Source organism: Micropterus salmoides, unplaced genomic scaffold, assembly GCF_014851395.1.
Source record: "Micropterus salmoides isolate LMB-PRFRI ecotype aquatic unplaced genomic scaffold, ASM1485139v1 Ms_hic_scaffold_11, whole genome shotgun sequence".
Lineage (NCBI taxonomy): Eukaryota > Metazoa > Chordata > Actinopteri > Centrarchiformes > Centrarchidae > Micropterus > Micropterus salmoides.
The window spans coordinates 805,493-930,258 of record NW_024040152.1 but is presented as its reverse complement, the minus strand read 5'-3'; the positions used below and the strand labels follow the sequence as shown (position 1 = coordinate 930,258).

The window sequence follows — 124,766 nt, the reverse complement described above, 5'->3', positions numbered from 1 at the left end:
CGTCAAAAACCCCAAAACATTAACTTCCATGCATTTTATATCTCCATAACCATAAGTCCGATTGATACCAAATTTGGGTAAGTTGTTCCCCATGGGGCCCTGATGACACCAGGAAAATTTCAATGGGATTTGGAACCAAGGCACATTTTGCCTCATAACTACGCACGGCTACATTGCACATTCATAATCCTTATATCTACGTGTTTAGGGGATAGTGCTGATTCGTATCCGATGATGTTTTCATTTCGCTAAATCGTGAAAACTGTAAAACCTATTTTAATTAACTCCTCCAAAGTGGCACCAAACTTGGCACGGACCATCTGTGGACCAAGCTGATAAAAGCAAACCAAAAAAAAAGCAAAAAAACCTATAAATCTATAACCTTTCTGTCAACTATGGCTTATCCCAATCAAGTGACAGTTTGGCTGGGTGGACCTGCAGTCATCGGTGTAAAGGAGGAGAAATCAGCGAAAAGGAGTCTGGCTGTCGTGTTGGGAGAATACAATTTGTGGATGGTGTCTGTACTAAAAACCTTTGCATCGTCCACCCCTCTACCTGCGCAACAAGCAAACTGAAGTGGGTCCATCTGTGAGTCTGCTATCTTGATAATATGATTTTTGATGACCCTCTCCATAGCTTTCATCACCAGAGAGGTGAGAGCCACTGGCCTGGGGTCATTCATGATCTTGATAGTACGTTTTTTTGGTATGGGATAACTGTGGAATCCTTCCACAGCTGAGGGACTGTGCCACCATCCAGGGATCTCTGGAACAACAACTGGAACACGCCCCCCATCTGCTCAGCACAGTACCTCAAGGTACGACCACTGATATTATCCAATATTATCTACTGTGATTGGACAGCTGGGTAAAAAGTGACAGTGACGAGTGCAGCGTTTTTCCCAAAGCAGAACATTTTTCAACTCTCGGCGACCGGAAAAAAACGCTCAGCGCTCACACTGGGCCCTAACACTGTTGCAGCTGTGTATTTGGTGATGGATATACATAAAGCTGACTATCATTTTGAATACCATCTGTACTCAGTGACAAATGGAGTACAAGATTGCAATGTCTTAACATTAAAGACATGGTAGATTTTTATCCTTTAACATCAGACTGTTACAGTAATGGGCACCATGTCATTCCATGAAACACTGTGTTATCGAAATAAACATGACAGAAATCATACTAAAAATGCATATAAGCTCAGTAAAAGTGATTTTAAAAAGTGACAGCAGTTTTTCCCTTTCACTTCTGACAATTTTAACAAATGCAGTATATCCACATACATGTATATCCGCTAGCTTTCCTCTGTGTGCGCGCTGGAAAAAACTCTGGTGTACACAGCCCTAACTCTGAAAAAGGGGAAATAAACAAAGTATGTGAGCCACGAAACAAAACAAACGTGTTGTTTCAGCCATGATTTGTGTCAGGGAACATTAAATCATGATATTAGTAGTAGGAGATTTATGAGTTATGTCATGTTAGATGCACAGCAGCAGCTGAAGTGACAGTTAGCTCGCTCACAATATAGCTAATGTTGGTTACATTACTAGCTTGTTCGCTATATATTACACAGTGTCAAAAGCTCTTTGTCTGCCCGGAGAATCCAGTTTGTTTTTTTTTGTTGCTGTTTATATTCCTCCAGATGCAAATTCAAAAAATTTATTATAATCCTTATGCCTCACCAATATGATGGGAGAAATATCAAGATTTTAAACCATATAATGCAGAGAATCTTGCTTCCTCTTGTGTTGGAATGACAGCGTTGTGGGTGTGTGAGTCTCTTGCATGCATACATGCAGTAACACCTGGTTGTGATAACAGGAGTTTGGTCCGTCCCATAGGAGGGAGATTCAGTGTGGCTTTATGTATGCTTTTTTTTAACTGTGATTAAACTGTCTTATAGTAAATAATAATGACTATTAAACTTTCTCAGTAGCCAGTTGATTCAAATGCATGAGTGGTTATTTACTTTATTCGTTCTTGTTTTAAACTTCTTAGTAACAAAATATTTACATGAGCGTTTATTTTCTCTTGTCGTTCTTGTGTGGCTCTTGACTCCTGACTTGTAGGCAGAGAGGAGAAAAGAGCATTTATTTTATTGAAGTAACATGGTGACATACATAGAAAGGAGAAAAAACATACTTAAAATTGTCTCCTATTGTTAGGATAGTAGATAGGGTGTCATCTATCTCAGCTTAAATCACATCCTAATGTTCGACGCTCAGGTGTCGCAGGATAAAACCGGAAAAAAGACTTTGGCCCAGAGTTAGGCACAGCTGTCGCAGATACAGAATGCAAACTCGGGTGGACTGACTGCATTGGTGGTGTGTGAGTCTCTGACTCTGACATGCAGTAACACCTGGTTGTGAGATGTGTTGTAGAGGAAGGTGGTGATGAGAGCCAGTGTGGATTTTATGTATGCTTTTTCTTACCTGTGGCTAAACTGTCTTATAGGCTAGTAAATAATAATGACAATTAAACTCAGTAACAAGCTGTTTCAAATGCATGAACAGATTATTTATCGTTCTTGTTTTAAACTCTCAGTTACAAATTGTTTCAAATGTGTGAGTGATTATTTTCTTGTGTAACTCTTAAGATGACGACTGCTGTTGTGGTGTCCGAACAATATTGCTGCGATGATGTGTTGAGAAGAAACCCCGCTTGACACTGTTCTTGATCATAAGTTTATTAAATCAAGGAGTTCAGCATCAATTACAAGCTCTGCAGCAGCTTGGAGAGTGACCCAGCCCGATGGCCACTCTGTCTCTCTGTTCATCAAACACAGCTTATATAGGATATGTTTAGGTATCTGTTAGGTACCATAGAAGGGTTTGAGTCTGCAAAGTAAAAGGTCAAACCCATAGAAGGGTACAGTACTATTTTGAGGTAACAAAACAACGGGTTTGCGGTCAGATTCTATAGAAGGGTTCAGTCCCTACATAACCACCAATCACTGCTCTCCCCGTAGAAGGTCACTGACCCTCTGTCCTGCTGCTACAGTGCTATTTTGAACTGTTATGAGTCAAATGCATAAGTATTGGATACTACATATAACCCGCTGCATTGACAGAGAGGAGAAGCATTTATTTTATTGAAGTAATATAGGCTCTTACACAGGAGAAAAAAGCGTCTCACAGGATAAAACTGAATTCACTCCCTTCGAAAAACTTTTGCTCAAGTAGCTTATTTTATTTCCCCGTCACAGGACCCATCAGGCAGTGATACAGAAAAAAGACTATGACCCAGAGTTATATCCGATGTTGTTTTATCCCTTCCTATACTTTAGTCTTTACTATACAATAACGTTATCAGGAACTAAATGTTACAAAGAACAAACGTCGGAGTTAGTGAAACGGGATTATGCGTGAGAACACAAAACAGATGGCTCTCCCGTATGAATGTTATTACGGGATAGATCCGCTTTTTAGCTTTGATGGGTGCGAGAATAGGATGCGTTCCCTGCATCAAATAGACAGGCTATCTGGCAATTTGACATGGATGTGATGTGTATGGTGCTGCGAACATTCTCATGGAGGGAGGGAGAAATGGTCCCATCAACCTGTCAAAAGCAGACTTCTGTCGGCTTAAGATGAAAGAGCAAATCTCGGATGTAGAAAACCTAACATCTGTCTGATCATTGTAAAGTACTTTAGTCTAGTCTACATGGCAAAAAGGCTGGTTTTAGATGTTGCAAATATCAAACGGCAGAGTTAGTGAATTGGAAAGGGCATCCTATAGGTGTGAAGTGTACATATGAGATCGTTACCTCCTTCTGTCAAAAGTCGGATATCTGGTGATTTAACATAAAAGTGTAACATTGGATGTAGACAAAATGTTTTTATCTCATCCTACAGATCAGCACATATATGTCCTGATGCCATTTGTACACATGTTACAGACAATTGTCTGTGTATCGCCGCAGGTGTGGGCCGTTTAAGATTAAAATAATGATAAAAAAAATGTGCTTATTTCACAAAGTGGGGTATAACACCAAAGCTGATCATGAGAGGTAGTGTACCAAGTGTACCGAGCACCTGGCCTGTACTCTGAATCTGAATTTGCAGAGTTTTTGTCAACTTTAGCCCTTAAAACAGACAAAGTTATTATTGTAGGGGATTTTAATATTCATGTGGATGTTGAGAATGACAGCTTCAGTACTGCGTTTATCTCTGTTAGATTCCATTGGCTTCTCTCAGAGTGTTCATGAACCGACTCACTGTTTTAACCACACCATCGACCTTGTTTTGGTGTATGGTATTGAAATTGAACATTTAATAGTGTTCCCACAGAATCCCTCTTTATCTGACCACTGTTTGATAACTTTTGAGTTTGTATTGCTGACCTACACGCAATTGGGCAAAAATTTCTATACAAGAAGTCTGTCTGATAGTGCTGTAGCTAAATTTAAGGATGCGATTCCATCAGCTCTATTATTATTTATTATCAAGTCACAAAGTAACGGATGACTCCTATGCTAGTTTCAGTCCCTCCCAAATCGATCATCTTGTTGACAGTGCTGCAGGATCGCTGCGATTGACACTGGACTCTGTAGCCCCTCTAAAAAAGAAAATAATAAAACAAAGACGGTTAGCTCCATGGTATAATACTGAAACTCGCAAATTAAAGCAAATATCGCGGAAACTTGAGAGGAATTGGCGTTCCACTAATGCCAGAGCAGCGTACTACTCGTCATTAATAGAGGAAAATAGGAACAACCCCAGGTTTCTTTTCAGCACTGTAGCCAGGCTGACAGAGAGTCACAGCTCTATTGAGCCAAGTATTCCCATAGCTCTCAGTAGTTACGACTTCATGAGCTTCTTTAATGATGAAATTCTAGGTATTAGAGACAAAATTCACCAAGACCTGCCCTCAACTGGCACCAACTTATCTCTTAACTCAGGATCCTTAGAAACAGCTGTAGAACCAGATATATGTTTAGACTGTTTGCTTCCCTCAATCTTTACCAACTAACTTCAATAATTTCTTCATCTAAACCATCAACCTGCCTCATAGACCCCATCCTGACTAGGTTGCTTAAAGATGTTTTACCCTTAGTCAGCACCTCTATACTAGATATGATCAATCTATCTTTATCAACAGGCTATGTACCACAGTACTTTAAAGTAGCTGTAATTAAACCTCTTCTGAAAAAGCCCAAACTTGATCCGGATGTTTTAGCCAACTATAGACCTATATCTAACCTTCCATTTCTCTCTAGGATCCTGGAGAAAGCAGTTGCTAAACAGCTGTGTGACTTTCTACAGAGCAATAGTTTATTTGAGGATTTTCAGTCAGGATTTAGAGCTCATCATAGCACAGAGACAGCACTGGTGAAAATTACTAACGACCTCCTCATTGCATCAGACAAAGGACTTGTCTCTGTACTGGTTTTATTAGATCTTAGTGCTGCATTTGATACCATTGACCATCAGATCCTATTGCAGAGACTGGAACATTTCATTGGCATTAAAGGAACCGCTCTAAGCTGGTTTAAATCCTATTTATCAGTTCGATTTCAGTTTGTACATGTTAACGATGAGTCCTCCATGCGCGCCAAAGTTAGTCATGGAGTTCCTCAAGGATCTGTCCTCGGACCAATCCTCTTCACTTTATATATGCTTCCTTTAGGCAATATTATCAGGAAATATTCCATAAGCTTTCATTGTTATGCAGATGATAATCAGTTATATCTATCGAACAAGCCAGATGAAACTCATCAGTTAGCTAAACTTCAAATGTGCCTTCAGGATGTTAAAACCTGGATGAATGACCTGTCATTTTCTAATGTTAAACTCAGATAAAACTGAAGTTATTGTTCTGGGGCCTAAGCACCTCCGTGACGCATTATCTAAAGATATAGTTTCCCTTGATGGCATCACCCTGGCCTCCAGCACCACTGTGAGGAATCTTGGGAGTTATCTTTGATCAGGACATGTCGTTTAAGTCTCACATTAAGCAAATTTCAAGGACCGCCTTTTTTCACCTACGTAATATTGCGAAAATCAGGAACATCCTGTCTATAAATGATGCAGAAAAACTAGTCCATGCATTTTTTACTTCTAGGCTGGATTACTGCAATTCTTTATTATCAGGCTGCTCAAAAAAGTCCGTTAAGACTCTTCAGCTGATCCAGAATGCTGCAGCACGTGTTCTGACAGGAACCAGGAAAAGAGATCATATTTCTCCTGTTTTAGCTTCTCTGCATTGGCTTCCAGTAAAATCCAGAATAGAATTTAAAATCATTCTTCTTACCTACAAAGCTCTTAATGGTCAGGCACCATCTTATCTTAAAGAGCTCATAGTACCTTACTACCCCACCAGAGCACTGCGCTCCCAGAATGCAGGGTTACTTGTGGTTCCTAGAGTCTCCAAAAGTAGACTGGGAGCCAGAGCGTCCAGCTATCAAGCTCCTCTCCTGTGGAACCAGGTTCCAGTTTGGGTTCAGGAGGCAGACACCATCTCCACATTTAAGAGTAGGCTTAAGACTTTCCTCTTTGATAAAGCTTATAGTTAGGGCTGGCTCAGGTGAGTCCTGAATCATCCCTTAGTTATGCTGCCATAGGCCTAGACTGCTGGGGGATTTCCCATGATGCACTGAGCTCCTCTCTCCTCTACTTTCTCTCCCTCTGTATGCAACCTCATCCCATTATTGCATGTTACTAACACAACTTCTCCCCTTTCCGGTAGTCTTGTGCTTTCTCGTCCCTCTCCTCTCTCCTCCTATCACTTCCTGCAGGAGTTTCTGGCTCTGGAGCTGTGGAGTCTGGATCTGTGGTTGCGGGTCACCTGCTGCCCCCGTGTTCCTGCTCGACACCCTCTGCTGCAACGACTATTGTTACTAGTCCTATTGTTATTATTGTTATTATAATCATTAACATTACGACTGTTATCATTAACACTACTATAAATATCTGTACCATTTTTCATTTAGTCTATAGCAACATCACCTTTACTGTCTGTACCTCTGTGTGTATATTGTGTAGGCTGCCTCCCTCCCCTCTTTCTCTCTCTCCTTCCATCCCTCTCTTTTTCTCTCTGTTCCTCCCTTGCCTTCTCTCTCTCTCTCTCTCTCTCTCTCTCTCTCTCTCTCTCTCTCTCTCTCTCACCCCCAACCGGTCGAGGCAGATGGCCGCCCACCCTGAGTCATGGTTCTGCTCGAGGTTTCTGCCTCTTAAAAGGAAGTTTTCCTAGTGCTGCTCTTGGTGGGAACTGTTGGGCTTCTGTAAATAGCATCATAGAGTATAGTCTAGACCTGCTCTTTTATGAAAAGCTCTGTGAGATAACTGTTGTTGTGATTTGGTGCTATATTGAATTGAATTGAATAGCAAAGTTCTTTTGATGCTTGATGTTGCCTACAGACAGTGGTGGATAGACTCGTACTGCTTTCTGCCCAAGCGCTTATCTAAAACGCCTGCTGCTATAGGGTTTCAGATTCCCATGTGAAAGGAGTCTTTCCTCATCTCTTCAACACTCCTGACAATGCTAACTATGTTGGTCCACGCCCGGATTTAATTTTTACAGTTATGACTACATGTCTGACAGTGAAAGAGCAAAACTCCTCAAATGGTACGACACAGTTCTCCATGAAACGTTTGATTTTCATTCTGAGCTGAGGTCATACGGGATTAATGATGTTGTTCATCGCAAAGCCTGACCGCGAGGCATTCATCGGTTGTACCGGTATGGATCCTTCTGATTACACTACGCTTGCCTCATGCTGCATTTCTGTGTTCAAAACGCAATTCCTCCCTCCCAACACCTTGGCGTTAACGTGTGACCAGTATGTAAACCAGTACAAAACATTCTCCAGTGTTTCCGTACAGTGGCTTGAATATGAGGCAATGAAAAACAGCATCGAGATACGTCACGCTCTCAGTCACGGTGAAAAACAAAGAGTGGTACAAGTGCTACAATACTGGACATAAAAACACAGTAAATAACATTGCATTCGGTGTTCTCCACAGACAGTTTACTGCTAAAATACACGCCCTTAGAGTGCATTACAAAGTTGAGAATGAAAAAATACACTACTATGATTTCACGTCACTTTATCCAACTGTGCAAGCCTGTAAATGCTATCCAGTCGGTCATCAAAGTAATTTTTCGAGACTTTGAACCGATTTGAAAAAGTATTTTGGACTGAAAATGTACAGTTCTGACCCCTAGAGGTCTGTACCATCCTGTGCTCCCAGCTGTAACAGAGGGCTCTCTCAGGAACTTGGGTCAGTTTTGAGTTGCAGAAGGCTGTGGAAAAAGGTTATGTAGTAACCAAAATTGATGAAGTGAGGCAAATCTGATGGTAAAAGTGAAAATGTTTTCTAAGATGTAAAAACATTTTTACAGAGAAAACAGGAGTCATCAGGTTACCCCAGTTTTGCATATGATGAAGAATCCAGAGCAAAATACATTCAAGACTACTTTGAAAAGAATAGTTGTCAATAAGGCTGTGAGAAACATCAACAAGCTGCTTCTTAACTCTCTGTGGGGTCGTTTTTCCATGCGTGAAAACCAGGCTAACTGAACTAGTGACTGATCCTGAGTCTTTGCCAGCTACATGTTTAGCGACCAGTATGACGTCAGTTTGCATTTGTATCTGACGACGTCACGCTTGTGCAGTGGTGTCATAAAACAGCTCAGTCTGCCAAAACTAAAAATATAAATATCTTCATAGGATCCATGACTACAGCTTATGCATGGCTTATGCTTTATGAGCTTATGGACAAGCTTGGCGAGCGTTGTCTGTATGCTGACACAGACAGCGTGCTGTTTGTGTCAAAGGCAGACGATTGGACACCACAGACCGGGCCATATTTAGGTGATCTTACTGATGAAATTAATGGAGACACCGGTGGCGACAACTATATAGTGGAATATGTCTCAGGTGGGCCAAAATGTTATGCTTACCGCACCTGTGAAAACAAAGCAGAGCTAAAATGCAAAGGCGTAACATTAAATTCTCATAACGCTTCCGTTGTCACTCCACGCACGCTGATTGATCTTGTACACGACTTTGTGAATTGTGATGAGATGCCGCGACATGTGATGACAAAATCAGACACTATAGTGAGAAATAAGAAGGCTTTTGGACTAAAACAATTGCCAAAAGATTTCAAGTCGTGTACACAAAACAGAGTTTTTCCTGATCTGAGAACTTTACCATATGGTTTTTGAAAAGGCTGTTAGAGAGACTTAATGTTTTAGATTTTAGACTACAACACCCTTTTAGTCTGACTGTGTCATGACCTTCAAACAGTGGTAAATCATTTTGTAAAAAATGATTGAAAATGTAGAAAAATCTAATTTCAAAACATATTGAAGATGTTGTATATATTCGTGCTGGCAACCCTTGTATGACCTGTTAATGAAAATAAGAAGTGTGAATTTTGTTGACGGTATGCTGCAATAACAGAGGTCCAAAATGTCTTTTCTTTCATTCATAGAAATTTAAGAAGTTTGTATCTAGTTCAGAATTAGTTTTTTCATGGTAAAGTTAGTCGTACTATTAATTTGATCACCAATTATCTTTTAAATAAAAATAGGATTCTGAATAACAATGTTGGAATACGCGGACACAGTTGGAATTAGCTAATGCACTTAATTCCTTCACGAACCTGTCAACTAAATCTAGAAAGTCTATTGAATTCACTAAAACCTTGTTTCTCTTAAAATGCACTGGAGCTGTCTTGTGTAGAGTACAAGCATCTTGCTTCATGAGCCAGTTTTCTACATCTGAATCTGCGCACCAAACTCCAGTAGTGTCAAATATGGCCTTTTTAAGTTTTTGCATGTCTCCGTAACCCCCTGCGTTTTCTGTTCTGTTTTCTCATCACCTCCTCCTTTGATCTTTTGTTACAAAGACTGACGCTTCAACGTCTTCAAGTATTTTATTTCCATCGACACACGCAACATATCCGTCAGCAATGATTACAAGTATACACTTTTCAGAAAATCTGTTTTTACAAACCAAAGATTCAGTTTGACATGGTTTAGTAGACTAGACACATTCCCCATTGTTTTTAGTGTTGTTCCCCCTTCCAGATGTCCAGAGATTACTTAACTACTGTCCACTCCACTCTAACTACCCGTTAAAGCGAAGCAATGAGAAAAGGGTTCCTCAGCCAAATCTGTAGAGCAGCTGCTGCAATGTCTCGAATACTGCATTCACACGTTGGTAACAACCAAAGACCACGTAGGACGTACTTTTGAGCATCAGTGAAATTTTTGTTAAAAAGCTTCTGCATAATTTCTCTCTTATGTCCTTTGATATAAAAGAAGGGTAGCGTGTCAATGCATGTGAGGTTGTTTTCTGCACCATTCATCTGTATGAGCGCAGTACACGCGTTTGTTTAGCTTTTTGTTGCAGTATATCGTATAAATAAGCTACGGTTACCTGTATAATACCGCTAGCAGTAGTGTTAGGAGATGTGTCTTTGTCGCAACAGTCCAGAGTGTCCAAACATGCACCCTTAAACGGTTTGACCCTGCTCTTGTCCTCTTCTGATTTTTCTTCAGGAAAGAGAAATGTTAAATTTCTTTTCCCCAGTTCTTTGCCATAGTCATCCACCCATGAGTTATCGACGACATCATCCTGGAGTAATGGAAAATATTTAGGGGTGCTTGATAGACCCTTGCCCGCTGCACATGTCCTCGTACCTGCACAAAACATTTTAATTAGAACAATGTGACCGTCAGCCCCGTCATGGAGGTCTTTGAGGTTGTCTGCGGTATTGTTTGTTCGTTCATCTTCCTTTACCTGGACCAAAAAGTTTTCTTTTGATCCCTACATAGCTAACATGAGGTTTATACCATCTGAATAATTTATCAATGTGTGAGAAGATTTCAAGGGTTCTATCCCATTCTCCCCACTGGACCACAAAGTCGGTGCTGAACCACGTCTCCCACTCTTTAGACTTGATGGCGTAGCCTTTTTGTTGCTCTGGGGTTCCCATCCTTGCCTTTTGAATGATAGAATCGTCCTTGCATGATCTAAAAAAGATGTAGGATTCTGGGTCGTAGACTTCAAGGTCTGTCTCTACACAATAGAGCTCTCCTGGCACAGACCCGCACCATTGTGTGGTATAGACTCCTTTTGAAGCACTCATATCTTTACAGACTTTGTTTCTGAAGTAATTCCAGTCTTTGGCTGAAAAACTAATGTGCGGTGTGCTTTCACAAAGAAAATCCCAACATTCTAAAATCTTCCACCGCCCATTCAAACTGAGGCGCCCAAGCCTTTCTGTCCAGAAAATCAGCCAATGTTGTTGGGGGAGTCTTTTTTCTAGGAGCCATACTCATTACAACAGGATCTATAATTGTCGTTTGAGTCATTACTCCCAATTGATTATCTGTGATGTCCATGATTGTGATGCTGCAAAGATGGTGCTGTTGTTCTGCACGAAGATAGATCCGATACAGATTCACCCAGAAATCGTTCAGTCACCCTGTTCCACGCTCTCGGTCAGATGTAAGTCAAAAACTAGCCATATATACTGTATATATATATATATACACACACACCACTTCAACGTCGCTAACCCTATATATAAAAACCAATTGCTAAAGCCACTCCCAAATCTCAACATCCACTATGCACATGCCCAAATACAAACCAGCAATTTCACACCCCTCTTCACCTTTTGTTGTTTAACCTCATTACAAACCCGCCCACCTTTATTTTTATTTTTTTTCACATACACACCTGTTACGCGCATTGTGCATGTTTCGCAGGAGCGCGCATTGCTGGCCTTTATATACTACTCGCATGATAAAAACAACCTGATGGTGTTTTTATTGCTGGTGATTTTAATCAAACGACCACCTCAGAACTGTATTAACAGGGCTCTCAAGCCTCCACACTTTCACCGTGAGACACACATTTCAGCCAGTTCACACGCCACACCCTGTATTTCTCATGCTGAGAAGCAGGGTAAGTTGAGAGAACGCCCACGAAGTTGTCCCACTATATAAAATTAATGGACGATCACTTTTCTGCTGAGTTTATAAGCTGATCAGAAAATAAAGTGTCACCGGGATCACGGAATTTTCCCGGAAACAACACATTTTAGCACGTTCGTTACTAGGCAACATCGATGCGCGTACACACATGGATTGGAAGCGCTAGTCCTGATGGGGATGCGGTAACTGGAGGTGCCGAATCTTGTTTTTTCCTGGACGAAATCACTTGCTTGGGATCAAATATAATAAGAGCAACTGATGTTGGGGAATATAGACAAATACGTGCTGAAGTATTTTTGATGCAATCAAAAACTCTCCAACCTCTTTGCAACCAGTGGTGAACAAAGTAACTTAGGCCTATTCAGTATGGAACTCCATAAGTGCGGAAATATATGCAAGAAAGAATAAATTAAAGAATAAATACATACATTTGCTTTTGCCTTTTCCTTACGAAACCTATTGCGATTCTCTTAAGAGACTTATTGTTCAATTCAATTATTTATATAGTGGTAAATCAGTTATCTCACAGCGCTTTTCATAAAAGAGCAGGTCTAGACCATACTCTATGATGCTATTTACAGAAGCCCAACAGTTCCCACCAAGAGCAAGCACTAGGCAACAGAGGCAAGGAAAAACTTCCTTTTAAGAGGCAGAAACCTCGAGCAGAACCATGGCTCAGGGTGAGCGGCCATCTGCCTCGACCGGTTATGGGTGAGAGAGAGGGAGAGAGAGAGAGAGAGAGAGGAAGAGGGAGAGAGGGAAAGAGAGGAAGAGAGAGAGAGAAGGCAGGAGAGGAACAGAGAGAAAAAGAGAGGGATGGAAGGAGAGAGAGAGGAGGGAGGCAGCCTACACAATATCCACACACAGAGGTACAGACAGTAAAGGTGATGTTGCTATAGACTAAATGAAAAATGGTACAGATATTTATAGTAGTGTTAATGGTAACAGTCATAATGTTAATTATTATAATAACAATAATAACAATAGGACTAGTAACAATAGTCGTTGTAGCAGAGGGTGTCGAGCAGGAACACGGGGGCAGCAGGTGACCCGCAACCACAGATCCAGACTCCACAGCTCCAGAGCCAGAAAACCGGCAGGAAGTGATAGGAGGAGAGAGGAGAGGGACGAGAAAGCACAAGACTACCAGAAAGGGGAGAAGTCGAGTTAGTAACATGCAATAATGGGATGAGGTTGCATACAGAGGGAGAGAAAGTAGAGGAGAGAGGAGCTTAGTGCATCATAGGAAATCCCCCGACAGTCTAGGCCTATAGCAGCATAACTAAGGGATGGTTCAGGACTCACCTGAGCCAGCCCTAACTATAAGCTTTATCAAAGAGGAAAGTCTTAAGCCTACTCTTAAATGTGGAGATGGTGTCTGCCTCCTGAACCCAAACTGGAACCTGGTTCCACAGGAGAGGAGCTTGATAGCTGGACGCTCTGGCTCCCAGTCTACTTTTGGAGACTCTAGGAACCACAAGTAACCCTGCATTCTGGGAGCGCAGTGCTCTGGTGGGGTAGTAAGGTACTATGAGCTCTGTAAGATAAGATGGTGCCTGACCATTAAGAGCTTTGTAGGTAAGAAGAATGATTTTAAATTCTATTCTGGATTTTACTGGAAGCCAATGCAAAGAAGCTAAGACAGGAGAAATATGATCTCTTTTCCTGGTTCCTGTCAGAACACGTGCTGCAGCATTCTGGATCAGCTGAAGAGTCTTAATGGACTTTTTCGAGCAGCCTGATAATAAGGAATTGCAGTAATCCAGCCTAGAAGTAAAAATGCATGGACTAGTTTTTCTGCATCATTTTTAGACAGGATGTTCCTGATTTTCACAATATTACATAGGTGAAAAAAGGCGGTCCTTGAAATATGCTTAATGTGAGACTTAAACGACATGTCCTGATCAAAGATAACTCCAAGATTGCTCACAGTGGTGCTGGAGGCCAGGGCGATGCCATCAAGGGAAACTATATCTTTAGATAATGCTTAGGCCCCAGAACAATAACTTCAGTTTTATCTGAGTTTAACATTAGAAAATTACAGGTCATTCATCCAGGTTTTAACATCCTGAAGGCACATTTGAAGTTTAGCTAACTGATGAGTTTCATCTGGCTTGATCGATAGATATAACTGAGTATCATCTGCATAACAATGAAAGCTTATGGAATGTTTCCTGGTAATATTGCCTAAAGGAAGCATATATAAAATGAAGAGGATTAGTCCGAGGACAGATCCTTGAGGAACTCCATGACTAACTTTGGCATGCATGGAGGACTCATCGTTAACATGTACAAACTGAAATCGATCTGATAAATAGGACTTAAACCAGCTTAGAGCGGTTCCTTTAATGCCAATGAAATGTTCCAATCTCTGCAATAGGATCTGATGGTCAATGGTATCAAATGCAGCACTAAGATCTAATAAAACCAGTACAGAGACAAGTCCTTTGTCTGATGCAATAAGGAGGTCGTTAGTAATTTTCACCAGTGCTGTCTCTGTGCTATGATGAGCTCTAAATCCTGACTGAAAATCCTCAAATAAACTATTGCTCTGTAGAAAGTCACACAGCTGTTTAGCAACTGCTTTCTCCAGAACCTTAGAGAGAAATGGAAGGTTAGATATAGGTCTATAGTTGGCTAAAACATCCGGATCAAGTTTGGGCTTTTACAGAAGAGGTTTATTACAGCTACTTTAAAGTACTGTGGTACATAGCCTGTTGATAGAGATAGATTGATCATATCTAGTATAGAAGTGCTGACTAAGGGTAAAACATCTTTAAGCAACCTAGTCGGGATGGGGTCTAAGAGGCAGGTTGATGGTTTAGATGAAGAAATTATTGAAGTTAGTTGGTAAAGATTGAGGGAAGCAAAACAGTCTAAACATATATCTGGTTCTACAGCTGTTTCTAAGGATCCTGAGTTAAGAGATAAGTTGGTGCCAGTTGAGGGCAGGTCTTGGTGAATTTTGTCTCTAATAGCTAGAATTTCATCATTAAAGAAGCTCATGAAGTCGTAACTACTGAGAGCTATGGGAATACTTGGCTCAATAGAGCTGTGACTCTCTGTCAGCCTGGCTACAGTGCTGAAAAGAAACCTGGGGTTGTTCCTATTTTCCTCTATTAATGACGAGTAGTACGCTGCTCTGGCATTAGTGGAACGCCAATTCCTCTCAAGTTTCCGCGATATTTGCTTTAATTTGCGAGTTTCAGTATTATACCATGGAGCTAACCGTCTTTGTTTTATTATTTTCTTTTTTAGAGGGGCTACAGAGTCCAGTGTCAATCGCAGCGATCCTGCAGCACTGTCAACAAAATGATCGATTTGGGAGGGACTGAAACTAGCATAGAAGTCCTCCGTTACTTTGTGACTTGATAATAAATTTAGAGCTGATGGAATCGCATCCTTAAATTTAGCTACAGCACTATCAGACAGACTTCTTGTATAGAAATTTTTGCCCAATGGCGTGTAGGTCAGCAATACAAACTCAAAAGTTATCAAACAGTGGTCGGATAAAAAGGGATTCTGTGGGAACACTATTAAATGTTCAATTTCAATAACATATACCAGAACAAGGTTGATGGTGTGGTTAAAACAGTGAGTCGGTTCATGAACACTCTGAGAGAAGCCAATGGAATCTAACAGAGAGATAAACGCAGTACTGAAGCTGTCATTCTCAGCGTCCACATGAATATTAAAATCCCCTACAATAATAACTTTGTCCGTTTTAAGGACTAAAGTTGACAAAAACTCTGCAAATTCAGATACGAATTCAGAATACGGGCCAGGTGCTCGGTACACTATAACGAAGAGAATTGGTTGCAGTGATTTCCAACTTGGGTGCGAAAGACTAAGAACAAGGCTTTCAAATGAGTTATAATTTAGTTTAGGTTTAGAGCTGATTAGTAGGCTAGAGTCGAAGATAGCTGCAACTCCACCTCCTCGGCCTGTGCCTCGAGGAATGTGAGTATTAATATGACTGGTAGAGGTGGATTCATTTAGGCTAACATATTCTCCATCACCCAGCCAGGTTTCAGTAAGACAAAATAGATCAATATCATAATCTGATATTAGTTCATTTACTAGTACACCTTTAGAAGAGAGAGATCTGATGTTTAAGAGTCCACATTTAACTCTCCTATTCGTTTGCACTATTGCTCTTGTGGTTTAAATTTTTATAAGGTTTTTATGCACAGCTCCTCTTCTATTTTACCTTTGATTTAAATAATTTCGATGGTCGGGGGGCAGACACCGTCACTATAGGATTTTCACTAAGTAACTCCTGAAATGGAGGAGCAGAGAAGTGTGTTAGACTGCAACTCTGCGTAGGGTTTTGGGTGGGTAACTGCTGAAAAAGAAGGGCAGAGAAGTGTGTTAGACTGCGACTCTGCCTCCTGGTCTCAACTCTGGGTTGTCATGGATTTGGTCCACTAATAAACTTGGCCAGATTTCTAGAAATGAGAGCTGCTCCTTCCCAAGTGGGATGGATGCCGTCTCTCCGGATCAGACAAGGTCTTCCCCAGAAAGTCTGCCAATGATCTACAAAGCCCACATCGTTTGCTGGACACCACCTCGACAACCAGCGGCGGAATGACGACATGCGGCTATACATGTCATCACTGGTCAGATTTGGCAGGGGTCCAGAGAAAACTACGGTTTCCGACATTGTTTTTGCATATGTACACACCGACTCAACATTAATCTTAGTGACCTCCGATTGGCGTAACAATCTTACTGTACTTTATGTTTATCCTTAGCCAGCAGTTTCAAATAAGACTCAGTGTCGCACGCTCTGGCCCCAGGGATGCACTTAACTATGGCCGCTGGCTTCGCTAACTTCACGTTTCTCAAAATGGAGCTGCCAATGATCAGAGTTGGTTTCTCAGCGGGTGTGTCGCTGAGTGGGGAAAATCTGTTAGAAACGTGAACAGGTTGATGGTGCCCCGTGGACTTTGAATGCTTACGACTATTCCTCCTTCGGACAGTCACCCAGCCCCCCCGCACCGACTACCGAAGACTGATCTACCAAGGTGCGGAGCCGGACTTCTAAATCACTGAGCCTCGCCTCCATGTCTATAAATAAACTACACTTATTACACGTACCATTACCGCTAAAGGAGGCAGAGGAGTAACTGAACATCTGACACACCGAGCAGGAGAAAGTAGGAGAGAGAGAGGGAGAAGGAGAAGCCATCGCTAGCTGCTAAGCTAAAGTCGCTAACGGCTAAGCTAAAGTACTGTAGCGTCAGGTACCAAAACTTTAGAACAACTATGAGATAAAATAAAGACTAAAAGATGGAAAGAACTGTGAGTGCTTAGGCAAAATTACTGTAAAGAATAAGTGTTTAGCGGACAGTTGGCTGCTGTAATCTAACAAATGTAACTGTTATTTAGCGAGAACAGCACAACACGGTACCAACACACAGGCACCGGAAACAGAAATGAGCCGACACACTTACCGCAGTACGTCACTACAATTGTCATTGCCTTTCCTTTGCGAGCCCAACCTGTCAATGTGTATTGGCCCGCCGTCAAGTCTGAGCCGTCTAAAAACCATGGAACAGCCGCTAGATAATGTTGCTAGGTACAGTACAAATGTATTTAGTTATCCTAACGTTCCACTTGTAAGCTGTCTGTGATATTTCCTGTGTCTCATTTGGCCCTGACTCTCCCTGCAACAAATGTTTGAACACAGAACTGTATTCAGTGCAAACTCTGATGACATGCCATTGGTCTAACAAAGGGTTTTTACTATGTGAGTTTTAGAATTTACTATGTCTACTAGCTATCCATACAACTTACAAGCTCATCCTCCTCAGTTTTTTCTGCTTTTCCTCCTGTGACCTCTGTCATCTTCCTTTTAAAAATGTAGGATGCTCGTCTCTGTGGGAACATTTTGACTACTTTCAAATTGTTTATGGACACGTAGCAGAGACACATACACACCTCAGGACGCAAGTTTTTAAAGGTCAAGGATGGTCACGGACAGAGGCAAAAAAGTGGCCCATGAGTTTGTCCCTGGTCGGTCCACTCTCTAGACAAAGTATTTGTAGGGGCCTCTGGGTCTTTAGAGACCTTTATTCCTGCATTCTTGAGAATTTTATGCAAATAGAGTTCATCACTAAATTAACCTTTAAAATACATTTTCAAAACTAGAGTCTTTCTCTCCTAAAGTACAGAAATCAACTCAGCTGAGCCCTTGAATACAATAAATAAATAAGCCATTTCATCATCAATCTTAACATAAACCCATAAAACTTTAAAAAAAAAGATTAATATATTTAATATTTCATCTGCTGTGCATCAGGTTAGAAACAGTGGCTGGTCAACAGGTTATTTCTAGGGAATGCAATTTGCTTTACTGGTTGATTATCTGTTATTTGGCGCAGCCTCTAAGTTGAGGGCCTCACTGGACCTTGGTTCTCAGTGCTGAAGAAAAGGCATTTGGGAGCCGAAAGCTGGGTCTCACGTGTGTGTGTGTGTGTGTGTCTGTGTGTGTGTGTGTGTGTACATATATACAAGGTGCGGACGTAGGAGAGGCCCACGCTGTTGGGTGGACGAAGACTAAAATTCTCAGTGCCGCGCAGGCACGTGAAGTTGTGAACCCAATAACGATAGCCTTAGAGGGCTGTACCTATACTCATAGAATCCGTGGTTGTCAGGTAACTGGACTGACATTATATAGCTATTTTGAAATGTAACATTTAATCTTTTTATATACAGTCTATGCATTTAATAAAGCATAAAGTTATTACAGCAGACTGATGTTGTGCTATAGTTTTAACACAGCTGTTCCGTAACTTTAGTCCTGCTAGTGTTTACAGCTAAAAGCTGATGAGAGTTGTTCTGGGTCTGCTCCACTTCAGTGCACTGGTAGGGTTCTACCAGGAGCCGAATTACCTCTGAAGTAGTCTCCTCTCCAAAACAAATGGACCTGGTCATTAAAACATTAAAACACAGCCACATAGTAGCATTAGCATTAGCCCTGTGGTGTGTTGGAGCCAATCCCAGTTGACATCGGGTGAAAGGCGGAGTATTCCCTGGACAGGTCGCCAGTCCATCGCAGGCACTTCAGAGATATAATGATAGTAATTATAATTATATATTGTGCAATATACTGGTCTGTATGTATGCTCAGGAAAGATTGTGTAACTGGAATGATTTAGCCGGAGTAGTGGCGATTTAATATTGACAACATATTTCTGTGGTTTTTACATGGTTTGAATTAGGTTGTGACCCCATGGGGCTTTATAGGAGGATGATAGACGATCAAGAGGTGAATTTGTGCATTATTGGTCAATTAGAGCAAACCAGGCAGTCTTCTGTGTTTGAGAACTGCACTGTTTTAGACATCACCCACTAGAGGGCTGCAGCACCGCAATAACCAGCCTAGTTCAAATGAACAAAATGAATAAAATGACTCGAAAAAATTAGTTCATTTTAAGGGACGAGATTTGAAGATTCGAGACTTTCAAAAGACTCATTTCCCATCACTAAAGCGAACACTTTTGAGTGATTGGTTGGACTTAGTGGGCGGACCAAAACCCATTGATTGACAGGTTGGGCTCACAAAGGAAAGGCTATGACAATAAGTCTCTTAAGGGAATGGCAATGACAATAGGTTTTGTAAGGAAAAGGCAAAAACAAATATATGTATTTATTCTTTAATTCGTTTATTCTTTCTTTCTTATATTTCTGCATTTATTTATTCTTTTATTCATTCATTCTTTGTTATATTTCTGTATTTATTTATTTATTCTTTTATTCATTCATTCTTTGTTATATTTCTGTATTTATTTATTTATTCTTTTATTCATTCATTCTTTCTTGTATATATTTCTGCATTTATTGATTTGTTCTTTTATGCATTTATTGATTCTTCTGGCACTTTAGGAGTTCCAAATCATCAAGGCATTAAAATGTGCAACAAACAATTACAACACAAAACACAATTCAGAAGTGGTAGCCTACTCTCTTTCTCTGTCAAAGACAGTCAGACAGATGGACAGACATGGGTAGGGCAAGTTCTGCCATCCTACTGTAGGCCTATGTGTACAATATTAATATTATGTGTACAATTTAACTCTGGAATTCCCAATTCCCCAACAACTGTGTATGACTGCTTTATTGGATTCAGATTACATCATTCACATCATGAACATGAGGAAAGGAGATATTTGCTAAAAAAGTAAGATGAAACTTTAAACTTGATGAGAATGATAAAAATTAGGAATTAGAGATAATAATGCAGACGGTATTTTGTGTGTCTTTAGTTCGTTATCAACACTGTGTGGGTTTGTTTTGAGCGGTCATGATGGTCTGCTGTTGTGTGTCTGACTTGCGGGCAGTTTCGATCTAGAATACTTTGTGACCTCTGACTACAAAAGTTGTTGTGTGGTATGGGGCACCCATGAACTGGTGTAATGAATTTGATTTATCATCATACAGACTGATGACATTAGTTACAGTGGGTACGGAAAGTATTCAGACCCCTTTAAATTTTTCACTCTTTGTTTCATTGCAGCCATTTTCCAAAAATCAAAAAAGTTCATTTTATTTCTCAGTAATGTACACTCAGCACCCCATCTTGACAGAAAAAAACAGAAATGTAGAAATTTTTGCAAATTTATTAAAAAAGAAAAACTGAAATATCACATGGTCATAAGTATTCAGACCCTTTGCCGTGACACTCATATTTAACTCAGGTGCTGTCTATTTCTTCTGATCATCCTTGAGATGGTTCTACGCCTTCATTTGAGTCCAGCTGTGTTTGATTATACTGATTGGACTTGATTAGGAAAGCCACACACCTGTCTATATAAGACCTTACAGCTCACAGTGCATGTCAGAGCAAATGAGAATCATGAGGTCAAAGGAACTGCCTGAAGAGCTCAGAGACAGAATTGTGGCAAGGCACAGATCTGGCCAAGGTTACAAAAAAATTTCTGCTGCACTTAAGGTTCCTAAGAGCACAGTGGCCTCCATAATCCTCAAATGGAAGACGTTTGGGATGACCAGAACCCTTCCTAGAGCTGGCCGTCCGGCCAAACTGAGCTATCGGGGGAGAAGAGCCTTGGTGAGAGAGGTAAAGAAGAACCCAAAGGTCACTGTGGCTGAGCTCCAGAGATGCAGTCGGGAGATGGGAGAAAGTTGTAGTAAGTCAACCATCACTGCAGCAATCCACCAGTCGGGGCTTTATGGCAGAGTGGCCCGACGGAAGCCTCTCCTCAGTGCAAGACACATGAAAGCCCGCATGGAGTTTGCTAAAAAACACCTGAAGGACTCCAAGATGGTGATAAATAAGATCCTCTGGTCTGATGAGACCAAGATAGAACTTTTTGGCCTTAATTCTAAGCGGTATGTGTGGAGAACACCAGGCACTGCTCATCACCTGTCCAATACAGTCTCAACAGTGAAGCATGGTGGTGGCAGCATCATGCTGTGGGGGTGTTTTTCAGCTGCAGGGAGAGGACGACTGGTTGCAATCGAGGGAAAGATGAATGCGGCCAAGTACAGGGAGATCCTGGACGAAAACCTTTTCCAGAGTGCTCTGGACCTCAGACTGGGCCGAAGGTTTACCTTCCAACAAGACAATGACCCTAAGCACACCGCTAAAATAACGAAGGAGTGGCTTCACAACAACTGCGTGGCTGTTCTTGAATGGCCCAGCCAGAGCCCTGACTTAAACCCAATTGAGCATCTCTGGAGAGACCTGAAAATGGCTGTCCACCAACGTTTACCATCCAACCTGACAGAACTGGAGAGGATCTGCAAGGAGGAATGGCAGAGGATACCCAAATCCAGATGTGAAAAACTTGTTGCATCTTTCCCAAAACGACTCATGGCTGTATTAGATCAAAAGGGTGCTTCTACTAAATACTGAGCAAAGGGTCTGAATACTTATGATCATGTGATATTTCAGTTTTTCTTTTTTAATAAATTTGCAAAAATTTCTACATTTCTGTTTTTTTCTGTCAAGAGGGGTGCTGAGTGTACATTACTGAGAAATAAAATGAACTTTTTTGATTTTTGGAAAATGGCTGCAATGAAACAAAGAGTGAAAAATTTAAAGGCGTCTGAATACTTTCCGTACCCACTGTAAATAAGCAAGGATACTGTAAGCATTTTAGTTCACTGAGCCCGTGCCTGTGCTGTACTGGGTTCTTTTGGACCTGGAAAAAAAGTTGACCCCCCCGGTTGTCACTGTATAATTTGCACCCTGGGTAAAACTTAACTACTAGTAAAAAAAATTAAGAGAATAGGGGCAGAGGGGCGGCTGAAACTTGTCTTCTCTCTTGAAGTGACTGCATGTGGTTTCCCCTCAGAAACTGAAGTGGTAGGCTGAGTGGTGACGATAGACGTGGAAGTGAAAGCAGGTTGCTAGTCTTTTACAGCAGTCAGAGATGGATAAGTTCAGGACGGTTCTGAATATTGCCAACAAACAGACTAACCTTGGTTTCGGCTTGGTTGCCATGCTGACAGCAGGAGGGGAGCAGATCTTTTCCTCAGCGGTGTTCAGATGTCCCTGCAATGAGCTGAACTTCCTGTACGGCATGGTGTTCATGCTGGTGCCTGCTCTAGTTCTGCTGCTGCTGGGTTACATCCTGAGTAAGAAGACGTGGAAGACGTTGACAGGTCTGTGCCAGAACAGGGCCAAGCTGTGTGGCTGGAGGAGGCTGACCGCCACCGGGACGGCCCTCTTCCAGATAAGCATTACTGCGCTGGTAGCGCCTTCCAGCTGGATTGCTGTGGCTCTGCTCAACGGGAACTACTATGAGTGTGCGATAACCGGAACCAATGTGAGCACTTTCAACAAGCATCTGTGTGGAGAGATGTCTCTGGTCCAGTGCCAGATGGAGCTGTACAAGTTCCCCTGCAGGACAGGCAGCAGAGTCGGGCAGGCTGACAGAGAGGATGTGCTGCTCACCCTCAGAGCTCAGTCTCAGGTCAGTGCTGATGTGCTCCTACTCTGCTTATTACCTAAAAACAAACAGGGGAATTTTATTTTAGGAAATTAAAGTTACTAAAGTTAACATGAATAAAAATGCAACAACCTTCTTATGAATTCATATTAGAAGAATGTCAATGTGGGTATAATGATAAGAATATTATATAAATACATATATATGTTACATTATACAGTAATGTATACAGGTTGTTGTGATTTATGTTAATAGATTTGTTTTGTTGTTTGGTTAAATGTTGTGTTTTGTTATAGGGAGGCCGGGTATGGTTGTAACACTGAACTCTAAACAAAGTACCCACATTTGTTTACTACAAATGGCACCAATGTAATCCTCTACAAGAATTGAGTTGAGTGAGTTGACGTTAAATAAATGGTGTTGCTTTGTTACAACCCAGCCCACTACTGGGGTAACAATTAGACAAAATAAGCAAAAACAGATGCCACACCATATGATATGCTTCAAAAATATTATCTATATTATATTCAAATATAATATAATATTCAAATCTATTGAAACAATGTTTGTCTGTCTGTAACAGACTATGTCTGACTGTCTGCGTGTGTGTGTGTGTGTGTGAATATGTCTATTAGAATAAACTTACTTAACCTAACTAAAGAAAATCTTTTTACATCTTTAAGTCTAACAAAACTCTTTGGCATACCTTGACTTTTTCTTGTGAACTTCTCACAAGTTGTCAGTCCTTTTTTCTGCCCTCTCCACCAGCGGAGACTGAGTAGGGAAAAGATCAGGTGCCATACACAAGCCAACATGTGAACAACATGTAAATGGCAGAAGTGGAAAGAGTACTAAAATATTCTACTTAGGTAAAACTTTCATGAACTTTTACTTAACTAGTAAAGTTACTGGTATCAAAATCTACTCCAGTAAAAGTAAGGATCAGGATTTTTTGGGCCGATCACCGATCACCGATTGCCGAAAGCAGTATTGGCCGATACCGATCACCGATCACTGGGTCTATTTGGAGCCTTTTATTTATCATGTAGCATTATACAGTATACTGTATATTTATTTAACTGGTCCTAAAAACAATTTATTAAGTGTTAAAGTTAACAGATGATAAAGTATCATGAAATGACAATTGTTTATTTTATTGCCAGGAAACATGGGCAACAAATTCCGCTCAATCCATGTTAGAGACTTAAACCATAGCATCCTTTGCCTGGTTACTGTGAACATCTTATAGCTTAACAAATATAGCTTTACTGTGGAATAAACTACAAAAACTTCTTTAAAAGCATCTTTATAAATTTACTACAACCATAAAAACTGCTGTAGCCAAAATATTTAGGAGATAAAGGAGCACAGGCATCATGAGTCGATGATAAACTCTGAAGTAGCTGCTTTTTGTTCTAGAAAGCTCAGGCAGGTTCTGTGGGTTTTAGGGGTAGAGAGAGGAGTAGAGAGAGAGAGAAGGGCTACAGAGAGGAGTCACAACTGCTTTCAGTGAGATTTGAAAATAAGGAAAATTTAAATAAATAAAAACAGGCTTCAATGTAAATTCCATATTATACAGTCAATTGTTAATATTACATAGGCTACTATATTCATTCTAATTTCATATGGTTTGCCATCATTAGGCTATAGGCCTTATATCATTTCAGTGGATTGTTTTCATTTTTAATCCTTGCAGGAAGCACAGTCTACATATCTGACATGCTGCCACCAACTTTACCAGAGGAGAGAATAGCAAACAAGGTTTTTATTTGATTTCATAAAGGTTGAAAATACGGGAGATTTACGGGGAAACATTTAACGGGTGGATACCAGGTGAGAACAGAAAAATACGGGAGAATCTCGGGGAAAACGGGAGGGTTGACATGAGAGGAGTAGAGAGAGGAGTGGGGTAATGTGAGGCTACATCCACACTGCTACGTTTTTAAAACAGTTTTATAACGAAAACGATCTTCTCCGTCCACAGCAGCGTTTCAGCTGCGCATCAGAGTTGATCTCTGTCTATATTAAAACGACTGAAAACACACATCTAGTGTGTTCAGGTAGCTACACTGGGCATGCGCCTGCCAGTGTAAACATGAAGCAGATGGTCTACTCTGCAGTAGCAGACGATTTAAAGAATAAAAGAAGAAATTAATACAGACCAAGAACCACACCAGGCTTTTTTCTTTCTTTTTTTTGCATTGACCGGCAACGAAGACCAACTCACAAAGCTAAATGTGAGTGTGTGTTATCGTTTTATAAAGTCCTCTGTTTTGTCCATCGGGTCAGCAGCGTTTTCAAACAAACATCTTCTGATTCACCGTTTTAATCTGGACGGGAGGCGAAAACGTAGCAAAAGGTCTCCGTTTTTGTAACGAAAACAGAGAGAGGCAGTCAGCTGACCGCTCTTTGCATCAGGAAACTCACACTGAAGGATCAGTCTCTCTCTGCCTGATGTGTGTTAAACTCCAGTTGAGTGAGTGAGATGAGCACAGCTGCGACAGTTTCACATGATCGCTCCTGCGTGTTGCTCCACTTGTCTGATTGCTGCTCAACTCTAATTGTAAATGATAATGTGGGCGCATTAATCCCTTCTTGTCTGAGAAGGACTTTGGTGCTAGCTAGCTTTGAAAAACGCTCAGACAGCGTAGTGAAACATTTAAGCTGCCGCTGAAAATTTGTCTGGCGAGTACTGCATCATCTGATCGGCCTTTTTAGCGACCACCGATCAAACTAGTTAAAGCCATTATCGGCTGATTATGATCGGTGACGATCGGAGCACATACAAACAGGTGGTTATTTTAATGGGCTAATTTATAATAAACATAGGCCTAAGCATAAATAACTAGTTACCAGGTTGCTAGTGCCACCCAACATGCACCGATGTCTTTTTTGCTAATTTGAGCAAAGCCTCTTACCAAACTATGAAAACTTCTTTTACCAACTGTGGTTCAAGCATGGTGCGAACTACACGTTCTTATAAAAACTATTTCAATAAGTACAAGTACACAAAAAAACTACTCAATTACAGAAACTTGATTGATTGATAATTGCCCAACTCTGATGGGGAGTACTGGCACCACTTCAAGCACTGGTCACACTGCTGAACAATGAATGCTAGTAACCCTGGAGTGCAGGCTTGGTGGGCCAGGGACTGCATAGGGAACTCTGTAAAATATTAAAATCAATAAAGTCCTTACAGAAATGTTACAACCAACCCCACCCCTGTCAGCCATTGTTTATCTAGCTATATTAGCATAGTTGTTTGAAATTAGGGAGGGAAAAAATGTATCTCGTTGCCAAAAAAACTACAATTAAAATCTAATATAAGGCATACTTGTATACAGTATAGGTTCTAAACAAATAAACATCTAAACATCTTTCTTAGGTCAAAATCATTTTTCAGTCCTATCTTATCTCTAAATGGTGGAATTGGTGTTGTTACAACTCTCCCCATGTTACATCCATACCTGCACTGTAAAAGAGTGTGCGTCTATGGAACGTAAGGAAAAACCTTTAGTGTAGTCAGGGACGAACACTCAGGAGTGACATGCTGACATGTCCTTACAGATCTTAACATTAACATTTGATGCAGCCAAAACATTTGTTCACACAGTAATTTTCTCACACTTGGGTTACTGTGTTACCTCATGGTCACAGGCAGGTATAGGCGGGATTAAACCGCTGGAAGGATTATACAACCGTGCACTAAAAATCTTAAACAAAAAAGGATTGTCAACCAGAAATACAATTACAGGAATTGCAAAATATCTTATAGGAAAACATCCTTCGGCCAGACTTCCTTTTCAGTCAAGGGAGCTAAGATCTGGAACAAGCTGCCTATTGAGCAAAAAACAGAACAAAATCATCAACAATTTCAAACTAAACTGAAGAAGTTTTTAAAAGGTAATCAGTCCTGTAGTCATGTGTAGGGATGGGGGGGTGGAGGGAGGGATCGGTGGGTGGTATACATGTATGTGCTCAATTGTTTTACTGTTACTATGCTTAATGTTTGTTGTAAATGTAATGTTAAAAGCCCTTCTAGGGCATTGGAAATTAGCAATAGCTATAAATGCTGTTATGTTGTGCATTGGAAAATTGTTGTACAATTATATATATTTATAACATCTGTCCCTATCAAGTAAACTTATAATAATAAAAATAATAATCTTCAGTTTTGTAATTCAGACAGTTTTCTGTTACTTCTCTTTGTCAGTTGTAGCCATGAACATGCAAAGCTGCATAAAACATAGTTATGTTGTTATTGTACAATTTCATATTATTTTCATTTCGCCAACCACTGTGTTACAAATATGTAAGTGTTGGAACAGATTTTAACATCTCCTATATCTGTACCTGTGTGTGACACCAGATACTGGGTTGGCTGGTCATCTCCTCTGTCATGTTGATCAACCTGCTGCTAATATGTGTGGCTCGGTGTGCCTCCCCCATCAGCTACCTGCAGCTCAAGTTCTGGAGGGCGTATGCTCAGGAGGAGGGGAACATGTTTGATTCATACATTACTAAACATGCCAAAGAGCTTGCTGAGAGAAACCTGAAGAGCTTCTTCAAACAGACACCGCCTGAAAACATCATCACTCCTTCCAACAAGGACTGGAAGAAGATCTCCTCCCTCTACAAGTTCAGCACCAAAGACCACTACTATAGCACCTTGCACTGGTATGTGGAGAACTGCCACGAGACCGACAAGGAGATGATGAGGATGACTTCAGTCAAGTCAAGCGAGCCTGCTGATGACAACCCTGCTGTTCTTCATTTTGTAGATGATGGTGTGATTTCGCTTTGAGGAAGTTTTATCACGTCTCACGGGATTGTCTGTGTTACAGTTAGACTGGTTTACTGATAGATTCTAACTGATAATATCAGTAAACTGCACATAGTGCAGGTCTGGCGTTTATCCACAGAGCCAAGTGACAGGTGCAAGATTGGATTTTGCTTTTAAAGGACAACTTATTAGCTTAAATATCAAGTAGAACATTCGGCCTTGCCATAAAACTGCTCCTTGACATAGAAATGCTGAAAACCAATTTTTTTAATATGGAGGTATGTGGACAATAAGGGGGATGAGCTGTATCAAGATCATGATTCCAGTCTTCAGCATCACCATCATCACATGATACATTATATCTTTGTGATAGAAGTGGTTTCATAAAAGTTAGAGAAGTGTGATCTGAGGTTTTAGTTTGGTCCAGACCTGCCAGATCTGATGGGAAAAGTGAAAGAACAGCACCTGGGGCAGCTTCTGTGACCATTCCCCAGCTCCCAGGTGTGAATGTGTGCAGGTGTTCCTGAAAAAGAGAACGGCTGTCAGTGAAATTACCCAGAAAGAATAAATACGGAAAAAATTCACTTTGCGTTTAATTGGACATAGTTGATCACAAGTTGCAGCTGACTGAAGAAGAAAGAAACTGAAGAAAATACAAACTGAATCCATAATGTCTTCAGATTCCACCAAACTATGACCAAAACCATGTTCAACTTTTTCTACTTTCACTGCATGTGCAACAGTTGACATCCATAGCACACACCAGATGCTCCATGCATACAGAAGAAGTAGTGAAAGTATTTATGTGTTGATCTAGGGAGTCAGTATAATAAACATTTCTGAAGAGCTGATGTGTCAAAACTAAGAAATAGGAGAGGATATCAAACCAATGACTCACACTAAGATGCTGCTGGTGTGCAGGCTTTCATAGAAAACAATGTTTTCATGTGTGTCATGAAATTTAGCTGATACTTTGTCTTGCTCAGGGACACATTAGTGTCATAGTGGGGAGCTGAACCCGGGTCTCTCACACCCAAGGCATGCGTCTTATCCACTGTACCATCACCACACCAAATGCCACTGGGTGCCCTTAAGATTCTACTGCCACGCTGTGGAGCTGTGAAGCTGTGAAGCTGTACTTAGTGTTGCTTTGAGTTTTTTTTTTAGTTCAGTCTATGTGTTAGCATGCTAACATGTTCTAATTAGCACTAACACATTTATAAAGCGCATCCCAATTAACCTCTCATTGACACACTCACAAACAGATGGCAGCGAGCTAGAGTTCCATGCAAGGTGGTGGCCTGACCATCGGGAGCAATTTGGGTTTCATTGACTTGCCCAAGGACACTTTGACATGTGGACGGACCGCCAGCCTTAATTAATGGACGACCCACTCTAACGCCTGAGCCACAGCGTACAGCTGAGACTGATGTCCTGACCTAATGATGGCACTAAATAAAAAAGTTAAGAAATAACCAAGTTGTAACAATTCATCCTGTGGGGTACGTCTGAACCAAATTTCAGAAAAAAAAAATGAAATCTGAAATGTGGAAAATTGTCAAGTTAATAAATAATACTAAAAACTGTACCCTCCCTGTACCTAATAAATAAAAATGTGATATGTCATTATCAGTAAAATTGTCCCACATACAGGATATTTTAAGTCCTTAACTTTCCAAAGAGGACGCCATGAGCTGTTTTTTAAATCAGAGCATGTGGTATTGAAATAAAACCTTTACTGTTAAACACAGAAAACAACTTTACTCACATTCTACAGTCTACTCAGCTTAGACTGATGTCTCACTGTACTGTGAAAATACATTTTCAGTTTGGTCGATGTTTAGCATGTATGAAGCATAAGTCAGCCGCGTGGTATACATTTGTTTCTTTATACATGGGATGACAAGGAAGTAAACTTATCAAACAAATGTGCCTGCAGCAAACAATATGCTCATTCCAGAAGCTTTTAAATTCACACAAGCAGAGATGACGCCATTAGCAAGTCACCTGGATTCCTGTCTGAAGAAAAGCAGTGTGTGCACCCCCTCGACCTCCATCATGCTTATGCCATTAGAGGTGAAAAGTGCTATGTGTAGTTAATGATGAAAGTAGTTTTTGTTTCAAGAAAGCATATGAGGCCATTTGCATAGACCAATGATTTGCTGAGATTTCTACCTGCGTCAGATCCTGACCAGAGATCAAACAGCAGGATGGCACAAACTAACATCTAGTGTGTAAAGGGCAGTTGGCGACTTGACTGAAAGCAGATCGGCGATATCAGTTGAATATGAATCACAGAAACAGTCACCAGGGTGTAAAGTCAGAGAATCATGTGCGCCTTATGTGCATTAAATGACTTCTTTACCAAGTCTGTGTCAGGAAATGTGTCATCTTCACTACTAGACCACTTCCTGAGCACTGCTGGTAGACTGCATACATACACGCACACCTTCTGTATATAAGCATCAGTGATTAATTGAATGTATTTATTTTAAATATGTGACACCCTGTTGTAAAAAGTCAAAAGGGCAAACTGATGATTTTAAAGGGTAACAATATTTGTTTTTGTGTTCATGTCACTAATTGGGACAACGATTTTTGAAATTGGTCCAGTACAAAACCGCCAGGCATCACATAGGCGAAGCAGAGACATAAGCAAAGACTGGAGAGAGACCTCGACACCAGCAATACCAAGAAAAACATAAGCAGATAATGATGTGTCTCATAGAGGATCTCTAGAGGATATTTCACAGCTTCCTGAATAACGCCGGAGTGCTGTAGTGTGAAAACCACCAAGAGGATGTGATCACTTTTGCACTCCACTCTCTGCTGTGGCTTTCTGTCTCTGCGACAGCATGTTCTCTATGGAAACATTTCAGTAGAATGTGTGCTGTTGTTCTGAAGGATTTACTGGATGTATTTTTCTGCTCTTTGCACATTGCAGATCAAAATGGCAAATTTTATCCTTGCTAAATTCACACTGCTGACACAAAGATTTGAAAATTGTTTGTCCTACTTCTCATTTCATATGAATGAAAGACTGCCTCACATGAAAGTGAACACACTGTTTCCTTTGTTTTTTTGTTTGTTTGTTTGTTTTTTCCAGCATGAAATTGTTTCAGGCTGCATTCCTGATCTACTCACTGTCAAAGGACACACACTCGTAATCATAAAAACTAGACCAGCAACGAAGACCTTGCTGATGACCTGCATATGATCTTTAACAGATTTGACTAGAGACCGGTCTTAAGATCTGTTTTTGAAGGTCAGGGTCTCGTCTTGGAATTGACCGCATCTGTACACAGTCTTGTCTCTGTCTCAAACATAGTGGATTTGGGATTTTTCTTCAAGACCAGTCAGGACCACAACTGTCAGAATATCAATAAATTGCCTGTGCACTGTCCGATTTATTTGTTTCATCTTAACTTTGATTGGATTTAAAACTTACTGCTTCATAAGCAACCAATAACGTGACTCATTGCTAATTAAAAAAATTTACGATTAACTGCTGTCACCCCTCCCTGCCCCCCCTCACACGCACCTGTGATAAACAATGACATGACAGGCCACATTAAGCTATGTGGCTAATATTCAATTTCAATTAAATTCAATTTTATTTATATAGCGCCAAATCACAACAACAGTTATCTCACAGCGCTTTTCATAAAAGAGCAGGTCTAGACCGTACTCTATGATGTTATTTACAGAAGCCCAACAGTTCCCACCAAGAGCAAGCACTAGGCAACAGAGGCAAGGAAAAACTTCCTTTTAAGAGGCAGAAACCTCGAGCAGAACCATGGCTCAGGGTGGGCGGCCATCTGCCTTGACCGGTTGGGGGTGAGAGAGAGAGAGAGAGGAACAGAGAGAGAGAGAGAGAGGAACAGAGAGAGAGAGAGAGGGGAACAGAGAGAGAGAGGAACAGAGAGAGAGAGAGAGAGAGAGGAACAGAGAGAAAAAGAGAGGGAGGGAGGCAGCCTACACAATATACACACACAGAGGTACAGACAGTAAAGGTGATGTTGCTATAGACTAAATGAAAAATGGTACAGATATTTATTGTAGTGTTAATGATAACAGTCGTAATGTTAATGATTATAATAACAATAATAACAATAGGACTAGTAACAATAGTCGTTGCAGCAGAGGGTGTTGAGCAGGAACACGGGGGCAGCAGGTGACCCGCAACCACAGATCCAGACTCCACAGCTCCAGAGCCAGAAACTCCTGCAGGAAGTGATAGGAGGAGAGAGGAGAGGGACGAGAAAGCACAAGACTACCGGAAAGGGGAGAAGTTGTGTTAGTAACATGCAATAATGGGATGAGGTTGCATACAGAGGGAGAGAAAGTAGAGGAGAGAGGAGCTCAGTGCATCATAGGAAATCCCCCGGCAGTCTAGGCCTATAGCAGCATAACTAAGGGATGGTTCAGGACTCACCTTAGCCAGCCCTAAGAGGAAAGTCTTAAGCCTACTCATATGTAAGCTACATCAACTTTAGGTAATGTCATCTGCAGACATTAAAGCTACACTCCATGGCAGCAGAGTGGAAACCAAGGAATGCGCCTCCACTTTTATGAAGAATTTACATATTAAGTAGGTTGCCTTGTATGGCCATAAACACATGGCACATTACTTCAGAGCAAAGATGGGCAATTGACCCGGGCCTTGGCCGCCAGAGGGCCTTGAGATTTCTCTCTCCTTTTTAACCTCATGTTGTAAACTCCTCATATAACGAGACTGTGCTGATTCTGTTATGTATGTACGCCAATGGCATACGCCAGTTGCGTGAGCTATGCATAAAAACCGGAGCTGTCACTGAGACATCATAGTTTCTTTCCATTAAGGCGGTTGCCTGTAAACAGTCAGAGACGATGTAAATCACTATATGTTGTTACCCTCTGTTTAAATAGGGTGAGGTTGGTAGATTGGACCTGTTCTGATCCAGGTGTCTGCATGGCTAGCTAGCTAACTTTCTCATGTGCTTGCATGGTCCTAGCTGATGTGAGCTATATGTGTCACTGGGGACGCGGTGGATAAGTCCCCACCACTTTATGAAAGCAAATTGAACTTTACATGCTTAACTAACGTTACGTGCGCGGGAGCGAGCGAGTGAGAGAGATTATTGTTATTATTTATTCTCCTGCAAATTAGCGGAGAATAAGATGATAAAGCTGTAGCTCGGTGTCCCCTCTGCTCCACCTGAAGCTGTGAGCTGCACTTTATCAGAGGCGCTGAAATTAACTTGTGTGGATTTGTGGTGAGGTTGATCACCTGATAGACAGAGGAGCAGTGGCGGTTCTAGACCAGTTTTATTAAGGGGGCCAGGCTGGGGCCAGTTGTTTTGTCAGAGGGGCCCATTCCATCCGGGACAAAAGAGACAAAGGCAATGATCAAGCTTTCAAAATGTCTTGTTTAGTATATAATGTAATGTTTTAGTAACAGGATCTTCTCAGTAATTTAGTTATAGTTTTATTAAATTACAGTATACAAAAAAACCCCATTCCTGTTAACTTTAGCTCAAGCTATAGTATATTCTTTGATGCAACACTTCCCAGTTTGTATTTTGTATCCCACTATAACTTTTGTTAGGAAACAACAAACTTCTCCATATTCACCCCTGTTATTAGTCCTGATGTGAAGTATACACAAAATTAAATTCTTGATAGTAGGCCATCATCTGTGCATTATAAAGGGGGATACATATTTAGGCAGACTGCGTGTCCAGCCTGGTAGGACCAGTAAGCTACTGTTATCGCTTTTAGTGAATGAAAAGTTCTGTTTAAATGCAATGCATTATTAAATTGTTTTATTGACACACTTGTATTGGTAATCCTTATTGGTTAAGTTCTTTATCAATGCCCTTATCAGTCCTATTTATTACTAAATAATTGCATATTTTATTAAAAAAATAATTTAACATTTTTTATTAACTAAATGTTGTTTCTAGAGCAGCAGGATTTACAACAGCAAAGTCACTTATAGCTCACTGGAAACAAATCTAACATGTCAGTAAAATAAAATCCTATTCCTGAGACAACATACTGAGTGAAGTTTAGAAAGAATGAACAACTCAGTCCCTCCTGTCCTCCTCCCTCTGTAGAGCGGAGGGCTGGTCTATTTCCACCAACTGAGTTTATTTTAATGTAAGTGGCAAACTAAGCTGAACAGTTACTAAAGACAGAGAGCTTTCACTATAGCTTGTTTGTAAAAATAAGCTCTTGTCTGAACTAGCGCTGTGCTTGTGTAAAACCAAAACACAGCTGCAGTGGATGAGAGACTGAGCAGATTAAAACATCGTGTTTTGCATGTTTATGCTTATTAAACGGTGTGTTGGTAAAGAATTGGCTAAGTCTTTATTGCACCACATACATACAGTAACCAGCGTAGTCGTCGTCAATGTCCGCTGATCAGTTGGCTGACTTCGATCCGTGTGTGCGCGCGCGCGTGTGTGGAGGCGGTCTGCAGACACAGAGGAGCGGGAGAGGCTGCAGGTCGGACAGTTATGTTGAGCCTTGATTGACGGTGATCAGTACAGCGCATGTGAAACTCAACCATGATGATAAGGAAATGATATATCTCACTCTTTAGGGACTTCCATTCACTACATGTAGTTTAGTGTGTTGTTATATCTATTAGATTATGTGCTGGGTCTGGTTGCTTGGGCGGATGTGGCCAGCGGCCGCCAATTCAATGAGGCTGATGTATATACTTTTCGTTCAGCGGGGGGGGCATAAGCCTGTTTCTTCTCTTTAATACACATCTGTTACTATTTGTTTCCATTATGTGAGTCCATAAACAGAATGTCGCCGGTGAAACTAATCTTTCACTCAGCAGCTACCAGCTGTTATTTATTTTTGAGATGCACAGAGAGAGAGAGAGAGAGCGATGGAAAATTGTCCTGTTGGGTTTTACGCATGACGCACAGCTTCCTCTGTATGCAGGTTTACCTGCTTCAACAACGAGCTGCTCGTGTTACTGCCACAATAATTATCTGCGATGTGTAGATGCTTCAGGAATAATCAGATTGTTCTGGCAGCCTGTGCTACAGCAAAGCAAGAGGTTTGGTTGGCTACATCTCCATAATAAAAGGCACAGGTAACAATAGTTGGCTGGGCAGCAAAAGGGATATTATAAAGTGATCTTATCAACACCTTCATGGAGATTTAAAAAGGAAAATAATTGTAGAAATAGAATTGTAGAAATAGCTAAATTACAGATAATCAGCTTCTTCACTGAATTTGCAGGAATATTTTAATGGGCTACTTAAAAATATTAACTCATCAAGTTGCCTAGTCTAATGTAGGGGTGGGAATCACCAGAGGCCCCACGATACGATATTATCACGATATTTATGTTGCGATTCGATTTATTAAATATATTGAGATATATTGCAATTTATTAGCTTTTTCCAACTTCCAATTAGGTCCCTAAAGTCAAACTTTGTCAACATCTGTTTATCTAAAAAGATACATTTCTCTGTTTGTTAATATCACTTTTTCAGTCCTCTATATGGTCCTGTTAAGTTTTCTAGTGGACTAAAAAAGCAATAGATTTTATTATTCTAGTTACAAAAAGTTAAAACTCCCATCTGCAATTTATATAATAAAATATCGATACTTGGCATCTGTGTATGGATACAGTATTGCCATGGCAAATATCACGATACTATGCTGTATCGATTTTTTCCCCCACCCCTAGTCTAATGCAATAGACATTTTTACTCTGATAGCCTATCTTGACCTTTCCTCATGTGGACACATAGGGGCTGTGATCCTGCACAACAAAATCATCCCCACACTACCATGGATAGTAGTGGTGCAACGGGTTGCAGAATCCGTGGTATGGATCCCTTCCACACAGTGTAGCACGCAGGTGGACCGCGGATTGATTGCAAAGTTTATGATGATTTATCCTGTTTGACAAAATATCCTTTATTCTGGAAATGTCAGAGAACCCAGTTAGATTCTGAATGTGCAGAACTTTGAACATGAGCAGAAAACCTGCTGAAACACAGGAGCTATTAAAGTCCAGGAGTTTATAACTGAATTAAAATGATTTAATTTATTATTGATGAGGTAAAAAGGTGCCACATGCACATTTAAAGAGGTTACCTCAATCAGTCAGGCCTGCGTGTGTGTTGATTCAGCAGTGATGATATTAAAAGTTGATCTACAGGAGAAACATCTGAAAGCAACCCAGAATGCCTGAGAGCTGCTCTGCATTATATTCTGTTACAATTTTACATTTTACATTTTTATTTAAACCAAAAAACTCTTTTTCCAAGAGTGTCCTGGCCAAGGCAGGCAGTAGTACAATTAATAAATAATCAGTTACAAGGTCATAAAATATCAAAATGTTCTTAAATATTCACCACAATTCAGCAACACCTGAATTTTGTGTGTCCCTTGACATAAATAATTTCCACAATAAATTGGTGCAGAAAAACACCAGAATGCAGGAAATTAAGTGTTTAACACTCACAATTTTATGGGGGAATACTCCCAGACCCCCCTGTTCATACTGTAGCGGTTTTGTTGTTATATTATTGTAATTAGACACATGACATTACAATTTAGCAACATCAAAGTGAGACAGTTAATAGTGTTGTTGTGAGTTTTGTTGTGCTGTATAAGTAGAGGATATTTCCTGTTGCTATACTGCTTTACAGACTTAACTTTGTGGTGGCGGGAGTCAATTATTATGTGAAGATATGAAGTTTTATGGGCTGGGCTTGGCCCCCAATGTTTCAAGATCCTAAAAACGTCACAATAGTGAGTACACCCCTCACATTTGTGTAAATATCTGATTCTATCTTTTCATGTGACAACACTGAAGAAATGACACTTAGCTACAGTGTAAAGTAGTGAGTGTACAGCTTGTATAACAGTGTAAATTTGCTGTCCCCTCAAAATAACACATCACACAACCATTAATGTCTAAACCGCTGGCAACAGAAGCAAGATCAGGCAAAAGGCGCCGAGCAGTTGCTTTTCTCCGGCTGCACACAGGTACAACCACACTTTTACCTAGGCAGTTATTGATCTCAGCTCACAGTACGCTCCCGAAGGTAGAATGTGTCTGACTTGACTGCGCTGTTTTTATTCCCCGCCCCTGCAGTCACCGGCACCTCACGTTAGAGGTGCAGGTGACTGCAGGGGCGACTATCAAGTCGGCGAAGGTCAGCCGCAGTCAGCCTCTCTAGCACTCATGTGTAAACGGCTTTGTAGAAGGTCGTGTAGGCGCCCTCATTCAGTCTAGTGTATCTTTCCAAAAAATACATGCAATCCCCTTCAGATACAGCTTTCTCCTCCACACAGCTGCTCACAGGCTTGCATGAACATTTTGAACTTCAAAGGGCCACCTTCAAAAACAGGCGTTTCTCTTGGTGGCAGTTGGCTTGCTCTGTGTTGTTGTATGAGCAGCTCAGACATTATAATGTTTAGTATAATGTTTTCTTCTACTGGTCTATGGTCATAGTTGTTTGTAAAGAAGCTGATTGAAGCTCTAACCATTTTCTGATCCCGAAAATATAGCCTTTTCATTATTGATTTGTTTCCCATTAATTGATCAATATAACAGTTCAATGTTGATTAACAATATTGACTGTATAAACATTGATGTCAAAATGTCGTATATAAATGATGTATATAAACATTTGACTATGATATTGTATACAACAATAATCAGCCAATTGTGCAAATCCAAGAAAACACTAGCCTATTGTTTTTTAACTTTTATTTAAAGTGTGAGCAAAAACAGTTTAACTGTTTCATTTGCAAGCCGTGTCAATACCTTTTTAATCACAGATCTAATACCCTGCCTGTCATTTTTTAATTTATTGATCATAACTGTACAAACTGATGTAGGCCTGGCTTCTTTCTTTTCTTTTTTACTATATTAAGCTGTATTGCTTTATTATTATACAAACTCGTATGCATGCACGAAAGCTGACAGTAAAGAATCAATTAAAAGGAATAATTTACTTTACTGGGGCGGCTGTGGCTCAGGAGGTAGAGCGGGTTGGCCGTTAATCGGAAGGTCGGCGGTTCAATCCCTGGCTCCCCCTGGTTGCGTGTCAAAGTGTCCTTGGGCAAGATACTGAACCCCGATTTGCCCCTGGCGGCTATTCCGCCAGTGTATGAATGAGTGTGAATGCTAGTTTCTGTTTGAGGCTGGTCTTTAGGCTCAGTGTGAATGCAGATGTAGTGTAAAAGCGCTTTGAGTGGTCGAAAAGACTAGAAAGGCGCTATACAAGTAGCATTTACATTTGTAAATCTTGAATAAGTGAAGAACTGTTCAAATTCCTAATCAAACCATAAGCCTATATTTTCCTGGGTGATGGTCCTAATCAAAAAGAGACAGCTGGAACTAAGAGTGGAACTAATTCATTTCCTAAAATCCACGGCCCTATATTGGAAAGTATGAGCAGGTCGGGAGGAGCCTTAATGTAGATTGTCTTAATCACCAGTGGGAGGCAGCAATCACTAACAGTAGTGCCAGAAGAAGAAAGAAGAAGAAGAAGAAGAAAACAAGAGAACAAGAGAACAAGAGGGGGCGGTGTTGCGTTGTCACACGTTGGTTGCAAACTGTAACAGCAAAGAAGAATCTGTTAGAGCGGTCCAGAAAGATTTCGGCTACCCATCTTCTGTGTTATACGCTGGAGAAGTATTCCCGTGTACTTTTTAACGTTTCCCCCGCTGGTCAACCGACGTCATTCTAATCTTAGTTGAACGACAAATATAGGATTTCTAACTGTCCTTGAAAGGCCCCAGAAATGGCTCAAAATACAGGTGAGTGTGTCAGCTAACACTAGCTGGGTAGCTAGTTATGGTCAATTCGAGCTAACTTTAGCTTGAACTCATTGAACTGATGCACTTTTTGTAGAAATGTGTCTGTAATAAATGGTCATTTCTTTCAAGAGGATCACTCAGGTAAAGCTCAGTTGGTCACTAGGTTATGTTGCGCTCTGTAGCCTTAGCACGCAAGTAAACTCCTTTCTGAACGCCTGTCCCAGTGAACACTAGCCTAGCCGAGATGCATGTTGCCTGAAGACATGCGCAGGCAGAACTTCATTCAGAATGTCTTGCATATCGACAAACACTAACGATCTAAACATGCCTTCAGACGTCTAATTTTATAGTCGTAAACGTCTTTTGGTAATTTCGGCGCACATACAATCCACCAAACAGTAAGAATATGTAGCTTAATCCCACGCGCTTCTGTCAACAGTGAGTAACGTTAGCTAAAAACAAACAGCGTGAAACTGAAAGATGGTAACGTCAGTGTTACTCAAATTAAATGCATGCTGAATTGAAGAGGGGACTGAAAAGATTTTTGAAATTTGATGTGATATTAGAACAAACGTTTTGGGTGCGACACCATATCATGTCTGATTTTTTTAATGATGTTAATGGGTATTATTAGCTAGGCACCGATGGGTACATCTGCTGGTTAACGTTAATGCAAACATCTGATCAGCCAGTCCTGTGGCAGCAAGTCAATGCATAAAATCATGCAGACATGGCCAAGAGTTTCAGTTGCTGGTGTGGTGAATATTTTGTTGTGATTTTCAAAACCATCAAAAATGTTCCAATCTTAACAACCAGTGATCGCCCGTATATTCGTACAGGTGTGTGTGCAGCAACTAGGAGAATGCAATCAAAAGCAGACCTCATCTCAAGCTGGTTCAACCCAAGGGGTAAGCCACAGTTGGAACAGTGAAGCCGACCAAAACCTGCATGGAGGGATCCATGTAGGCCTAAAAATGATGTCAAAACCCTGTGACATCCTGTCGCACATGAGAGATGTAACCGTATTGCTTAGTTTATAAACTGTCTGTAAATCTTAAACTATTGGCAGGTGAACCTTGTAGGTGGGCTGATCAAACTGTGAAGATCTGAGATAAACAAACACACTCAGCCATGAAACTTGCGCAGTAGACGCTGGTGCCAACAGGAAGTAGCCATGTCTTAGTATTTTATTAGTCCAAAACTGGCTTCAATCAGCGGGGTGGCTTCGTCCAGCAATATACTGTCTATGGTTCAACCAAAATGACGAAGAGTTCAGTTCACTCCAATGGCCTCACTGTCACCAGATCTAACGGAGCACTTTTAGGATGTGATGGAACGAGAGATTTGCAACATGAATGTACAGTTGACAAATCTGCAGTGAACTGTGTGATGCTATCATATCAACATGGAGCAGAATCTCTAGGGAATGTTTCCGGCACCTTGTTGAATCCATGCCATGAAGAGGTCAGGCTGTTCTGTGAGCAAAGGCAGGATTAAAAAGGTCCACCCAGCTTCATCCACTTATCCGGGGTCGGGTTGTGGGGGCAGCAGCTCCAGCAGGGGACCCCAAACTTCTCTTTCCTGAGCCACATTAATCAGCTCTGACTGGGGGATCCCGAGGCGTTCCCAGGCCAGTGTGGAGACATAATCTCTCCACCTAGTCCTGGGTCTTCCCAGAGACCTCCTCCAAGCTGGATGTGCCTGGAACACCTCCCTAGGGAGGCGTCCAGGAGGCATCCTTACCAGATGCCCAAACCACCTCAAATGGCTCCTTTCGACGCAAAGGAGCAGCGGCAAAGATTAGAAAGGTGTACCTAATAAAGTGGCCACTAAGTGTAGCTTCAGTCTACACAGGCTGTCAACACTGCTCATCCCTATTGCACTTTTAGCCTTGGTTGGAGACCAATGTTATGTAAGTTTGACTTTTTTCTGTCTCTTTCGTTTTTGAACAGAACAAAATGAGGTGAAGCATGACAGCTCATCCTCCCCTGGAATGACAGACCAAGAGAAGGAAGTGGCGGCCAGTGCATATAAAGCATTTTCGGTAAATCATCTTGTTGCTTTTCAAATGTAGTCCAACAATTTTGGTTGTTGTCAGTCTGCTCGTGTTACAGTGCTGCTCTTCTTTACAACAGTCAGATTTTCCGTACTGGAGGAGGGATCCCTCCTCTTTGGCTCTTCTTGAAGCATTTTTGCCTCTCTGAAATGTTTTTTCTGAGGGTCCAAGTGTAGATGGAGTCATGCTAATTGCAATTTCCAAATTTGGCTTAACGGGCCTCTATTTTCCTCACAGGCTGGGAAGTATGACGAGTCTCTCAAACACCTTGAAGCCCTGCAAGAGCTTAACAAAGAGGACTACAAGATTGCCATGAATAAAGCTGTTGTAGAGTTTTACATAAGCGGTCAGACTACCACAGGGGCTCTGAAGCAGACTCTAATGGCAATGAAGAACCAGGTAATTATTGAAATGTGGGTGGTGTTTTTCTCATGCTTTCAGTTCATGTAGAATTTGTTTTCAGTGAAAGTTCTAGATGAACACAGCCCTTTGCTTCTTCATGATAGCTTGGATTCCATCAAACATCTCATCTTTATCTTTCAGGTGCACACATCAGCAGAGGACGCTGATGGGTTGGACGATGTTGAAAATAGCTTGCTGTACTACAATCAAGCTATCATCCACTATCATATGCGACAGTTCTCTGAATCCATCTCCATAGGAGAGAGGCTCTACCAGTTTCTGGAACCATTTGGTATGTTATTGTGTTTTACATGGCCTTTTAATAATGTCTAGGGCCGCGCAATTAATCAAATGTTAATCACAATTTCAACTTTGGCTTCCAACGATTATAAAAACAAGTTAATCCAATTAAAACGATTATTGTGCCTCATGCTGTTTCGCAATGACACTCGTTTTGTCTTGTTATAAATCCAGCACACCCTTTACTTCACAGGGATGCCCTGTGACACTCTCTCAGCAGCTGTTATATTTGCTTTAGCTCCAGCCAAGATGACGGGTTATAACTTCTGCTACTGGCTAATCCACCGTGTTCTTGTCTGTATAGCGGATTTATACTTTCCTCACCGTTAGTTTAACTAACTGCATCTCCCGACGAACACCACTGTTGAATTTCAGCGTTATGTAACATAAGCATAATCCATTTAAAAAAGGAAGCATTCAATTTGAAAAGTAAAATAAAAGCATGATGTTTCCTAAGTCAGTCAGTTATCGTGATTATCGTGATTATTATTTTTACCATAATCAGGCAGCCCTACTAAGTCTGTTGCTGAGATGTTGATCATTGCAGTTTTGCTTGACATTTAAAATAATTTATCAAGTACATAAATATAAAACTATTAACTATTACTAAATTTGCTGCTTTTTAAATATTGAAATTTAAAAAAAAATTTTTTGGGGGGGGGGCTGTGGCTCACAAAATTTTGTATTTTGAAGACATTAATTTGGGTCTATGATGTGATGAAGACTGAAGGACATTTGTCATTACTTTTGACATCTCTCACAATAAATGCAATTAGTAACATAATCGATGGTGATGAAAAGAATCAGTGTTTCAGCTCTTTTTATACCATAGCTGTTTGATCAGTTGTATAAATTGCAAACAATGTTATGTCATATTTATAAAATAATTAGTTGTAGATTTGAGACTTGGATGAAAATTGCTGACTATTTGGCTTTGTTCAGACTGCAGGCAAATCAAATTTGTTTCTCAAATCAGATCTTTAAGACTGACTGTCCGCACTGTTTGCAGGTGATCAGATTTGTGTTCATCAGACATCATCTGCATGGTTTGCTGTTGTAACGACATAGGTGTCAGTAACTATGTACACTATATTACCTAAGTTTTGGGTCGCCTGCCTTACATGCACACAAAGGTTGATGACATCCCGTTCCTAATCCGTAGGGTTAATATGGAGTTGGCCCACCCTTTGCACCTATAACAGCATCAACTCTTCTGGGAAGGCTGTCCACGAGGTTTAGGAGTGTGTTCATAGGAATTTTTGACCATTCTTCTAGAAGCGCATTTGTGAGGTCAGGCACATATGTTGGATGAGAAGGCCTGGCTCACAGTCTCCGCTTTAATTCATCCCAAAGGTGTTTTATTGGGTTGAGGTCAGGACTCTGTGCAGGACTCCGTGAAGTTCTCCACCAGACTCGCTCATCCAGGTCTTTATGGACCTTGCTTTGTGCACTGGTGCGCATCATGTTGGAACAGGAAAGGGGCCTTCCCCAAACTGTTTCCACAAGGTTGGGAGCATGAAATTGTCCAAAATGTCTTGCTATGCTGAAGCATTAACAGTTCGTTTCACTGGAACTAAGGGGCCAAGCCCAACCCGGGGAAAACGACCCCACACCATAACCCCCCTCCACCAAACTTTACACTTGGCACAATGCAGTCAGGCAAGTACCGTTCTCCTGGCAACCGCCAAACCCAGACTCGTCCATCGGATTGCCAGACAGAGAAGCAGGATTCGTCACTCCAGAGAACACTCTCCACGGCTCTAGTGGCGGCGTGTTTTACACCGCTGCATCCGACGCTTTGCATTGCACTCGGTGATGTAAGGCAGCTTGGAAACCTGTTCCATGAAGCTCTCTATGCACTGTTCTTGAGCTAATCCGAAGGCCGCGCGATGTTTGGAGGTGTGTAGCTATTGACTCTGCAGAAAGCTGGTGACTTCTGCGCGCTGTGCGCCTCAGAATGCGCTGACCCCACTCTGTGATTTTATGTAACCTACCACTTTGAGTTTCTGTTGTTCCTAATGGCTTCCACTTTGTTATAATGCCACTAACAGTTGACCGTGGAAAATTTAGTAGTGAGGAAATTTCACCAATGGACTTATTGCACAGGTAGCAACCTGTCACAGTATCACGCTTGAATTCACTGAGCTCCTGAGAGTGACCCATTCTTCCACAAATGTTTGTAGAAGCAGTCTGCAGCCTAGGTGCTTGATGTTATACACCTGTGGCCATGGAAGTGATTGGAACACTTGCATTCAGTGATTTGGAGGGGGGTTCGAAAACTTTGGCAATATGTTTTTTGAGGTGGCTTTCCAATACGGGAGCATGAGAAATGGAGATCCTTCATCTTACCCTCCAAGCAATGGATTTGTCAAGTCACCGTGCAGAACTTCTCTGTCGTACCAAACTCGGCGTAGAAGTTCTGCAACACGACTTGACAGCATGCAGCATAAATTTTGCTCAGCCACGCTGATGCACCTCTGTTTCTCTGGAGTTGATGTTGTCGTCGTGTGTTGCATTGGAAGTGACCCAAAAGAAACTTAGAAGTCTGGTTGAAACTGCCAGATTGAGACACATCTGTAGAAATCCAATTGGAATCGCATTTCAAACCATCTCCAAATGTATCTTGGATCCGATTTGTAAAAATTTGCATTTGATGTGGTTTTTTGTTTGTTTGTTTTTTTGCTGGCCAGACTTTCTAAAATCAGTTTTTCTGCCTAAGGACCTGACGTGAGTTGACTCGCATTTCAATTCAATTTTATTTATATAGCGCCAAATCACAATCTCAGAGCACTTTTCATAAAATAGCAGGTCTAGACCGTACTCTATGATGTTTTTTACAGAAGCCCAACAGTTCCCACCAAGAGCAGCACTAGGCGACAGAGGCAAGGAAAAACTTCCTTTTAAGAGGCAGAAAGCTCGAGCAGAACCATGGCTCAGGGTGGGCGGCCATCTGCCTCCACCAGTTTGAAGGCAAAGAGCTGACGCGACTTGACTTGTCGATCCATAAACAAAAATACAGTGCTATTCTTTGTGTAGTTTTGCCTTTTAATAACTTAATAAATAAAAGTCTCAAGTGTTTGAGATTTGTTCTGTCCCGAAATATTTTAAAGCGGCTAAATTTACTGTGCAGGCGTGACAGCCTTGTAAAGGTTGCATAAATGTAACAGGGTTTATGGGAAATGTGGTCCTTATTTTGAGAGAGGCTATATTATTGGGGCATCAGAAAATGGTTTGAGTTCCAAGGCTGAGAAAGAATATTATAAGTAACATGGTTAACACTGCTATTTACAGAGAAATATAAAAACATAATAATAAGCTTTTAAAATATACATTTTACAAGTGGCACCAAGCAAGCCATCTGTTTAAAAACAAGCTGGAACGGTGCATTCAGACCAATGCAGCACCTGTCATGTAGATGTCCTTTGAAGAATTAGGAGAGTAAGCTAGCGCATCATTGACTGTTGCTCGCCCAGTGGGCAAGAGAAAATCATCAGTTGCGCATTGATCTTAATGATCATGTGAAGTTTTAGTTGCGGAGGTCATAATTCAGCAGCAACTATGTGCTGAATATAAGGGCAACACGTCGGTTATGTGCAAGTCAACATAAAGCTATAAATTAACATTTACATAATCGAGTTTTGACATCTGAATCGAAAAAAGTATCCCACATTTAAGAGTTAAGCATATTTATAGTACAAACCTTTTCAGTGAACTATGAGGGCAAAAAATACCAAAACTGAATAATCGTTTATTAATTGTAATTGAGGTAAAGTGTTGAATGAATTAGTATTTTTGGTCATATCATCCAGTCCTTTTTGTCAGCAAGACAACCACTTTTAAAATGCTTGTTTTCTGAATGGAGTTCGGGTCGATCAGGCCTGTGCTATGCTAACTTGTTCACAGTAAAGTACAGTGATAGCTGGAATTGGGGCTGAGCCATTAATTGCATTTGCGATATTATCGCGATATGACAAACGAGATTTTCTAATCTCAAATGCTGCGATTACACTGGTCACATGACACACAAGAATAAAACCGTCTGCAAAGGAAGCATCAACATCGCACGTTACGCTGTACAACGGCCTTAATCTTGGCAGAAGCTGACACTACAGAAACTTTAGTGTCACAGTGGCAACCGCCACCCGCTGGTAACTTGGTGGTGTTCGTGGTTGAAATCGTCGGGCCATCCGCTGCTTTGGCGGACAAGAAAAATGCAAGAAAGACGCGTGTAGTATGGTTAGTGTATTGTGGTGAAAGGCACCTGCGTCACACACATGGATAATTGGTGGATGAAACACCTTGGTGAACTTGGTAGGCCTACGTGATGATATATCAGATTATTTAATGACATGACTCTCAAATTATCTTTCTCATATTATAACTTAATATTTCTTCTCCACCTTTGCTCAGAATAATAATTCATGCAATTCATGCATCAACTAATTTCATCATAACACAGGCCTCGCCTACAAGAAAGAACTGTGTATGTTTAAACTATCTAATGTTGTGTTGGTCATACTGATTTATCGCTTGAATAATACAGAAGGTAAAGAGCTTAGCTGGAATCAAGTAAGCTAAGTGACACACATTTACTGAACTTACAAGGTAATTTAACTTCCTTACTTTCTTTTCTCCAAGCTATGTCCAGTTTTATCCTAGTGTCGCAGAACTCTGGATGCCCACTGACACCAACAACAGTGGAAGTTGGAAACACGTGGTGGCTTGCTGCTGAGCAAGCCATCGCAGAGTTGAGATTGGTCCGGACAATCTCAACTCTGATGTTGAATACTGATATTGGTCCTGGCTCTATTGAAACACAGCGTCATGCGACTTTAAAATTTCACCTTGCGTGATGGACTGGACAGGACACCACAGTATTCCAGTTATTCTAACAGTGATATATTGAGATTTTATAAGGGTCCATGTGTCAGCTTTGAGTTTGGCATGGAGTCATTGTGGTATTTGTTCTAGAAGAGAAGTTTGCTCAGGCTGTGTGCTTCCTGCTGGTGGATCTGTACCTGCTCACCTTCCAGCCAGAGAAGGCCCTCCATCTGCTGGCTGTGCTTGACAAAGTGTCTGTCCAAGGAAGCAACAAGAATGGAAAAGGAGAGGTACCCACTGCACTACCTTGTCATAAAAAGAAAATTACAGTTTTACACAACCTGCTCTTATTTTCATTATGGTAACATTTTACTTAACCTTTTTGCTGAGATCTGTGGTTGCGGTAAATCACTAATGTCACGTTCTCTGTTCAACAAACTTATTTAAGAAACTTGCCTCTGACATTTCTGCCTTCATCCTAATTAAATGGAGGTGAATGGGATTTAGTGTGGCAGTGATGATCACAGCATTGGAAGATGCATTAAAAAAACTGGATAATACACAGACCTCTGTCAACAGTTTTCATTTGAACTACTTTCTGCCACAGAAATTCTTTATTTAGTCATGTAGTTGTGTCTGAGGCCACTAAGTGAATGTGTTGTCTATCAAGAAGTCAGTTAAACAAGCAAATTTCATTTCAGTATAGCGGTTACGGTTTATTGAGTGCTGTGCTTGATTCCAGAACAACAGTTCAAACAAAGATGGAGCAAACCAGAAGGCAGAGTTCACAGCCATGATCGAGGCAGCCAAATCAAAGATGCACCAGGCAAGAGCTGACAGATTTTAACATCCACTGTTTATTTCATTCTCCATTCTGGTGACTGTCTGATTTTTGTTTCCTTTACAGTACAAAGTGAGAGCCTACATCCAGATGAAATCTTCCAAGGCCTGTAAAAGGGAGATCAAATCAGTGATGAACACAGCAGGGAATGTGAGTCTCAGCTATTTCATAACATCGTTCAATCATTTGGGAGGGGATATCATATATATGATATGCAAATTATGTCATTGTATTAGAAAACATCATGGTCCTTCCCCACTGAGCAAATAACATGTCAGCACAGACAACATCTGCCACGATGCATTCACATGGAACAAATATTTAAATGACTGCTATAATGTTGAAGAGCAGTTGTGCTAATTACTGCCCAGATTCAAAAAGAATCAGAATCGGGTTTATTGCCAGGTACATTTTCATATATGAGGAATTTGCCTTAGTAACATAAATAGTAATATATAAAAAGTAAGGAGATCAAAAAAAAATTACAAGTATAGAAAAAAAATAGACACAAGTTGAGCATTGTAAAGTGTGTGGTCAGGAGAGTGTATGAGTGTGTGTGTGTGTGAGTTTGGGGAGGGGGGCATGAGTCACAGACAGTGGGGACCTGGGCCTTGTTGTGGAAGCCCACTGCCATCGGAAAGAAGCTGTTGTTGTGGCAAGAGGTTTTGGTCCTGATGGACCGTAGCCTCCTGCCAGAGGGGAGAGTCTGAAACAGTTTGTGTCCGGGGTGGGAGGAGTCAGCTGCAATCTTTCCTGCACGTCTCAGAGTCCTGGAGGCGTACAGGTCCTGAAGAGAAGGAAGATTGCAGCCAATCACCTTCTCTGCAGAGTGAATGATGCAGCCTGCCCTTGTCCCTGGCAGTGGCAGCAGCGTACCAGATGGTGATGGAGGAGGTGAGGATGGACTCGATTATGGCGGTGTAGAAGTGCACCATCAGCTCCCACTTGAGGTCCTGGGAGATGATGGTGCCCAGGAAGCGGAAGGAGTCCACAGTGGAGACTGGGGAGTCACACAGGATGATGGGGGAGGGTGGGGGTGGGCTCTTTCTGAAGTCCACGACCATCTCCACGGTCTTCTGAGCGTTGAGCTCCAGACTGTTCTGGCCGCACCAGGTCACCAGATGGTCGATCTCCCACTCTGACTCCCAGGGTCCTGGAGTCAGAGAGATGTTTTCCCATCTTGACATGCTGCTTCCTGTCCGTCAGGGAGTCAGGGATGATGGTGGAAGCTTTGAAGCAGGTTGGCACATGGCATGTCTCCCAGTGAGGTATAAAAAAAGTCTGTGAACACCGGAGACAGCTGATTGGCACAGTGCTTCAGGGTGGATGTGGAGACAGAATCCGGTCCAGCTACTTTGCGAGGTTTCTGCCTCCTTAACATTCTGTTGACATCCCACCCTAGGATGGTAAGAGAGGGGGAGGAGGTGGGGGATGAGATGGTGGACTGTGGCCGATCAGTGGTGTGACAGGGGATGGTGTCAGGTCTGTCCCATTGTCTTTCAAAGCGACAGTAAAACTGGTTCAACTCGTTGGTAAGGCCTGAGTTGTTCATGGATTGGGGGGATTTAGGTTTGTAGCTGGTGATCTGTCTGAATCCTCTCCAGACAGAAGCAGAGTCATTATTTGAGAACTGGTGTTTTAGTCTCTCTGCGTACAGCTGTTTAGCATCTCGCACTGCCTTGTTAAACCTGTACTTTGACTCCTTAATCCTGGCCCGGTCTCCACTCCTAAACACTTCTTCCTTTTCCAACCTCAGCTGTCTGAGCTTAGTTGTTGTAACTCACCCTGGTGCGTGTTGGAATGCAGCTGTCTTCACAGAAGCTGATGTGGGACGTCACAGCCTCTGTATACTCATCCAGATTGTTGGTAGCAGTCAGTGCAGTCCAAACACACCTGGAGGTTCTCTACAGCTTCACTGGTCTACTGCTTTGATGTCCTCACTACAGGTTTACAAATTTTTAGTTGTTGTCTGTATGCAGGTTCAAGTGAACCATGGCGTGGTCAGTGTCCCAGTGGAGCTCGAGGGACGGCGTGATAGGCACTGCTTACTGTGGTGTAGCAGTGATCCAAAGTGTTCCCCTCTCTGGTTGGACACTTTATGAACGGTCTGTATTTGGGGAATTCATGGCTGAGGTTTCCTATGTTAAAGTCACCAAGAACAATAACTAAGGAGTTCGGGAATGTCCGCTCTACCCACAGTATCTGATCGGCCAACGTGCACTGTTAATGTAAAAACAGACACCTCCACCAGAAAGAGGCAGAGAGATGGGGACGTGTGAGTGAGAAAGAGAGAGGGCAGAGCGAGAAGATGTGCTGCGTGAATGCGCTACAGCGCTCTGCAGTCAAATACGATTTTAAATAGGCATAGTAAAAAAAAAAAAATATTGAAAATCAATCGGTGGTAGTCAGCGTTGCTATTGTGGCAGGCCGCCACAAATAAATGAACGTATGGGAAACACTGTACTAGAAATACCTACTTCTCACCTGATTTATTACCTCAGTGAACACTTTCCTAATTAGTTTATGGTCTCAGTCGCTAGTTTCAAGTCTTCTTCAATACAACATGATGTTCATTTAGTAAATTATGGTCCCATTTAGACGAAAATAGACCAGAAAGCCAAGTAAGCTTCAGGGCGGGATTATCTGTAATTGACAAGTCATTGAGTCGTAGGTTACCTTTTAGCTTTTAGTTTAACTTTGTGTATTTTAGATGCTTGTTTAATTTAGCTTTAGTTGGTATTTGTCAGCCAGTGGCCAGAATGATGATAATCACATGATAGACAGACTTGCGCACGCGCACACATTAGAGCATCTCTGATCTGCTAGCTCAACACAAATACCACACAAACTCTTACAAATGGCCATACATGTGATGACGGTTTCCAGAACGGACACGGATATTCTGACGGCAGCTGCTCCTGGCTGCTTAGCTCTTACTACCAGCTCCATATGGCTCTTCCTGCTGCGCTTAGTAATTGTTTTCCTGGAAAACAATTAAAAAATGTTTCAATGAAAAGCTTTCTCCTTTTTTATGCTGCCACCAGAGCATAGTGCTTCTGGAGCCTGGCCTCACTTGGTGTACAAACCTACAACTTTATAACAAAAGAACAAGTTTTGATGGGGGTGGTTTCAAAAGTGACATCACTGCACACCCCGTCTGCTGGTTATCTTTCTGACCTTTTGTTTCCTTTCCCCTCCCTCAGTCTGCACCCTCACTCTTCCTCAAAAGTAATTTTGAGTACCTGAGGGGAAACTACCGGAAAGCAGTGAAGCTGTTGAACAGCTCCAATATAGCAGAGCATCCTGGACCCATCAAGACGGGTGAGAACCGCTGTACCTCTCAAGATTGATGGCATCCTCTATAAGCTTAGTGTCAAAAAGCCATACAGCTAATTTTGGTTTGACTAAGCCTAGTTAGGACTGTTAATGTGTCATTATTGGCAAAATGGTGCTGTGGACGTCTTCATTAGAGATGTATCTTTAGCAGTCACATTTGATGATTTTTATGTGCTAGATGATGGATTGTGCTCATGTCCTGACTTCTCTCATTCAGGTGAATGTGTTCGATGTATGTTCTGGAACAATCTGGGCTGCATTCACTTTGCAATGGGGAAACATAACCTAGGCATTTTCTACTTCAAGAAGGCACTGCAAGAGAACGACCACACCTGCACACAACTGGGAGACAACGGACAATGTGAGTCAAAGCACTGTCTCCTGACTGAGTCTGTTGACACTCATCTACATATAAATGCCTTTTCACACGGGAAGCGATTTTCGCGCCTCGTAATTCATTTTCAATGAGAGGCGAGCGTGTAGGAAGGGAGGGGAGGGAATTGCGACAGCAGTAGCGACAAGCGGGCGTGTTCCTGTGAAACTGTCGTGGCCGTGCTCGTCTCACGCACACGCCCGCCCCTGCGCAGCACAAAAAGAAGATGCCGTCTGACTTCCCTAAAATATGTGTGTTCATTGAACAGTTACCGGGACATTAACAGGAGGGCGTTTGCTTGACTAGATTTATCAGCTGTATGAATAATATATATATAATACAGCCTACTAACATTTTACTTTAAGCTAGGCTATGAAGGAATACAGAAGCCGTGGCCGTGGTTACTATCAATTGACTGCCTTCCGTTTATGCTTGTCTCGGAGGCTGTTCATATGAGAAGAGCAGAGCACTTACGATCCATATACAACACTCGCTGCCGCAGCCTATTGCCACCATTAAAAACCGCCAGGTCCCTGCCGCCGCTCAACTGTGGTAATGTTTACTTTTACCTTGTAGGGAATCCCTCACCTAACACAGCTCATGATTGTCTCCTCATTGATTAGTGCATCTGAAAGCACAACTACCATCCAGCATTTTGGCAACGCAGAAGTAACAAACTCAAAGTAACAGGGCACCACTTGCTTCCTGGTTGGCAGGCAGTGGAAAAGAATGTCTTTTTTTTTGTTTTGTTTTTTGTTTTGTTTTTTGTCCTCCAAGGGAGCGTTTTCCTTGGAATGTGACATCACGTGAAAGCTATGAATATATTAACATCTGTTCTGTTACTTTTCAAAAATGTTGGAATCACAGCATAGGTGTGCATGGTATCAAGTGCACACCCATGCTATCTTATTGTGTATTTATTGAACTAAACCAATTAGAAAAATATATTGGATTATAACATGTGGGTCACCAAAAAGTAACAAGTCCCTTTCTTCTGTTACTTTTATTAAGCAGCTAAGAAGTTCACAGGTATCCCCATGTGTGCTCTACTAGCCAACAAGCGATATGAGCTGCTGTATAACTGCGGGATTCAGCTGCTGCACATTGGCAGGCCTCTGGCAGCATTTGAGTGTCTGATGGAGGCGGTACAGGTTTACCACTCCAACCCTCGACTGTGGCTGCGGCTTGCGGAGTGCTGCATCTCTGCTAACAAGGGGGTATGATTTAACTGATGTAGTTCCTGATTTCAGTTTAGCTTTGTTTCATATTCAAGTGATTTTATTTTTTCAGCATTTTGCCTTACTGGAGCTTTTTACTTTATTACGTGTTGTCATTTTGCATGTGTTTTTATATATATATTTTCTCGCTTTTGTCAGTGTTAATATCTGCTGTTACAGAGGACAACCTTGAAACTCCTGCAATTGATTTTTTTTTAATATGGGTTAAGTTCTGGAACAATGAAGTTATGTCCTTAAATTATTTCATGGTCTCTTTGTTTGTTTACAGGGGTCGGAGCAGGAGAGCAAAGGTTTACCTTGTAAAAAAGGTATAGTTCAGTCTACTGTTGGGCAGGGCTACCATCGCAAGATTGTGCTGGCATCCCAGTCTACCCAGAATACTATCTACAGGTCAGTGTCAGCTCCGACAAGTCCAACAGAACAAGTGAAACTACTGATGTAGACATTAACCTTTACTGTCCAGCAGAGGGCAGCAATGCTTCATGTTAGTTGTTGTTGTTGACACTCTTAGATAGTGTAAAGGATGCTGTTAATCTTTAACATTTGCTTTCTTGCCAGAAGTAAGAAGATCTATTCATGTCTGTCTCTACATATCTCATGACTGTGCATTAACTATGATAGAGCTGGGTGTCACTTAGCCTAGCGTAGCATAAAGACTTTAGGCAGAGGGAAACGGCTTGCAAAATACTGTACTGAATGTGTGTGTGCTTTGTACAGTGAGGGTCAGTCAGCAGCTATACCAGTAGCCAGTATGGAGTTTGCAGCCATCTGCCTGCGGAACGCTCTGCTGTTGCTGCCTGAACACCAGCAGCAGGACACCAAGGCAGAGAACGGCTCCAAGAGCTCCAGTCAGTCAGGAAGCACCGAGAGCGGCAGCGAGAACAGTGATGCCTGCAGGTCACACACACACAAAATCACACCCAAACAAACAACATACTATCAGAGCACCTTAGACCTCAACAGCTGTTCACCATCTGGTGATGTCTAGGATTAAGTATAGACAGCCAGTTTCCAATTTTGTACGCTCTGGAACATTGTTGAGAAACATGCCTCGCCCTTCTACATCAGTTCCTGAAAGGGAAGTTTGGAGGTATCACGTTCCCTCCCTACCTTGCTACTTATACATATAACAACGCATGCTTCACTGGAGCAAGTACTTAAAACAAATTGACATTAATGTATTGGCTGATTCACAGATGGTGTGGGAGTGAATGTGTTCTGCATTAGCGTTTAATTCATCACAGTATTTAACTTTAACTGTGTGTCATAATATAGACCAGTTGAAAATCAGTGGAGTGTTTCTGCTGTATACAGGTGCTCAACTGTAAATGGGTTTCCATAGACTGGAATATAGTTTTCTATTTAACCTATAATAACTCATCATATCAGTACTGTACATCATATAGCCCATAATCACCCTTTTCACAGTTGATCAGTGTTTATGATCTGATGATCATTCTGATGAATGCTGTTGTGTGTTTTGCAGTGGGAAAGGTCAAGAGACTGATAAGTTCTTGTCGGCAGCTCCATCGTCTCCTCTCAGAAAACAAGAGGTAGAAAACCTCAGGTAATGAGACTTCTCTTCTGATTTTCTCTTCTGCCCTCAGTTCTGCTATTCAGTAACATTAAAGAGGTGTTATTCTGCTCATTTTCAGGTTCATAATCTTATTTAGAGGTTGTACCAGAACAGGTTTACATGGTTTAATTTTCAAAAAACACCATATTTTTGTCATTTCTGCACATTGCTGCAGCTCCTCTTTTCACCCTGTGTTGAAGACTTCGTTTTAGCTATGGAGTGATACATCTTGTCTCTAAATGATCTTTGTTGGGAGTTGCACATGTGCAGTTCCTAGTTAAGGACTACTAGCCAATCAGAAGCAGAATAGGGCGGGTCAGTGAGAAGCCGGTAAACAGCTTCGGTTCAGCTGTACATGTTCCCCTTACCAGCTTAGCAACATAGACTGGAGTTTCAGAGTGGTGAGTTATTAATCTGTAACAAAAGGATCTTTCATCCATAAAGTTTTAACTGAACTCTGTCTCTACATCACAGTAACAACTTTATGCCCACTGACTGCCTGGAGGGTAGCTAGTGTTTGGAAGGGAGAGGAGAGGCAGCAGGCGGATGTCTTGTCAGTATCCATGTTTCCATCCAAATGTAATGCGAATTTTAAACAGACTTTTGAAGTGTTGCAAAAAAGTTTATTAGAATTAGATGCGTTTCCATCAGTTGGTTTGGAGCAAATAAACCAGGCTCAGGCCCCATCCACACTACTCCGTTTTAGTTTACAAACAGAGAATTTAAATGAATACGATCTCTGTCCACAGCAGCGTTTCTGAGTTGATCTCCGTCTACATTAAAACGACTGAAAACACACAGCTAGGACCCGTTCAGGTGCACTGGGCATGCGCGTGCCAGTTTAAACATGAAGCAGATGGTCTATTCCGTAGCTACAGAAGATTTGGCGAAGGAATAAATAAATACTGACGAAGCATCAGACCAGATTTTGTTTGCATGCACCAATAACGAGCTGGGACTGTTACCTAATGTAACATGGGAGTGTGGCGGCGGAAAACAGACTGGGAGGAGTTGCAAAAGAAAACAGCGACATGCACAGTACAAGTGTAGGCAAATAGTGGTGTTTGCACTGTACATAATATTTTAATAAAAATATGAAGTCAAAAACCCGGTCAGCAGCATTGTGTTTCTGCTTTGCCAGACCCAATCAGAGAGCCGAGCGTGAGCGGCTGCGTCATTATTTCTAAAGTCCGTTGTTTTGGCCCGTCTTCACTAAAACAAAAACAATAATTATTGCAATATAACTTTTTTTCAATACCAATAAAACAAATGTTCAATTAATATTCAATAAAGGTTTGATTTTATTCACTTAAATCATACACGTATTAAGACTTAATTTTTTTATTAAGATGTTTATTCTGTTGAGGAAAAAGGACTGAGAAAAGCTTTTACTTAATTTTACTCATGCATATTTGTTAACAATGATTTTTTCCGTAATTGTTTAGAATGTTCTACCTCAGATTTGTGAAGGGGTCCAATGTTTGACATCAAGTGTTGTCAAAAGTTTAAACCACAATTAACCATCAGGTTTCATCAACTTTCACTCAGGAGTAAAAATCAGCCTTTAAACATGAAAGAAAAAACAATTTGATACTTATTGTAATAATTATCGACATCCAAAGATAGGAAACATTTTATCGTGATAACATTTTTGGCCATATCGTCATAATATAATGATATGGCATTATGCATTATGACGCGAAGAAAAGGCTGGACTACAAATGAGCTGTTTTCAGGCAATTGAGGGCAGAGTTTTCTGTGGGAGATGGGAACTCCCTTTGAGGTGGACTTTTTCACTTTGCAAAGATATTACATGCACAAAAAAGGTATATAACTCAACTTTAAATAACCCGTGGAACCCAGAGTGCTGTACACTAATCACTTATATCAACTGTTTGATGTGTAGGTGCTCCATTCTGGCCTGTAGTGCCTATGTGGCGTTAGGACTGGGAGACAACCTGATGGCTCTAAACCATGCTGAGAAACTACTCCATCAAACCAAGGTGTCTGGATCCCTCAAGTAAGTGTTGGGTGTATTTCTCAAAGCCAGCTGTTGGTTCACCTCATCTGTCTTTCTACTGCAGCCACAAATGCCCACACTGAGAGCAGTGTTTGTCTTCCTTCTCCTGCTGTGTGTTCAGGTTCCTGGGTCACCTCTATGCTGCTGAAGCCCTCATCTCATTAGACAGGATCTCTGATGCTATTGCTCACCTCAACCCAGAGAATGTCAGCGACGTGTCAATGGGAGTTCTGACCAGCGAGCAAGACCAAGGTCTGTGGGTTTCACACATTACTCTAAACAAGACTGAATCATATATGTTGTATCCTTAATCCTTCGTTTGTTTTTCTCAACAGGGTCTGATAAAGGAGACGAGCCTGTCGAGTCCTGTGAGTCTACCTCGTTTAAACCTTTATGCATGATTTTTATCTCATTAATGTAATCACACCTGTATCTTGGTGTTATTTTTGACACCAAGATACAGAAGCACTGATTTGCTTACCTTCAGTAAGCAAATCAGTGCAGGCGTCAAGACCAGCTTCTTCCAGTTAAGACTTCTAGCTAAAATAAAGGCCTATCTTCCTCCCAAAGACCTTTTAAATCGAAACGCAGCTGCTGGCCTTTTAACAAAAACAAAAAAGCGTGAACACATAATGCCTGTCTTGGCCTCCCTCCACTGGCTACCTGTCTGTTATAGGATAGATTTTAAGATTTTATTGCTTGTTTTTAAGGCCCTAAATGGTCTGGCACCACCTTATCTGGCTGATCTCGCACCATTCTCCAGTTAGAACACTGAGGTCAACAAATCAGCTGCTGTTGGATGTCCTGAGATCAAGGCTAAACAATAAGGGCATATGGAGCCTTTGCAGTGGGCGCCTCCATCCTATGGAACAGCCTCCCCATGCATATTAAAGCTGCACAGACCCTATAAATGTTTGAATCACTGCTTAAGACGCACCTTTTTGCAGTAGTTTTTAACCTTCATTAACCTGGTTTCTGATGTGTTTTCTGATGTTTTTTGTTTCCCTGTGACCCTGTTCAGCACTTTGGTCAATTGTTGTTGTTTTTAAATGTGCTATAGAAATAAAATTGACATTGACATAGGATATTTTAACAGGAATTTCAAAATAATTATAGTAAGAATGAAATTCTGATGTATTTGAAGCTGTATATTAAGACAAAAGAATAAGTATCAAAGATTTTACTATAAAAGCTCCCTGTCCTGTGTGTGTGTGTCTGTGTGTCTGTGTCTGTGTGTATGCAGCAGGGAAGCAGACTCCCCAGTGTTACCCCAGCAGTGTCACATCAGCTCGGGCCATGATGCTCTTCAACCTGGGTAGTGCCTACTGCTTGAGGAGCGAGTACGACAAGGCCCGCAAATGCCTGCATCAGGTAACCATTAGGATTGGGCCGATAGACAATGCCATCGTTAATGACTTATCAATCTACGTGTGAAACGCACGCCTTTTTATAAAAAAAAACACATTATAAAGAACATTTTAATCAGATGAGTATATAGCAACCAGTCATATACATACATACATGCATACATACTTACATGCATACATACAGTGCATCCAGAAAGTATTCACAGCACTTTAACTTTTCCCCATTTTGCTACGTTATAGCCTTATCCCAAAATGGATGAAATTCATTATTTTCCTCAAAATTCTACAAACACTACCCCATAATCTGTCTGCCTACCACTGTTAACAGAATCCAGTCTGCAGTGGAGTTCATACACACATTAACCACAGAACTGCAGAATAACATAAGGCTCACTCGCTCGTCCACATGAGCTCTCTCTCTCTGCTGTGAGTCTGCATTATTTATTTGTATTTTATAGGGCTGTCCCTGACTAAGGATTTGCATTGTCGAATCAGAATTGTCAAGTCTTGCCTATAGTCGAGTGATAGTCCAATCATATGATTTTGTGTGGCGGCGTGAGGGTGTAGCTCCGCTTTAATCTTAAGAAACTGCAGAGCTGTAGTCTCTATTCATTACTCACTGTAACTTACACTGTACACCTCCAGCTGAACTGAGGCTTATTGTTGACGCTTTTCTCTCTGCTTGCCTGCCATTAAACTGTCTTGTGCAGCACCGCGTCGTGCATGCTGTTCTCGGCCGCACAGCACGCACGTTGCGGTTCCTCACTGGTCTATTCCAATTAAATGTTTAAAAACGATATAATATTCTTTGTGTGGTTCATCAGTGGTGATTAGTGATCCGAACGTCCCACAAAGTGCAAACAACTCAGCACAACACTGGCACAGCTGATGGTCTCTTCCTCGTTTGCCACACACACCCTTGCTGAAGCGCACCAACGCCCCTAAGGGTTAGGGTTAAAATTTTGGATTTATTCACGCTCTTTAAAAATGTGTATTGAAAGTTTTTCCCATTTTTATTTACAGCATTAAATGTAAACCAGTAGTTCGATGTAAAATGAGACATTCAGCTCCCCAATATAGCCAAAATGGTATCATCTGTGACATTGACAGTCGAATCAGGCTCTGCCCATCGAAGCATCGAATCTTTGACTATTTGGGGTCAGCCCTAGTATTTTATTATTATTTTTTTACAATGTGTCATTCATCCGACGTTATAACAGCAATGCGCCATGGTACAGGCGAACCTAGCTTTTAAAGGGAATGGGAGATGACACTCTTCATTGGTTTATTGCAAGTTATGCCCAAAACACAGCCATGACTAATTCACAGACCATGCCGACCATTTTATCCGTCGCTAATCTAGCAAAAGTAGATGTGGAAATTGATTCTTAGTTGCATTGCGATGCAGACTTGGACGACTCTGAATCAATCCATACATGTCAATAAGCGATTATCTGAATATTAATTGATAACATAATGTTGACAGAACGAAAAAGGCGGAACACGGAAAGTGCAGCACTGGACTGTGTAGTGTGCACTAGGGCTGTACATAGATTATTTTTCAAATCGATTAATCTAATTAATTTTTCGATGAGTCGATTAATCTACGTTTTTGTTTATTCTAAAGAAAGAAAAGTTGCCTATTACTCAATTAACACACCAATTATCCAAAATAAATATCAAAAACTGAATGAATCAAATTTCCACGTCACTGATGTTGTGGTAACTAACAGACATTAATTAGGCTACTTCAAACTTTAAATGTTTGTGACATGGGTTTATTTCAATATTGAGTAATGCAGTATAATAATCAAATACATCAGTGTGGGGCAAAGAAAACAACTGAAACCATTCACAGACTGTGCAGACAGTCACAGATCGTCTTTAATGTTAGATTTAACTGTTTGCTCGCTCATACGTGGCCGTTAAATAAACAGAAAACATGAAACGGCGTTAGATGACACACGGTGTAACGTTACGTTACCATGACAGCAGCGGGGCAGAAATGACTTTTAACATGAAGGCGATGAAGAAATCCATTTTAACGGACTACGTGTCCTCGTGCTGATAATGTGCCGTGCTCGTGTGGAGACAGAAAGCGAACAGGATTTGCGGTGCTGCCGTCAGTGCACCGGGATACTTTCGCTTCTCGTGTTCATGCTGCTTCACGTATTCATGGGCAGCAGTTGTGCTGCAGTGAAGCTATTTCCTGTTCACAGAGCTCATGTAGCAGCATGTTGTTGAGTGTCTGTCTGAAATACTCCCAAACTTCAGACGGTTGAAGGCCTTGTAGCTGGAGTTTGTCCGGGGGAATCCCACTAACACAGGCTGCAGTGACGCTTCGACGCATGTAATGCGAGTCAACGTATTTACGTAATCGATTACGCCGATGAATCGCCCCAGCCCTAGTGTGCACACAACAGAGACGTGTTCTCCCTGTTCCGCTCAGACAGGCAGTTGTTGATTGAATGCTGCTACTAAACTTTCACATGATCAATAAAATGAATGTGCAACTAACTTTAATATCGGCATCAGCCCCCAAAAACCCATATCTGTCAGGCTCTTACAATCTCTCTTGTTCAAAATATTGTACAGTGAAATAATAATTTACCCAACTGTGATTTGTGTTGTCAGGCTGCATCTATGGTGAACACCAAGGAAATTCCACCTGAAGCCATCCTGCTGGGAGTCTACTTAGAGCTGCAGAATGGTCAGATCTCCATCAAACACGCACTAACACACACTTTCTATAATTCTTTGAGCGATTTTAAGTTTTAACTTCTCTTAAGGAGGATTCTTCTAATCTCAGTTCCCCTCATGGTGTCAGACCAGCAGTCTGTTGTGCTGAAAGTGTAGTTGAATGTTGCTGCTTTTAGAGCATAAGTTTAGCTGATGTGAATTCCTGGATATTAAATTCTGTATTGCCCTAGTATGTCACGTGACATGGTAAATCTCTTTTTGAGACTGAGAACATAAAATACTGAAACTTAATGTTCTGCTGGGGAAATATTACTTCTGTAGTTCTCTTGTTTTTTGAAGCATTTTAAAATGAATTTTAAAGAGGTGGTATTCTGCTCATTTTCAGGTTCATAATCTTATTTAGGGGCTGTACCAAAACAGGTTTCCATGGTTTCATTTTCAAAAAACACCTTGTTGTTTTTAGTTTTTTTGTCATACTGCACATTGCTGGAGCTCCTCTTTTCACCCTGTGTTGAAGATTTCGTTTTAGCTATGGAGTGATACATCTTGTCTCTAAATGATCTTTGTTGGGATTTGCTCATGTGCAGTTCCTAGTTAAGGACTACTAGCCAATCAGAAGCAGAATAGGGCGGGTCAGTGAGAAGCCGGTAAACGGCTTCGGTTCAGCTGTACATGTTCCCCTTACCAGCTTAGCAACATAGACTGGAGTTTCAGAGTGGTGAGTTATTAATCTGTAACAAAAGGATCTTTCATCCATAAAGTTTTAACTGAACTCTGTCTCTACATCACAGTAACAACTTTATGCCCACTGACTGCCTGGAGGGTAGCTAGTGTTTGGAAGGGAGAGGAGAGGCAGCAGGCGGATGTCTTGTCAGTATCCATGTTTCCATCCAAATGTCATGTGAATTTTAAACAGACTTTTGAAGTGTTGCAAAAAAGTTTATTAGAATTAGATGCGTTTCCATCAGTTGGTTTGGAGCAAATAAACCAGGCAACGGCAAGCGTAGATACGTCAGTAGTTGACGTTACACATGGCTGTAATAAATGAGACGTATGGGTTCCAAACCAGAAACAAAACCTGTCGCGTGGAACTGAGGACCATTGATCTTAGAAAATCGGAGAGAGGTCGTCAGGAATGTGTTTCATGCGGACAAACCAGCTACCAGCCATGTCTCTGCGCATTATGGGAATATCTGTCAAGACTCTAACAGAGGAAACGGCTGATCAGACGTGATCAAGTTCGCTACATTAGAACTTATTCGGCAAAAGTGTTTCCATCTTCCATTTAGCGCATTAACTCTTTTTCAACAAAGGCAAAAACCACCTCAAGTGAGCCTAAAAACTTTCAGGATTTATTTTCTCGAATTTTGCCGTTTTCCCATCAAGCTTTTCTAATGCGACACTTCAAAATGTGCATAAAAAATTGTGATGGAAACACAGCTACTGTGTGGTGTAGCAGTGTTTTTGAGGGCGTGACTAGCCGCTTGGCGAGCATTATGACGCACATTTTGCTGTGACGTCACAGGGATGAAAGGGAAGCGGCTGGACTACAAACAAGCTGTTTTCAGTTCAGAGCAGAGCTTTCTGTGGGAGATGGGAACTCCCTTTGGGCTGAACTTTGGGCTTTTTCACTTTGCAAACCTGTTACCTGCACAAAAAAGAGAGATAACTCAATAAAGGAGAGGGGGAAAGCCTCTTTAAAGTAATTGTATTTTAAGTGATCCCCTCCCGCACCTTTACAAGTCATTTATAATGGATTTTGTTTATTTTATTTACTTATTGAAATGATTTGCCTTTTCTCAGTATGTCGACATGTTCTCAGACTAATATGTTCTACAGATATCTGTTTGAACTTTTCTATTAGATAAAGTGGAAACTTTTTATTTTGTCACATTTCATCGGTGGAGACAAACACACTCTTGCTTTGTAGTCTGTGTATAGGACGGCATTCAGTCACAGAGGCGCACAGAGCAGCGTTTGCAGCTGCATTGCCTCCTGTCAATATAAAACTATATTACAACATGGAACAGTTTTGTTTTCTTTAGTGATTGTTTTTGCGGGTGGAAACGCACCCTGAGCTGCAGTCCAGCCAATCAGACAGCTCTTTTCTTCCTCTGGAAGTTTTGCAGCGTCTTTCCTGGTGCGCTGTGCTGAGTACGACGTCTGTGTAATGCCGCAACTGAAGTTACAAATGGCAGAAATCCACAAAGAGCAACACTTACTAGAAAATATGAAGACACCGTGCTGGAGGCGGAACCAAATCTGACCGAACCTGCCACCTCGTAAATCTCTATGCAGGAAACACTGTTTTTGTATGACCAACTTCAAAAACAGAGTCTTGTCTTGTTTATTATTCTTTAAATCTGATAACCTTTTATTCAAACCCTCATTTTGGTCATTTTATACACATATATTTTCACAAAGCATTTTGCATTTAGTCACGCTGAATACACAGCGGTACATACGAGGATCTTTGTTGTTTCTTTGTTTAATCAGTTTTGGAGATCAAGGAAGTTATCATTTTGATATTAGTTAGTATCCTCCAGTATCGTAATGACAAGCACTCATCTCTGTCTGGTCGGACTTGAATTAGCGCCTGAATGAATCCAGCTGAATGATGTGGTCTACTACCTGATGCTCCTTTGTTTAGAATGTGAGTGAGGGGTAAAAATTTGGAGATAATCCCTGTACCTGTCGTGTGTCTTCAGGAAACACCCAGCTTGCCCTGCAGATCATCAAACGGAACCAGCTGCTGCCGACAGTGGTGCAGAGGGTCTCCCCAGATTCCCGCAAGAAAACCGTCCAGCCCTTCCAATCTGTCCAGCCCATCCAGCTGCCCTCATCCTTCACACAAGTTCAACGCAAATGAGCCTCTACATCCACCTGTACCCCCCTCCCTCCACGCACACCACACACCCAAGGAGCATTGATATTTATAAAGCTGCTTCCCCTCAGCATCAGGAGCCAAATGAAATGCAGGTGTGGCTGCTGACTGACGTGGAGAGAAGAACTTCAGTTACAGCAGTGTCCAGGGACTGAGAACAGCTGACTTTTTATTTCCATTTGACTGAGGAATCTGTGTGTTGTCTCAACAATGATAATAAATTTTATTTACTGTATGACATGTGTGACTCTTGCCTATAGTTTTTTGGGTCACAGTTTGATTACAGTATAAAGACACCAAATTAAATTCAAAACATAAAATATAAAACAATAAAGGTTTAAGAAAAGATTTAAAAGAGCGTACTGAGTTTGCCTGCCTCAGCTGAGGGACCAGACAGTAAAGTCGCTGTCAGTGACAGCGTTGAGATTTTTGAGCCATTAGTAGGGCCCTCCCAGAGGCACCTGAAGCAGCAGTCGGGCTCATCTCTACCTCAGATCACAGGTAGAGGCAGGAGCCTGACTATTCACGGCAGTAAAAACTAGTAATAAATCAATTCTAAAACTAACGGGAAAGCAGCGCAGGGATTGGTGTGATGTGTTCACTTATATTAGAATGTGGCAGCAGCATTTTCTTTAAGTTGCAGTCTTTGGATTTTTCACTTGGTGATACCAGAATAAGATCAAGTCTGGAGGAGATAAAAGCACTGATGACCTTTTTATAGATGAAAGGGATGACTGATCTTGGTTAAAGGGACGACAAGTCAGGGAAAATACATGATAGTATGATTATCTAATTTTATCACATTAGCAGGTTGGAATGTGAATATTCAGGAAGACCATTCTTCTTGAAACGTATTTGTGAGGTCAGGCACAGATGTTGGAGGAAGGCCTGGCTCACAGTCTCCGCTCTAATTCATCCCAAAGGTGTTCTATCGGGTTGAGGTCAGGACTCTGTGCAGGCCAGTCAAGTTCTCTACCAAAGTTGTTCATCCATGTCTTTATGGACCTTGCTTTGTGCACTGGTGCGCATCATGTTGGAACAGGAAGGGGGCAGCATGAAATTGTCCAAAATGTCTTGCTATGCTGAAGCATTAACAGTTCTTTTTACTGGAACTAAGGGGCCAAGCCCAACCCCTGAAGAAGTTGTTCAATAAAATGTAAAAAATGCCAAAGCATTAGGAAGTATAATGTACAATATTATCTATCTTTTGAGGATGACCACTTCAGTCACTTGTTTTCATTAAAATTACCATAAATTTAATCAACACCAAGGAGCTGAGGGCGCTTTAAGTTATCAGATTATCATATGCAGGTATTACTGTCTTGGAAAATGGTGTATAAGCATAATTTCTCCCCTCGTAAGGCCACTTTATGGAATAACAGGTACGTCTTACACAAGAAGATGTGATAACAGAATTTTGAGGTCATTAATGACGAATGTTTTCCTCTTCCTGTGAAGAGAAAGGTTCTGTCTAAAAGATTTTCAAGAGTGAACACTCAAGGTTTGAACTGGATATTTATCATTTCTGTTGTTTCCTAAAATTAAAGATGTTCATTTCAAAACAATTAATGATATTTATTTATCCATGTAATTAAGAGTAGGATTTAATTTAGATTGTAATGTATGTCCATTTTTTCAGACTGATATTGAATCTCAGGAACATCTTTTCTACAGCTGTAATGTTAAATTGTTGTGGGACAGAATATATGACAGGATGGACAGGAAGCAGCACGTTAAGCTGGGAAAACATATCTTTGATTCCAGGACCATCAGCACCGGATCCCCTCAGGGCTGCGTCTTTCCCTCTGCTCTTCTCCCTGTACACCAACAGCTGCACCTCCAGTCACCAGTCCGTCAAGCTCCTGAAGTTTGCGAACCACACCACCCTCATTGGGCTCAACGCTCAGAAGACCGTGGAGATGGTCGTGGACTTCAGAAAGAGCCCACCCCCACCCTCCCCCATCCTCCCCCATCATCCTGTGTGACTCCCCAGTCCCCACTGTGGACTCCTTCCGCTTCCTGGGCACCATCATCTCCCAGGACCTCAAGTGGGAGCTGAACATCACCTCCCTCACCAAGAAGGCCCAGCAGAGGATGTACTTCCTGCGGCAGCTGAAGAAGTTCAGCCTGCCAAAGACAATGATGGTGCACTTCTACACCGCCATCATCGAGTCCATCCTCACCTCCTCCATCACCATCTGGTACGCTGCTGCCACTGCCAGGGACAAGGGCAGGCTGCATCATTCACTCTGCAGAGAAGGTGATTGGCTGCAATCTTCCTTCTCTTCAGGACCTGTACGCCTCCAGGACTCTGAGACGTGCAGGAAAGATTGCAGCTGACTCCTCCCACCCCGGACACAAACTGTTTCAGACTCTCCCCTCTGGCAGGAGGCTGCGGTCCATCAGGACCAAAACCTCTCTCACAAAAACAGCTTCTACCCGTCTGCAGCTAGCCTCATTAACACTGACCCCACTGACCCCCCCCCCCTTCAAATAATACAATCGTCTCTGCACATGTAAATATCACTCAAACCTGGCACATTGCACATATTAATTGTAATAATTATTAATTGTAAATTGTTGTTGTTCCATTGTTATTTTTATTATTATTATTTTATTTTGTCAGTTGTATTATTTTTCTCTATTCTTCTGTTATTCTTATATAACTTGCATTTGCTTATTCCATATTTCTATATTTCTACATCTATTTATGTCAGCTTTATGTTTGTCTGCGTGTAGCACCTTATCACCAAAGCAAATTCCTCGTATGTGTAAAACACTACTTTGCAATAAAGCTCCTTCTGATTCTGAATCTGATGATTGGATAGGTACAAACAATGTAATACCTGTGTTTGTTTACCATAATGTGAAGTTTGGTTGTTTTATGAACTTCTTGTGTAATATCTTCAATAGAGCAAAATTTTATATTCATAAGTGTAATTTTTTTTCAGTTATTGAAAATGCTGAAAATTAGAGTGCCTTGAGATTATTTGAGTTACTTTCATTGTATTTTGATTAAATCCCCTTAATTTATTTTATTTTTTATGTATTTATTTTTTTCTTGGATCTTCTTTAATTTTTGGTATATCCATGTAACATTACAAAGATGCCTGTTTGTTTATTAAAGATGTCAATAAAGTGAAAAAAACATTTCCTTTCCTGTCAGCTTGCAGACATAAAGTATGGATACCAGAAGAGCTGCGCTGTCATTGACATACTGAAGCTAACAAGTAGTAAATACAACAGTAATACCTAACATACAGATGCATGCGCTAATCTGGCGTGATAGTGCCCATTCGGTCAAACAGTGGCATATCGCCCAAATGAATACCTGCAGAACTTGACAGCTTTATTCAGCTATCAGACCAAAAAGTCCGAATCCCGACATCATCGATCCGCACTGGGAGCACGCAGTGTGTTAGCTTAAACAGAACTAACGTGAGCGGTGATGATTTTTCTAACTTCTAGATAAACCGCAGCCACATAAAAATGACAGACTACGCCGAGGAGCAAAGGAATGAGCTTGAAGCGATAGAGTCCATCTACCCAGACTCGTTTACAGGTTTGAATTTCATCAGTTTAGACAGAAAACTGACAGACTGCTAGCTCGCAGGCTAGCAAAAACGGTAGTTCGCTGAGCAGTGTTTATGCTACCCATGAGGACAAATCCAACAAAACCAGCTAACGTTAACTATTTCTTTTGGCGCCCAGTGGTGTAGATGTGTAACTGTTATTGTCGTTTTAACGTTAACTTAGTCAAGCTTAATGTAAGACACAATGGGCCCTTCACTAGATCCTCTGGACAGAAAAGTAGTTAACGTTAGGCCAAACTCTGTTCAGATTCGGTGGAATTCTTCCCACATTGAAGAAGACAATATAAAATGGATGTGTACATACCGTAAACCAACGTGTTTTGGGTATACGGGGGGCTGTGACGTTTGTACATGATGACAATCTTTACACCATTTATTAAACGTAAATTCTTGACGATGTCTAAGGTAACCTGGGCAGCTTGCTCTGAGCCATCAGATGTGTTTACTGGCCCAGGGTAAGTGCAGGTAAACCTGTTTATAGAAAAATGTCGTTACTAATCCATGTGTGTTTGTAGTGCTTTCAGATGACCCGACCAGCTTCACCATCACTGTAACATCAGATGCAGGGGAAAATGGTGAAAGTGAGTATTGTAACGTCCACTGGCCCCTGATAACAAGCTAGTTTTAATACGAGGTACTGGCCTGACCGTCTGTATTACATTTCTAACTCCAGGTTCAAAGGTTTCCTAGTCAACCACTAGTGGGGCACTGGAAACATAGCCAGTTTGCTGTTTATCTGTAATGAGTTGTGTAGGTGCAGGCAGTGTGGATGTAAGGTGAAAACCTAACTTACCAGTCCGGAAGGGGGGAAGAAAATAAAGACATAAAGAAAATAAACACCTTTTAGTTTCCCTCTGATGTCCACCTAAAGAGAAACATTTGTTTTCAGAAAATGCTAAAAAAGTGTTACAAAGTCTCACAAAACTCTGCTATACTGAACTCTTACTGATCCAAAAAAAGAAGCCCCAAGAAGTTCCCCCTGAGCTCTAGGGTCAGCAACTTAAATAATTTATTGGCAGAAAGGACCTCACCCCGTTTCCAAACATTCATTGGCTGCCAGAACGTAGCCATCAGATTGAATGGTTCTTACATTCTCACCTTATATCCTTCCTCTTTTTTATAGGTAGTGTACACTTCCTGCCAGTAGTAGCAAACACCCCTTTGCTCTAGTCACAAATTAACAATAAGGAATATCATGTAAATTCAAGAAACTATGATTGTTTAATCTCTTCTAATTTACTATGCATAAAGACCAGATCTAGTAGGTCACAATTTAAAAACAAGACAGTATTAGAATTTCTCCTCTTATTCATTGTAAATGATTCACACAAATGTGAATCATGCAGAAAAGACATCAAACATGGGTTGTCACCATCTTTTACAAAGACAAACCTTCCTTCTGTTCTTTTAATCTCAAAATGAGGTTGCTTTCTTCTTTTTATGTCTTGTGTATGTGTCAGGCAGTCAAACTGTTTCTAAAAAGGCCCCTCAAGAACCAGAACCAGTGGCTTTTTCTTCACATTTATCTCATTGTCACAGCAGTAGAGTGATGTGGTTGCAGAATGTCATCCATTTCACACAAGTCAGTTAAACACTGTTATAAAATCTCAGCTCATTCTTTGAATGAAGGAGTGAAATAACATGACAGAGTTGATTTGTGTGGGTAAGATTCAAAGATGAATGTTGACTGTGTGTTTTCTTCTTGCAGCTGTGGAAGCAACATTAAAGTTCACATATGTAGAGAAATACCCAGATGAGCCACCGCTGTGGGAGATCTACTCCCAGGAGAACCTAGAGGACAGTGACGTGGAGGACATCCTCACCTTACTTCAGCAACAGGTCTGAACAGAATATTTATATTGGTCCGCTGCCTGTGTGTGAAACATAGATTGGATCCGTATTTGTATAGCGCCTTTCAAGACTTTTCGACCACTCAGTGCGCTTTTACACTACATCTGCATTCACCATTCATACACTGAGCCCCTGAGCTCAAACAGAAACTGAGCCACAGCCGCCCTGTGTTGTAGAAAACCAACATTCTGTATGGGTTTTGTCCAGTATATTATTTTGAAGATATTCTTGGATTATAACCCTTTAAACCAATGTTCAGAGCTACAAAGACATGCTGTAAAATATGTTTCTCCTTTGACAAAGCGAAGGGGAGAAATTTATATTTTTTATTATGTGGTTTCATGACAGTGCCCCCCTTGTTTTACATTCATTTGTCAGTTTCTGCGCAGCCAATCAGTAGTTATGGCGAGACGAAGCTTCATGAAGCATTGAAGCTTTCCATCCAGTTGGTTCGCTCATGGGCCGAAGCTTCACGGTGCTTCATTTGCTCTAGTGTGCCATCAAGTGGACAATAAATGTAAAACAGTCAATAGAGAAAGTCGAAACAAGGGAGAGGGATGTAAATGTGCTTGTTACTTGGTTTTAAAGGGTGCTCCGATCGTCACCGATCATAATCAGCCGATAATGGCTTTAACTAGTTTGATCGGTGGTCGCTAAAAAGGCCGATCAGATGATGCAGTACTCGCCAGACAAATTTTCAGCGGCAGCTTAAATGTTTCACTACGCTGTCTGAGCGGTTTTCAAAGCTAGCTAGCACCAAAGTCCTTCTCAGACAAGAAGGGATTAATGCGCCCACATTATCATTTACAATTAGAGTTGAGCAGCAATCAGACAAGTGGAGCAACACGCAGGAGCGATCATGTGAAACTGTCGCAGCTGTGCTCATCTCACTCATTCAACTGGAGTTTAACACACATCAGGCAGAGAGAGAGACTGATCCTTCAGTGTGAGTTTCCTGATGCAAAGAGCGGTCAGCTGACTGCCTCTCTCTGTTTTCGTTACAAAAACGGAGACCTTTTGCTACGTTTCCGCCTCCCGTCCAGATTAAAACGGTGAATCAGAAGATGTTTGTTTGAAAACGCTGCTGACCCGATGGACAAAACCGAGGACTTTATAAAACGATAACACACACTCACATTTAGCTTTGTGAGTTGGTCTTCGTTGCCGGTCAATGCAAAAAAAAGAAAGAAAAAAGCCTGGTGTGGTTCTTGGTCTGTATTAATTTCTTCTTTTATTCTTTAAATCGTCTGCTACTGCAGAGTAGACCATCTGCTTCATGTTTACACTGGCAGGCGCATGCCCAGTGTAGCTACCTGAACACACTAGATGTGTGTTTTCAGTCGTTTTAATATAGACAGAGATCAACTCTGATGCGCAGCTGAAACGCTGCTGTGGACGGAGAAGATCGTTTTCGTTATAAAACTGTTTTAAAAACGTAGCAGTGTGGATGTAGCCTCACATTACCCCACTCCTCTCTCTACTCCTCTCATGTCAACCCTCCCGTTTTCCCCGAGATTCTCCCGTATTTTTCTGTTCTCACCTGGTATCCACCCGTTAAATGTTTCCCCGTAAATCTCCCGTATTTTCAACCTTTATGAAATCAAATAAAAACCTTGTTTGCTATTCTCTCCTCTGGTAAAGTTGGTGGCAGCATGTCAGATATGTAGACTGTGCTTCCTGCAAGGATTAAAAATGAAAACAATCCACTGAAATGATATAAGGCCTATAGCCTAATGATGGCAAACCATATGAAATTAGAATGAATATAGTAGCCTATGTAATATTAACAATTGACTGTATAATATGGAATTTACATTGAAGCCTGTTTTTATTTATTTAAATTTTCCTTATTTTCAAATCTCACTGAAAGCAGTTGTGACTCCTCTCTGTAGCCCTTCTCTCTCTCTCTACTCCTCTCTCTACCCCTAAAACCCACAGAACCTGCCTGAGCTTTCTAGAACAAAAAGCAGCTACTTCAGAGTTTATCATCGACTCATGATGCCTGTGCTCCTTTATCTCCTAAATATTTTGGCTACAGCAGTTTTATGGTTGTAGTAAATTTATAAAGATGCTTTTAAAGAAGTTTTTGTAGTTTATTCCACAGTAAAGCTATATTTGTTAAGCTATAAGATGTTCACAGTAACCAGGCAAAGGATGCTATGGTTTAAGTCTCTAACATGGATTGAGCGGAATTTGTTGCCCATGTTTCCTGGCAATAAAATAAACAATTGTCATTTCATGATACTTTATCATCTGTTAACTTTAACACTTAATAAATTGTTTTTAGGACCAGTTAAATAAATATACAGTATACTGTATAATGCTACATGATAAATAAAAGGCTCCAAATAGACCCAGTGATCGGTGATCGGTATCGGCCAATACTGCTTTCGGCAATCGGTGATCGTCCCAAAAAATCCTGATCAGAGCACCTCTACTTGGTTTGTGACTTTAGATAATACAGACAACATTTATTCATTTTTATTTAAAATAACTTTTCCACAGTGCTGGGCTTCAGGCGGTTCTTTTTTTTGGAGATGATTTTACCTGCTTTGGAAAATTATTATTAGGGTAATATGGGGTAAGTCCGTTGCATTTTGCTCGAATCGCACACCAGGCTTCGAACGTCTCCGCATAAGTCACCACCACAAGCCTCGATACGCGCTTCACAAAAATCACCCTGGATTACTCGACACCCGCTTCGAAGCCTCGATACAGAAGGACACATCACTACCAATCAGGTCTTTTCGTTTTAAACCATATTTGCGTAAAGCATTGATGTCAGCATTCTATTTTAGCACATCTACATCAGCTTTCCTGCTAAAGTCTCCTTCTTATCTAACTCACGAACGTGCTCACGCTTTGTCCTGCACCTTAGCGTAACGAGCGACCAAAGAAATATTAATCAGGGAGAGTGCACTGCTAACAGCAGTTTGCAGTCTAGATAGCTTATTAGCTACTCAGCTGCAGCACATTAAACTGAAAATGTGAGTGTGGCACGTTTAAATAACGAGTGGTCCTCATCTCCACTAACACACACTGTCTGCTGCCCATGGCTTATAAGTTTGGTTACTTCATCTCTCGTTCCTCTCCTGGGCCTTACTGTGATAAACTGGTGTTTCTTTGTCAAGGGCCCTCAGTAGTGCCCTTGATGGGAATTAAAAGGTGACATAAATACATGAATACCCATCTAGCTACACCAGTTAGAAACCTTCAAAAGTTAGTAAATATTGTAGGCTATATTTCCTAATGTTTTCACATTTTTTGGCAGGTTTGGCTCTACGATAGTATTCATTTAATAAAATACAGGCAAATCTACTTTGTTACCGTCAGTTTATGGCCACACAGAGCTGCCTTTGGTTGTGTGTCATTCAGCTGCTGCTTGGCAAGGTACATATTTTTTTCTCACAAGTTCACAAGTAGGAACTTCAACTTCCAAGTGGCGTTCGGTCCTTTTTCTAGTTGGAGATCAGAAATGTCCAAATTCCGAGTTGCCTGGAACGTAGCATTAGCACACCGGCTGCTGTCAGTCAAACACAGACACACCCATCCAGCTGAGGAGAAGAAAGGAACATTCTGATATTTCCTCAAAGAGCTTTTTGTCTTTTTGTCATTTTTATTATAAACACTATTAACAATACGTTTAAATAAACACAGTGACTTTCTTTTTGACTGCAAAATGTAAACACTCCATGTGATTTCCTTTGGACCATTTTTAGACATAAGATATATAATTAACTCCTGTGGTTACACTGCAGGCAGAAGAGAACCTAGGCATGGTGATGATTTTCACCCTGGTAACAGCTGTTCAGGATGCACTCAACGAAATTGTGGATGTGATGAAAAACAGACGGGAAGAGGAGAAACAGCGGAGAGAGAGAGAAGCAGAGGAAGCAGAGAAGGTAGGAAAAGCAAGGATACTGTTTCCATAGATTTACCATATGTCTATATTGTGATCAATCAATATCATATTTTTCATTTTAGTCATATTTCTCAGCTCTCTTTTAGGACACAGTGTGTCTGTATAGTCCAGGCAGATATTTATTAAGCTGTGTTTCTGGAACCGAGGTTTTCCTGTGAAGTGAAGTTTGACTTCACGCATCTGGTTAACTTGCTCATCATTCTATCCATTTTTGTAGATTAGAGCCAGAAGTTAAGTTCAGTATTGGGTTAAAGAATGATAGTATGTTAATATAATGAAGTGCGTGTGTTTGACAGGTAGCGTTCCAGGGTACAGTGGTAACCATTGAAAACTTCCTGGCGTGGAAAGCCAAGTTTGACCTGGAAATGGCTGAGCTGAGGAGGAAAAGACAGAAAGAGGAGGAGCAGGCCGGAAAACCCAAGCTCACCGGTAAACTCTGATGCTGTTATTCTAGTAGAACTTCTATGTGCTCACAACTTGCAAAGTTGATTACATAAATATATCAACTAGGACTGGACAATTTGACCTAAATCAAAATCACGACTAATTGATGAAACATAGTTCACTGACGAGGTTTATATCGATGTAACCCAAACTCACGGCCCCACCAGGAGAACGTGTGCTCATTTTCAGCTGAGGACTGCGGCTTACTTTGGCTAGCCTTCAGCATAACAGTCAGTCATGATTTCTGTTAAATGCTGAAGTTGCTGTTGCTTTCTGATCAGGTACCGCCGTGCTGTTGCGTTAGGCAACATACGTTTGGTTTTAGAGTGGACAGATGGTAACATTACAGAGTTGTTTCTTTTAGCTTGAAATAATCGCATACTTTGGACACTTTCTTCTTCGTCCCTCACTATTTTCTCTCTCTTACTCCACTTTGCAAACAGCGGCATCATACTGACGTGCGAAACAGTGTGCTTTACAGTTATGTGGATTAAACAAAGCTTTTTAGTGATCGATTTAATCAATGAATGGTTTCAGCCCTAGTGTCCATTAATAAAAGTCTGTCCGCCCAACTGCTGGAAAATGAAGAGGTTAACGCTAAGCTGAGCAGGACTGGACAGAAAGGTGTCACATGACCACATGTGGTAGTATGTTTTAAGGAGAAAGTACATGAACACACACAGTGGGGGAAATAATAACAGGATTTAAAAAAAACAAAAACAAAATGACTTCATGGGAAAATTATGTTGGTTAGAGTCTCTGAGTTTTGGTTTCAATTACTTTTCAATTAATGGTCCAGCCCTAATATCAAAATGTAATCTTTCCCTCACCAGGTAAACAGCTGTTTGAGAGAGACCACAACCTGGACACATCTGACATTCAGTTCCTTGAAGACGGTAACGAGTGTTTCTGAGTGAATGTTTGAAATTGATGCTGTTAATGTTGTTAAGGCTTCTTTTTGGTGCAAAGCGTGAAACATAACAAATGTAGAAACCAATATAATGACAATAATAACGGGAAATTAACACTTAACATTTCTGAGGTTACTGGGGTGGCAGCACAGATCTGAAGCACTTCTCAGCGTTTATCAAAGCATGTGCCTGCTTTAGTTTTCCATCCCTCCCAGATGATGTCTGTAATTTGGCTTGGGCGGTATCTATTTTTTCATACCTTCCTGACATGTCACCGGGGTACAGACAGTATATATATATTTGTCTAAAAGGAAATGTAAAAGCTGAGCAGATGGTGAACACATTGTAGCATGCCGGAGTGTTTCTGTTTTAACTAGCATGCTTTAGTGGCCCAGAATCGTCTCACGTGACACTACTCAACCAATCAAATGTGTGCGACTCGCCTCAGTGAGTGACGCTGTGTCCGAAATCACTCACTACTTTCAGTTCGCCTTGTTGTAGTTCTGCCTGAATGTATAGTGAGAATTATTAGACCCATAGCGGACTGAAAGTATCCCAGAATGCATTTTGAAAAGTGGTGTACACAACCAATGGTTACCAACCAAGCTGTATCCACTACGTGCACAATTAATAGTCAAATTGTATTCCTCAGGATTCACTTTATTGTTGAACAAACATAATGCTCTCAGACAGTCCAGAATATAATTGAACCTCAATCCGGAATGTTTAACTGATAAAAAGTGAATTTTGTCTTGCGCAGGACAATATGTGAGTGTGCAGAATTATTAGGCAAAATAAAAAAATTATTTCCATGAAATGACCTGTTTATTCTCAGTCTTTAGAGTAAGTGTAACAACACAAAATGACAAATCACAGTTTTGGCCTTTCAAAAATATTTAGTAACCAATGCAGCCACCCTTCTTTTCAGTAATTGCCATGAGCCTTCCATCCATGGAGTCTGTCAGTTTCTTGATCAACTTTCACTGAAGCAGCAGCCTCAGCTTCCAAATGCTGTTCAGAGAGGTGTATTGTCATCCCTGACTGTAAATCTGACTCTTGAGAAAGGCCCACAAATAGGTTTCAAGTCAAGTGAGGACAGGGGCCAGGACATTATTTGGGCGTCTTTGACGTCCTTGCTGGCTAGCAAAGCAGTGGAGTACTTGGAGGCATGGGATGGAGCATTGTCCTGCATAAAGGTCATGGCCTTGAAAACTGAGAGGACGCTTAGTCAGTAGCGGTTGTTTTTCAGTCTTCCTTGGCCGTGTCTCTGAGCACTTGGCACCTTGTACTTCTGGACAACCATGTAGGTTGCAGTTCTGGAATATGGTGGCACTGGAGGATAATGGGTTCCTGGTCGCTTCATGTTTAATTCTACTCAAGTCTTTTGCAGTTAATGATGATTAAAATGATTAACTCCAGTGAGCATTCAAGTTTATATGGTTTGGAGTTGGAAATTGTGCATAGAAATAATCGTTCAATCAGAATACTTACTTGCCTAATAATTGTGCACACAGTGTATACCATCTTGCATTGCTCTGATAGAAAAATTGTCCACTAGCCGTCGTAGATCTGGCACATTGTAATCGTGCGACAGCAGTGAAATAATTAACAGCACAGAGAGAACGACCCGAGCAGTGTTTTTATTTTGCCGGTGAGCTCATTATTGCTTTTAAAGAAATTTTAGAAAATGTCAAAATATCCGTTAAAATACATTAGATTGAATATTTTATGGTACAAAGATGTTAGAGACTGCAGTGCAGTGGGAGAAGATTTGGAGACTTGAGCATTGTAAGAATATGTCAGATAAAGAACAGAAAAGCTGAAATCTTTAGTTCAGAAGGAAACTATTAGAGAATCATTTTATTCTGACACAGTGGCTTTCTTCTCCTGCAGCTGGAAACAATGTTGAAGTGGACGAGTCACTTTTCCAGGACATTGAGGATCTGGACTTGGATGAGGACGACCAAGACTTTGACCCTTTAGAGATGGGCAGTGATGAGGACTGCTGAGGACCATGGAATATGATCATCTGACCAGACACATTAAGAAGATCCAACAGCTACATTTTTTTTTTTAAAGACTCACAGCAGTTGGAGAGGGACTCTTCATAAATACAACATATACACCATGAGTGTTCGTTTCTATACCAGAACAATTAAATTTAGAGAAATGTGTGAATGGGCTCTGGTATTGTTTGACATGCAGGGCATCCCAGCGGCAGTACTGTTATTTGGCCAGAAGATGGCAGTAAAAGATCACCATTATGGAGATGCAGAACCCTGAAAGCTGTGCCATCAGCGCGTGTAGTATAAAGCACTTTGAGTGGTCGGAAAAGACTAGAAAGGAGCTATACAAGTACAGTCCGTTTACCATTTAGGGGATAAGACCAAGCTGAAAAATATTGAGAAATAATTGGCCCATGAAGTTGTCACAGTAAACTAATAACATTTAATATGTTGTAACTAAAATGTATTAAGTTATTTCTCTACTCTACAAACTCCAGTGTGTCAGTAGGCTTTCCAAGCCCACAGCAGCGGTGCCTGATGGAACAAAAAGTGTGTTGTCCATAGCATGTGCGGTTTGTTTTGCTAAAAATCACACAATGCAATGTTTCACCCTTTGATAAGATGTAAAAATTATAGTTATACATCACTACACCAGTCAGTCATAGAGCAAAATGACGATTTACAAATGTCTAAAATTGCAATTTACTGCTCACAACAGTGTAAACAGCGTGGGGGGTTGTTAAAGGGCGCTGTCAATACTCATAAGGACGAACAACGCCACAGGCAAGAAAGAAAACTCTCACATGCACCAGCATTTAATGTATTAAAGGAAATAGTCAAAACAAGAACTTTTCCTGAAAAAATATAAATTACATCTGGCAATATGTGATCACAGAATAAGTAAACGCACTAGGAGTCTAACCAAGCAGCTAGTGCCAAATTTCGGTGATGGACAGTTTAAACATTATTTCAGTAGCTCCTTACACAATATTGTCCTCCCATACCCAGCCTTCCCCTTACTGCGCTTCACATGGTTTCCACCAAACTTAATCATTCCCATATTATACTGCTACATCAAACATTCCAGATGGGTTTGTACAGAGAAGTACTGTACGTGAATATATCAAAGCAACCATCATTCTTGTTCTGTATACCTAAATTATACAGTGTTATTAAAATCCCTAAGAGTCATAAAGTTAAAAACAATAATTTGCAAAGGTGGGAAAAAGTAAATTGTTTTTTAAGTCATAAGTAGGTTTCAGATTGTGGCTGTAAATGCCAATGTCCCATCCCAAGTCAGTCAGGTTTAAGTCCCATGTCAAAAACAAGGCCTGAACTTTGTGTTTGTAATCCTAAACAAGTCTCAATGCATCCTTCACTAAGTTGTGTATTGCTGGTTACATTTTTTAAACAGGGCGACAGTACAATAATCAAGTCACTCTTGCACAGAGGTGGACGCCCCTCCTCACTGAGTGTTTACAACTTTGATGAGAAGATGAAGAGGGACTATACTTCTAGCCACGAGAAGAGAAAAAACTCAGTGAGAGTGAACTGCGGAAACAGCAGCAGGTAAACTTGTTCTCTCCTCTCAGAGTCTGATGTCAGCAGATAACAGCAGTGTTCGTTAATCTCTGTCTGTGTCTGTCCTGCTAACCACACAGCTCTCGGTCTGTCTGAGTCTTGGTTGCTTGTCAGACTGACTGAACAATGTTAGAGTGAAATACAACAATTTATTACGTTTGATAAACGCAGACAGGCCACAGTGTTTATAAACTGTCGCTCGGAAAGATAACCGCGGTGCGTGAGGAAATGCGTCCATGTGCGTGTGCACGAAATAAAACTCTCACGCAAGAAACGTGGGACCAGTCCAGAGACAGGATATGAGGGCACAGTGAAGTTTAGTTGCAACTCTGGACTAATGCAAGATGGGAAGCAGTGGATTCACAATGAATAATAAAATGTAGATTAGCTGGGCAGACTGGGCAATATGGATGCACATCTCGGTAAGAAATAAGAATCACATTCAGCCCAGTCATTTTATAAATAATATTTTATATTTGAAAATGTATTAAAGGAAACCTGGAGGAGCCAGTTTGAATGGACCTGATGGAGCTGATAACATTAATATTTAGAAAGTATCTATAATTTACAGGGGCTGTGCTGAAGTTTATCAGTAGAGTCGATGCTGGATCATCAGCTAGTAGGCCTACAAGAAGAGACTCCAGCCTCAGCCAGTCCTAGCACAGACCCAGTCCAGACAGCTTTAGCAGGTCACAAAAACCCAGGCGAAATATGAGCTGTACTCCTGTTCACTCTCAGCAGGACTCTCCTGAAACCTGCTGTGGATACTGACAGTGGCCGGTCCTCTGGAGCTGGAGCAGGCTTTACTGCCGACTCTTTCTTGTTAAGTTCATGTTGTCATGTGGCCTAACATGATGGGGGAGCTGCTGCTTTTGTAAACTGTGATGTAGTAAGTGCAGATATAGTTATTAACAAAAACATGAATCAACACTTCTAACTGTAACGGCGGACAGCCGTGAGTGGGAGCTGCTGTACAAACAGACAATGAATGACAATATAGTAAAACACAGTTACAAAATGATAAAATGTCTTCATTGGATAATTAAAAATACTGGATATTAATAAGCACTTAAACATGTCTGTCGCTGCTTACAAATGCTAAAGAGGGGGATGTTGGACAGATCTTTCAACGCAAGAGCACCCAGTCAGAGAGCTGACCTTGCCCTTCTTCTGTCTCAGAGCAGGAGGCATGAAATGGTACTGCAGATGTGTGACCCTCAGCCTGGGTGATGGGGCTGTGATGAACGGCTGTCTGTTGCCATTCACCTCAATCCAGGGGATGTGATCAGCATTGGAGTGGTTGATTGATGGCTGTCACAGCTCCCTGTGATTCAAGGAGCAGCAGGATCTGCTGCATCCAGATGGCCCTGTCAAACAGAGCAGGCATATTTCCACCTCCCAGGCTTTGTGTACAATGGCAGCAATTAGATCAACCTTGTGTATGAGTACACCTCTCCTCTTCTCTCTGTGGACCTTTGTTCGGAGAGTTTTCACAATACACATCATTTGATACCCTAAACTGCTGAAATCAACTTGCAACAAACAAAAGCACTGCTGACCTTGAGAACAGTGTAAGTGATGAGGGAGCCTGTCCTGGCGCCTTGTGCTTCCACTGTGTGTACAACTAGGGCTGGGCAATAAAACATAAAGGATAATTAGTATGATCTCATGTTCCTCAATAACAATACAGCAAGTGTTCATTAAATGTTTGATTTAATTAACTTGAATCAAATGAATTAGCACTTAATTTTTCTATTAAGATATTTATTTTGTTGAGGAAAAAAAGACTTCTTAATTTTACTCGTGTATATTTGTGGAAAAAAGATTTTATCAAAATTGTTCTGAATGTTCTACCTCAGATTTGTGAAGTGATCCAATGTTTGACAGGCTCTGATTAAAACCTGGTTTCTTCAACTTTCACACAGGAGCAAAAATCTGCATTTAAACTTGAGAGAAATAATGATTTTACATTTTTAGTGATAATTATCAATAAGGAATGATATTACATTTTTTATTGTGTTAGAAATATTGGCCATATCGATCAGCCTTATTCACAAGACTTTTGTCTTTACCTTCCTCTCTCCTGATTTTGGATATGTGATGACAAACACATTAGAGTCTCTAATCTCCAGGTTGTAAATCTGGTCCACATCATCTTGGTCATGAGTCCCGTGGATCAGTTTGAAGCCTTTGAGTGGCACCAGTTCATTGTTATGAGTCTTGGCATAATTTAAATCCATGACAAAGCAAAATAAAAGGACAGCTGCATTTTCTTAACCCACATGTTGCATACTTGCTCTGATCTCTTCTGTCCAACGCTCAAGAAACAACGTCCAGCGTTTGACATGATCCCTTCTCTCCAGCCAACAGGAAATCATTCATATCAACCAACTTTATTTCCAAGGTTCTGATGTTGCATAAGCAGCACTTACTGTACCTGCTCCAGTTGAGCTGCCATAGTAGGGAGAACATTCCAGTGTTCCAGTTTGGGTTCAGGAGGCAGACACCATCTCCACATTTAAGAGTAGGCTTAAGACTTTCCTCTTTCATAAAGCTTATAGTTAGGGCTGGCTCAGGTGAGTCCTGAACCGCCGGGGGATTTCCCATGATGCACTGAGCTCCTCTCTCCTCTTCTTTCTCTCCCTCTGTATGCAACCTCATCCCACTGATGCATGTTACTAACTCAACGTCTCCCCTTTCCAGTAGTCTTGTGCTTTCTCGTCCCTCTCCTCTCTCCTCCTATCACATACCACATAATTTCATATATACAAGTGCTGGTCATATAATTAGAATATCATCAAAAAGTTGATTTATTTCAGTAATTCCATTCAAAAAGTGAAACTTGTATAATGTATACATTCATTCCACACAGACTGATATATTTCAAGTGTTCATTCCTTTTAATTTTGATGATTATACCTGACAACTAATGAAAACCCCAAAATCAGAATCTCAGAAAATTAGAATATTGTGAAAAGGTTCAATATTGAAGACACCTGGTGCCACACTCTAATCAGCTAATTAACTCAAAACACCTGCAAAGGCCTTTAAATGGTCTCTCAGTCTAGTTCTGTAGGCTACACAATCATTGGGAAGACTGCTGACTTGACAGCTGTCCAAAAGACGACCATTGACACCTTGCACAAGGAGGGTAAGACACAAAAGGTCATTGCTAAAGAGGCTGGCTGTTCACAGAGCTCTGTGTCCAAGAGGCGAAGTGAAGGAAAAGATGTGGTAGAAAATAGTGTCCAAGCAATAGGAATAACCGCACCCTGGAGAGGATTGTGAAACAAAACCCATTCAAAAATTTGGGGGAGATTCACAAAGAGTGGACTGCAGCTGGAGTCAGTTCAGAAACCACCTCGCACAGACGTATGCAAGACATGGGTTTCAGCTGTCGCATTCCTTGTGTCGAGGCACTCTTGAACAAGACACTGTGTCAGAAGCGTCTCGCCTGGGCTAAAGACAAAAAGGACTGGACTGCTGCTGAGTGGTCCAAAGTTATGTTCTCTGATAGTAAATTTTGCATTTCCTTTGGAAATCAAGGTCCCAGAGTCTGGAGGAAGAGAGGAGAGGCACAGGATCCACGTTGCTTGAAGTCCAGTGTAAAGTTTCCACAGTCAGTGATGGTTTGGGGTGCCATGTCATCTGCTGGTGTTGTTCCACTGTGTTTTCTGAGGTCCAAGGTCAACGCAGCCGTCTACCAGGAAGTTTTAGAGCACTTCACGCTTCCTGCTGCTGACCAACTTTCTGGAGATGCAGATTTCATTTTCCAACAGGACTTGGCACCTGCAGTGCCAAAGCTACCAGCACCTGGTTTAAGGACCATGGTATCCCTGTTCTTAATTGGCCAGCAAACTGGCCTGACCTTAACCCTATAGAAAATCTATGGGGTATTGTGAAGAGGAAGATGTGATACGCCAGACCCAACAATGCAAAAAAGCTGAAGGCCACTATCAGAGCAACCTGGGCTCTCATAACACCTGAGCAGTGCCACAGACTGATTGACTCCATGCCACGCTGCATTGCTGCAGTAATTCAGGCAAAAGGGGCCCCAACTAAGTATTGAGTGCTGTACATGCTCATACTTTTCACGTTCATACTTTTCAGTTGGCAACATTTATAAAAATCCTTTTTATGTATTGGTCTTAAGTAATATTCTAATTTTCGGAGATACTGAATTTGGGATTTTCATTAGTTGTCAGTTTTAATCATCACAATTAAATGAAATAAATATTTGAATGATATCAGTCTGTGTGTAATAAATGAATATAATATCCAAGTTTCACTTTTTGAATGGAATTACTGAAATAAATCAACTTTTTGATGATATTCTAATTATATGACCAGCACCTGTATGTATATGTGTGTATATATATTTATTCTGTGTGTGTGAAGCATGAAGAGGCTACAACTAACATTTCATTGTGCAGCAGAGTGTGTAAAATGAGGGATAAATTAACCTTGATATGGGTTTTGCATGTTTCTTGTTGGGCTGGGTTCCGTGAGGACAGTCAGGTTCATTCTGCTTCATTTCCTCTCTCACACATAAGTAAATAACAGCATGGAAAACAGTGTATTTAAAAAAATATATACAATTTATTAGCAAATGACAATATTAAATAGTTCCTGAAGTCTGAAATCAGACATGTGTTCACAATAAAAAAACAAGAAGCGATGAAGTCTGTTCATGGGATCCTTTCAGCGCTTAATGTCCTGGAGTTCAAGATGCTAATCTGTAAAACAAATAAAGAATGCTCAGATACAGATATAGAGCAATTTATTTAACAGGTCTTAGTTTGGTTAATGACTCATGATGACGTCACATTGAAGGAAGAACACTGCAGGAGTCAAAATGATCTTAAGCTGGAGTACCTCACAGGCCTGAACTGAATCTTGTTCAGTCAACAAAAGTAAAATCACATTTCATTCTAAACCTCAGCCCGGCTTTCAGCCAGTCAGCCACGTACACAAACTTCTGTCCCATGGCTCACCTGTTTCTCCTCAGCAGACAACACGCCTTGCACTGCCACAAGCTGGTACTGTTTGTGCTTCAGGCTACCAGGGAACTTTCTGATGTGGCGGATGGCTGTGGAAACGGTGCCCTTGCTCGACAGCATCCTGGTGTCGAAAACTGAGGAGCCAGGATCCAGAAGCAGGAGGCACAGACTCCCGTTCTTCTTTTGCTCCAAGCCCACTATAGAGCGGCTGTGACCTGCCGGAGGACACAGGGTGAAGAGAGGGGGACCAGGTGGACAATACTGCTCAAAAAGAAGGCCATAGTGTTTAGAAGGTCACACCCGAAGGTGGGTTGAAACACTGGCCGTCACAGAGACAGGGTGATATAGTTGAAAGGAGGGGATAACATGACGCCTGGGTTATTACGTTTATTATGTTGTGACAAAATAAATCCACCTACCTACCTATCATTTATCTTCAGTTTCAGCTTTTTTGTGGTGCATTTAATAAACCACTCAACATTTTGGCGGCCGTCCACTAGCCAGAAGGTCGGTGGTTCGATCCCCTGGTCTGCAAGTAGAGGTGTCTTTGGGCAAGACACTAAACCCCAAATAGCTCCCGGTGGCATATCCATCGGTGTGTGAATAAGTTAATTTCCTTAGCCTCTGCTCATCAGCGGGTGAATGTGATGTAGTGTAAAGTGCTTTGAGTGGTCAGAAATACTAGAAAGGCACTGTACAAATACAGACCATTAATTTAAAGATTTTAGCACTGATATATATTTACGTTTGTAGATATTTATTCAGTACATTTTACACATGGTGTAACAGCAAATACCAATACTACTTTTGAGACATGAGTCACTGTATTATTTTCACTCTAGTAACCCTCATCCTAACCTCATAAAGTTGATTATCAGCATGAAACTAACAGCCTGATTAAATAATTTGTTCCTCAACTCGTCTCGGAGAAGAGAAAATGTTTCCACTACACACAGATGTCACAATCAGAATTAAAATAAGCTTTATTGCCAAGTTTTACAACACATACAAGGAATTTGCTTTGGTATGTTGGTGCATAACAATAGGCAGATAACCGCCTCTGTACTCTGTTCCCTAGTACTTTTTGTGTTTTTGTTCTGTTTTCTGCCATGTCTCTCAGTCACATATACCAGAGAAGAACTCTTAAATATTGGACTCTCTTGTGCGTGACTGTTTCTTTTTTTTTTTTCTCTTAGTTGTCTTACTATGTCAGCTGTTTATTGCTGCTGTTCGGCTGGTTGTCTTTTACTATTATTATTGTTATATTTTATTGTTTGTTTTTGTTTGTGTGTGTTTGTTGTGTTTTTCTCCTTCTCCCCCCTCTCTGTTCTATTGCAGGTTTCGTTGCTTTCTGCAATTGGTGTTTCCCACAGCTTTTCCCTGTTGTCCCCACCTTCTATCCCCCTTTCCCCCTTCTCTTACAGGTCTTGTCCTTTCTCTGTGCTGTCTGTTTGTGCCCCCCCATCCCCGTGTCTGCCCCCCTGTCCGGCCCGGTGACAAATCAATACATAATTAAATAAATAATAAAACAGACAAAGGAGTATTTTAATACTCTCTTGTTAAAGTAAAATCTGTCTGGCACAATATGGTATCCAGGTCATCATACTCTATACCAGGCTGCTGGGCAGGACAGGTTTAAAATAATAAAAAAAATATATATATTTGACTCCCCACAGCTTAAATTATAACATCGATTTTCAGTAAACCTGAGGAGTTGTTAGCCGGAACAGCAGCAGCTCTCCATTTGCCGGAGACATTGAGGGAAGCGAGCCTGCATGCTCATAAAACTGAGACTGCGGGGTTTTCTTACTGCGCTCCCGTCAACACACTCTGAAATGTCTCTCTCTGGCCAACAAGATGGATGAACTGCTGCTCCTCAACAGAACAAATACAGACTTTTACAGATCTGCCGTCTTGTGCTTCACTGAAACCTGGGCCAGCGAGGACATCCTGGACAGCTCACTTTATCTGCAAGGATTTAATCTCGTCCAAGTGGACTGTGTAATGGAGCTCTCTGGGATCAAATCATGTAGTTCTCACTTTATTCATTAACCGTAAACCACTTTATTCACTCTGAGTTTTTCTCCTTTATTTCCCATCTCAGGCCTGTGTTAGTGAGGCGTTACTGCACCTGGCCAACCAGAACAGTAACATGGAGTAAAAACATCCAGACTCCCTGATCATTGTTCTCGGGGACTTTAACAGAGCAGACCTCAGCCACGAACTTCCAAAATACAGACTGTATTATTTAGTGTCCCACCAGGGGCACTAACACACTGGACCATGGTTGTAAAACAACGGTCCTTTCAAGATGTGTCAACCATTCAGAAACACGTACATGAATCCATCCTGTTCAGCTACTGTGTGATGAAGCAATATGGCAGGTGCTGTTACTGTGTACCTTGGTGCTGCAGGTAAAGAGGGGGCAGGGAGGTGTGGATGAGTCTGGGGGGCAGTCTGCTGCTCCTGCTGGACTGACAGAAGTACTGCTTCACCCAGTCAAACAGGCACGGGTGGGTGCCACCTGGGCCCGTCGGCTGGTGGAAGTCGATGATGCGGGCACTGGAAATACATACAGCACAAGACTCAACACAAGTCACAACAAAAAACTAAAACTAAGGTCAAAACTAAGAAAATTAGACACAAAAAGCTCTGGATTTTTTTTTTTACGGACAGTTTGTAACTGCTTGAAAATTCCGTTAGATGATGATGATTAGATGGCCAGATGGTGAAAGCCAGGTTGAGAATTTTGCCATGATCTTTGATGACCACAGTGAGTCAGGACCTCCGTTTAACGTTTCATCCGAAGGACGGCATCTCCTACAGCACAGTGTCCCCATCACTGCACTGGGGTGTTGGGATCTTATTGTTATGACCGGAGGGAAGACCGCCTCCTACTGGCCCACCAACACCTCTTCCAGCAGCAACTTAGTGTTCACAGGAGGTCTCCCATCCAGGTACTGGCCAAGCCCAAACTTGCTTAGCAGGCACATTGTAGTAGAAATATCTGTTTATGGTATATAATCTTGTTAATCTAAAGTGATACTGCCTCCTTTTCAAGTTTGCTTACTCCCAAATGGCTAAGGAAAGATTGTTTTATGTAAAAATCCACCTGGCTTACCCGCTAAATGGCCACAGATCATTTGTGTGACAATTTAGTTTTTACAGTGTGAACAAAATGACATACAATTATTAAATAACTAACGACTAACAATTATTAGGGCCCGAACAGCGACCACTGTGAGTAGCACAACCCATACCCCAAACCCACAGGAAATCAGCCATTTTGGATTGAATTAAATTTTTGATTTTTTACAAGCTTCATACTTTAACAAACTCCTCCTAGAGTTTAGTTCTGATTGACTCCAAATGTGGGCAGTGCCATCTACAAAGCCTTGTGACGTTAAATTACAAAGCTTTTTTTGATTAATCAATCGGTGTGTCCAAGGCGTGGCGTTGAATTTTTATGTTTCACCATGAAAACAGAAGTATAATCTAAATGGACTGGACATGGTCAAATCTGTCCCATATTTCACGTTTGATAAAAGTCTCATCCTAAAGACGTTTACAGGCAAATATTTAGTCATTGGGCCACCTTCTGGCAACAGGAAATGACATGTTTTAGACATTGATGTACTGATATTGATCTGATTCATCTCAAAACTGTCTCAGAAAAAGCTGAAGACCTTCATGATGATATATTGGCATGGCATTGATTTCTGATGTTTTGCTGTGAACAATTCAACAGTTGTAAATGTAGCATTCTGCAGCCTAAGGTTATGTGCTTTAGCACACTAAGAGTTTAGAGCTCGCCTGATTCCCATAGAGATGAGGAGGGTGAAGATCTCTGTGGCTCCAATCCAGGCTCGCGTTCCCTGCAGCCGCTGATTGAAGTGGGAGGCACCTTGTGGATCCAGTCCTTCTTTCCAAGCTGCCTCAATCATAATCTGCACCTGAGGGATACTAGGCACTGCTTTGTCTGGAGAAGGAAAGCATTAAGTAAATGGAAGGAACTGAAATGTGTACAGGTGTAGACCTGGAGGAAACAAAAACACAAAACTTTATGACAGTTGTTAGATGACATTTGTCATCTGTCGTCTTGGCTCACCTTCTTATTATTTTATATTTATTTATATTATTATTATTGTTATTATAATCATTAACATTACGACTGTTATCATTAACACTACTATAAATATCTGTACCATTTTTCATTTAGTCTATAGCAACATTACCTTTACTGTCTGTACCTGTGTGTGTGTATATTGTGTAGGCTGCCTCCCTCCCCTCTCTCTCCTTCCATCCCTCTCTCTTTCTCTCTGTTCCTCTCTTTCTCTGTCTCGCTCTCTCTCTCTCCCTCTCTCTCCTTCACCCCAACCGGTCGAGGCAGATGGCCGCCCACCCTGAGCCATGGTTCTGCTCGAGGTTTCTGCCTCTTAAAGGAAGTTTTTCCTTGCCTCTGTCGCCTAGTGCTGCTCTTGGTGGGAACTGTTGGGCTTCTGTAAATAGCATCATAGAGTACGGTCTAGACCTGCTCTTTTATGAAAAGCGCTGTGAGATAACTGTTGTTGTGATTTGGCGCTATATAAATAAAATTGAATTGAATTTCTTCTCAGTGTATCATGTGATCTGTCTGTTTTAGGACAGAAATCCACTCTACAACTCTCAACAATCCTACAGGAGGAAAACTACCGAAGAACTGATACACTGTCATCATAGCTTCATATAGCAGAGTTCATTATTCTGTATATGAGAGCTGCTCAGTGAGTATTAGATTCTATACGCTCTATGTTTATGCTGGCTGGAGCCTGTGCTTAAACAGTATTTACCTCTATATTTGCATATTCTCTTGTTGTGTATATTGTGAATTTTGCATATTTGATGTGCTTAGTGTTTCGACTGTCTCTATAGACATTGTGTCTTTAACTTGTAGTCCATCATAACCAGAGCTTTAACCACACAACTGATAGACAAGTGTTCTGCATCAAGGCTAATCCAATGATGTTCGTTTCGTTCTTATGCTGTATTCACTTGATACCTGATTTTTGTAAGATTTTTGTACAGGTTTGAGTGTGCAGATAATTTTGAGGGCCCAATCCGAAACTTGCGAGGACCCTACTGGAACTGAAGGAAATCTTTTTTTTTTTTAATTCTTCCTAAAGAACTCACAAAACTTCGCACATAAATCATTTTTGATGTAACGGTAATTTTTGCCGTTTTACAGGCTCTGCACTTAAACAGACATTGTGCCTTCAGTGTACAATCCTCACATCTGTACCAAGTTTTACATGATTGATAACAGTCCCACCCTGAACACACCTACATACCAAAATTCACTCAAAGTCATAGTGCCACCTACTGGCAACAGGAAGTAAGCTCTGTATTACAATCATCACTTGATCTAATGTCACATAGGAGACACAGGAAGTGATGTTTAACTCGGAGTCCAAAACATGTGATAATTCATAGCTGCATCTCCTGATGGCAGGCCCGACGCGTGTCACTCAAGTCTGATAGTCTATAGCTCCAGAACCTCAGTTAAGGCTGTGAGCTGTGTTTTTTTCCTCGACCATGGCCACTTACCAAGGGTAAAATAAAAAGAGTGTTTAAATCATCATCATCCTTTTTTTATAAAATAATTCAGCAGTGAATCACATACAATGTAACAGAAAATTGATACTGCTCTGCTTTTTATGAACTTAAAAATAAAAGTAAAACATTCTACTTTCAAAACTGATACAATCTGAAATTATACACTTTTGGATTCTGATTTTTTTTTTTTTTTTTATGAATTCTGCAATACGACAAAGTGTTTGGTTCCCAACTGCAACAACAAAGTGTTTTGAATTTGCTACAGCTCTGATTTACACCTCTGACTGCTTTCTTCTCCATAGCAACAGTGAGAAAGGCTCATGGGTAACATGATATTTAGAGCCATTCGGCAAATTGATGGAAAAAGCAGCTCCTCCTGCTTCCCAACTATACTGTTCCTTGCAACTATAAAAATATTGTGGCAAAACTTCAATAAAGATCAGATATCTCATATATTTACCTCAACTGCACAGAGAACTAGCAAATGGCTAGTTTACTGTGAAGCTTATGTTACAGAGAGCCGTTCATTTCTACTATATTTAAGTATATTTCTATACATAAAGCCTCCCTGTTTTATGATCTCTGTGTTATTGTGCACCTTGTAGGATGAGAGCATATGTGTCTATTCTGTGTAGAGAGGAGAGGAGCATCTGGAAGTTTCTGTATCCACAGCCCCAGCCTTTGTCCCCTGCTGAGGAGCAGAAGTGGTCGGTGTCAGCACTCAGCCACACATGGACACAGTCTTTGCATTCAGTCTGGTAGTATTCATATAAGGCTCTGACCACACCTAGACAGAGAAGTGAAAGGAGTGCATGTGAAATAAGTTACATTCAACAAGTGCATTCCAGCAGCAGTTCAACAGTGCTCATTTGGGCCTTTAGGGAGGGACGGGGGGCGCTTTGCAGAAAAGGGTGCGCTGGATTTATAACACATGACAAAACGAGTGTCATTGTGAAACAGCATGCAGCACAATATTTGTTTTATCTCATTAACTTATTTTTTTAGAATTTTTGGAAGACAAAATTGAAATTGTAATTAAAATTTGCTTGCGTAGAATTGTGGCTGCAGGACCTGCTAAAACATACCTTGAGTTCTGGTTCTGCCATCATCAACCCCTAAGGCCAGAGACTCCATCATTTCAGCCCTTTTACAGTGAAACTCTGTGGGGGACATAAGACCCCTGGCCACTTCTCTCTCCATGGTCCTTTCCACCTGTCTGCAGTAGCCTCCTCTGCCATCTAGTCCAAAATGCCTCTGCACAGACAACATTCCACACAGGTCATGTTGATAGACTAGAGTCTTGTGAAATCGCAAGATACTGGTGTAGTGAGTATTCATTAGATATACTCTGTGTGTAGTCTGTGTTAAAAACACTTACAAATGTTTGTATGTACTCAATATACAGTATCTCACAAAAGTGAATAGCCATTAATGTCTAAACCGCTGGCAACAACAGTGAGGTCACCCCCCAGGTGAAAATGTCCAAATTGGGCCCAATTAGCCATTTTCCCTTCCAGGTGTCATGTGTCTCATTAGTGTTACAAGGTCTCAGGTGAGAATGGGGCACTCAGGGGGCAGAGCAGGTTGCCCGTTAATAGGAAGGTCGGCGGTTAAATCCCCAGCTCCTTCAGGCTGCATGTTGAAGTAGGGCTTGGCGATATGGCCAAAAATGTTATCACAATAAAAACATTTCATATCATTCGATATCGATAATTATCACGATAAATGTCAAATTCTTTATTTCTTTCAAGTTTAAAGGCAGATTTTGCTCCAGAGTGAAAATTGAAGAAACCAGATGGTTAACTATGTGGTTAAATTTTTCTTTATGGTCAGAATGTGACAAACACTTGATGCCAAACAGTGAATCACTTCACAAATCTGAGGTGGAACATTCAAAACTATTATGATAAAATCTTTTTCAACAAATATGATTAGTTAATCTTTTTTCAGGCCTCTTTTTCTCAACAAAATAAATATTTTTTAATAGAAAAATTAAATGCTAATTTGTCCGTGATTCAAATGAATTAAACCAAATATTTATTGACGATACATTTGAACATTATATTGTTACTGAGGAAAATTATATTGTGATAATTATCATTATTGTTTTATTGCCCAGCCCTATGTTGAAGTGTCCTTGGGAAAGATACTGAACCCAAATTGCCCCTGGTGGCTGTTCCACCAGTGTGTGAATGTTAGTCTATGTTTGAGCACTTAGGCTCAGTGTATGAATGTGTATGACTGGTGAATGCAGATGTAGTGTAAAAGCGCTTTGAGTGGTCGAAAAGACTAGAAAGGCGCTATACAAATACGGAGCATTTACATTTGCATGAGTGCTGCCAGCATTGCTGCAGAGGTTGAAGGGGTGGGGGGTCAGCCTGTCAGGGCTCAGACCATACGCCGCACACTACATCAAACTGGTCTGCATGGCTGTCGTCCCAGAAGGAAGCCATTTCTAAAGTTCATGCACAATAAAGCCCGCAAACAGTTTTCTGAAGACAAGCAGACTAAGGACATGGATTACTGGAACCATGTCCTGTGGTCTGCTGAGACCAAGATAAACTTATTTGGTTCAGATGGTGTCAAGCGTGTGTGGCGGCAACCAGGTGAGGAGCACAAAGACAAGTGTGTCTTGCCTAGAGTCAAGCATGGTGGTTGGAGTGTCCTGGTCTGGGGCTGCACGGTGCTGCCGGCACTGGGGAGCTACAGGTCATCAAGGGAACCATGACTGCCAACATGTACTGTGACATACTGAAGCAGAGCATGATCCCCTCCCTGCGGAGACTGGGCCGCAAGGCAGTATTCCAACATGATAACGAACCCAAACCCACCTCCAAGACGACCCCTGCCTCGCTAAAGAAGCTGAGGGTAAAGGTCGAGGGTGAGGTCGAGCATGTTTCCAGACCTGAACCCTACTGAGCATCTGTGGGGCGTCCTCAAACGGAAGGTGGAGGAGCGCAAAGTCTCTAACATCCACCAGCTCCGTGATGTCGTCATGGAGGAGTGGAAGAGGACTCCAGTGAGCAAATAATGGTGGCCACACAAAATATAGACACTTTGGCCCGATTTGGACATTTTCACTTAGGGGTGTCCTCACTGTTGTTGCCAGCAGTTTATACATTAACAGCTGTGTGATGTGTTATACAAGCTGTACACTCACTACTTTATATTGTAGCAAAGTGTCATTTCTTCAGTGTTGTCACATGAAAAGATAATTTCAAACATTTACAAAACTGTGAGGGGTGTACTCACTTTTGTATGTATACTCTGTGTTCCCATCTGGTGTTAAGTTGCATGCTTAAACAAATGTAACCAGCCTCAGTGTGTGTACGTTTTTTAAAAACACACTCTGGAAGGTCTCAGTTTTAGTGAATCTCTGGGACTCCAATAGCTGTCTATTTTTACTGATGGTTAAGTGTTGGTAAAGAAGTTCAGTCTTTTCACCGAGCCCAGTCCTGACCTTTTAATCTCCAGCAATACTCAAACGTGTGCTACTGCATTTTAAGGCATAGTGTGAATATATGTGCTTTATAAGCCGCTAATGCTGTACTCCACTTTCACATGCAAGTATGCGCACATGCACACACACCTCTACGACGTCTAACTACTCCAACGTCCACAATAGAAATAATTGATTTCATTTCAAATAAAACAAAACTGTGAATCTTTACTCCAGCACACTGAAAAAAACACTGACTATGAGGATACATTTTCAGCTTTAAGGGTATTCACAGCACACTGTAAACAGTAAATGAAGGATTGTAGACCATATACACAGTACCTCAAATGTTTAAACAGGGATAACGCTACAATGTTACACTGTTCACCCATAGTAAGGAACAGTCAATCAATTCATTTGAAATCCAACATAAATGTATCACTATCTAAACACGTATGATCTGCACAGTAGGTGTTCTGCAGTGTAGAAACCAGACCTGCAGCTTCTTGAATTCCTCTCTCTCCTGCCGGGCCCCTTCCTGCCTACCCCTCTGCTCCTCCTCCTGCTGAAGCTGTCTGGCTAGCTCCAGGTCTGAGCACGAGCTCCCTGCAGCAACACACGTAAAGCAAAGGCTTAGAAAGATATAGGTTGAGTGTGCACCAAATCAAACACATACATAAGACAGAAGGGGAAAAAACACCTTTTAAAATGCAGTAGAGGGAACTGAGTGAGTTATGTAGCAGGGAGGTTAGAATGTATGCCCACCTGCAGAGTTCACAGCTGCTCTGCGATCTAAATGCAATTCCACATGTTCCTGCAGAGAAAAGCTGTCATTGCAGACCACAGAGCACATAGGGCACTCAAATCTCTTCTCTCCTGCAAAACAGATTGGAAACTCCATGTAAAACCAGTTACTGCAAACTTATTTCATATGAGGTGTGACTGTGTACAGTTACTGAGCCATTGTGAAGCGTCCCGGAAGCCTGAATGAAAGAGTTACTAAAACACCTGTTTTATGTACAGTCCTAAGGCTGCACAATTAATCTAATGTCCATCGCGATGTCATCCTCTGCGATTACAGAAATGCTGTGTGTGTGACGCTCTGTGTGCACTGCAGTCTGCTCACTATCCCCGCCCACACCAGGCTCTTGCACATGCCCCTAAAAACAGATGTGTGCTAACCAGAATCGATCAAAACATTGGACTGGCCACCGGAGCGCAGAGAGAAATGGCAGTGGGCCAGTCGCTCTGTGACAGAGACGTGTTGTCGGCAGCTGTAGCGGTAAGACAGAAGAAAACTGGGAGAACATAAGGAAGGTTTGGATTTGGCTAACTAGCCATTTAACCTTATCAGTGAATCAGTGCCTTTTGTGGTTCAACATGTTCAACTTTCCATAAAGCCGACTTCACTTTTCGTCAACTGACCTATCACAGCCTGGATGGGGCGGGAGGGACATCAGATAAAGTTTGACGTAATCATATTTTTCAACTTTACAATGTTGAACAATATAATTATTGACAAGTTAGTTCTTAAAAAATTAGAAACCAATGTAGAGCTGTTTCTTGCACAAGGATTTAATTAATAAAAAAAAAAAAACTCACAGAAACCGCTACAACTGGTTTTAATATTCAACAAGTCGTAATAGTATACTATTATATGAAATTATAAACAATATAGTCAATAATATATTAACGTTATTCTAACAGTATACTATTGACTGAACATTATACTCTTTATTTGATGTTATGCCAGTGTGCCAATATATGCTCCTTCTAGCGGCCTCCTCCTGAGAGCAATATGCCTCGTTCTGTTTTACATCTGTTTTACCAAAGATAATAATAAATATTGTTTCTCGTTTAACTTTGTTCGAGTTGAGAAATACACATTTCAAAATGTCAGAATTTTGAACTAAATCGAACTAATTCTGTAGGAGGAGTTCGTGAAAGTACAAAGTGTGTAAATCGCCAAAAATGACCATTAAATCCAAAATAGCTGACTTCCTGTTAGGTGTCGGGCATTTATCCAAGAGGCTTTTTTGTACGTCTGAACATATGATACACGTACCAGAAATTTCGTCCACATAGGTGAAACTTAGTCCAGGGGCTGCACTGTAGGTGGCGCTAGCGAGTCATTTTGCCACGCCCATGTGCAAAACCTATAAAATACGAAATTTTTCACTGCGCCTGAATTATGTGCAAAGTTTGGTGAGTTTTCGAGTATGTTTAGGCCCCCAAAACTGAGGTTACTTTGCAAAAAAAAGAAAAAGACAATAAAATCCCTTCAGGCACGGTTCGTGGTCAGGCCCTAATGAATGTTTCTGCTGTAGCAACAGAATGTTACACTGAAATCAGTCCTGTCACTGACCAAAGAGGAGCATAAGGCACATTTATACAAAGAAAGGAATGCTGAATTTGCTGAATAACACATTTGTCGTAGACAGTGTTTCACAAAGTTTATAAAATTTCACTTAACTCAAAAACTGTGAGCGATTTAAAGAGTATGAAATTGTCCAGTGTTCTCTGAACGAATGCACTTAGCAGCTACATGGTCTCCAGCTGTAAACATCACCATGAACAATGCAACGCTTACGATCTGTATCTGTATCTGAATGTACGGAAGAGAACTAGGCCCTAATCCTCTTCCGTAGGAATGCGAGCAGGGTCATTGCGTATAATAATTATTTGCTACTCTCAACACCGTTAATTAAGTCAATAATCAAGTCAATCAATCAATGATTCAATCAGTGAGTCAATGAAAATGTTCTGAAAATGTTACATGCTGGTGAAGAAAGCTAAGAAATGGCTGTATTTCTTAAGGAAACTTAAGAAGACTAAAGTCCTGTGCCAAGTTCTTATGAACTTTTACAGAGGAGCAACAGAAATCATCCTGGCTGGAAACACTGCCAAATGGCATGGGATGTGCTCGGCCCAGAATAGGGGTGGGAATCTCTTGGCAGCTCACGATTCAATTACGATTCAGAGGGCTGCGATGCGATTATAAAACAATTATCGATGCAACTTGATGTTTTTTGATTGATGCTTGCACAGTGTGCGAGTTAAAATCATTAGTTGTGCCTTGATATTAGTGATTGTGTGACATTTAAGTAGGGAGGTTGTTCAATCTGCAGCGGAGGTGTGCCGAATACAGAAGGAACACTGGTCTCGGTTATGTGCGCGCCACAGACGGTCCAGGTGCTGAACTTCCGCAAGTTCCGCCTTTTGCGTTCTGTCAGCATTACGTATCAATTAACATTTAAATAATCGATATTTTGACATTTGTTAACTGAGTCAGAATCTTCCACGTCCACGATGCATCTAAAAATCAATTTTTTCTCCCATCCTTAGACCAGGAGGGCTCTGCAGCAGGTGATTAAAAGCTAAGGATACTAAAGGACTGAACCCACCCAGCCACAGCCTGTTCACCCTGCTGCCAACTGGAAAGAGAAGCATCTGCCGTCGAACCACAAGACTGCAGAGCAGCTTTTCCCTCAGGCTGAGACTCCTAAATTCATCCCCAGTCCACTGCACCATGCAAAATAGTCTATTTCTGAGACTTGTTATTTATCCATCTAGTGTATATAATGTTTGTATACAACATTTACTTTTGTGAGTAGCATACAGGAACTACAACTTCAACTTTTAAAATGATAAATAAATCTACTTTGTAGCTTGTATACAGTATGTAGCTTGTGGTGTCTTCATTTTAAGAAGCTATTAACTCTTCGATCTCCTCTAACGTTAGTTGGGTTAGTATTAGTAGAAGGTGTTTGTGCCAGATCAGAAATTTGACTGGATCCTACAGATTAACCTTGTGCTGATAACAAGAAGTGGCCAGTGATTGAACACAGTGGCCTGTACACAACTGCAAAAGATGCAAATCTCAGAGGCAGAAAAGTTACCCGAGTGCTGTTCCTGCAGATGCAACTCAACATGCTCCTGCAGGATGGAACAGTTGCTGTAGACCAGTTCACACATGGGGCAGGGAAACAGCTTCTCTGTAATTAAAACAGGACAATTCAAGTCAATGGTGAATTTAATAATAATAATACAGTTTGAAAACGCTAAATCACCTTTTCTTGGTGAAGACAGACGCTTCTGTTTGGCTTTGCTGTGGTCAGATTTAATTCCATTATCGTCCTCATTACAATGCCTGAAAGACCCCTGTATTGTTTTAGGGCTCCGTGTTGTCAGAGTCGAAGTGATGGATGCAGTCTTCCCAGATGTTAGGGTTAGACCTCCACTTTCTGGTGTACTATCCTGTTTTGGTTGCACTGAGTCTGTGGTGACACTAGAGGCACCAGCTGCTTCACTAGCTGTATCACAGCTGTCCCCAGCCGAGCGGGATAGAGATGATGACTTTGAGGCTGTTTGTGGCGTCTCGCTTTCACTTACACCAGCGTGTGTTCCAGCAGAGCAGTCTGAAGTGGATGTCAAGTGAGCTGGATCTTGTGCTCTGTGCTGCTTCTCTGGATGTGCAGAACTGATGTGGAAGCAGAGCTCATCGTAGGACACTCCAGACAGGGAACAGAGTGGGCATTGCATGTTATTTTCCAGGTGGCTGAGAAGGAGATGCGTCTTCATGTCCTCTTCCAACATTATCTCCTCACCACAGATTTCACAGGTCAGCATGGCTGCAGGCTACAGAAACAGACAAGTTACATTCACTTTCCTGCGTAATGGCTTGTTATCAGACCTCAGAGAACAGAACTGTGTCAGAGACAATAAGGATGTAAAAGCTCCATGTACTGAAAGATGACACCAAATGAAAAGGACAGAAAAGGACACAGCCTCAAATTAATTTTATGAACAAAGAAGGTTCCCCCTTACTATAAAGCTGTCTTCTTTACTTTGTTTTAGTTAAATAATCTTTGTTAAGTTAGGTAGTGGCTCTCGCCTCTTCAATAGTTTACCTGTAAAACTGTTTATGACATTTAAAGAAAAGTGTCGATATTGTGGAAAGATATGTGATTAAAACACGCGCAAATAGACTTTAAGACATTACTTTAGATTAAAGTTAAAACCTTGAGGAACAAAATGGTGACTCCCACTGTGGGACAAGCCCAGGAAAGTAACAAACAAAAACATAGCCGAGCCATGGGATCTCTCTCGTCTCTTCTCGCTTCCAGCCATTCTCTTCTCTGCTCCCTCGCAACATCCACATCCTGCTCCCAAAAAGGCCCAGAGAACCTCCGCGACTTCCAAAGTTTCTTTTGTGTAACAATAACGTTAATTATATTCATATGGTCTCGCAAAACTTTGGTGAATTTATCTTTTTGTTTAAAGTAATTAAGTAAGTAAGTAAATAAATTTATTTATAAAGCGCTTTTCTCAGATAAAATCACAAAGTGCTGTACAAAAGAGTAAATAAAAACAAACAGTATGAAATGTATATAAATATATGAAATTAAAATGACACTAGTGAAAACCCATCAACCAAAAGCCTTGTTAAATAGACATGTTTTCAGATCCTTTTTAAAAGAGACAACAGTGTCTGCCAGACGCATGGACAGGTGCAGAGCGTTCCACAGTCTGGAAGCAACAGACTGAAATGACATGTCCCCTCGGGTCTTAGGGACTGCAAGTAGGTTCTGGCCAGAGGACCGAAGAGTGCAGTCAGGGGAATACGGCTTCAAAAGGTCCAGGATGTAATGTGGGGCCTGACCATTTAAGGCTCTGAAAGTCAGCACTAAAATCTTAAAATCAATCCTGAATTTTACAGGGAGCCAATGGAGGTCCAATAAGACTGGTGTAATATGAGAACTTCGAGGGGCACCTGTTAAGAGTCTAGCAGCAGAATTTTGAACAATTTGCAATTTGTTCAAAGCAGACTTATTCAGACAGGTAAAAACAGCATTGCAGTAGTCAAGTCTTGTTGATATGAAATCGTGAATTATCATTTCCAGATCCTTCTTTGACAGCGGATTTTAGAGATGTTCCTGAGGTGATAAAAGCAATTTCGAACGAGCTTTTTTGAGTGTGTCTCCAGGGACATGGCCTGGTCAAACACAACCCCCAGGTTTCTGAGGCTGGATTTGACAGAAGGGCCCAGAGAGCCAAGGTGCTGTTTGATCAGCGGGATCTTATGGTTTGGGGCAAAAATCAGCGTTTCAGTCTTGTTTGAATTTATCTGCAAATAGTTTGTGGCTAGCCAGTCTTTGATGGAGGACACACACTCTAGAAACAGAGGCAAACGATGAAACTCAGCATCATTACAAGAACAATACAATTGAACATCGTCAGCGTAGAAATGGTACGATACATCCTTGAAACAGCCGATAATTTGACCAAGTGGCAAAATGTACAGTTAAAACAAAATAGGGCCCAAAACTGAACCTTGTGCCACTCCGCAGGACAAATTGGTCACATCAGACTGTACATTATTTACAGCAACATTAAAGGTTCTGTCATGAATATAGGAAGAGAACCACTGAAGGACAGATCCTGATAGTCCCATCTCATTATGAAGCCAACTGATCAATATATCGTGATCCACAGTGTCAAAAGCCGAAGTCAAATCAAGAAGTACAAGTACAGTGTAGCGGCCAGTGTCTGCTGCCATCATCACATCGCTGGAGACTTTGATAAGAGCTGTTTCAGTAGAGTGTGATTTTCGAAAGCCAGATTGAAAAGTATCAAACAAGTTGTGCTGCTCCATAAAGGAGGTAAGCTGGCATGCCACTATTTTTTCCATATATTCGTTTCATATTTCTTGTTATGGTCTTCACATCCTGTAAGCTGACAGGAGCGAAGGACGACCAAGACGACACCGGTGATAATAAAACAACCACGAATGAGTGGAGGATTAACACTGGCCCTAGTGTCATGCACTTTGTTCAAGAAAAACATCAAAAAGTTGTTACAGTCCGCGTGTGTGTACACAGGCACAAGAGGAGCTGGGGGTGCAGTAAGCTTTTCAATGGTGTCAAACAAGATTTTGGGATTTTTCTTATTTCCTGACAAGATTAGAGAAATAAGATGAGTGAGCCTGCTTTATCAATTCATTTAGATCTAGCATCATGTCTTTTAAATGGAGTCTGTGTACCTCTAATTTAGTGGCTTTCCACTGGCACTCAGTCCTCTGACATTTCCTCCTAAAATTACCTTCTTCTGTGACCCTGAAATCTTTTTGCTACCAAATCCAAAACCGACAGACAGTGGTCAATAAAACATTGCACAAATAAATCAACATCATCACATTCAATAAAGGAGCGAGGTTCAAAAGAGGCAGAGAAATCCCTAAGTGTTGTCTAACTAATGATACTAATGAAACATTACAGATGGCAGGCATGGAGGTAAGTGACAAATTAAAAGAAAGACAATAATGGTCACTAATTTGAGGATCTTCAACACTCAGATTATCAATGTGTAGGCCACAAGAAAAAACCAAGTCCAACGTGTGGCCTTTTTTATGCGTGGGGCCAGAAACATGCTGTAAAAAATTGAAAGAGTCCATTAATTGTCATCAGTTCAACTGCAGTTGAACAAGAGAGGTCAAGTCGGTCACTTTAGGAAACTTTTGATTAAGAAAACAATCAAGTTTCTTTTAAAACCTTATCTCGGTTTGAATTAACTTCCACTACTCTCAACGACATATGGAGTTTGGAGGTTAGTCAACGAGTTGGTTACGCCACCAGTAAAGCTTGATTTATACTCCTGCGTAGGGCCATGCATTTATTGTGCGTCCATGTGTCCGTCAATCTACAATTACACCCCCAAACGCCAGTCGGCAGTAGCGCTACAGCGTCCACCGTGCTGACTTTGCCAGTCGAGCAGGCTAACTTCCGGTTTAGCCCTCCGCTAATGTAAATGGGGGTAAAATTGTAAACGTGCGGCTGGTGTAGCCTTTTCAAATGTTATCGACCGTCTGGATCACATTCTGATTTGAAATTCTGTCATTTCTCGTGTTATGGGTTATGACGGTCAAATATATCGATCCACCGTGTTACAGCCACCGTTTTGACCGCTAGTAAAAGTTACTTCAAAGCGCGGGGTACTTCTTGTCGGCTCAGAGGCATTGCGAGGCTACCCAGCCAACCAATCACAGAGCTTACGGTCTGCGTCGACTCGACGTGTAGTTACATTTTTGAGCAGGTGCACGTCAGGCTACGCAGTAGGTGACGGCGTAGGGTAGGGGGCTACGCTGAGGCTACGCCGCCGATTTGACGCAGAAGTATAAATTGCACTTAACAGAGAGGATATCAACCAGTGAACTGAGTCAGAGCTACCGGCCTAGATCACTACAAGAGCTCAGCACCCACAAGCCAAACACGATGGACCCCGAGAAACTTGCAGGCAAAACCCTGGTTTGAGCCATGGTTGTACAAACCCGCCAACGGTAGGTCTTCGAAGTACCAGACGGCGAGGAAACACCAAGGGTCCCTGATATTGTTGGATTCTTTAAGGGCCTTTTTTTTTAGAAACTTACAGGTGTGAAAGTTGTGAGAGAATGTGCAGAACAGATGAGGTGATTTTATGCCAATATATTCACAAATGAGCAAGCTATTGAAATTATTCACTTGTAATGTGCATAATTAAGAATTTAGATAAGAATAAGAATTATTTTCATGTTTGTTTACAAACTTACAGGTGTGAAATGTTTGAGGGTGGTCACTAGTTATATTAGCAGTGGTTTGAGATTTTTATGTTGAAAACAAAAGTTATTGAAGATTGTGTGGTGTATAACATATGTGCATTTGACCATTACAGTTTAACATAATGCTCTGCAGCTGGGGAGAGGGACAGTGAACCCTTATGGGGAAGTAATGATTGATGGGTGTACAAAGAGTGAACCCTCCTATAGAACTTGACCCCTGACCCAGAGCTGGAGAGAGGCACAGTGGACCCAGTGTTAGGGGAAGTAATGATTGATGGGTGCAGTGTTAGGGGGAGTAGAGATTAGTGTGTATGAAGAGATTAGTGTGTATGAAGGGACTGTACCCTTCTGTGGTGTCTAACAGATGGTTACACTTATTCTACAGCACTGTGCCCTTATATGGTATTTAGCAGAGACCTAAACATGTCCTATATAAGCTGTGTTCGATGTACAGAGAGACAGAGTGGTTATCGGGCTGGGTCACTCTCCAAGCTGCTGCAGAGCTTGTAATTGATGCTGAATTCTTTGATGTAATAAACTTTTATAATCAAGAACAGTGTCAAGCGGATTTCTTCTCAACACATCATCGCAGCATTATTGTTCAGACACCACAATTGAAATGGAGGTGTTACAATTTGCAGAATTCCCAGTCCCTAACTCCCCCTGCAGCGACAGGCGCATTTGACAGACATTCAGTGCATTGCGCACTGGACTGCGTCGTTATCTTCAGTGATTTTGAGGTGATCACAGCTGTGAAACTTCTGCCTGAATTAGCTCTCCAATATATCCCAAAACTGGGAGAAATGGAGATTTTGACACAGAGCTATTGAAGGTAACAGACACGAAAACCGACGAATGTTGAATATTAAACTAACTTCACAACGATTCATATGGCGTTACATGAAAACATGTACGGCCAGCCTGCCTTGTCTTTGTCTAAATAAGTTGGAAATGTACTCACGGTAATGCAGTGAACTCAGTGTTGAAAAGAAGGTGGTAGGCTAAATATTTTGCTTTCCTTTCTTCAGTTTAGAAACCTTCTTCTTCTGCTACTGCTTCTTCTTTTTCTGCTTCTTACCAGCAGACTAGACACGTCGATGGCGTATTGCTGCCCTCCACTGTTCGTTATTCGTTATTCTTAGTTTGTGGTTATTTCCTATATCCTTTTGTATAATCCTGTTTTATGTATGTACTCATTAGTGTCTTCATTTTGTTCCGACTGTCCAAATTAAGTAGAGTACCTAGGCTAAATATAGATTCTCCAATTCCTCCCAGGTCCCTGAAAAATTTCCTCCTTTGACAAGAGTACTTTCTGCAATAAACTAATACATGCTTCACTGTTTCCTTGTCTCCACATTCACATTTTCCATCAGGATGTTTACCTATCAATCTGGATAAAACTACTGCATCTCTTACATCTAAATGCACATTTTCCTTTCTATACTATTCTTTGTACTGAGTAATCTTTCTTTTCATGTTCCCATGATTTTTGCCACATTTTCTGTGTAATCTGTTGACCCGTACTGTAAATTATTTTGAACTCTTTCCTCCTGCACTGCCTTCTTGGCCACCTCATCTGCATCCGCATTACCCTCCACACCCATGTGCCCTAGAAACCCCACCTCATACCCTGCTTTGTGAATTATATACAATACCTGCATAATTTCCACAAGTAAATCAGGTCTGGACTTAGTTTTAGGATCTTTGATTGTAATTACAGTTGCTGCTGAATCACTACAAATGACTGAATGCTCCTGTGTGTTATCTAAAACCCACTTTAATGCCCGTAGAAGTGCCACCAGCTCTGCTGTGAAGACTGACATCCTACACCCTTTTTAATAACCTATTAAAAATATAAGTTGGATAGAGTTAGTAACAAAGCATTGAGGATTTGTGCTGGTGTAATGAGATCAACAGCAATTAAAGCAATCCAGTTTGAGTTAGGAGAGGTGCCCTCAGACCTGAGAAGAGATAAACTCATGCTTACGTGGATATGGTTATGAAAACCATGCAAAGTATTATTCAGGAATGTTGGGAGTACAGTTATTTTAAAGGTAATGGCTTTGGCTGGGTAACAAAGACTAAATCAGTGGAATATGGATTAAATAATACCTGGTTTAACCTCCCTACACCTATTAATAATATCCCTATTTGGTTATTTCCAAAAACTGAGATAGACTTAAATATATTAGCGAATAGGAAGAGGATGGGAAAGGACATCTGGCAAGGCAGTACATAAGGAGCAAATATTACAGTTACTTAGATATGTATAGAGACAGATCTAAAGACAAGGGAGGAATAGGAATATACCAACAATGAATGTAAGCATTGGGAAAAGATTACCTGATCAGGTGTCAGTGTACACAGCAGAAATGATGGCGATTATTGTAGAACTGCAGTGGGTTGAGGAAGTAAAACCAGACAGAGTGCTGTGTTGTGTTGATTCCATAGCAGCCCTTTATAGTATTCAAAATATGAAAACTGATAGAGAGAATTGATAGCTTTTAGTGCTAGAAATCCAACAAAGTTTATTTAGATTACAGACACTACGGAAAGATGCTAGGTACCTGACCACGTAGGTATAAAAGGGAACGAGGGAGCAGACAAAATAGCTAAAAAAATCCACCAGGACAAACGATGTCATAAATATACCCCTTGGAAAAGGAGAAGCTAAGGCGATAATCAAAAAAGAAATGATGAAGAAATAGCAGGACAGGTGGGATGTGGATAAAAGTGGAAGGAAATATTACAGCTTGCAAAAATCTATTACTGCTCAGGGTGTGAATAGAAGTAACAGAAGAGAGGATAGCATTTTAACCAGGCTAATGTTTGATCACACAGGGTAAAATAAAACACTGTTTGTAATGGGCAAAAGTCAATCGGATGAATGTTTGGAATGTAGGTCCAAGGAAGATGCAGAACATGTACTATTACATAGTAGGGAATATAGGGATGAGAGGATGAGGCTAAATCATAAACAAATTTGTTTTATTTGTTTTTATTTATTTATTTTTGAAGATATAAAGTAGTCCCTATAACATAGTTCATGCTACATACTCCTTTAATGCACCTTTAAAAGTCATGGTTGCAATCTGCCATAAAACAAAAAAGAAGAAGAAGAAGTGCCCTTAAAAATATGACTGTAAGACCCATTATTTGAACTTTGTGTGATGTTTGTTGTACTTCTATCTAAACATCTGCCCTGCTTTATGTATGGCTGCTCTGTAAACTGGTAAGCGATGAACGTGAGTCCGAGCAAATGATCGCTGTCAGTGGTCTGGTTTCCTCCACCCACTGCATGTCTAATAATATTTGGAGCATTTCTCCTGTGTAAACTGATAATTCATCATTGATCCTCTTCCCTATTGTAAGATGAAACTCTGGAACAATAAAAGCTACTCCTTTTTTATTAACTAAATTCTATGACACTGTGTGTAGATCTGGACAAAACTGTGGGAGGCTAACTGTTAATATAGCCCATGCCTGTATGGTATGTGAATTCAAATTAAACTCCCTGGCTTTTTCTTCTTTTCTTATAATGTCAAATCTACTGTGGCTTTAGGAAGTATCCAAGCTGGTAGACTGGCACTGTTACTGTTGGGTTAATGTTTAATTTAGCTGCTTTAAGTTCTGTTGCTTTTTTTGTCACTGTCCACCCAAAGCTTTATGCCTTCCTCCTCTCCTTTTCCCAACAAGGTTTTAAAGTGTCCTGTGCTGATGATCTACTATGGCTTTTAATTGAACCCAGTGATTCAGTGATAGCTGCATTCTTTTCATCCATAGTGGCATGGATGAAAAGAATGCCCCTTTCCACCTGTAGTTCTATGGAGGACTGATCCTCCTTTAAGAAATAAATACATAAATAAATAAATGCTCAATAAATAAATAAGCATCCTATTAAAGGCACAAAAAATAAAGTTAATAAATAAATGTAGGCAGTAATTAAATTATACAATGAGACATAAATGTGTACATCTCTTTTAATTAGCTGCTTTATTTATTCACCCTTGTATTTATTGTCCGTTATAAACTTTATTTATTAAATACTTCTTTTTTAAATGTATTTATTTATGTGTGCGTTTTAATATTTTACAGCCAGTACTCACCAGATCAGAGTTTAGCAGGCAGGCGAGAATGGGAACAGGTGAGTGTCACGTAGCACCCAGAGAACCTGATATGGAGAGGGCAGAGGAGAGTACCTTCAGCTTGGGAGGAGTCCCAGTACACCAAAGAGTAAAATGTTGAGGTGCCGGAACAGAGTTGCTAAACACCTCAGTTCACTGAAGGAAGCCATCTGACTGTCTGAGGAGCAAGCTTGTTGATGCATGTAGAGTTCTCTGCCATTTGACTGGTCCACAGATAGGGGAGATGTTCACCCCTTGAGACATAGTCCCTCCTCATTTGCATAATGAGGCAGAAATGCATAGAGAAATGTAAAAAGGAGAAGCAGAAATAAATACCATTGGTTAAATAAATAGGGTACAAAATGCAAAGGAAGAATAAAACAGACAAAAATAATAAAACACACACATAAATAAATACATTTAAAAAAGACGTAATTTATAAAATAAAAAAAGTTTAAGATAATAATAGCCAATAAATAAATAAGGTAATTATTTGAAAGGTGAATAAACAAAGAAGCTAATGAAAAGACATGTATACATTTATGACTCCTATAATTTAATTACTGCCTACATTTATTTATTTACTTTATTTTTTGTGCATTTAATGGATGCTTATTTATTTATTGAGCATTTAGTTATGTATGTATTTATTTCTTAATCTGTCAGGATCAGTCTTCCATAGCACGCGGCATTAGTTTCAAAAAACGGCAGACAGCTGGCGGAAGTAGCGTCAGGTGTTGTTGACTCGAAAGGTTTGTTGGGAAAGTTTCAATAGGACGCCATTTTGCTCTTAGAAACAGAGGCAGCGCAGCAAATGTTGTAAAGGCAGCTATTAAACTCCTGTACACATATTGAGGTACATTAAGTTGGATCTTCAGCGGGTAAGAATCCGTGTTATGGCAGTGTGTTATGGGAACAGATGCCGTTGTCACTGCAATTCAATGGGTTTGAAATATGTGAAACAACGCAGCATTAGCTAAGTAACGTTAGCTAACGTTAAGTTAGCTGTGAAGCTAGTTTAGTACCCGATGAGGAATTGCCCAAAAACATGTTGGTGCTTTTGCACGTGGAGAAGTTACTAAAGCTCAGTACAGCAAAGTGCTATTGGATGGATTAACGTCAGCTGTGTGCATTGTCTTCATGCGAACAGTCCGGGTCGTGGTCCTGTTAGATGTGTACCTTCAATTCAGTTTTATTTATATAGCGCCAAATCACAACAACAGTTATCTCACAGCGCTTTTCATAAAAGAGCAGGTCTAGACCATACTCTATGATGTTATTTACAGAAGCCCAACAATTCCCACCAAGAGCAGCACTAGGCGACAGGGGCAAGGAAAAACTTCCTTTTAAGAGGCAGAAACCTCGAGCAGAACCATGGCTCAGGGTGGGCGGCCATCTGCCTCGACCGGTTGGGGTGAAGGAGAGAGAGAGAGAGAGAGGGCAAGAGAGGAACAGAGAGAAAAAGAGAGGGATGGAAGGAGAGAGAGGGGAGGGAGGCAGCCTACACAATATACACACAGAGGTACAGACAGTAAAGGTGATGTTGCTATAGACTAAATGAAAAATGGTACAGATATTTATAGTAGTGTTAATAATAACAATCGTAATGTTAATGATTATAATAACAATAATAACAATAGGACTAGTAACAATAGTCGTTGCAGCAGAGGGTGTCGATCAGGAACACGGGGGCAGCAGGTGACCCGCAGCCACAGATCCAGACTCCACAGCTCCAGAGCCAGAAACACCTGCAGGAAGTGATAGGAGGAGAGAGGAGAGGGACGAGAAAGCACAGTACCTTAAATGTCAGCAGTGCAGTCAACGTTTGTTTGCACAGCTGGCTAGTTTTTGGAAAGAAAAACCATGAACCATCTGATTGCATCTGATCAACAAAAGCTCCTAGATTTTAACTGCCTGTCCTTTACCCTGTCTTTTCAGACAGGATGGCAAGTCCGGGGAAAGACAACTACAGGATGAAGAGCTATAAGAACAAAGCATTGAATCCTCAAGAGATGCGTCGAAGGAGAGAGGAGGAAGGAATCCAGCTACGCAAACAGAAGAGAGAGGAGCAGGTCAACACTTGGTTTAGCATTAAAGATTGACTTCCTGATTTTGTTAGAGTATCCTTAAATACCCAAAACTCCTGCCAGCTCAGTGGTATCAGACAGATGTCTCCAGTTTTCAGAGGAGACATCAGTGTATTTGATTATTATGCTTGGTGTATTTATATTAGAAAAATGAATTATTTTACCTTGACTTGTGCCCACAGCTTTTCAAGAGGAGAAATGTTTGTGTACCTTCAAAGGATGAATCGATGCTGGAATGTCCGATCCAGGATCCAGACATCAGCTCCACAGTACCTGTTGCAGGGGTAAGGTTTACTGTTTTTTTTTTTGTTCTTTCATTAAAGAGGTCATATTATACTCATTTTCAGGTTCATCATTTTATTTAGCAGTTGTACCAGAACAGGTTTTTCATGGTTTTCAAAAAACACCATATTTGTTTTCATACTGCACATTGCTGCAGCTCCTCTTTTCACCCCTGTTTTAGCTACCAAGTTAAATATCTCACTTCTATTTCTATCTATTTGTTTGGAGTTGCACATGCGCAGTACCTAGTTAAGGACGATAAGCCAATCAGAATTTAATTTATCTTTCATATGCAAAGTTTGAACTGTGCACTGACTGCCTGGAGGATCTCTAATGTTTGATAGGGAGGGTGGGGGTGATGGGAGACCGCTGGCGGATGTTTTGCTATTGTGTTAGCTGCACTTCAGTGTGTTTCTGCACCAGTTTTTGAGGGCGTGCCTGACTAGCCGCTAGGCGAGTGTAACTGGCCCCGAGTTATACTGCACGGTCTTGACTCGAACCGGCGACCTCAGGTACGGGAGGTGGATACCCATGGGCACTAGTGTCTGTCACCAGTGCACCTGTTAAGGTGTTGGGGAGTGAGGTTTCCTCACTGCACAGCCTTGCTGGCTTCTGTTACACGAGCATTATGACACGTGTTACAAAGTGACGCAGATAGTTTACAGAAGTAAAGGCTGGACTACAATCCAGCCGTTTCAGGCAGTTCACATCAGTGTTTTGTTGCGGGAGATGGGAACTCCCTTTAGGGTGGACTTTTCACTTTACAAACCTGTTACATGCACAAAAAAGATATATCTCAATAAAGGAGAGAGAAAAGGCCAAAAAGCATAATATGACCTTAAATGTACTTCTTTGGCCTGGTATTTATAGCTAAACACCTAGTATTGAATTTCTCTTTATAACTGTAACTCTTATTGGCTACAATCTGAACATGATTTATAATTTTGAATATTTATCTAATGTTGACATTTCTGCAGGATGGGGTCATAACTCCAGATATGATTCAGATGATCTTCTCTGAAGACCCAGACCAGCAGCTTATTGCTACACAGAAATTTAGGAAATTACTCTCCAAAGGTATGTGTGGAATTCAAAAAATTACAAAATTATATTTTACCTGAGGTTTAAAATGGCAATCTCTGAGATTTTAATCAAATAAATGTCTGTTAAGTCACTATCGCCAAATGAGGCAACACAATGGTGACTGAGCCTATAACCCACTGAAAGTATTGCAATATTTATATATTTTCAGTATTATATCATAACTGAACAGTGTTTGAAAAGTTATCTCTGCAAAAAAAATTCACCTGTTTAAATTAAAGTAACAAGAAATCTATTCTAGAAATTTATTTTTGAGGAATACAGTTTGGGTGAGTAGCTGGACCAAGGTTTCACCTGCATGAGTGGAATCTCTTATTCTGCAATGCTCTGTGTCAATGTCATATAGGTTGGCTTTATATCTACCTAAAAGTACACTTTCTAATTAACACAAAGGTAAACTGACTTCAAATCTCTTTTTGCACATTAGTTGATCAGAGCCACTGCCTTTTAAACCTCCTTTGAATCAGGTTAATTGCAATGACACATGAGTTCTGTTTTTCTGTGCAGAGCCCAACCCGCCAATAGATGAGGTCATTTCCAGTCCTGGCGTTGTGAATTGTTTTGTGGAGTTCCTGAAGAGGAGTGAAAACTGCACTCTGCAGGTGAGAGCTTCACAACACAGCACAGGGTCTGTATGCACAAAGCTATGATTAACAAAAATATAGTGCTTTTACATCTTCAACGCATTACCACGATTCAACAGTGTGAGCATTTCACTCACAAATGTGAGTAACCGTAAAGACCCACCGAGTGTGAGGCATCGCAGAGTTCAACCCTATTCATTTTCTCTGGGACGCAGTAGGGATGGGAATTGTAAATTTTTTTTGATATTGATACCCTTATTGAGACTGCTTAATGATCCAATTCTGCATCGATACTTTACTATTATTTAGTGATGGTTATTTGGTAAGACCAGACCCAAGGGGCATGAGGTAGGCCACTTGCGATAAATAAACATATATTGAAGGGTGCATATTAACTGCCTGGTTGTTTTTAATTTAATATTTTAAATACAGCTAAATGCTGTTTCTATAGCAGCAACATTAATGTTTACAACAGCAAAGTAACTCAATAACTTTATCTGACATCACAAGTAGTGAGTGAGTTTAGAAAGAACAACATCAGTCTGTATCAGTCCCTCCTCTCTCGCTGGCTGCAGGTAAGTTACCAGGTAGAAGGAGGAGCGGCTGGTTTGTCTCAGCCAGCAGCTGAGTTTTTAAGACTACAGACCAGTCTGTGCTCCAGACAGACAGCTTTCTATTCAGCTTGTTTTTAACATTTGGCTAATGCCAAGCTAGCGTTAGCTGTGCTTGTATAAAACATACAGGAGAGATACTGAGGACAGAGATGATTAAATTAACCATTTCTACATGTTTAACGTTACCTTACAGACAGGTGGATTGAGAAAGTATTGTCTTTTTACTTGTGAAGGTTTTATTGCACGTACCTAGAGTAACGAGCGTCGCTGTCATCAACTAACGTTACAGTAGTTTGGAGCTAACTTAACACTCACCGTATTCCACTGTGACGGCGCAGCCTCTCGCTCTGCTGCCGCTGTGTGTGTGTGTAGGAGCCCGCAGAGAGCAGGCAGAGACTGCAGCCTGATGATTTTCTTATCCATTGCATTTCAAATTAAATCACATTAGACGCTCGAGATAAAACGTTACATCGTTTCTGCTAGTCTCCATAGCAGTATTGATAAAACTCAAATCCATCCCTAGGACGCAGGCAGTTCGCTTTGAAGGCACTGTAGGATTCCAGGCTGGGTAGGACTGACCAGTAATACAAGAAATGTAATTTGCTTAGAGGTGAAACTTATAATTTTTGTAACTTTCAAAAGTTGAATGCTAGACATAAATAGCTTCAATTATAGGTTTGTGAGAATTTAGTTTAAGTAAATGATTTATTACTAGATTGAGATTGGAAAAAACGCTGTCAAATCCCAGCCCTAATTTCAAAGCCTAATAAGAATTTGTAGACACTATGCTGTTTTAAAAAAGGTCCCAAGTATATATCTTTATGGTGACAGGTTGCCAACTGTGCAATAAGTCCACTGGTGAAATTTCCTCAATACTAAATATTCCACGGTCAACTGTTAGCGGTATTATAACAAAGCCATTAGAAACAACAGAAACTCAGCCACATAAAATCACAGAGTGGGGTCAGCGCATTCTGAGGCGCACAGCGCGCAGAAGTCACCACCATTCTGCAGAGTCAATAGCTACACACCTCGAAACATTGCGCGGCCTTCGGATTAGCTCAAGAACAGTGCATAGAGAGCTTCATGGAATGGGTTTCCAAGCTGCCTTACATCACCGAGTGCAATGCAAAGCGTCGGATGCAGCGGTGTAAAACACGCCGCCACAGGACACTAGAGCCCTGGAGACGTGTTCTCTGGAGTGACAAATCCTGCTTCTCTGTCTGGCAATCCGATGGACGAGTCTGGGTTTGGCGGTTGCCAGGAGAACGGTACTTGCCTGACTGCGTTGTGCCAAGTGTAAAGTTTGGTGGAGGGGGGTTATGGTGTGGGGTCATTTTTCCCGGGTTGGGCTTGGCCCCTTAGTTCCAGTGAAACGAACTGTTAATGCTTCAGCATAGCAAGACATTTTGGACAATTTCATGCTCCCAACCTTGTGGAAACAGTTTGGGGAAGGCCCCTTCCTGTTCCAACATGATGCGCACCAGTGCACAAAGCAAGGTCCATAAAGACAAATAACGAAAATAGACAAAATAGAATGAAATATACAGAGTTTGATCAAATGTTAGTATCCGAAAATGTCACACACACGTACACTGATTTGAACAAAAGCTACAACAATGACAGTAGGTAGTATATAATGTAAGTGTTGAAAAAGCTTTCCTACAGGCTACAAATAAATAACTGTTTACAATGTTCACTCACTGGTCTCCATAAAGCAAACCGCACAAAACTAAACACATCTATCTTTCACAAATTTTTACTAAATATATTTTCATGTTTTTCTAACCTATAAGGAAAATACAGTTTTACTGGCAGAGATTCAGCAGTGCACAGAAGCCTTTGCCATGTTTACCTTTTTATAAACAGTATGGTGTCTGTCTGCTCACATGAGGAGTGCAGCGCGACTCCACGGATTGCAGAGTGAGGATGCAGGCAGAGCCAACGGTTGGCAACTATATTTGGCAGAGAAACAGAGAGACGCGGACATGGTGGATGCTGGATTCTCCTACTTGCTGAATTATTAAAAAAGCTTACAATGTTATTGCTGCTACTGGTCAAGTTGACAATTAATGGCACACCAAAACTGCCCTCAGACTGTTGGGAAATTGGACAGTATGCAGGCGGTGCACACTCGCTCCCTCCTTGTGTTTCAACATGAAAAAATGTTTTTGTCAAATTTGCACGTCGGACATGTGCGAGTACAAGCACGGTTTTAAAAAATGGTCGCAGTGTAAGTTTTTAACTTGGCAGGTGGAAATTCCAGACTGTGGTTTTGCTTAAGTTCCATTTTTGTGTGCTTTTTGTGTGTGTCCAACAGTTTGAGGCAGCCTGGGCACTAACCAACATTGCCTCAGGTACCTTCCTCCACACCAAGGTGGTGATTGAAACAGGAGCTGTTCCCATTTTTATTGAGCTGCTGAACTCTGAGTATGAAGATGTCCAGGAACAGGTGAGAACCTACAAGATTTCTTGTTAAACAGTAAAATGCTATTTTCTGAAACAGATTCTACGATTATTTTTTCTAATGACAAATTCATTTATGATTATTCAAAAGATTTTTTTATTACTCAATTAATATAATAATTAATGTATCCAAAAATGAATATCAAACACGTCTCATTAATAGTTCATTTAATCATCCTGAAAAGAGATACAATAATACATAATAAAAGTCTAATTTCTACATCACTGTTGTTATGACAATAATAATAATAACAGACCCTATTTGTCAGATTCCTGATCAGGAAAATACTGGACCTCATTCTGAAGGGTTGCTGTTGCACACAGATGATTTTTCCCTGAACTGGAGAATTAATATGAAGTTCTTGACTTAAAATTGTTCTGACATGGACTTATTTCATCTCTCATCAGTAATATCCAGTAAGATAATCACTGTGAATTATTCACAAAAATAAGATTCAGAATCAATTTGGAGTGAGAAAGGGGTCATAAAGCTGCGGAAATGTACGACGGTGTCTAGTTTTAGTAGTCTTCATGTCAGGATCAGGAGTTTGAAGAGGCAGCAAGTCACAATCACAACCTCGTAGTTCACGAAAATGGTGCAGTACGTTCTCACACAGTGTGTTGTGTTTCAGGCGGTGTGGGCGTTGGGGAACATAGCAGGAGATAACGCTGAATGCAGAGACTACGTGCTTAACTGTGGCATTCTGCCATCTCTACAACAGTAAGTATCCTTTCTCTCTGTCTAAATGTGTCAAATATTTTGTGATAGCAACTGGATCATGTGTTGTCATGTCCAGGCTTCTTGCTAAATCCAACCGTCTCACAACAACCCGCAATGCAGTGTGGGCTCTGTCCAACCTGTGCCGAGGGAAGAACCCACCACCGGATTTTGCCAAGGTTAGCCTGCGCGTCATAAGTAAATGGAATACTGGAGCCCATTTGCCTTATTTCTGCTTGCAGCGTTAATTCTTAAATTGCCATCCAACTGTCTCCATGTCTTTGTTGTGCTTGTCTCTGTTGTGTATCAGGTGTCTCCTTGTCTCAGTGTGCTGTCCAGGCTTCTATTCAGCAGTGATCCAGATGTGCTGGCTGACGCTTGCTGGGCTCTATCGTACCTATCTGACGGCCCTAATGAAAAGATCCAGACTGTCATTGACTCTGGGGTCTGCCGAAGACTGGTGGAGCTGCTCATGTAAGGAACAGATCCACATCCTGACTTTTCTTGCAGCGAACATTACTGCAGTGACAGACAGCCTTACACATGTAAATAAGATGCAGTTTGGGGATGAATAGTCGGGATGAATGGGTCAGCCAACAAGTTGCCATGCAATGGCTATTACAGGTTCTACTTTCTGTGTTTCATTTGAGACTGTCAGACTCAGAAACGAGTGTTTTAAAACATTCATGTAAAAAATTCTGTTTATTTGGAAAGCTATAGGAAGTAGAGCCCGAGCAATTTATCATTATGCAGATATTATCGGCCAATATGAGCTAATTGCAGATAAATCGGCATCAGCGTTTATAACAGCAAGTTTATGACTATTAAAAAAAAGAAACCGAGAGTCTGATACTTCACTAGGTCATGAGTGTTGCATAGTTTGTCTACCAGAGGGTGCTGTGCTGCTCCTCTGTTAACAACACTGCAGCCCCACAAAGGTAAAAGGCTGACAGGAGTCTGAGCATGCACAACAAACAAGGGAGAGTGGCTGTGTTACTAGTGAGTTGGTCACTCGTCACTTAAAATACACAACTTAAATAATAATAAAATAGCCCCAGTCACCTCTCCTTGCTAACCCTCCCCAGCTTTATTGTCCCTTAAGGGACATGTCTCTTGGACATCAGTGCCGCATAAGTCTGCAGTAACAACAGTAACACATATGGACTTTACATTCACATACATCATACTGTCTGCCCCAAGCATTTACATTACATTGCACAAGTATCTGAGACACTGCACCAGTCAGCAGGTGGAGGCTAAATCTACAATCACGTCTCTCAGCAGCGTTGCTGAGAGACGTGATTGTAGATTTATTTCTGAAACAGTCAGCAGTTCTAGCGCACAGTCCTCCCATTTTTCCCTGGTTCATTACTTCTAAATATTTTCTCACATTACTTACAGCAGCTAACGCTGCACATTGTTAAATTAGATTTCCCCCATAAAGCTAATGGTGTGTTTATCAGTGGAGGAGCGCTAACATTAATGGGCAGTTAAACTATTGTGTGTAACTTAATCTTCTAAATATATCTGCAAGCAGCTTGTTATGTCTGTAGTTAGTTGGTGCGTCAGAAATGATTAAACCAGAGGGGACATGTAAATAAACATGAGCTGAACAAGGATCTTACACGGCTCCCTGCCTAACAAAGTTATCTAGCTTTTCTTTTGAATGTGAAACATTAGTGTGAAATCTCAAAGTTGTAGGTCTTCGTTGTAGATAGTCATGTAGTATTCGATGCATTCAAGAGCAGCGTTTCCTCTGTGTCACTGTCATAGACGACATGTTTTAGAGCCAGGTGGTGGTGAGGAAATGGTTTCTCGTAGCTTTGGTTAGAATAAATAGTGCTGTTAAAGGGATAAACAAGATGTGAATCATGTCATTGTGGCAGATTATATGTAAGGTAATAACTATTGCATGACCAAAAAATATATATATAATTTTTTTGCATCATCAATATTATAGCAGTGACATGAGATATGATATATGGCAGCCCTATTCAATTGGCGGCCCCGAAGCAACGTTGTGGCCCAGCACATAATCTAATATATATGACAACAAAAGTAAACTACATTTTTAGAAGTAGCTAGTTTCCTTCTCATCTTTGTTTCACACGTGTTGTCCCGATCAGCACCAATCAAGGCTCAGCTGTCCGACCTGCAGCCTCTCCCCTCCTCTGTGTGTCCACACACACACACACACACACACACACACACACACACACACACACACACACACGGCTAATAGCTTATTGTGAGTTGGTCACTCGTCACTTAAAATACACGACTTAAATAATAATAACTTAACCAATAAGGATTACCAATACAAGTGATAAAAAATCCTAATGATACTCATCCCAATCCGGCCCAATTGATTTTTTAATTGATGGTTGTGGTGGTGGTTTATTTAGGGTCCGACCGCGAACCGTGGAGGTCCCTATTGATTTTTCTTCTTCTGCAAAGTAAGCTCATTTTTGGCAGCCATTTATGGGATATTCACCAGGTTGAAATATACCTGAATTTCTCTCTTTAAGTGTTCATCTAATCAGAAACCAGTATTCTTTTGTGGCCAGGCTTGAACTGAAGTTGTTGGTGTCCATTTATTTCTAAGGTTCTCAGTGGAAATCCCCCGACCTAAATTCCTTTATACTTGAACGTCTTTACTTGAATAGTTTCAGCGTGAAAACTAGTTTGGCATGAAAACTCCAACAACATTCTTACCATCAGTAGCTTTTGCTGTATCTCAACACTGAATGCTTTTTTGTGTTTATTTTCCTAGGCACAGTGACTATAAGGTTGTTTCTCCTGCTTTACGTGCAGTGGGCAACATTGTAACAGGAGATGACATCCAGACTCAGGTAGAGGCTCACTGCTCACAGTGGACACTGATTCCCTCATTTCACATCTTCATGGATTGAGTTGTACAGTGTAAATGTTGCCACCTGAAGTTTGCTTGAATGTTTGTCATCTCAGGTAATCTTGAACTGTTCAGCACTACCATGTTTACTCCACCTCCTCAGCAGTCCCAAGGAGTCCATCAAGAAGGAGGCGTGCTGGACTGTGTCCAACATCACAGCAGGAAACAGAGCTCAGATTCAGGTAAAGGCTGCTTCACCTGGGTCTAGTGTGTTGTCTGAAGAAGACTTGCTGTTCTGTGTCTGTGTAGTTGACAATATTTCTTCCTGTCAGAATGTGATTGATGCCAACATCTTCCCAGTACTGATTGAGATCCTTCAGAAGGCAGAGTTCCGCACGAGGAAGGAGGCAGCGTGGGCTATTACTAACGCCACCTCTGGAGGCACTCCTGCTCAGATAAGGCATGTTCAACAGACTTCAACCCTCTGGTTCTCTACGGCACACTGAAGGCTGGAGAGCAAAGAGAATGTGACAACTCCCTTATGGAGAACTGGGAACATTATCAGGGATTGTAGAATGCAGCACACTTTTTAAACAGTTTGTATTGCTTTTATCTTTGGTACATGAAAGTACATTGTTTTACATTGTGAGACTTTTCTTGTTGCTTAAAATACATGTAATATCAGTGGCATAAGATATAAAGAGACATGACTAGGAAGAATACCCATGCAACATATAATATTGATTACTATAAGGAGACAACATTCAAACAGCAGGTATATCAGTCAGTGTTAAATACCCATAAAACTTCACGTTTAACAAACGCAGGTCTTAATTAGACTCACTCTCTCAGTCCAGTTTGCTTTATATAAGGTTTCATTTAAACAATGTTGCCAAAGCAGTTTCAAAATCAAAATTTTACATTTAAATATGACATAACAAGATTAATCCAATCAAAACCATTCAGTTTATCAGTTATAAATTACATAAACAAAAATAACAAACGCAGACAAGAAGGTTTGCCGTGTGTCCTTCTCCTAGGATAATTCTTAATTTGTTAAATTCAGGTTCTTTAAAATCTGATATTAATAGATTTAATTTCTCAAAACTTTGCTCTCTCATGCTATTTTTTGTCACAGTTCAGCAGAAAATGTGTCTCCACCTCACTTGTTGTACAGTGCTCACAGACTATATTCTTTAGGTAACCAGGACTTTTTATGTCTTCCTTTTTCAGTTGCAAGGGTCACTGAGTCTGCGCTCTCAGAAAAAAATTTTATGCTATTAACCTGTTTCTTTGTATGAACAGATATCTGGTGTCTCTGAATGCCATCAAACCCATGTGTGACCTGCTGACAGTGATGGACTCAAAGATCGTGCAGGTGTCTCTGAATGGTCTGGAGAACATCCTCAGACTGGGAGAACAGGAGGCCAAACAAAACGGAACAGGCATCAACCCGTACTGTGCTCTCATTGAGGAGGCATACGGTACGGCTCTGCAACACATCACACAACTAATGCCTGGTGCACACTAGAGCATTTCCAAATTTTAAATATGTGGGATAGCAAATATGCAACACGTTGGTGACTCTTCCTGATCAGCTCTTGGCACTTTTCATATAGAGCAGGTCTAGACTGTACTCTTTGTAATATTATGTACCATATATGTTATATTAATATTATGTTGATTGTTGGGTACACATTTGATTTTTAATATTGAGATTCAAATATTCTGTTGTGTTTTTTTGGCACTCCTGACCTCTGCACACAGAAGTAAAGGTAACCCTCCAGTTCACATCAAAGGGAAAACTAAATGAAGCACTCAGCAGTGTAGGAGCACTTTAAAATGAGTGTCGGTAGATGATAGTGGCTGTGTGGCAGTTAAGGTGTTTGTTCATTTTAAACACTCCCGGCTAAACCATTCCCGTATTCTGCTCTGGACCTGCTCGTCTCAGCCTCTCACACTCTGGACTCTCAGCTACGGTTCCCACCTGCACAGCAGACCAGAAACCTGGTTTCTGTGCAAAGTCAACACAGAGATGTTAACGCCACTGTCCGAGAATAAAAAAAAAAAAAAATCAAAGCAAGTGTCTCGACTTTAGAACTAACGTTACCGTTTTGCACATGCATTTATAAAAGAAGTATTCAGTGCGTTTACAAAACACAAAACGATGATTAATGCCACTCTCTCCTGCCCAGTGAATGCATCACTGGCAGCAGCTGCCGGAGTTTCTTTCTACAGGCTAAGTTTCACGTTGCAGTGCTGCTTTAGCAACTGCTTCATGTTCATATAACTGTGGGAAGCTAAAATTGTAATCGGGATCAATGTTCGATTAATTGTGCAGCCCTACCCCACCCCTTGGCAGGTGTTAATTTCCAGCCCTGCACATAATGCATTCATTTTTTGATGGAAATTATTAAACATAATCTAACAGCTGATTGTTTACTAATTATCATGTTTTTTTAAGTTCTTTAATCATGAAGAAAAATGTGTTTCAAGAAATACGATTTATTTTCTATCCTGCAATCTAAAACGGATATCACTTATCATTTGTTATAAGCGGTGTGACAAGATCTCGACGAGCATAATGGAGGCTGATATTAGCATAGAAAATGTTAGCATATCGTGGTGACCGACGCATGTGCCTGCGTTACACACAACTCCCAGTCAGTTCAGGTTATATCTATGGCGGTATTTCAAACCAAACTCACCTGTGGAAGAGGCCCTGTCCGTCCCAAGCGTCAGCCAGTGCGCTGCTTGCTAGGGAGGTGGTGTTGTTGAATCGCTAAAATTGTCTATTTGACGCAGGAGGCGTCATTGGGTTTTATTTTCGTTAGGCAACATTTGTATTGAAACTGAATGTTTTTTTCTGTTTGCCAGAAGAGGAGTTTTTGTTGAGAGAAGGACTCATTCATTGGTGGTTGAACTGTGGTTTTTGTACTGAGCACTGACTGTATAATGACCTGTGGTAAACTTTGTGTTTCTTGTTGTCTGTAGGCAGAGGTGTAAAGTAACGAAGCTACTACGATTGCTACTGTACTGTGGTTTTTTATCAGATTTGTACTTTACTTGAGTATTTAAAATTGTTGCAACTTTTACTTTCCACATTTCTAAGCCAAATAACGACTTTTTACTGCGATACATTCTGCACGAGACCTCGTTACTCAACAAAAGAAAGGAAACAAAAGCCTGCAGCGCACCCGAGTGGTGAAAATATACAACTAACAATGTCGCCTCTGCGCCGAGCTAATGTGACACCGGCATGCGCAGTGATATTAATCAAGTCGCGTAGTGCCGGAGGTCCCTGTCTCACTCTTGTGTCAAAGGTGGAAGCGAGTGTTAATGTTTACAACTTTGATAAGAGGATGGAGTGGGACAATCCCTCTGGGCATAAGAAGAGGAAAAACTCAATGACAGCAGCACAACAGTCAGGTAAACTTGTTCTCTCCTCTCAAAGTCTGATGTCGGCAGTCATGTTAGGTGCAGCTGCAGAGCATCTCAGCCCAATAGCTGAGCAGTACAGCTATTGGGCTGTCTGTGTCTTGGTTGCTTGCCAGACTTTGTCGGTCCAATGTTAGTGAAAAACAACTTTTTATTAAGTTTAATAAACTGCAGCACAGAAAGATAACAGGGTGAATGTGCACGCATAGGTCCAGACGACACACGGATGTGATGACACTCATCAGGCGCACGTCATTTTTAAACAAGACATTATCTGTCTCTCAGTCAAGGTTCACTTAAAACTCTGGATGCAAGATGGAAAGCAGTGGATTGACTATTAATTAATATAACGTTGATTAGAGGGGCATACTGGGTGATATGGATGCACATAGTGCTGGACAATAAAACAATAACAATAATTATCGCAATAATAACAATATAACAAATGTTCAGTAAATATTCAATAAATGTTTAATTTTATCCACTTGAATCATACACGAATTAGGACTTAATTTTTTATTAAGATGATTTTGAGGAAAAAGGGCTGAAAAAAAGCTTTTACTTAATTTTACTCATGCATATGTATTGAAAAAGATTTTATCATAATTGTTTTGAATGTTCTAAGATTTATGAAGTGATCCACTGTTTGGCATCAAGTGTTGACCATAAAGAAAAGTTTAAACCACAATTAACCATCAGGTTTCTTCAACTTTCACTCAGGGGCAAAAATCAGCCTTTAAACTCGAAAGAAATAACAATTTGATACTTATCGTGATAATTACTGATATCGAAAGATATGAAACTTTTTATCGTGATAACATTTTTGGCCGTATCGTCCAGCCCTAGATGCACATCTGTCAGTAAATAACAAGCATCACATATTCAGTGAAGACATAGTATACAAACTATTTTATATTTGAAAATGTATTAAAGGAATCTGAGGGAGCCAGTTTGAATGGAGCTGATAACGAGAATATCTTGCCAAGCAGATGTCTTTAGCAAGTCCCAAAGCAGCCTCAGCCAGAGGTGCACAGCCAGCATCAGATACAAGCAGCTCAGACCCTAATGGAACAGTTGCTGCTCCACCAAATGACCAGCAGATTGGCCCCCAGTTATAACAGACTTTATGAAGATTGAGTTAGTGTGCATTCAAACCAGCACTGGACTTTTCTTGAAGAGGTTTCCATTCAGGCTTCTTACAGAGACAGACTGTTTTAATGATGATTTTAGTGAGAGCACTGTGGTGTCAGGTGTGACTGTTCAGCAATGGCAAACATTTCACTGCATGAGCAGTACACACTACACTACTGTGCAGGCTGACACCCTGCACAGTAGTGTAAGAAGTATCCACCTTTTCTCTTGCGACTCAGTTTTCCTTATTGTGATTCACTGTAACTTATGATGCTGTATTAAAATCTGTCTTCAGAGAATTTAAAAATATAGGTTGCTCTTTGTAAGATCAATAGATTTGAATGTGTAGTAATTTTTATTTTTGAAACTTAAGTACTTTTTAAAACCAGCTAGTTTTTAACTTTTACTTAAGTAACATTTTAGTGTGGTATCTGTACTTACTTACTTAATTATGATAATTGAGTACTTTACATACACGTAATCTTTTGTGCAAATATAGAGAACATTTTATGACATTATTTACATTAAATTGTGCCTAAATGAGCTATGACTTATTTCTTTATTTAGTGCATACATTTCAGAAGTGGCTGATACAGTTTGTGAGTGGGGGGAAAAAACTTAAAGTATATGTGAAAAGTATTAATCGCTGTGGATCTGAGACGGTACTCGGGTGTAGACAAACCGAATTAAAGCATGTGGTCAAAGTGCTCAAGCCCCTCTACAGCGTGCATGTGTGCAGGTCGGAGTCTTTTGATGGAGCATTACTGACATTTGTGCAGTTTCTTTTTTCGTATTGACAGGAGGCCAGTATTTGAGTGCCTTAAGTGGTGTAGTAATGATGAACGTTTACATTTTTCAAATTAAATGACAAATGTTATTTTCCAGGACTTAAAGTTCTCTGGCGCTGTGCCAGAATTCCGGCGCGAGGTGTTTTTGTATTTGACAATATATAAATATGTCTGCAGAAAGAAAGGGGACTGGCACTTCATAGCGACGTGGACCCTCATTGGCTATTGTATACTGTGAACAGGGCATGGAAGTTTCTATTTGGTCAATTGTAAGGTATCACTCAAAAAGTCAATGTTTAGACGCGCCTGGCAAGAAAACACTGATAATCTACTATAAACGATAGAAATGATCTGATTCTAATAAGTGATGAAATATGCATTGTGTAAAGTTTTGTATAGAAATGGAATGACTTGTGTATGTGTGGCTGCACTCCTTCAGGCCTGGACAAGATTGAGTTCCTGCAGAGCCATGAGAACCAGGAGATCTACCAGAAGGCCTTCGACCTGATCGAACACTACTTCGGTGTGGAGGAGGAAGACGCCAGCCTGGCTCCTCCAGTGGACCAGAGTCAAGGCCAGTTTGTCTTCCAGCAACAAGAAGGACCCATGGACGGTTTCCAGCTTTAATGCCACCTGACCTCCACAGCCCCTTCTTCTCCTGTGCCTCTGACGGCAGCCTACTGTCCTTCAAACTTTCCTGGCACACCACCATGATCAGCTCGTCTTTGCTGGGTCAGCTCCACCAGCTCCCATACTTGTATTATGTGCTCACAACAACACCTGCTCTGGAGAGACAGATTTATGAATATGGTGATGAAATGTAAGAGCAAATTTGGCTGATTGGTGCTGTTAGGAGTGCTCCGTCTATCCCACACATAAGATGTCCATGCCATTGAAAGCTAACTCATGTTAAAGAAAGAATTCTCTATTTCTCTTTAACGCTACACAGTATGACGTTCCTTTGACTTGATATTGTGATATTATTTTCATCATTCTAAATTATGTTTAGAACTGCAACTCGTGGCTCCAAATCAGCATCCAGATCCCTTTTTCAATGTGAAACTACCTCTTTAATCTTCAGAAAGAAACCAGAAGCAAGGAAAAGCCCTAAATGAACAGATGAAGCATCAGGCAGATTTTATTTCTTGATTTCTTGGCTAAAATCCGATCTTAAAATCCCCTGATGTTCAGATGGGTGGTCTAGTGGCTGGCCTGTCAGAAGTCTGAAGGCAGGTAGTGGATGTAAATACAGTGCTTCTGTACATCCTGATGTTGCCATACAGTCTGAACAGCTGCACGTGCTGTCTCTTTCTCCTCCCCTGCTGATTTAAAAGGACTTGGCGATCACCTGGAGACTCCGGTTCTTTTATTTATTTGTCTTCTGAGAGCTGAGGAGCTCTTCTCTCCTCCACCCTCAGCTATGACTGAAGGTAACTCATTCCTGGATTATGTAACTGAGTTAGTTTGTCTAACAGTGTTGGCTGTTCTTGTGCTGTTCACTTGCTTATTTTAAATGTACTTTATTTCAGAAAGCAGTATCAGAACATGAAGCAGTGTGTGAAAAAACTTAAATGGGATTTTTGTTCTGTTTACTAATTTGTCACTCTGAGCTAGTAAGGTAATTTATCTTAAATTATTTTTTCTGCCTGCAGTCATTTCCTTTATGTGACGGGATTAGTCGACTGACTGGGAGGGTTTGTATATTATATATACATGTATGAAAGTGTAAAAGTATTTAAGTGGCTGTGGGATGGTGTGATATGCAATTATATTTTTCTGGCATAAATGCAGTTGTAGTATTTCCAGTCCATCACTGCTTTGTGCACCCGTGACAGTTCCTGTTTATTGTGAGGAGGTTGGTCTCCTGTGAGGTTTTGTCTCCCACCCTTTTTTTTATTTTTCATCTTCCAATTTTGTGGTTGAAGTCTAAAGATGGAAGCACAGTGGGGGGTTTTCCTGCTTTTGGCTCGACCCCTGAAGCGTGATTTTGACAGTCTTCAATACGTACACATTTACTGTACAGTGACATTAATTGATGGAGAACCGAACATGAAATCAATCTATATTTACGTGAAATGGAAAATATTTGTAATGCAGAAACTACATCAAGCACATTCAATCGTGTATAGTTTTGTAATATTTCTGGATTGTATATCATATTTTTTAGGTTTTGTTAATGTTTTTGTTTTCTCCTGTTTGGGAATAATTTGCTGTGTACTTGTGGCTCTTAGTAGAAATTGCGAACTCCAGCAGCCTGTGTACTCCAGTGAATTACTGTATGCAGCCACAATTCCTTACACTGACTAGATCACAGAGGTCTGACAGTGAGGCGAGTCAGGCTGTCTGCAATGATGCTCTTCTGGGGATGCACACTCATATCGTGTAACAAAAATTAATAAATTGTTCTGTTGGAGACAAACCATACCCACATGCATTACTGTTGCTTTGTCTTTTCTTTACAAAAGATCTTATACTGATGGACTGTCACATTTACTCTTGAATTGCATTGACTGAAAATGTGTACGTTTACTCAGAAATCCTGCTCGAGCACAATTGACAATCCATTTTATACTAATTGCCATACTTCACTACCTTTCAGAGGTTAATATTACGTTTTACTCCATTACCTTTATTACAAGTGTTGTCCCCATCTAGGGATGGCTTCAGTCAGTGAGAGATGGGGAAAGCATCAAAGACAGCCAGTGACTTGGGTATTAATTTTTTTAAGTAGTGTAATCCAGAGACTTTCAGAAAGTTTTGAAAATAAATCTTAAAACACCTTGTGCCTACCACCCGGCGTTTGAAGGTGCAGTTGAAGGAGCAAATCGGACTGGCTGAAACACAACTGTCATGGGTTGATGTTCTGCACTGATGTACATGAGGGATCTGCCACTCGAAATCAAAAGACTCTCCTGCTGTGACATGTATGCCCCACACATGATTGACACACCCTTTTCCCAGAGCAAGACTACCCTTACAGCTCCTGAGGATGAAATGTTAGCATGAAGCTTATCTTTCCTAATGTAAAAGCTGCCCCACATCAGAACAGCTCCACAACTTTGAGCCAGGGGATTGGGTTGTGGTAAAAGACTTAAGGAGCAAACTTGGCAGTTGTCACCGACCTTGCCCGTCAGGAACATTCAAGGTGCTCCTAACCGCTCCAACTGCAGTTAAGGTTACAGGGATAGACATCTATATCAGTAAATGCTTCCACTGGAAGCCTAACCTGTGGGACTTCAAGGAGGAATCCTGCCGTGTAATCACGGCCACCATTTTTTTCATTGGCATCACAATCGTCCCCTGACATACTACGAACAGCACCATCGCAGGCCTGGAGTAGTGGCACAGAAGAGGACCATTGATGCTGAACTGTTAACAATGGAGCAACTGAAGAGACAATAAGAAAAATATAAGGAAAACTAATGAATGGAAGCTGTAGGGGTTTGATTCTGGCACTGAAAGACTCGGATCACCCAGAAAGAAACTTTTGGTACTTGTTTTTCTAAAACATTTGGCTAGACGCACACACACTCACATTTTTCTGTTTCTGCACTTTCATAAAGTGCACAGCATAAACGAGTACACCCTCCTATCCATTTCTCACTGAATATGAGACCATTTTGCTGCATTTTTACAAAACAGGTTATTAAACACTTATTTTTTAATAAGATAAGAATGTGGTCACCGAACATCTTTAGGATAGGAAAAATAATACATTTCATTCAAATGAGGTGCTGCAAAAGTGATTACCCCCTAGAACAAATTCTACTAAATCTTGTATTTTGTATGGCTTCTTTGATTTTTAAGAGCAGCACTAAGTCTTCCAGACAGTGAATGAACAAGTTGACGACAAACGTTCTTGGCAAGGTGTTACCTTCTGTGGCCTGGACGTCTCAGCAAGCTTCCACAAGTCCATCCTTTTTGAATTTTTGTATCACATTTGTGACAGTATTTAAACTTATTAGCATTGTTTTACTAATTTACTTATAACCTTGACAGTTGACAAGTGTACCTCCAACCTGATGGCAGAAGTTGAAACTCTGCAAGAAGAGGGTGTTTTCCTTCTGAGTGGCACTCACTTGATAAACATGCTAAAGATCATTCAAGTTAGTGCCAATGGTCTTTTGGCAAAGTTTAACACTTTCTCACCCTATTTTTGTTAATCATGCTGAGATTGCCAAACCAGCAGATCATTGCAAAAGTTAAAACTGACTCAGTAAAAGATGAATAAAACGATCTGATTTGATCTGTCAATGTTAAAACTCTTCAACTTCCTCAAGAAGTTGAGGGTTGGCCTTTTTACAGATGGAGTCAGTGTTGGCATCAAAAGTTAATTTATCATCCAGGAAGGTACCTATATTGGCTTACTTTCTCTCCAGCTCTGCCACTGATAAAAGTTGCAGCTGCATCCAAGCCTTACATCACCGAGTGCAATGCAAAGCGTCGGATGCAGCGGTATAAAACACGCCACCACAGGACACTAGAGCCGTGGAGACGTGTTCTCTGGAGTGATGAATCCTGCTTCTCTGTCTGGCAATCCGATGGACGAGTCTGGGTTTGGCGGTTGCCAGGAGAACGGTACTTGCCTGACTGCATTGTGACAAGTGAAAAGTTTGGTGGAGGGGGGTTATGGTGTGGGGCTGTTTTGTTTATACAAAGGCATACTACAACATTGACAAAGGAAACAAGTTAATTCTCTCTGTGATTATGGACCTTCGCCTAACTGCCTGCCAGCAATAATTTCTGACCCATGACCAGATTAAGGTGCTTTGATAGCGGCAAAAAATAAAAAAGATTAAAAATTAAAGATTAAGATTAAAAAGAGTCTGTAGACACACTTCTGAAATAGCCGTCAGGAAACAAGCAAAGGAATCTCCTCTGCCTGGAGATACTGAGGAAATGAAAAGGTAGGTTGATGGATCGGATCAAACATTGGAACACACTGCTGCATGCTTTATTGTGAGCACATGAAACAGTCGCTTCAATTTGTTGAAAGGGGGGGGGGATTCTCCTGCCATGGGATTGAACATGTAACCTTCTAGGTGATAGTCTTGCACTTTACTGACTGAGCTAACTGAACATCGTGGACTGTGGTCTTCCAACGTTGGACAGTCCTCAGCATTATCCTTTACGACTACCAAAGGACTCTGTTCAGTTCTGATCAGATTTCCTTTGTATTATTTTGTTTTGTTGTTTTTTGGACGTAGTTTCCTCTTGTTGGTTAAACTTTTTTTTCTCTATTTATTGTTTCAGACTGTAGCCTTACTCATGAAAGGCAACACT

General features: G+C 41.0%; 5 protein-coding genes and 1 pseudogene across 12 annotated transcripts; 4 read left to right on the top strand and 2 right to left on the bottom strand.

Annotated features, from left to right (window-relative positions):
• The first annotated feature begins 22,275 nt into the window (after window positions 1–22,275).
• On the top strand, window positions 22,276–29,303 carry LOC119896902 (calcium homeostasis modulator protein 6-like). Its single transcript, XM_038710326.1, has 2 exons — window positions 22,276–22,903; window positions 27,252–29,303. Exons 1-2 carry the CDS (start codon window positions 22,361–22,363, stop codon window positions 27,684–27,686), a joined length of 978 nt encoding a protein of 325 aa, XP_038566254.1. The 5' UTR covers window positions 22,276–22,360; the 3' UTR covers window positions 27,687–29,303.
• Window positions 29,304–38,244: 8,941 nt separating this feature from the next.
• On the top strand, window positions 38,245–62,607 carry cnot10 (CCR4-NOT transcription complex, subunit 10). 6 transcript variants are annotated; one of them, XM_038710322.1, is made up of 20 exons: window positions 38,245–38,453; window positions 39,293–39,361; window positions 40,406–40,497; window positions 40,747–40,908; window positions 41,053–41,203; window positions 46,186–46,322; window positions 46,775–46,858; window positions 46,940–47,023; window positions 50,077–50,194; window positions 50,427–50,570; window positions 51,594–51,799; window positions 52,089–52,210; window positions 52,538–52,717; window positions 53,307–53,387; window positions 55,303–55,416; window positions 55,538–55,668; window positions 55,752–55,784; window positions 56,660–56,787; window positions 59,418–59,493; window positions 62,192–62,607. In XM_038710322.1, exons 1-20 carry the CDS (start codon window positions 38,438–38,440, stop codon window positions 62,350–62,352), a joined length of 2,289 nt encoding a protein of 762 aa, XP_038566250.1. In that variant the 5' UTR covers window positions 38,245–38,437; the 3' UTR covers window positions 62,353–62,607. The 6 variants fall into 6 exon arrangements, with proteins under 6 accessions (XP_038566250.1, XP_038566251.1, XP_038566248.1 ...); XM_038710323.1 differs by having other exon boundaries at window positions 46,183–46,322; window positions 56,663–56,787; XM_038710320.1 differs by having other exon boundaries at window positions 46,183–46,322.
• A 3,132-nt stretch (window positions 62,608–65,739) lies between these two features.
• On the top strand, window positions 65,740–75,266 carry rwdd1 (RWD domain containing 1). The gene is made up of 7 exons (XM_038710319.1): window positions 65,740–65,929; window positions 66,476–66,541; window positions 67,669–67,799; window positions 71,570–71,713; window positions 72,030–72,162; window positions 73,011–73,073; window positions 74,982–75,266. Exons 1-7 carry the CDS (start codon window positions 65,857–65,859, stop codon window positions 75,095–75,097), a joined length of 726 nt encoding a protein of 241 aa, XP_038566247.1. The 5' UTR covers window positions 65,740–65,856; the 3' UTR covers window positions 75,098–75,266.
• Window positions 75,267–77,659: 2,393 nt separating this feature from the next.
• LOC119896900 lies at window positions 77,660–78,936 on the bottom strand (annotated as a pseudogene).
• A 2,314-nt stretch (window positions 78,937–81,250) lies between these two features.
• LOC119896898 (zinc finger containing ubiquitin peptidase 1) lies at window positions 81,251–100,394 on the bottom strand. 2 transcript variants are annotated; one of them, XM_038710317.1, is made up of 11 exons: window positions 100,261–100,394; window positions 94,777–95,344; window positions 94,606–94,701; window positions 91,472–91,582; window positions 91,203–91,312; window positions 88,353–88,521; window positions 87,866–88,054; window positions 85,489–85,654; window positions 84,077–84,237; window positions 81,670–81,890; window positions 81,251–81,411 (listed from the first exon to the last, which is right to left on the bottom strand). In XM_038710317.1, the coding sequence occupies exons 2-11, from the start codon at window positions 95,333–95,335 to the stop codon at window positions 81,364–81,366; spliced, it is 1,830 nt and encodes a 609-aa protein (XP_038566245.1). In that variant the 5' UTR covers window positions 95,336–95,344; window positions 100,261–100,394; the 3' UTR covers window positions 81,251–81,363. The 2 variants fall into 2 exon arrangements, with proteins under 2 accessions (XP_038566245.1, XP_038566246.1); XM_038710318.1 differs by having other exon boundaries at window positions 87,866–87,958.
• Window positions 100,395–104,164: 3,770 nt separating this feature from the next.
• On the top strand, window positions 104,165–121,917 carry kpna5 (karyopherin alpha 5 (importin alpha 6)). Of its 2 annotated transcripts, XM_038710315.1 has the most exons (14): window positions 104,165–104,304; window positions 105,362–105,495; window positions 105,693–105,794; window positions 106,770–106,869; window positions 107,401–107,495; window positions 110,412–110,543; window positions 111,190–111,278; window positions 111,355–111,454; window positions 111,586–111,749; window positions 114,049–114,127; window positions 114,243–114,368; window positions 114,459–114,586; window positions 115,432–115,610; window positions 119,923–121,917. In XM_038710315.1, the coding sequence occupies exons 2-14, from the start codon at window positions 105,367–105,369 to the stop codon at window positions 120,108–120,110; spliced, it is 1,611 nt and encodes a 536-aa protein (XP_038566243.1). In that variant the 5' UTR covers window positions 104,165–104,304; window positions 105,362–105,366; the 3' UTR covers window positions 120,111–121,917. The 2 variants fall into 2 exon arrangements, with proteins under 2 accessions (XP_038566243.1, XP_038566244.1); XM_038710316.1 differs by lacking the exon at window positions 104,165–104,304 and having other exon boundaries at window positions 105,402–105,543.
• Window positions 121,918–124,766: the final 2,849 nt, after the last annotated feature.

What these genes read in the sequence shown, in the direction of transcription:
- LOC119896902 (XM_038710326.1), top strand. Translation starts at nt 22,361, where the DNA reads ATGGATAAGTTCAGGACGGTTCTGAATATTGCCAACAAACAGACTAAC. An exon ending in CCCTCAGAGCTCAGTCTCAG is followed by an intron (nt 22,904 to 27,251) that starts GTCAGTGCTGAT and finishes GTGTGACACCAG; the next exon opens with ATACTGGGTTGGCTGGTCAT.
- cnot10 (XM_038710320.1), top strand. An exon ending in ACAAGAATGGAAAAGGAGAG is followed by an intron (nt 46,323 to 46,774) that starts GTACCCACTGCA and finishes GCTTGATTCCAG; the next exon opens with AACAACAGTTCAAACAAAGA. An exon ending in TGATGAACACAGCAGGGAAT is followed by an intron (nt 47,024 to 50,076) that starts GTGAGTCTCAGC and finishes CCCCTCCCTCAG; the next exon opens with TCTGCACCCTCACTCTTCCT.
- rwdd1 (XM_038710319.1), top strand. Translation starts at nt 65,857, where the DNA reads ATGACAGACTACGCCGAGGAGCAAAGGAATGAGCTTGAAGCGATAGAG. An exon ending in TGCAGGGGAAAATGGTGAAA is followed by an intron (nt 66,542 to 67,668) that starts GTGAGTATTGTA and finishes TTCTTCTTGCAG; the next exon opens with CTGTGGAAGCAACATTAAAG. An exon ending in CATTCAGTTCCTTGAAGACG is followed by an intron (nt 73,074 to 74,981) that starts GTAACGAGTGTT and finishes CTTCTCCTGCAG; the next exon opens with CTGGAAACAATGTTGAAGTG.
- LOC119896898 (XM_038710317.1), bottom strand. Translation starts at nt 95,335, where the DNA reads ATGCTGACCTGTGAAATCTGTGGTGAGGAGATAATGTTGGAAGAGGAC. An exon ending in ATATGCTCTCATCCTACAAG is followed by an intron (nt 85,655 to 87,865) that starts GTGCACAATAAC and finishes TTCCTTCTCCAG; the next exon opens with ACAAAGCAGTGCCTAGTATC. An exon ending in TGTCTGCTGAGGAGAAACAG is followed by an intron (nt 81,412 to 81,669) that starts GTGAGCCATGGG and finishes TTTGTTTTACAG; the next exon opens with ATTAGCATCTTGAACTCCAG.
- kpna5 (XM_038710315.1), top strand. Translation starts at nt 105,367, where the DNA reads ATGGCAAGTCCGGGGAAAGACAACTACAGGATGAAGAGCTATAAGAAC. An exon ending in AACAGAAGAGAGAGGAGCAG is followed by an intron (nt 105,496 to 105,692) that starts GTCAACACTTGG and finishes TTGTGCCCACAG; the next exon opens with CTTTTCAAGAGGAGAAATGT. An exon ending in CACCACCGGATTTTGCCAAG is followed by an intron (nt 111,455 to 111,585) that starts GTTAGCCTGCGC and finishes GTTGTGTATCAG; the next exon opens with GTGTCTCCTTGTCTCAGTGT.